The sequence below is a fragment of the Coregonus lavaretus genome, assembly GCF_964263955.1.
Source record: "Coregonus lavaretus genome assembly, chromosome: 7".
Classification (NCBI taxonomy): Eukaryota; Metazoa; Chordata; class Actinopteri; order Salmoniformes; family Salmonidae; genus Coregonus; species Coregonus lavaretus.
Window position 1 is genome coordinate 20,596,660 of NC_139994.1, and position 131,731 is coordinate 20,728,390.

At 44.0% G+C, this 131,731-nt stretch overlaps 7 protein-coding genes and 1 pseudogene across 10 annotated transcripts; all 8 read right to left on the reverse strand.

Moving 5' to 3' along the window:
• Positions 1–3,006: 3,006 nt before the first annotated feature.
• Positions 3,007–28,464, reverse strand: LOC311131727 (solute carrier family 66 member 2-like). Of its 2 annotated transcripts, XM_084164847.1 has the most exons (5): positions 27,477–28,464; positions 27,062–27,195; positions 25,206–25,256; positions 19,029–19,245; positions 3,007–5,862 (listed from the first exon to the last, which is right to left on the reverse strand). In XM_084164847.1, the coding sequence occupies exons 1-5, from the start codon at positions 27,677–27,679 to the stop codon at positions 5,652–5,654; spliced, it is 816 nt and encodes a 271-aa protein (XP_084020973.1). In that variant the 5' UTR covers positions 27,680–28,464; the 3' UTR covers positions 3,007–5,651. The 2 variants fall into 2 exon arrangements, with proteins under 2 accessions (XP_084020973.1, XP_084020974.1); XM_084164848.1 differs by lacking the exon at positions 25,206–25,256 and having other exon boundaries at positions 27,477–28,462.
• Positions 28,465–29,459: 995 nt separating this feature from the next.
• Positions 29,460–32,541, reverse strand: LOC311131728 (thioredoxin-like protein 4A). Its single transcript, XM_084164849.1, has 3 exons — positions 32,192–32,541; positions 31,983–32,086; positions 29,460–30,912 (listed from the first exon to the last, which is right to left on the reverse strand). Exons 1-3 carry the CDS (start codon positions 32,228–32,230, stop codon positions 30,741–30,743), a joined length of 315 nt encoding a protein of 104 aa, XP_084020975.1. The 5' UTR covers positions 32,231–32,541; the 3' UTR covers positions 29,460–30,740.
• Positions 32,542–41,172: 8,631 nt separating this feature from the next.
• On the reverse strand, positions 41,173–42,269 carry LOC311131911 (activity-dependent neuroprotective protein 2a-like; annotated as a pseudogene). Its single transcript has one exon. The product of its transcript is annotated as an activity-dependent neuroprotective protein 2a-like (transcript).
• An 11,508-nt stretch (positions 42,270–53,777) lies between these two features.
• Positions 53,778–59,151, reverse strand: LOC311132902 (thioredoxin-like protein 4A). Its single transcript, XM_084166279.1, has 4 exons — positions 58,847–59,151; positions 58,378–58,557; positions 56,821–56,924; positions 53,778–55,180 (listed from the first exon to the last, which is right to left on the reverse strand). Exons 2-4 carry the CDS (start codon positions 58,528–58,530, stop codon positions 55,009–55,011), a joined length of 429 nt encoding a protein of 142 aa, XP_084022405.1. The 5' UTR covers positions 58,531–58,557; positions 58,847–59,151; the 3' UTR covers positions 53,778–55,008.
• Positions 59,152–59,166: 15 nt separating this feature from the next.
• On the reverse strand, positions 59,167–68,862 carry LOC311132904 (activity-dependent neuroprotective protein 2a-like). The gene is made up of 4 exons (XM_084166280.1): positions 68,631–68,862; positions 65,136–65,257; positions 63,334–63,447; positions 59,167–62,978 (listed from the first exon to the last, which is right to left on the reverse strand). The coding sequence occupies exons 2-4, from the start codon at positions 65,241–65,243 to the stop codon at positions 60,303–60,305; spliced, it is 2,898 nt and encodes a 965-aa protein (XP_084022406.1). The 5' UTR covers positions 65,244–65,257; positions 68,631–68,862; the 3' UTR covers positions 59,167–60,302.
• Positions 68,863–71,185: 2,323 nt separating this feature from the next.
• Positions 71,186–74,342, reverse strand: LOC311132846 (nuclear transport factor 2-like). 2 transcript variants are annotated; one of them, XM_084166200.1, is made up of 5 exons: positions 74,279–74,342; positions 73,685–73,805; positions 72,483–72,554; positions 72,273–72,371; positions 71,186–71,534 (listed from the first exon to the last, which is right to left on the reverse strand). In XM_084166200.1, the coding sequence occupies exons 2-5, from the start codon at positions 73,781–73,783 to the stop codon at positions 71,418–71,420; spliced, it is 387 nt and encodes a 128-aa protein (XP_084022326.1). In that variant the 5' UTR covers positions 73,784–73,805; positions 74,279–74,342; the 3' UTR covers positions 71,186–71,417. The 2 variants fall into 2 exon arrangements, with proteins under 2 accessions (XP_084022326.1, XP_084022327.1); XM_084166201.1 differs by having other exon boundaries at positions 73,685–73,860; positions 74,279–74,331.
• A 465-nt stretch (positions 74,343–74,807) lies between these two features.
• LOC311131695 (biogenesis of lysosome-related organelles complex 1 subunit 4-like) lies at positions 74,808–78,260 on the reverse strand. Its single transcript, XM_084164804.1, has 5 exons — positions 77,919–78,260; positions 77,696–77,767; positions 76,797–76,898; positions 76,510–76,644; positions 74,808–75,618 (listed from the first exon to the last, which is right to left on the reverse strand). Exons 1-5 carry the CDS (start codon positions 78,216–78,218, stop codon positions 75,523–75,525), a joined length of 705 nt encoding a protein of 234 aa, XP_084020930.1. The 5' UTR covers positions 78,219–78,260; the 3' UTR covers positions 74,808–75,522.
• A 233-nt stretch (positions 78,261–78,493) lies between these two features.
• Positions 78,494–117,132, reverse strand: LOC311131749 (partitioning defective 6 homolog gamma-like). The gene is made up of 3 exons (XM_084164876.1): positions 116,874–117,132; positions 112,412–112,634; positions 78,494–81,583 (listed from the first exon to the last, which is right to left on the reverse strand). The coding sequence occupies exons 1-3, from the start codon at positions 116,946–116,948 to the stop codon at positions 80,535–80,537; spliced, it is 1,347 nt and encodes a 448-aa protein (XP_084021002.1). The 5' UTR covers positions 116,949–117,132; the 3' UTR covers positions 78,494–80,534.
• Between the last annotated feature and the right edge of the window lie 14,599 nt (positions 117,133–131,731).

Consider the following 131,731-nt stretch of genomic DNA (forward strand, 5'->3'; position numbering starts at 1 on the left):
CACGCAGCCGTCATACCGCTCAGGAAGGAGACGCGTTCTGTCTCCTAGAGATGAACGTACTTTGGTGCGAAAAGTGCAAATCAATCCCAGAACAACAGCAAAGGACCTTGTGAAGGTGCTGGAGGAAACAGGTACAAAAGTATCTATATCCACAGTAAAACAAGTCCTATATCGACATAACCTGAAAGGCCGCTCAGCAAGGAAGAAGCCACTGCTCCAAAACCGCCATTAAAAAGCCAGACCACGGTTTGCAACTGCACATGGGGACAAAGATCGTACTTTTTGGAGAAATGTCCTCTGGTCTGATGAAACAAAACAAGGGGGTACAGTGAGGGAAAAAAGTATTTGATCCCCTGCTGATTTTGTACGTTTGCCCACTGACAAAGACATCTATAATTTTCAGTCTATAATTTTAATGGTAAGTTTATTTGAACAGTGAGAGACAGAATAACAACAACAAAATCCAGAAAAACACATGTCAAAAATGTTATAAATTGATTTGCATTTTAATGAGGGAAATAAGTATTTGACCCCTCTGCAAAACATGACTTAGTACTTGGTGGCAAAACCATTGTTGGCAATCACAGAGGTCAGACGTTTCTTGTAGTTGGCCACCAGGTTTGCACACATCTCAGGAGGGATTTTGTCCCACTCCTCTTTGCAGATCTTCTCCAAGTCATTAAGGTTTCGACCCTGACGTTTGGCAACTCAAACCTTCAGCTCCCTCCACAGATTTTCTATGGGATTAAGGTCTGGAGACTGGCTAGGCCACTCCAGGACCTTAATGTGCTTCTTCTTGAGCCACTCCTTTGTTGCCTTGGCCGTGTGTTTTGGGTTATTGTCATGCTGGAATACCCATCCACGACCCATTTTCAATGCCCTGGCAGAGGGAAGGAGGTTCTCACCCAAGATTTGACGGTACATGGCCCCGTCCATCATCCCTTTGATGCGGTGAAGTTGACCTGTCCCCTTAGCAGAAAAACACCCTCAAAGCATAATGTTTCCACCTCCCATGTTTGACATTTACATACATTTACATTTACGTCATTTAGCAGACGCTCTTATCCAGAGCGACTTACAAATTTGACGGTGGGGATGGTGTTCATGGGGTCATAGGCAGCATTCCTCCTCCTCCAAACACGGCGAGTTGAGTTGATGCCAAAGAGCTCCATTTTGGTCTCATCTGACCACAACACTTTCACCCAGTTCTCCTCTGAATCATTCAGATGTTCATTGGCAAACTTCAGACGGGCCTGTATATGTGCTTTCTTGAGCAGGGGGACCTTGCGGACGCTGCAGGATTTCAGTCCTTCACGGCGTAGTGTGTTACCAATTGTTTTCTTGGTGACTATGGTCCCAGCTGCCTTGAGATCATTGACAAGATCCTCCCGTGTAGTTCTGGGCTGATTCCTCACCGTTCTCATGATCATTGCAACTCCATGAGGTGAGATCTTGCATGGAGCCCCAGGCCGAGGGAGATCGACAGTCATTTTGTGTTTCTTCCATTTGCGAATAATCGCACCAACTGTTGTCACCTTCTCACCAAGCTGCTTGGCGATGGTCTTGTAGCCCATTCCAGCCTTGTGTAGGTCTACAATCTTGTCCCTGACATCCTTGGAGAGCTCTTTGGTCTTGGCCATGGTGGAGAGTTTGGAATCTGATTGATTGATTGATTGTTTCTGTGGACAGGTGTCTTTTATAAAGGTAAAATCTGAGATTGGGAGCACTCCCTTTAAGAGTGTGCTCCTAATCTCAGCTCGTTACCTGTATAAAAGACACCTGGGAGCCAGAAATCTTTCTGATTGAGAGGGGGTCAAATACTTATTTCCCTCATTAAAATGCAAATCAATTTATAACATTTTTGACATGCGTCTTTCTGGATTTTTGTTGTTGTTATTCTGTCTCTCACTGTTCAAATAAACCTACCATTAAAATTATAGACTGATCATTTCTTTGTCAGAGGGCAAACGTACAAAATCAGCAAGGGATCAAATACTTTTTTCCCTCACTGTATCTTGCAAGCCGAAGAACACCATCTCAACCGGGGTGGCAGCATCATGCTGTGGGTGTGCTTTGCTGCAGGAGGGACTGGTGCACTTCACAAAATAGATGGCATCACGAGGAAGGAAAATTATGTGGATATATTGAAGCAACATCTCAAGACATCAGTCAGGAAGTTAAAGCTTGGTCGCAAATGGGTCTTCCAAATGGACAATGACCCCAAGCATACTTCCAAAGTTGTGGCAAAATGGCTTAAGGACAACAAAGTCAAGGTATTGGAGTGGCCATCACAAAGCCCTGACCTCAATCCTATAGAACATTTGTGGGCAGAACTGAAAAAGCGTGTGCGAGCAAGGAGGCCTACAAACCTGACTCAGTTACACCAGCTCTGTCAGGAGGAATGGGCCAAAATTCACCCAACTTATTGTGGGAAGCTTGTGGAAGGCTACCCAAAACATTTGACCCAAGTTAAACCATTTAAAGGCAATGCTACCAAATACTAATTGAGTGTATGTAAACTTCTGACCCACTTGGAATGTGATGAAAGAAACAAGCTTAAATAAATAATTCTCTACTATTATTCTGACATTTCACATTCTTAAAATAAAGTGGTGATCCTAACTGACGTAAGACAGGGAATGTTTACAAGGATTAAATGTCAGGAATTGTGAAAAACTGAGTTTAAATGTATTTGGCTAAGGTGTATGTAAACTTCCGACTTCAACTGTGTGTTGCTGATAGACTGTGGTTGGTGAGCTAGTGGTTCCTCTGACAGATGATGCTAACCAGGTCTCCACTGCTGATGGAATAGTGTTATCAGGACAGTGCTAATAGACCTGCGTCAGAAATGGCACCCTATATTGCACACTACTTTTTCCAGGGCTCTAGTCCAAATTAGTGTACCATTTTGGGAATATTTCAGATGCACCCTGGGTGTTCTGGTATAACATACACCCTTCACACAAACATCACCAGCATAATGAATTTACACAAAGAACAGTAGAATACAAGTTCTCATCTTGGCCTTTAATGACAGCGCCACAGAGCTTTCATGAATACTGGCTATAAGTAACAGTATGTCAGACAGAGACCATTGTGAGGTTGATTTAAATTGTCTATTGATGATGAACTGGCAATTCTATAGAAAGAACTGGCCATTCCATGGAAAGAAATGTGGTAATGTACACATTAAAAAACAAAAAGACACAACGTTGAAATAAAAGGTAATAAAATATAAAAATGCACATTATTTTGTAACACAAACAGTTTGATAACCATAAAAATATTTTTGGTACATAAACTGAGGCTGTGATTCAGTCCAAGGTGCCTTACTGAGCAGTGCACTGGACAGTCGACAATGCGCCTTTTAAAGGCAATTTCCCTCGTGTTCGCAGAGATAGTATTTATGGTATGGGCACTGCGAATGTCGGCTTTGGTGTAAATTGCCTTTAAAGGGGGCAATGTCGGCAGTCCTATGCATGTTTCTATAACGCAACCTAGATTGAATCCTGACCTAAAACTATATATATATATATTAAAAATAATCACAAGGATTGGCATTGTTTGATCAGCATCTACATTCTACATGAACAGAGGAATAGTTTGGCAGTTTTACCCATGAACAACTAAAACTGAATAACCACCATAATATTACAACTTAACAAGAAACAGTGAGTCATTTTGGCCTGGTTGATACGACACAACCAGAGTTTACTAGGTGCACAACTTCATATAATGACAACAACTGTCACCATTTGACATGCATCACCATAATAAAAAAGAGCTTGATAAAGGGCAAGTGTACAAGGTTTGTGATTATACAAGCATTTCAGGATGATAAAAAGATAGATAGCGTAACAAAACAAATATTCTGCATCACCAGTGATTAAAATAAAGTTTCCCAGAGTATCCAGCGTAAAACTCAAACTGTGTCTGAAATGGCACCCTATTCCCTATTTAGTGCACTACTTGGTCAAAAGTTGTGTAATAAACAGGGAATAGGACGCCATTTTGGACGCAACCAGCAACTACGTTTTAGCCAGCAGTTCAGAGGTGAATATAACAGCTGTAGTGCTAGTATCGTCTTGGTTACACCCAGAGCAGACTTAACACCCAGAGAGATTTGACTTACCATGTGGTCCAACACTCCAAGAGGTAGTCTGGACATGCCTACTACTTGGCTAGAACAAAACCCTGCACCCACACCAGCCCTCAGCAGGATAAGATTTGTCCACCCCCGACCGATTCCAGATTCAGCCACTGTTCCCACGTCTCCACCCAAAGCACACATCTAAAACATTTAACAGCTGAAGAAAGAAATATTCATATACATTTCAAAAGGTCCCATTTAAACAAATGAAAGGTTTCTAGAGGTGCTTGAGGCTGAGAGGAGCAGGGAGATCAGGAGACTAAAGATGAGTTGTCCTCAGAAGCCTTGTTTATACTTGGTTCTAACATGCGTCCTTTGTCCTGATCTTGTCCACATTGTGATTGTGCCCACATTTCCAGAAATATGTCTACACATGGTACATATATGCTTCTTTAAATCGTCTACACCTGTCTGAAAATGTGGGCACAATCAGAATGTGGATAAGTACAGGACACAGGATGCACGTTAGAACCAGGTATAAACACTGCTAGAGACAGGAGCTTTGTACTTAAATGTCCTTCCTGATACGTTGTTGTTTTCATTTACCATTAAAAAAAACAGAATATAGAAAGGCCTTCCAGTTCCCTGGCCTACCAACATGGCTGCTACTCCTTTAAATGAAAACAGTAACATAAACATAATATAGATTTGTTTCACACAATTTCCTACCTCCCTCCCTCCACTGACTCCCTTACTGTCTGTAATACCAGCAACATACTCCTCCACTGAACCACTGAGTCTTTAACCTTTTCCTCAGTCATCTGAAGGAAATGTGTTGGGCTCCCAGGAACCAGGCCCCTGGCCCAGACAGCCGTTTTCATTTTTGGTAAAACTGCTGTTTTCAATTGCTTGCATTTGAATTCATCTTGTGAATTTTCCAACAAGCAGCAGCAGTACTCGGTGGTCTTCCAACCAGACCCGAAGAGGCCTAAGTGATCAGACAGACCAGACCCGTGGAGAACTGACCAGCATCAATCCACTGAGACAGAACAAAGAGCTATCTAAATTAATGTAGATTCTAAATTCCCCAAAAATAATAATTCCATTGTACATTCAGTATGGTTTCTGTTAGTTACTTTGATGATGGGTTGTACATTGTTATCACTGGCTGAGTAACCAGCCCTTTGTGAAAGTCTTTTAAGGTTTTTCATGCAACAATCATCAGGTCTATGGACAGGAAATCTGGTCCACATTTCTTTGAGTGTCCATCCATACACAGTGCATATGATTGCAATGTAGATTGATGCATGTGCATAAGACTGTGTGTATGCTCAGGTATATTCGTATACAGGGATATATTCTTAGGGATATACTTGTATAACCATCTGCACAGCATACACATGCATACATATAACTGGAGGTCCTATCCATTTTGAAATGAAATGTAACAAGTGTCATTCAGCATAATTCTTCAGGTAAAGTAACACTCAAACTAGTTTGTGTGCTCATGACCGATAGGTAACAATGTGTGTGTGTGTGTGTGTGTGTGTGTTAGGGGGTCTCAGAGTGCCTTGGTGCTGGTTGTGTGGGACACGGTGTGTGAGACGGGTTTCTGCGGGTAACGGCTGTAGTAGTAGACCTGGAAGAGGATGGCAATGTCCACTCCCACCTGCAGCAGACCACAGGTCCAGAACTGGACAGGAGCCTCGGTCAGCAGGAAGTAACCCGTCTTAAAGGTGTCCCCACTCGTCCACATCATCACCATCTTTATACTGCAGGGAGCGAGGGAGGAGAAAGAAGAGAGGAGAGAGGGGGAGATCAACATAATTTCAATGTTGGCAGAGCTAGAGACAGTGGCAGTGTCTGTGTCCGAAATCTGTCTTGCCTACTACTTACTAAAACTACATAGTGTACTAATTATACTACATACTATTTATTATGTACTGTTTAGTATAAATGCATGCAGTAAGCAACAAATCAACATACTAGGCTCATCCATACTGAGAATGCGTCACCTAATGCACAATTGCGTTGTTTCCCGCCATTCGTTCATGTTGTTAAAGCCTGTCCTCTTATCGAATTATCAGCTGTTGTCAAACACACGTGGGTCTGAAAATATGTTTATCTTCCTCAAGAGTGTGCAGCGAATTCTACTAGATGAAAAGTCTAAATGAGTATGAAATCCTGGCATTTAAAGCATACAACATTTTCTGAATTTCATATATTATATTTTCACATACCCAAAAAGCCTACTATTTAGAACGCAAGTACAGGTATTCGGACACGGCCGGTGACACATGAACACTACCTTAATCATGACAGAAAGAGACATTAGGAAATCATGGGAAAAGGAACACAATAACAGACCAAATATATAGTTTCAGGTGGGGATACTGACCCACTATTTCCAAAACAAACTTTTAAAAGGAAAGATAAATGGAATTCCTTCAAGTTCATTTGCCACCTCAACTCTCCTGGAGTTTAGAACTTCTCTCAGTGAGGTTTTTAAACTCAAACTCATGGTGCGGTGACTTCACCCATCTGCTATTTGCAGCAGCTCTTCTTCCTCTTCTCTCAGGGAGCTGCTTAGGCTGACTTCTCAGGAAGTCAGTAAATAAACAACAATTGTTCTAAAAGCTACCGCGGAAGAATATAACTACTCTGTGGTTTGTGACAAGAGTGTTCCTTTAGTGCAGGGTTTCCCTCCTGGTTCCTGGAGAGCTACCCTCCTGTAGGTTTTCGCTCCTACCCCAGTTGTAACTAAACTGATTCAGCTTATCAACCAGCTAGCTATTAGAATCAGGTGTGCTAGATTAGGGTTGGAGCGAAAACCTACAGGATGGTAGCTCTCCAGGAACAGGGTTGGGCAGTCCTACTTTAGGCTAAGATGTGGCCCCTCCTCTCAGTGTCACTCTGCAGCATTGTGAACTATACTGAGCCGATAGGGAAGTAACACACTAACAGTGACAGTAGAAGGGCAGTACAGCAGGAGGCCTCTAGGCATATTGTCTACTGTACAAACACAGAGCTTTGAAAGCCCTCTAATTTTAAGCTGGAGAAAACAGCATTGCTTATTATAATGGGTAAGTGTAAGGTTTCATGGCAAGCTGGGTTCCCGAGTTAGTTTTTCTAACGAGAAAAGTCTTGACAGTGTGTTGGTGATTATGGATAAAGCACAACAGACAAACAGTCTCCCCAGCTCCTCCTATCCCTCTGCTCCACCCTCCCTCTCTTGTCTTTGTGACTCTTTGTTTTTCTCCCCAGGCTTTGTACTGAAGCCAATGATGGAAGGTAAACACTGACAAAGGAAGGACTGAGGCACAAACACAGTTTGCTAACAGCATTCAGCCTTCAGAAGTGTTTACAATGACTGCTTACCACAACAACACTCCCACAACAACACTCCCTTCTGAAAGCAGAGGCATCCTCCATCTGCTATTCTTAATACAACCTGCCTCGTGTCGTGACATTTTGGAGTAGGGACCTCTGCTCTGAGTGCCAGAGACAATCCTGACATGTCAGCACTTTCCATTACTGTGTAAACCACAAAGGGGTTTTCATAATCGGATAGAATGCAAATCTGAATATAAACACATTCATTTAAAGGGTGAGGGTGGGGGAGAGGGAGATGGAGGTTGAGGGGGAAGCTTAAACTAATTAGTGTCAAGGGAAGACCTGTATAGGGTTTTGTATGGTTGCTGTGTACATTTAAAATGACAATTATTCAGACAACATTTTTCTAGGCGTTTCAGGGAATGGGTTTTTGCACTAAGCAAATACACTGATGTCATATTCCATCATGGTATGCAGTAGTAGGCCCAATAAATTAATCCATAATAAATCCAATACACATCCTATGAATATTATACTGTATCTGTGACGTTATGACTGGGTCATAACCACAGAGTAATGTCAAGTATTGACTACACTCCAAATACTTCTAATATGGTAGAACTCTCCCTACGTCATTTGTCTGACCCTGTATCAATATCATTGGCAAGGTAACATGTTCAATGATCCATACAAGAGAATCGAGGAAGATTTGCTGCATTGAGGCTACAAATGGTGGCTTCAAAGTAAAAAGACTATTCTCTAGCAGAAGCCACTTAGCAGACATACTGACGGGATTGGAGGTAATTGTCTTCAGGCTGATTACAGGGTACAGGTTCACCCCTCACCCCAAACACAGCCCACGTCTCAAGCTGTCTGCTAGCTAGCACCCACAGGATGAGGGGAGGAAAGAGGAAGGGGTGAGACCTGTCAAATCTTCTATATTATTCATCTCTACCTTCACTTCGCTTGCCTTTACTAATTTAATTTGTAACACCCTTTTTAATAACCTTCCCATGCATCTACTTGTACTACCTCCCTCCTTCTCCTTGCATATTTCTCTCCCTCCATCCTCCCCCTCTCCCTCCAAGGTAGGAAGCTTGTTAATCCTGGGGAAGAGGAGGAAGATTTCTTTATTTTCTCTCTGAGTGCTGACGTACAGTTTGGGCCAGCCCTGTGTGTAATGATGTGAGAGCAGGATTGAGGGTTTGATCAGTCCTCCTGCAGACTCTTTCTGTGTCCCCAATGTAGTGTACTACTTTTGACCAAGGCCCATCTATATAGGGAATAAGGTGCCATTTGGGATGCAACCTCTTAGAGAGAATGCTTGGAGGTCAGGGATGGGGTCAGAACATGCCTGGGAGACGATTCTAAATGTCACCAGCCACTTACAGAAGACTGACTCGGAGGTAAAAAAAAAGCCTGTATGCATCGGAGGTGGTGGAGGATGGAAGACCCTCTGCATTTCATCAGGTAATCAGCAGCTCCACAGCCCGAATGAGGGGGTGGGTGAGGGGGGTCTGTTTCTGTTTTAGACCAGTTGTTGCAGACTAGTCTGACAAGGTAGTGTTGTGAATGCAGAGACAGAATTGTATACTGACTGGATTTAATGGTCAAACAACAGTCAGACGGCAGGCTAAATAAGGCACTCCCTCCGAGCGTGTTATCGGTCAATGTGAATCAGCTCATTCAGAGAGGACTTATAAGGACAGTCAGTCAGTAGGCGGTCTGCAGAGCCTGTCCCTCCATGTTTCATTACCTTTATCTCAGGCCAGGGGCCCAGACATCAACGCCAGCACCCCAGTATCCCCCGCCTAGCTACCCCCACCCGTCTCTCCCGTCTCCCACACCAGTCATTGGTTCGACTGCTCCTGTCGGTTTGTGTTCATTGCTGGCCTGCTACACACAGACACACACCCACACACCTGGAGACCTGGCATTATGCCAGCACATCAATGCTGCACACAGAGAGGCTGAGAGGGGGGCAGCCACACACAGAGAGGCTGAGAGGGGGGCAGCCACACACAGAGAGGCTGAGAGGGGGGCAGCCAGACACAGAGAGGCTGAGAGGGGGGCAGCCACACACAGAGAGGCTGAGAGGGGGGCAGCCACACACAGAGAGGCTGAGAGGGGGGAAGCCACACACAGAGGCGCTGAGAGGGGGGCAGCCACACAGAGAGGCTGAGAGTGGGGCAGCCACACATAGAGAGGCTGAGAGGGGGGCAGCCACACATAGAGAGGCTGAGAGGGGGGCAGCCACACATAGAGAGGCTGAGAGGGGGGCAGCCAGACACAGAGAGGCTGAGAGGGAGGCAGCCAGACACAGAGAGGCTGAGAGGGGGGCAGCCACACATAGAGGCTGAGAGGGGGGCAGCCAGACACAGAGAGGCTGAGAGGGGGTCAGCCAGACACAGAGAGGCTGAGAGGGGGGCAGCCACACATAGAGGCTGAGAGGGGGGCAGCCACACACAGAGAGGCTGAGAGGGGGGCAGCCAGACACAGAGAGGCTGAGAGGGGGGCAGCCAGACACAGAGAGGCTGAGAGGGGGGCAGCCACACATAGAGAGGCTAGGAGGGAAGAGCACAATAACTAAGTACATCTATCTCCAAAACCACTGGGGAAACCAACCCCATGCTAAATCACCACACCAGGAAATATTCACAATATAATACATCTCATCCAAGGTGACCACAGGGGATAAATTCAGCAGGATTACATAATGTGTGTTTCGTAAATTACTGTTGAACAGAGTTTCATCTTCAAACAGTTCACACAACCCTATAATTAAGCCTAAAATTCTAATTAATTAATTGTCTGACCATGGAGCTAGGTTTGACCATGTATCTTGTTTTGACCATGGAGCTTTAGAAGAAAAAAAATATTTCCTCCTCAGGGTCGTTCAGCTAAATCAGAACTCTCCTTCACGCCCTTAAAACAAATATAGGACCCAGTGCGGAGGTAAAGTAACCTAGCAACAGCCTGCCATGAACCCCAGTCCATAAACTGGCTGAACAGGTACGGAACATTGGGAGAGACAGAGGGGGAGGACGAACTACAGACACCGAACAGAGCAGAGCAGAAAGAGAGAGAGAGGGAGCAGGTCACAACCGGCAGAGCCACTGCTAAAAAGATAACATCACACTGAGATCTGTTCTTTACCGAGGTTGACTTGACAGCAATTATTTTTATTTTTTATTTTAGTCCTTTAGTAGACGCTCTTATCCAGAGCGACTTACAGGAGCAATTAGGGTTAAGTGCCTTGCTCAAGGGCACATCGACAGATTTTTCACCTAGTCGGCTCGGGGATTAGAACCAGCGACCTTTCGGTTACTGGCACAATGCTCTTAACCACTAAGCTACCTGCCGCCCTAGCAATGTAGTAAATATGTGATTTGGAGCTGTACTGTACATATAGAACAGGAGGACTACATTTACATCCACTTTGGACTTCATTTCCCATCAAACCATGACAAGACAGATCAGAATACACTTCCTGTTGACTAGCTTCCCCTATCTCCTCCCTCATACAACATCCACCATTAGAGCAGCCATGTTGTGTCACCCAGGTCCCCCAGTCGCCCACTCATTTTTGTGTTGTAATAATGTTCTGTTTAGTAATTGTCTGCTAGAGGGGTCTTGCGCCTGGCTCTGACACGTCATTATAATAGGAAGTGATGGAAAAGCATCAGATGTCCCAAATGGCACCCTTTCCCCTAATGGGCCCTGGTCAAAAGTAGTGCACTATATAGGGAATAGGGTGCAATTTGGGATGCAGATCTGTTGTCATTAACCATCTCTGGACCTCGCTGGCATGGCAATGGCATGTTCTGGGGTTTGGCTTATCCCATTCATTATTTTATGAAGGTACAGTGCATTCGGAAAGTATTCAGGGCCCTTGACGTTTTCCACATTTGGTTACGTTACAGCCTTATTCTAAAATGGATTAAATAAATACAAATCCTCATCAATCTACAAACAATACCCCATAATGAGAAAGCGAAAACAGGTTTCTAGAAATCTTTGAAAATGTTATAAAAAAACAGAAATACCTTATTTACATAAGTATTCAGACCCTTTGCTATGAGAGACTCGAGATTTAGCTCAGGTGCATCCTGTTTCCATTGATCATCCTTGAGATGTTTCTACAACTTGATTGGAGTCCACCTGTGGTAAATTCAATTGATTGAACATGATTTGTAAAGGCACACAGTTGACAGTGCATGTCAGAGCAAAAACCAAGCCATGAGGTCAAAGGAATTGTCCATAGAGCTCCGAGACAGGATTGTGTCGAGGCACAGATCTGGGGAAGGGTACCAAAACATTTCTGCAACATTGAAGGTCCCCAAGAACACAGTGGCCTCCATTATTCTTAAATGGAAGAAGTTTGGAACCATCAAGACTCTTTCTAGAGCTGGCCGCCCGGCCAAACTGAGCAATCGGGGGAGAAGGGCCTTGGTCAGGGAGGTGACCAAGAACCCGATGGTCACTCTGACAGAGCTCTAGAGTTCCTCTGTGGAGATGGAAGAACCTTCCAGAAGAACAACCATCTCTGCAGCACTCCACCAATCAGGTCTTTATGGTAGTGGCCAGACGGAAGCCACTCCTCAGTAAAAGGCACATGACATCCCGCTTAGAGTTTGCCAAAAGGCACCTAAAGGGATCTTAGACCATGGGAAACAAGATTATCTCGTCTGATAAAACCATGATTGAACTCTTTGGCCTGAATGCCAAGCGTCACGTCTTTAGGAAACCTGGCACCATCCCTACGGTGAAGCATGGTGGTGGCAGCATCGTGCTGTGGGGATGTTTTTCAGTGGCAGGGACTGGAAGACTAGTCAGGATCGAGGGAAGATGAACGGAGCAAAGTATAGAGAAATGCTTGATGAAAATCTGCTCCAGAGCGCTCAGGACCTCAGACTGGGGCGAAGGTTCACCTTCCAACAGGACAACGACCCTAAGCACACCGCCGAGACAACGCTGGAGTGGCTTCGGGACAAGTCTCTGAATGTCCTTGAGTGACCCAGCCAGAGCCCGGACTTGAACCCGATCTAACATCTCTGGAGAAACCTGAAAATAGCTGTGCAGCGACGCTCCCCATCCAACCTGACAGATCTTGAGAGGATCTGCAGAGAAGAATGGGAGAAACTCCTCAAATACAGGTGTGCCAAGCTTGTAGCGTCATACCCAAGAAGACTCGAGGCTGTAATCGCTGTACAAGGTGCTTCAACAAAGTACTGAGTAAAGGGTCTGAATACTTATGCAAAAGTGTCTAAAAACCTGTTTTTGCTTTGTCATTATGGGGTATTGTGTGTAGATTGATGAAGAAAAATAACAATGTAATCCATTTTAGAATAAAGCTGTAACACAACGAAAAAGTCAAGGGGTCTGAATAATTCCGAATGCACTGTATATTTCTTATTATGAGTCTTTGTTAATCAATATGGTAATGAGCTACTCAATCTTTCTATTTGTAATGAGGCATTATTTTTCCCATATTAGTCTGATGCATGATCATTCAGAGAATATTTAAATTGTGTCGTGTGCACGTACAATGCCTTCAGAAAGTATTCACACTCCTTGACTTTTTCCACATTTTGTTGTTACAGCCTGAATTTAAAATTAATTCAATTGAGATTGTCACTGGGCTACAGACAATATCCCATAATGTCAAAGTGGAATTATGTTTATTGAAACCTTTGCAAATTAATTACAAATGAAAAGATGAAATGTCTTGAGTCAATAAGTATTCAAACCCTTTGTTATGGCAATCCTACATAAGTTCAGGAGTACAAATGTGCTTAACAAGTCACATAATAAGTTGCATGGACCTATGCAATAATAGTGTTTAACATAACATAATTTTTGAATGACTACCTCATCTCTGTACCTCAAACATACAGATAATTGTAAGGTCCCTCAGTCGAGCAGTGAATTTCAAACACAGATTCAACCACAAAGACCAGGGAGGTATCCAGTGCCTCGCAAAGAAGGGCACCTATATAATATAAAGATCCAGTCCATTTACAAAATTGGAGGCCCCTTACACTTCAGTGTTGTGATGCAAAAATCCTAGCAAAATGTATAGCGCATAGAATTAAAAAGGTATTGTCGGATATTATTCATTCTAATCAGACAGGTTTTTTACATGGAAGATACATTGGAGATAATATAAGGCAAGTATTGGAAACAATAGAACACTATGGAAAATATGGGAAACCAGGCCTGCTATTCATAGCAGACTTCGAAAAGGCATTTGATAAAGTTCGACTGGAATTTATATATAAATGCCTGGAGCATTTCAATTTTGGAGAATCTCTTATAAAATGGGTCAAAATCATGTATAGTAACCCTAGGTGTAAAATAGTAAATAATGGCTATTTCTCAGAAAGTTTCAAACTGTCAAGAGGAGTGAAACAAGGTTGTCCACTATCGGCATATCTATTTATTGTGGCCATCGAGATGTTAGCTATTAAAATCAGATCCAATAATAATATCAGAGGATTAGAAATACAGGGCTTAAAAACAAAGGTGTCATTGTACGCAGATGATTCATGTTTTCTTTTAGATCCACAACTAGAATCCCTCCACAGCCTCATAGAGGATCTAGATACATTTTCTAACCTCTCTGGATTAAAACCAAATTATGACAAATGTACTATATTACGTATTGGATCACTAAAAAATACAATTTTTACATTACCATGTAGTTTACCAATAAAATGGTCTGATGGTGATGTGGATATACTCGGAATACATATCCCAAAGGAAATAAATGATCTCACTTCAATAAATTTTAATAGAAAGTTAGCAAAAATAGATAAGATCTTACTACCATGGAAAGGAAAATACCTGTCAATTTGTGGGAAAATCACCCTGATTAACTCTTTAGTATTATCCCAGTTTACCTATTTGCTTATGGTCTTGCCTACGCCTAGCAAACAGTTTTTTAAATTATATGAGAAAAAAATATTCCATTTTATTTGGAACGGCAAGCCAGACAAAATTAAAAGAGCATATTTATATAATGAATATGAATTCGGAGGACAGAAATTATTAAATATTAAAGCATTAGACCTATCACTAAAATCTTCAGTCATCCAAAAGTTATACTTAAATCCGAACTCGTTCTCAAGCAAATTAGTAAGATTGTCTCACCCACTGTTCAAGAAAGGCCTTTTTCCCTTTATTCAGATTACAACCTCTCACTTTCAGTTATTTGAAAAGGAAATAATCTCCCAAATGTCACTATTTCTAAAACAAGCCATAGAAAGTTGGTTGCAATTTCAATTTAATCCTCCAGAAACGACAGAACAAATAATGCAACAAATATTGTGGTTAAATTCAAATATACTAATTGACAAAAAACCTTTATTTTTTGACAGAATGTTTAAAAAAGGTATAATCTTCGTAAATGATATCATCGGTAGGACTGGTGGAGTTATGTCGCACATGCAGCTAACAAAAACATATGGAAATGTCTGCTCTACCCAAAATTACAACCAAATAATTGCAGCCTTACCGCAAAAGTGGAAGAGGAAAGTTGAAGGGGGAGAAAGTAAGGAACTTGTCTGTCGGCCTTGCATTAAAGAACATAATTGGTTAAGGAAAACTGTGATAAATAAAAAAGTATATCAGTTTCACTTAAGGACCAAAGGATTGACAGCAGTCCCATATAGATTGCAAAATAGTTGGGAAGAGATCTTTGACGTACCGATCCCATGGCATAGTGTTTATGAACTGACACGCAAAACGACACCGGATTCAAAAATTAGAATCTTTCAATTTAAATTATTATATAAAATTCTTGCTACCAATAGAATGTTATTTATATGGGGGATACAATCTTCCCAGCTCTGCAGATTTTGCTGTGAAGAGATAGAATCATTAGATCATTTGTTTTGGTTCTGTCCATTTGTAGCTTGTTTTTGGACACAGGTCCAGGAATGGCTAAAGGATTGCAATATTTACCTGGAACTAACCTTGCAGATAGCATTACTGGGTGATCTGAAAAGTCATAGTCAATCAATCAATAATATAATAATACTTTTAGCAAAAATGTTTATTTTTAATTCACAATCTGTAAAAGCAATGAGAATAGAAAGGTTCAGAACTTTTGTAAAACATCACAGTATGGTTGAAATATATATGGCAAATAGAAATCCTATATGGATGGTGTTAAGAGATAGCTGGGAGGTATTGAATAGAGTTGAAGGATGGGACTAATAACAAATAACAACAAATAATAACAAAGATAGCTAATAATGTAAGCATACTGTGTCCATAATAAGTATATAGGTTGTATGTTGGGAGCTTTTGGGAAAGAGCACAGTTAGAAAGATATGGCATTTAGAAGCAAACCGGATGGACATCATGAAAATGATCGGAGAGGTTGAGAGTAGAAGAAGTTCAGGAGCAAAAAAATAAATATATATATATATATATATATATATATATATATATATATATATATATATGTGTGTGTGTATATATATATATATATATATATATATATATATATATATATATATATATATATATGTATATGTATATGTATATGTATAGAATTATTGTAAAATTAACTCTGTCCATAAGGTGTAGATAGTAAGTATAGACCGGAAGTAGAGGCCTGGGCGTTGTTGTTCACTAATTTACTCCAAGTAGGGAAAGGATGGTGGGGTTGAAAAGTAATAAAGGGGAATATATATATATAAAAAAAAAAAAACATGGGGGATTGGAAGTGATGCAGACAATTACATTGATAGAAGATACAATCTATCTGCAATATTAAGCTGATCCATCCCCCCAAGAAGAAAAAAAAAAAAAAAAAAAAAAAAAAAAAAAAAAGAAGGGCACCTATTGAGCATGGTGAAGTTATTAATTACACTATGGATGGTGTATCAATACACCCAGTCACTACAAAGATACAGGCGTCCATCCTAACTCAGTTGCAGGAGAGGAAGGAAACTGCTCAGGGATTTCACCATGAGGCCAATGGTGACTTTAAAACAGTTAGAGTTTAATTGTTGTGATAGGAAAAAACTGTGGATGGATCAACAACATTGCAGTTACTCCACAATACTAACCTAAATGACTGAGTGAAAAGTAGGAAGCCTGTACAGGGTCAATATTCCAAAACATGCATCCAGCTTGCAATTAGGCACTAATGTAAAACTGCAAAAAATGTGGCAAAGAAATTAACTTTATGTCCTGAATAGAAAGAGTTATGTTTGAGGCAAATCCAACAAACATCACTGAGTACCACTCTTCATATTTTCAAGCATGGTGGTGGCTGCATCACGTTATGGGTATGCTTGTCATCGGCAAGGACTAGGGAGTTTTTGGGGATAAAATGAAACGGAATAGAGCTAAGCACAGGCAAAATCCTAGAGGAAAATGTGGTTCAGTCAGTTGATTACCAAGACGACACTGAATGTTCCTGAGTGGCCTAGTTACAGTGTCGGCTAGAAAATCTATGGCAATCTATGGCAATGATCAACAACCAAATTGACAGAGCCTGAAGAATAAAAAAAATGAATAAAGTGTAAATATTGTACAATCCAGGTGTGCAAAGCTCTTAGAGACTTACTCAGAAAGACTCACAGCTGTAATCGCTGCCAAAGGTGATTCTAACATTACATTTTAGTCATTTAGCAGACACTCTTATCCAGAGCGACATACAGTTAGTGAGTGCATACATTTTCATAACATGTATTGACTCAGGGGTGTGAATACTAATGTAAATGAGATATTTTTATATTTCATTTTCAATACAATTTTCAATTTGGAAACATTTCTAAAAACTTTGTCATTATGGGGTTTGTGTGTAGATGGGTGAGAAAAAATGAATATTTAATCAGTTTTCAATTCAGGCTGTAACACAACAAAATGTGGAATAAGTCGAGGGGTATGAATAGTTTCTGATGGCACTGTTTATGTGTGTACGTGTGTGTGTGTTGGTCACGACTCAGTCACTACTGCATGACTAACAATAAGAACTCGGGGACCACTACTGAACATCCTCAATTAAAACTAAATGATGATGACAGCAACGGCACTAAAACACATAATGAAAATCTCCATAATCATAATGATAATAACAGCAGCATTAGAATGGAGCGTTAACAATGAAGCGTCATGTTTTATATATATTTAATTGTCTCAGTGTGAATCCTGCCTAAGGATTTAATCGCTAGCGGGAATGAAGGCAATAAAAAGCCAATAAGTTAAATTAAAGACATTCTAAGGAGGCTTCCTAAGGTCATCAGTTTATATCATATACTATATATACAAAGGTATGTGGACACCCCTTCAAATGAGTGGATTTGGCTATTTCAGCCACACCTGTTGCTGACAGGTGTATAAAATCAAGCACACAGCCATGCAAAAAAAACGTATATGAGCAACAACGGCTCAGCCACGAAGTGGTAGGCCACACAAGCTCACAGAACGGGACTGCCAAGTGCTAAAAATCACTACCGAGTTCCAAACTGCCTCTAGAAGCAACGTCAGCACAATAACTGTTTGTCGGGAGCTTCATAAAATGGGTTTCCATGACCGAGCAGCTGAACACAAGCCTAAGATCACCATGCGCAATGCCAAGCGTCGGCTGAAGTGGTGTAAAGCTCGTCGCTGTTGGATTCTGGTGCAGTGGAAACGCGTTCTCTGGAGTGATGAATCACACTTCACCATCTGGCAGTCCGACGGACGAATCTGGGTTTGGCGGATGCCAGGAGAAAGCTACCTGCCCGAATGCGTAGTGTCAACTGTAAAGTTTGGTGGAGGAGGAATAATGGTCTGGGGCTGTTTTTCATGGTTTGGGCTAGGCCCCTTAGTACCAGGGAAGGGAAATCCTAACGCTACAGCATACAATGACATTCTAGACGATTCTGTGCTTCCAACTTTGTGGCAACGGTTTGGGGAAGGCCCTTTCCTGTTTCAGCATGACAATGCCCCGTGCACAAAGCGAGGTCCATACAGAAATGTTTTGTCAAGATCGGTGTGGAAGAACTTGACTGGCCTAGACAGAGCCCTGACCTCCACCCCATTGAACACCTTTGAGATGAATTGGAACGCCAACTGTGAGCCAGGCCTAATCGCCCAACATCAGTGCCCGACCTCACTAATGCTTGTGGCTGAATGGAAGCAAGTCCCCGCAGCAATGTTCCAACATCTAGTGGAAAGCCTTCCCAGAAGAGTGGAGGCTGTTATAGCAGCAAAGGGGGGACCAACTCCATATTAATGCCCATGATTTCTGAATGAGATGTTCGACGAGCAGGTGTCCACATACTTTTGGTAATGTAGTGTATAAACCAAAGAACATGTTCACTTCTAGTAGAAAATCCTTTCACTGAATGAACTGAAGTCAGTACCAGTCCGGCGTCTGTGAATTACATATCCAAGTGTTCCATAAATTAGACTGAATTTATACACAGGTGTGCAAATGGAAAGACTAGTTTGATGTCATAGGTCTCATAATAAACCACTGAAGCTCAGCAGCTGGGATATGAGTAGTAAGGAAGCAAGAGTTGGGATGAAAGACAGTGAATGTCAAGTGAGAGAAAGCGGAGACAACTGTGGTGACTTTAGTGTGTATGTGTGACTTCCTCACCTCATCCCCTCAGTACTCTTGTTCTGGTAGTTGCAGTAGAGCTGTGGCGTCCCCAGCATGGCCTCAGTGAAGACAGCCAGGAAGCCCAGGGTCTCTACAAACACAGACGAGTCCAGCAGCAGGTAGGTGATGTAGGCCGCCAGCAGGGTGAACGCCATCACACACTGCAGGTAGTCCACGAAACGACTCCACGACCAGAAGTGGCTCCAGTCAAAGTCTGAGGCAGACAGACACACAGAGAGAAAATAAAACAATCCTAACACTGATAAACTGACGGTTCTTCCCCTTTTCGGGTTAATCTTTCTCCATAATGATACGCTGGCTCGAGAAGATTGTAATAAAAAGCATTGCATGTGACGTGAGACAATGAGACCCATTTCTTTGGAACCAATTTGGAAAATGCTGAATGATTTACTCTAATGTTTCTGCCTCACTGACTCCCCAAATGTTCCCTAAAGTTTGTCATGCTTTTGCTCTGTTCCTTTCATCAGGGAAATAAAGAACAAAAACAAGTTCAGTTTAAGTTCACTGAAAGAGGAGCCATATGAAATCATGACTTCAAGATGAAGATCATCATACAACTGCAGGCCTGCAATACAATCTATAGTGATCCAACATCTCAGCTAGGAGACTGGCACCTCCACAATACATTGTGCTGCTATTACCTGTCATATCTAACCTATAGGAGTACCTAAAACAACCGTAACTTGATCAGTGTTTGGATAAGAAGGTTAGTGATGAGGATGCATCCTTGTTTGGAGTGTTGACGATTATGTTATATTAAAACTGTCAAATGTTAGTCTTTATTGATTAATTCCCTTTCCGGGCGGTTATATCAATGAAGTTACCGCTGAGCTGCACGTAATGTGTTTTAATATTTCACGGAGACAACAATACACGGAGCCTGACCCCGCTCTAAATGACGTTAGGGGAGAGAAGAATAAATTGAGGAAATGAAATCGTCGCTGAAAGGAGAAGGAGAAGAGGTGGAGGAGAGGGGGAAACACGCAGTATCTTCAATAGGATTTTACACAACCCTCTACGTTGTACAGGGTCATGTTGAAATGAGATTCTACTTATCTAAAAAGACACATCGGAACATTAAGCTCCTCTGAGGAGGCCTGTGGAACAGAGTATGGGACGAGAGCTTCAGAAGGATTATGGAGAGAAACAGTTTCAGGAGCTACTGGTGAACTTGACTCAAACACACTTAAACTAAATAAAAAGAGGGTAATTTGCACAAACTCATACAGCTCATCTAGAATAACATGGTTGGTTTGGTTTCCTACCATTCTCCATAATCACATTGCCTTTTGACACACCACAAGAAGAGGTACGACACATTACCTGTCCTGCTGACTTACTGAGATTGTATTCTAAAGTGTATTCTAAATTTCAATTTAATGTATTTTATTGAAGTATTGATGTTAAACGGATCTGAGATTTAGATGGCATTTCTAATACGCATGGCAGACAGGTGTATTTGTGTGTATGTGAGAGTCAGAGTATATGTGGAAGTCAGGGTGTGCATGATGGATTATCTTGTCTACGGTCTGCAACTAAATCACCCAATCATGGGGTGGGGTGGGGTGGGTTGAGTCTGTCCTGCCCTCACCGATAACAGCAATGCCCTGAGGGGGGTGAGGATAGCTCAAAAAGGCGCACACACACACAAATGTCTTATTGTAACGGTAGACTAGTGTTGTTAAAGGGTGTTTACAGCAGTACCTTTGCATGCTACACCCCATTGTGCCCGTCCACCTCCGTGCCACTCATCTACCCTGGGACGCTCTCGTTCCCCCATCGCTTCCCTCATCCCATCCTCTTTCATCCCTCTGTTTAGTCTGACACGGGGCCACTGGGTGGGTGGGTGTGTGTGTGTGTGTGTGTGTGTGTGTGTGTGTGTGTGTGTGTGTGTGTGTGTGTGTGTGTGTGTGTGTGTGTGGTTCTGGCCCCGCCACAGGGATAATGTGAGGGAGAGAGCTGGAATCATATCTTATTGTTTTGTGTTTATTTCTCTCCCCAGAACATTAGTTAGAAGCTGTCATTTAGCCTGTCAGGTCTACACTTCCCACAATTACATGTTGTCATTCAAAGTCCATAATCATGCAGGGAAAACAACAGCAACCTAAAAAAAAATGGTCCAGAAAAAATAACCTGCTTTTTGGGGCTAAAATCAAAGCTAGAAGGAGAGTAGGAGGTGATTAATTGGAACCGGTCAGATTCACACCATACAGGAGAGACTGTGATGACTAATAACCATCGAAAGAAGAATATAGACTATTCCCAATGCCCAGTTCCCCTGTCCTTCCTGACTGTCCCTTTACCTGTACACAGGCCTAATAACCAACCCCTCTCATATATCTGGTACTGCTAAATACTGCTCAATGCTCTTATTTGCTGGGTCAACTGTCAACACAAAGACATCCTAAAAGGGAACAGACTATATAAAACAAAAAACAATAGCATGCAATTTGAATTGAGTTAGAATTTTGAAAACAGAGATTATCTAGACTAGAGCGCCCACCCCCATTTGAGCAGCTTGATACATTTTACTTCCACCTGGGTAGGTAATCTGTAGGATTATTTACACACCTAAAACGATGTGATCTCTTAATCTGAATAATCTCTTTAAAGTATTCCTTCCATTCAGCCTGCTAGCCGTCTCACATCAACCAGATTAAGATGCTATCACAACCAGCCACTTCATAATACCAGAACTACCATCTCTACCCTGAGGATCTTTAACACAACAGAGATGCAGAGATCTAGGGTACATATGCACGCACGCACACCACACACTGTACCAAATTACAGGGGCAGAGATGGAGACATAATTGCGTTGTGAAGTCGTTACCCTAAATTCACAGCCAATTTAACCCAGAACAGGTCCCAAACTAACAAATAGTGACATGACACAAGGAGGGAGGAAAGAGTTTCTTCTTTGTTTGAACTCACAGGGAGGGAGCTTAATGCACCTGCACACTGTGGTTATTTCTCCAGAGTGATTGGGACATCATGATTTCTGATTTGACAACCTGCTGTGATAACGGATCCAGGAGTCAGTGCCATAGAGAGAATGCCAGGGAGGGAAGCCAGCTCTGTACATCACAGTACGAACAGTGAACATTTAACAGTTCAGTACAAGCACAGAACACACACAACAACGTCAGGAACATACAGAAATATACTGTTTCAACACGTCCGTGTGACAGTCCGATGATAATGTGTCAGAATACTGTTGTTTCGTCTGTCTCAGTTTGACATGTTCACAAACTTCAGTGAAAGCAGGTTAAATGACATTTAATTATTCAATTGTAACCAACCTCATCAAAGCCTGAAACCCCAACAAAGATAAGGAGACGTCAGAACTATCTGTTACTCCCAAACTACATTTAGACAATCACCCTTTAGGGAGTTTGCTAAAGACTAGTTAGTTGATGAATTCCTTATTTTACATCCAATACATACATAGCACTTTCATTCCCTGTTTTATTTCTTTACCTCCACCTGTACTCGTTCATCCTTTCATCAATAGTGGATTACAACATGCCTCTCCTTCCTATCTCCTCCTGGATTAATCAATAGATGAACAGACCCATATGTCTATGGAACAGACAGACGAGCAACCGACACAAAGTACATTGTCAAAAGTATGTGGACACCTGCCCATCGAACATCTCATTCCAAAATCTCATTAATATGGAGTTGGTCCCCCCTTTGCTGCTATAACAGCCTCCACTCTTCTGGGAAGGCTTTCCACTAGATGTTGGAACATTGCTGCGGGGACTTGCTTCCATTCAGCCACAAGAGCATTAGTGAGGTCGGGCATTGATGTTGGGCAATTAAGCCTGGCTCGCAGTCGGCGTTCCAATTCATCTCAAAGGTGTTCGATGGGGTTGAGATCAGGGCTCTGTGCAGGCCAGTCAAGTTCTTCCACACCAATCTCAACAAACAATTTTTACGTGTTACGCGCTTCAGCACTCGGCGGTCCCGTTCTGTGAGCCCCAATGTTTGTCTATGGAGATTGCATGGCTGTGTGCTCGATTTTTATACACCTGTCAGCAACGAGTATGGCTGAAATAGCCAAATCCACTAATTTGAAGGGGTGTCCACATACTTTTGTATATATAGCCTATGTCTATGGAACAGACATACGAGCAGCGCTGCAATTAGGAAACATGGAGTTCTGTCAATGCTAATTAAGGTTTACAGGGAGAGGTGATCGATCGCCAGAGAGACTGCGAGAGGCCAGGAACAAGACGTCTGAGAGAGGCCACACAGGCCAAGGAGGAAGAGGAAGGGGCAAATAGTGAGGCAGAGGGAGACTGAACCAGGGAGGAGAGGAAGAGGGTCTGGGAGACAAAGAATCAGGGAGGCAGAGCTCCAGATCCAGATATGGGCAGCCCAAAGCCAGGAAGAGGCCAATGAGAACACAGCCTGGCACTGGATCCAGCTCCAATGCCAAGAAACGTGCCAACTGAACTCTGGTTCTGCTACCAAGTGCCAACTGTTTCATGTACAGGCCAGAACCGTGAACGTACATTTGTGGCACACAAAATGCCAGCTTTTGACGAGATAAATTGAAGCCAGAATTAAGCTTTTTCTACTGTGATAAGAAGAAAGCCAGCTTACCATACCACTGGAGTTGTGCTATAGTACAACACGATGGGTGGAAACAATTTGATAAGTTGTAAGAAGTTGGCAGCAACTCCGCCAGTCAACTCCCAGTTCCCAATGACACAAACACACAACACTCAATTCCAAACACAGAGGCTGAATAAAGGGTGGCAAAATCCTTTTGATTGCTGAAATGAATTTCTCCGACAGCCTTTCTCTACAACTATCATTGGATTCTACAATGCACAATCAAATTAAACAGACAGATTTTGATGGGGATTTTTGAATGATGTTACTTAGGTTGACGCACGGAGAGAAGATGAGTGAACACAAAGTGTGTGATGGATAGCAGTTCTGAGAAGTTGACAGTGATGACTCCGGCCAATATACAACACAGAGCATTACTGCATTGTTATTACCCAGCACCACCTACTGTCCACATGGACGATAGCAACTGCTCCCCAACTACAAAGCAGCAGCGTTAACCAGAACTAATTACAACATTGCGATTCATTGTTAGTAAATTCATACTTATGATGGGCATCACACGCTAGTCACATAAAGTTCACAGCACAATGAAACAGGAACAATTGATTGAAAGGTTGTGATTCCTCAACATTATATAAGCTGGTCATTAGCCCCTCTCAGCTGCCTGAGTGAAGGAGCCATACAGCAACAAGAAGAGGGAGTTGAAACAAAGGGCAAAGCTAGTGGTAGAATAACCAGGACAGAGTTAGGAAGACTACAGTCTCATAAACTGTCACATATGTGAGTTGTCTGTGCATCTTCAGCAAGCTGGTGTGAATCCAAGTCATCATCATTGTTTTACCAGGCAGGACCACAGAGCAGAGGGCAGTGAGTAGTGCACATTAGCTTTCACATGCAGCATTTAACACAATTGTTGTTGTAGCACTATCAAAATAATACTGAACATAGTTCATTTCAAACCAAAAAACATAGTCAAGGCATGACTTTCCATCCACAAAATAGCCGAGCAGTTAGTCTATCAAGGTCAATAACATAGTAAGTAAATAGCAACAATCAAAGTCTTAATACATATGGTTAATCAATATATAGGAGTCTAGAATGCATGCATTTTTATTTTCTGAGTAAGAATCTGATAGTCATCACAATCAGACAACTCGAAAATTCAATTTCCATGCACAACCACTGCAATACAGTAGATGCATGCTATAGTAAACTAATATCAGTAGCATAAAAAGCTTTTTACAAACTGAAACACTTCAAGCTATTGACTATAGCCAACACGCATTGTGAACTTCCATGCGAACACTATTACAACTACATTGGTTCTTTATTAATCACAAATGGAGATATAACCAGGAAGGATCACATGCGATGCAGGAGGATCCATGCCAGGTCAATGCATGATGATGCTGATGAGTTAGTGGCAGTTAATACTGTGAATGGAGCAATAAGAGAGGGAGTGCCACACAAGTAAAACATTTTAAAAGACCATGCGGTAAGGAAAGATTGAGAGATTAAAAGAGGAAGGCAGATGAATGACTGGATGGCAGAGAGAGAGACAGTACCTACCCAGAAATAACTTCTTAGGGACTTTGATCTCCTCGTCCTTACTGACTGTTGCTACAGACACAAAACAAAATAAGAAGAGAAAAGAGAGCTTGGTTTCGCTTGTGCCACAGACCAGCACTGACCCACAGTTTGAAGTGAGGAGAGGTTTCTTCTTGACGTACGGTTAGTGATTTCAAATGGACAACCCAATAACGTCCCTGTGGTAATTAACATAGCTGAAACCTCAACTTTTGGATCTGACCGAGTTGAAACCTCAACGTTTGTTTTAAGTTAGACAGAGTTGAAACATCAACGTTTGGGTCGGACAGAGTTGAAACCTAAACTGTTGGCCAGAGTAGAAACCTCAGCATTTGGCCAGAGTTTAAACTTAAATGTTTGTTTTACGTCAGACAGAGTTGAAACCTCAACATTTGACTAATCATAAACAGCCTGTTATCTCAAATCATCTGACCCGCCTACCCTGATCCTGTCAATTTGATTGGTTACCAAACTTTGGAATGAGGCCCCATGATGGCAGCACTGAGCATTCAATGTTCTAGTTTTCCGTTGGCAGGGAAACACTGGTGTAGGTCAGTCAGTCAGTGTACACAGCCAACAGGCTGAGGAAGGGAGTTATGAACCAGATACAGCAGCCAGCGCACTCTAGTTCCGCAAACAGATTATCAACATCCTGTTATGACTGCAATGGGAATATTTAGGATGAATAAAGTTAAATGAATGTTTAGCATGCTATATTTTTGCTTTCTTTAATACACATGATTCTGCCAGTGTTCTGTTTGTGCAAGGTGCGGGTTGAATTAGAGATTGATAATCTATTTTACAAGAGAGACCTGGCCAAAATAGCAGCACACAAAGTTGCAGACACATTTACAACATAAAACACAAAGCACTACAGTTTAAATACATACATTCACACATCGAACATAAATATGTTTTGGGAAAGTGTGGTGCAACTAGGGGTCAAAACATTGACAGCCCCCTACTTAATTTTCCATAATAGTGTGAATATTATGGATTGTTCTCATATCTGTTGATAGTGTTTGACGCCAGACTGGAGGTGCAAGGGCCGAGGACACACTGATTATTGCTGTATTCTGTGACACTGTGTGATTCTGTAGCCGCTAACAAAGTCACTGGCTTTATGTTTTCCTACAAGCCTCTTGGGCTGGTGTTTACAGAACATGTGGTCAGTGCTGTCTGATTAGTATATTAAGGGCAGGTAGCCATTTTCTCTGCTCATATGTGGGATATTGTTCTCCTTTTTGCAAACTATTTTATTCACATGGAAATTCCTATTACAAAGACAAACTAGAGTTGTACAGTACAAGGCCACGTTCAGTAGGTAAATGTTGTCAAACGTTGCAGATAGAAATGTCATGAAGAGCCAACATAATTCCTTATTCTACATGTCAGAGAGGCATGTTTGATCTACATAACACATTTCTAGCTGAACATTCTACAACATTATGCCCTGCTGAATGCACCCCATGGCACAGGGGTGGTTTAGATGGTCATAAATTATTTGGAGCTTTGTGCAGCCCCTTGAGGCTAGCTGGGTGTGTATCTCTGTGAGTGTGTGTGCAGTCAGATTTGAGTTGCTTGTTTAAGCTGTAAAATATATTATGAACATGAAGGAGCTCCTTTGAGAGGAAGGACAATTGGGCAACCAAGGAATGTGTAACACACACACATCTCCAGAGGTTGGTGATAAAACCAAGCACTATCAATAGTTCACACCATGACGTGAACAGAGGTTATAAACTAATTACAAAGCTATAAAGAGGAGCTAGGAACCGGGAGGTAAAAGACACCTGTAAAGAGGTGAGTAGGGACAGGCCAGGAAGGAGGATTCTGACCTGTGAATGAACGTCGCTTAGTCTGGAGTTCGGTGGCCACGCGGACGTTGGTACACAGGTTGAGCATGATCAACATGGTGGCTATCATGATAATGCTCTGCCACAGGAGTGGCGTCTCAAAGTAGCGTCCAAACCTGGAAAGAGAAGACCGGGAGGGAGGGAGTAGTCAGGGCACATGCTCCTGGGCAGTAATACTATACTGAATGGAGACAATAGGCTTCTGTTGTAACCAAACCAAAACTGTGCTATCCAAACCAATACAACCATTCCATGAGAGGCAGTATCATTTTCAAACACTGTAAATGTAATTGTCAAGGGCCAAATAATTGAAGTCTGTCTGTTCTTCAAATGTACTTAGGCTACAGCCTTCACATGCATCAATGCACATTTGAATAACATCTATGGCAAAACTTACCTGAACAGTATACGCAGAATGTTGGCGACCAGTAGGACGAGGCAGACATAGGTGGAGAATCCCTCTGCGTTCTGTGTCCGTCTGATGTCCCTGTACTGGGGGATGTAAGGAAGCACTCCACCAAACACCATGGCCCCCGCAGCGATCCATGTCACCAGTTGGTTCAGGACATACATGAGCTGCTCAAACATCTCATCTTCCATGTTCTCCCTCTGTTATCTAGTCTACCAGGGCACAGCAAAACATGGAAAGTGCCAAAGGGCTGTGCAAAGTTCTAGTGAGCTGCACTTGCCTTTCGATAATGTGGTGTAGCCTAGTCAGAGAATGTGAATAGACCAGTGCCTTCGAATGCTTATTGACAGTCAACTATTGGATCAATAACCAATGAAAGGGACAGAATGATGTGTTCCTGCCATAGAAAAAAGTCCCTTATTTCAAACCGGATGTAAAGCAGGAACAACTATATCCATAAATGATGTTCTATTGAACAGTTTACAGTAGAATCCAGAGGTTCTACCTTAGCAGAATTCCCGAGTTGAAATTACGAGTTAATCATGCATCAATAAACATTCACGCGGCGCTACTGTTTAATACTACTGTGACTATATGAGAGGTTACAACTGTACAATGTAAAAAGTTGGATGTTAGGCTACAATTGAGCACATCAACAGTCGGCCAGAGAAATCTAACTTGCAGCAGGACGTACGACCAATCAAATGAATGCAATATTATTTAATAGCAGCTTAAATTGACTGGATTTCTCGCGATTTGTAAAGGAAACTAAAATAGTCGACCCTCGACATTTGCTTTACAGTTGTCCCTAGGCTAATCGAAGCGACTAAAATCCTCAGTGTTCCGGATGGGTTTGTAGTTACAACTGGACAGCAGCAGGAATCCGTGCATCACATGATTGTCATTTACAAACAAATCCCCTTTGTCCGGAAAATATAATTCCAGCAAAAATCGAAAGAGCGTGAATTTACCGGAAAGTGCAAAACCCCTGCGTCCACTGATCACGCCCCGCCCCACAAACAGAAAGCTAGAGCAGCGCTTCCTTCTACGTCAATATCGTCGCTCCCTATTTTGGCAACATCTGAGTTTGGCTGCATTGTCCTAGACTGAATCGGATTTAAAGGGGGAATCAACCACTTCTTAGTGTATTTCTGTATAGCCTATTGTACTTGTCCTATTTTCAGACATTGGACATAGGCCATCTTTATCATGATGAGCAGTTGACATTCTGAGAATAAGGGATGATTGCAGTGAGTCCGGATTAAGACATTTTGCCGAGGTTACATAATCGTGATGACTGTCATCTGTTTGTCACAAAATAACATTCTAAATGGATGGTCTCTTATATAAAGAAATGGCATAGAGTCCCAAAGGATCTGAAATACCCATTGAGCTCAGTTCAACACTGAAAGGTGCATCAAGGGTTAATTGGGTGTCATGAGAGAAACGCCTACAGCTCATCACTCATCACAAAGCTGGAACATCTTGGAAAAAGTCCGAAAATTCAGCAACAGAAACGAATTGGTGTTTTAAACGAGACAAACAGTAGTAGGTATGTCGTGAAAAAGTAAATTGAGCCTACCGTTCTGTAGTCCATTCTCCTAAAACTTAGTTTCAGTTTGACTACTATTCTGTGCTGTATAACCACGCCTATTAGGACTACACAATGCATTATTAAAGTTTCTGAATTATACATGTCCTTTGTCTAAAAACATCTGATTGATCTGATTGTTAGCCTACTTCATGATTTATGAAAAAGGTACACACTATAGATGTTATGGAGGCTACACGAACTCTTTAGTAAAGTTCTCCGAAAGTATTGTTTCACACCGGCCTGTGCGTTTCAGTTGAAACAGTTGCCAAGAACGACGCGCAGGGACAGGGACTCACAACTTCATAGACAAATCCCATTGATTTTGAAACGACGGCTGAATCAGGATGACCGAATCCAACTCAAAGGCAGCAAAAGAATTGACAGAAATTGTAAGTTTATTTTCTGTATAGCTTTTTTCTTACGCATATGGTAACATTGGTATCTGAGATATGATCGTTTGTGTTGTCTCTCCCACAGATGGAAGCAACGATGCAGAATCTCCACAGTACATTTCAAAGCATGTCTGACCAGATTGTTTCAAAAAATATCCTTTATCACACGCTACGACTAGCAACTGTTTTATTGAATGACTCGCTGCTATTGAACGGTATCTAATAGCTACCAGTTGAGATTATAGTACGTAGAAACCATACATATTCAAGCAAGACCTAATCTCAAAATTGCAGCTATTTTTTATCAGATTTAAAAAGGCTTTATATGAAAATCCTAATCCAGTGAATTTTAGAATAAAATATAAATTAAATTTATTTTCTCTTAAAATAAATGTTTTATGTACAACCTAACTAGACATAGTGTATAATAATATAACTACATATATTGCAAGACTGCCCTTAACCAACCCACTGGATGACATGGGAACTCGAATTGATGACCTGGAGAAGAATGTTGCTGATCTCATGACCCAGGCTGGTATGGATGAGCAGCAGACTTCTAAGTGACCAAGCCCTCAGGTTAACACATATCAGATCGGCTAACATCATCCGATTTCTGGGGTTCCACTCAAGACAGAAGATGTGCCATGACAAAAGGCCACACAGAGGCTGGTTATTACTGATCTATTGTTGTGTAACAGCCTATGGCATTTTCTATATCATTTAACAGGATATCATTTATGGGGGATTTTACCATGTAAACAACTGTCACATGGACACAAAACATTTTTTCTATAATACAACAAAATGTTGGGTAATTCCAAGTCTTTCCTCTATCTTCCTGTCATCACAGCATTACCCATAGCATTTCAGAAGTAACAAGTCACATATACATACAGATTAAACATATGGGCCAATTTTCTAGACCCAGATTAAGCCTAGTCCTAAACTAAAAACACACTTTCAATGGAGATTCCTTATTGAGAATGATTATTAAGTCGAGGACTAGCCTAAATCTGGGTCCAAGAATACAGGATGTGAAGTGATCAAATATGAGCATAACATTTATTAAATCAAAGAAGAAACCAAATGATGGTTTTTATAACTGCTGTTGAAAAAATATGAATTGGCTGTAACATAAAAAAAGAGAGCAGGAGACCTTGATCTGAGCCTTTTTGTACTCCAGCTGTTCAGAAAGTCTCCTATTGAAAGGACAGATTTGCTCCCATTGTGCTTCACACAAAGCAATGGAAAGTGAAGAGCCAATCAATATCTGTATTTTGTGGAGTAGTCCTTAGGAGATACGACCAGACCTCGTCCTTTTCTCGCCCCTCTGTAAACGGTCTCAACAATGTCAATCATCTCCTGCTTGTCCTCCATGGTCCAGTTGATCTTGTTGTTGTTACCAGTCCCCAGATCTATCATGATGTGCTTGTTCCTGGAAGAGTACAGGAGAAGGAATATTTCAGTTTTCACGAAAAGAGGGCAGCAAAGATGGGAGTGGGCTGTCAAGTGAAGCAGCTTGGAGCTGTTGTATTAAAGACATGATCCGGAACTTTGGCGACTAGTATTTTTTAAACCTCCCGATTTGGGCTGGATGTGTCAATGTGTAGCTCATACATGCATTATATTTTTACATTTTAGTAATTTAGCTGACACTCTTATCCAGAGCGACTTACAGTAGTGAGTGGATACATTTTTGTACTTTTCCCCCATATTGCATAATCTAGGAGCAGAATTCCTGTTTTACCTCAATTAGCTACGAAATCCCTAATTTGAAAGCGACGTTTACTGGAAGCTGTGCAGTGCCATTTTCCCTACATTTTACCCCACATGGGCCAGCCCCCTAGCAATTTGAGTTCTAGCCAATGAGCTTCAGCCTCTCGTCACTTGAGTGACAGCTAGCAAGATCCACACAAAAGAGCAATGACATAGTGCACATATGTGACGTAGTAATTTCGCGGACCACATTTGGCTCGTGAGCACTACTTTCACAACTACTGGCTAAAAAGTACACAAAAGTAGTGTAGAATCTATAAGACTGAGAATCCCTTTGCTTTCCCCAGCTAGCCTACATGGCATGAGGGCCTGTTTTTTGTTGTTGTCCTTTTACCCCCTTTCGTGATATCCGTGGTAGGTCTTGTCCCATCGCTGCAACTCCCCTCCGAAACATGACCCTGCCGAGCCGCACTGCTTCTTGACACTGCTCGCTTAACCCGGAAGCCAGCCGCACTAATGTGTCGGAGGAAACACCGTCCAGCTGGCGACTGACAGCAACTTGCAGGCGCCCAGCACGCCACAAGGAGTCGCTAGAGTGCGATGAGACAAGGAAATCCCGGCCGGCCAGGACGATGCTGGGCCAATTGTGTGCCGCCTCATGTGTCTCCCGGTCACGGCTGGCAGGGCCTGTGTTTTCTAAACCCATTTTTGGAATCTGGTAAATGTTTGCATCAAAACTAGAGATTGGTTTGAAATGAAGGTGCAACGTGATGACAACTTGAAACTCACCTGAAGAAGAACATGATGGTGCAAGGATCATACAACTCGTACATCTTGTTGAAGTCCGGCACCACTGTGATGTCCACCAAATAGATGACTGCAAAGTTTTTCACCTGTAGGGAAGAATAGTGATGTTTGTACAGTAAAAATAGCAACCTTGAATGAAATGTCTACACAAATGTGAAATACAAACAATGGTACAATAACATACATCTTACCTTTTCAGCTACGCTGTACAACACCTCGTCCATTTTCATACATGTTGCGTCCCAATCGTGTCCAAACCTAATAACCAGGACTCTGTCCTCCTCGGATAGAATTGCTTGGTCGACCTGTCAGCCGTTGTGGAGATGCGGCAGCATGTACGACATCTTGATGCTGCAGTGTCAACACATATCCTGGGAGAGTAAAGTTGGGAAGTAACGCGTTTGGCTAGCTAGCTAACGTTAAAGCGAAATACTTTATATCTGGGCTTGGGTCTTGTCCAAAAAGCTGACTAACGTAAACTACATTTACTGTGTCCAACGTTGTTCTTAACAAACGCTTGCGCATTACGTCACAAAAAAGTGACAAAACGAACACATGGCGCATAACATTTGCGTCACTACATCCGTCTACCGCTTGCTGGCTAAACAAATACAAATGAGTATGCATCAGTATTTTTTACCATAGCGCTTTGGTTAGAGACCACCTAACTCGCACATAAATTCAAGAGAATTAAGTTACAGCAGTGAAATATTTATTTATAATCATATTTTATTTTATTTTTATTCTGCACAATTCAGCCACAACGCATCAGCAGGCTCAAACCTTCAAGTCTAAATAAATGTTGTGTTTCAAGGATTGACCCAAATAAAACCCAACATATATAGTACATACAAAAACTGACAATCAATTGCAAGTGACACAGGAAGAAGTAGAAACAAGAACAGAAATAAACAAATCCAAAGCGAGAAATTAGCATATTAAATAAAGGTAAAAACACCAGGGGAGGTTGTTTCCCCAAATAATAACTTACAACAAAACGAGTCGACAAAAACAAAGAAGCAAACAAATAAAGAAACAAAACGCAACATAACAAGGGCAAGGACAGCAAAGGTGAATGTGATCGAGGTTTCTGGCACAAATCAGTATCTGAGAGAACTCATAATGGTCCATTACATAGTTTAAATAGAAGGAATAATAGCTGTTCATACTCATTCTGTAAAGAAGTTAGCTGGCCAATCAGTAATGGTCAGCTACAGTAATGATTACAGTCAGTCTCATCTGGTCAATGGACCCATATAACCACATAATAAGTTACTATTGGGAACAATGGCCCGTAACTATCACACATAATGACAACTTTAACATAAAATAGGTATTCTGATGATACTCATGGTGACATAGAAACAATATAAAAAATATTGTTCATTATGTTCTGAACGTGAGAGTTTTTGGTGTAGTTGTTTGAAAGTCAGTTATCAATGATCCCAGTTTGAGAAAAAAAATTATCCTCCAAAATACCAAATACAGGTGTGCTTTATAGCTTTAACAGCTAAGACAGCATTTCAAAACAAGCAGCAAGTAAAATATTATTCAAACTGAATCATGGTCAATGGGCTAAAAAATTGCTCTTAAAATAAGCCCCTAGAAGGAAATAGTGGATTTAACCATGCTGTGGTTGTATGATGTATGATGGGCGGCAGGTAGCTTAGTGGTTAAAAGCGTTGTGCCATTAACCGAAAGGTCGCTGGTTCTAATCCCCGAGCCGACTAGGTGAAAAATCTGTCGATGTGCCTTTGAGCAAGGCACTTAACCCTAATTGCTCATGTAAATCGCTCTGGATAAGAGCGTCTGCTAAATGACTAAAATATAAATATAAATATATGTAACACAGCTCTCGTAACAAACCCCTGAAAATGGAGTGTCACACAGAATCAATACACTTTGTAGGACCACTTTGCTTTAGATTTTTTACAATTGTATACATTTACATTTTCGTCATTTAGCAGACGCTCTGGCGACTTACAAATTGGATACAGAGGTTTGTTCTAACATGTAGCCTGTGAGAATGTAAACATTTGATTTAAAGTTAAACGAAAACGTCAACATCTAAAATTAAGTTGGCAATTACTAACATCAATATAAAAGTATACATTTCATGGCACTGCAATCTGTTGCAGTCAGCTACTGACAGGCAGGTAATGGTATCTATAAACACACTCAACGGCCAGTTTATTAGGTACACCCATTTAGTACCGGGTCGGAACCCCTTTGTCTCCAGAACAGCCTGAATTCGTTGGGCATGGATTCTACAAGTCGGAAACGTTCCACAGGGATGTTTGTCGAATCTGACGTGATGGCATCACTTAGCTGCTGCAGATTGGACGGCGGTAAACCACCGCCACCAGCCTGTACCGTTAACAACAGACAGGATGGGTCCATAGACTTATGCTGCTTAAAACAAATCCTGACTCTGCCATCAGCATGACGCAACAGGAACCAGGATTCGTCAGACCAGGCGATGTTTTTCCATTCCTCAATTGTCCAGTGTTTGTGATCGCGTGCCCACTGGAGCCGCTTCTACTTGTTTTTAGCTGATAGGAGTGGAACCTGGTGTGGTCGTCTGCTGCAATAGCACATCCGTGACAAGGATCAACAAGTTGTGCGTTCCAAGATGCCGTTCTGCGCCGTTATTTGTCTGTTTGTGGCCAGCCTGTTATCTTGCACGATTCTTGGAATTCTCCTTCGACCTCTCTCATCAACAAGGTTTTTGTGCCCACAGGACTGTTTTTTGTTTATCACAACATTATCTGGGAACCCTATACACTGTCGTGTGTGAAAAGCCCAGGAGGGCGGCCATTTCTGAGATTCGGCGTGCCTGGCACTGATGATCATACCAAGCTCAAAGTTGCTTAGGTTACTTGTTTTGCCCAGTCTAACGTTCAGTTGAACAGGAACAGAATGCCTTGATGCCTGTCTGCCTGCTTTATATTGTAATGACCTGACTAGATCATAAAAGAACAACTGTCCAGACAGAGGATTGAGTTTACGAATGGACGGTTTATTAAACCAACTTTACACAGGCTACTGTTTGGCCGTAGCCCACGCCAAATAAATGAAAGATAACCCACAAGCCAATCGTGACCTTCTCTTGTGAAGCCCAGACGTAAAAAGAGAGAACAAAGGCTAAACCTGGTCTTAACTTCCAATGCTCCATCCCCCTGCCCAACCCCCCTCCACGCCACTCCGCCAACCGCCAGGATGCCCGGCATCAGAACATTCCAGGCATTCCCGTGATTGGCAGATAGCAGGTTGATTGACATGTCGGACCCCGCGAACACTAGGTACTGGTAGGTACAACACAACCATCTACTAGCCTAACACATAACACACAGCTGTCTGTGCGGGTCGCTACACAGCCCCCCCACCACAAAGTCCCTCGTCCCCGAGGGAACAAACAAAGTCTCTGAAGCGACCCGGAGGTCTCCTTTGCCTGCGTGGCTGTGATGGCCGCAGAGTGCCCCTCTGAGAACCAGGGGATGAAGGCAAGGACATGGGGGACAAGGAAGCGGGAACGGGTAATACAGTCCGTGGCTCTGGGGAACCACGCGGTGACACAGGGGGAGTGGGCTGTCTGGAGCCTTGTCTGCGGCACCTGGGGGTGGGTGCCTGGAGAATGTCATTGCCAGAGAGGGGAATTGTGGGGGTTCCTGGGGTTTGGGGAGAAGAGGCCCCTCTATATGGGGCTAACCTGTCCCGGTGCAGTGTCACCTTTCTCCCCCTGGGAGGAAGCTGCACCCGGTAAACAACCTCCCCTACCCTCTCCAGGACACTGCAGGGTCCCACCCAGTGACTGTCCAACTTGGGGCATCTGCCCTTTTTCCTTAGCGGGCTGTAGACCCAGACCAGCTCCCCAGCCACAAAGTGCCTTCCCCGGGTGTGCACGTCATAGTTCCTCTTCTGCCTCACACCTGCATTCAGCAGCTGCTCTCTGGCGAAGGTGTGGGCTGTCTCCAGGCGGTCCTGGAGTCTCCGGGCATACTCCGGCCCCGGGGAAACATGAGGGCTATCCAGGGGCCGACCAAACGCCATCTCCGCAGGGGTACGGATCTCTCTCCCCAGCATGAGGAGGGCAGGCGTGCAGGAGGTGGAGTCTTGGACAGCGGAGCGGCATGCCATGAGGACCATAGGCAGGTGCTTGTCCCAGTCCCGCTGGTGTTTGGAAGAGACGATGGCCAGCTGCTGTCCAAGCGTTTTGTTGAAGCGCTCCACAAGGCCATCACTTTGAGGATGGAGAGGAGTAGTGCGGGTCTTGTGCATACCCAGCCTCTCACACATGGTGGCGAACACACGGGACTCAAAGTTTCTGCCTTGGTCGCTGTGGATGGACTCTGCAGTTCCAAACCTGCTGAACATCCCCGCTGTCAGGGCGTCGACGATGGTCTCTGCCTCCTGGTCAGGCAGAGCATAGGCCTCGGGCCATTTTGTGAAATAGTCCATGGCCGTGAGCACCCAGCGGTTTCCACTGTCTGTGGTGGGGAACGGCCCAACTACATCCACTCCCACCCTCTCCATGGGAGCCCCCACTGGGAACTGTTGGAGCTGAGCATGAGAGCGGCCTGGGGGGCCCTTTCTCGCCTTGCAGTTGTCACAGCGGCGGCAAAAGTCTTCCACATCCCTCTTGTGCTGCCCCCAGTAAAAGCCCTGACGGAGGCGGCGCAGTGTTTTTGTGACCCCAAAGTGTCCAGTCCCCACCCCCCCATGAGTACTCTGGAGCACAGCCTCCCGCAATGCTTTTGGGACCACCACCTGCCACCTTTCCTCCCCCGTAGCCGACTCCTTCCATGCCCGCTGTAACACACCATCAGCCAGCCGCAGTCGCTCAAACTTTGACCACAACCCTTTGGTCGCGAGTGAGAGCGCTGTCACCTCTTCCCATGGTGGCCTCACCTGCGCCTCTACCCACTGTAGCACTGGCTGTAGGTCTGTGTCCCGTCCCTGCTGCTGCCCCCATTCAGCCACGTCGACAGTCTGCAGCTCACAGCAGACAGGCCCGCTCGCCCGACACACTGTGGCACAGACCCCCTCCTCTGCACACAGCTCTCTCTCCCGTCCCTCTCTCCATTCACAGTGGCGGCAGCTGTCTGCAGTACAGGGCCGACGGGACATGGCGTCGGCGTTGGAGTGGCGTGCCCCTGCCCTGTGCACCACCGTGAAGTCATACGGCTGAAGCTCCTCCAACCAGCGTGCCACCTGCCCCTCTGGCTCTCTGAAAGACATGAGCCACTGGAGAGCAGAGTGGTCAGTCCTTACAGTAAAGGGCAGACCACCCAGGTAGTACTTGAAGTGTTTGACGGAAGCCACAACAGCCAAGAGCTCCCGCCGGGTGACACAGTAGCGGCGCTCATGTTTGTCAAATGTTTTGCTGAAGTACGCCACCGCTCTCTCCCCCTCTGGCCCCACCTGGGCCAGCACCCCACCCATGCCCACATTGCTCGCGTCTGTGTCCAGGATAAAGGGCAATGTGAGGTCAGGGGGGGCGAGCACGGGGGCCTCGATCAGTGCACGTTTGAGGGTGTTGAACGCCTCCTCACACTCCACTGTCCAAGTGAAAGCCTTGTCCTTCGGCAGCAGGCGGTTCAGTGGAGCAGCAACGCTTGAGAAGCCCCGTACAAACCTCCTGTAGTACGAGGCCAGGCCCAGGAAGCTCTTCAGCTGACGCTGGTCGGTGGGGGTGGGCCAGTCTCTGACAGCCGCTACCTTGTCCTCCATGGTGCTGATCCCCTCCTTCCCCACTCGGTGGCCCAAGAAGGACACCTCTCTCCTCATGAAGTGGCACTTCTCGGGGTGGAGCTTCAGACCTGCGGCAGCCACCCTCTCCAGCACACACCGTAGCGCCCCCAGGGCTGACTGGAAGGAGCTGCCATGGGCCAGGATGTCATCGAGGTATACCAGACACTGCTGTCGGGGGATGCCATCCAGCACCCTGTCCATCAAACGCTCAAAAGTAGCTGGAGCGTTGCACAGGCCAAAGCACAGGACCTTGAACTGCCAGTGTCCTCTGTTAGTGGAGAACGCAGTTTTGGCTCTGGCCTCTGGGGAGAGGGGCACCTGCCAGTAGCCACTGCGGAGGTCTAGTGAGGAGAACCAGGAGGACCCCCTAACCAGGTCCAGCGACTCATCGATACGTGGTATGGGGTATGAGTCCTTCCTGGTTACCTCATTCAGCCGCCTGTAGTCCGCACAGAACCTCAGCTTGCCCCCCTTCTTCGGAACCATGACGACTGGCGCCGCCCAGGGGCTGTCTGAGGGCTCAATGAAGTCTGCCCGCTGCATCTCCAACACAGCCTTGTCTGCCGCCTCCTGGCGTGCCAGCGGGATACGGCGGGGACGCATCTTGATAGGTCGAGCATCACCTGTGTCGATCTCATGCTGCACCAGATGAGTCTGACCCACCTCTTCCTCACTCAGCGCAAAGCTGTCTCTGAATTCAAACAGCAACTGCCTCAACCGTTCCTGCTGCTCGGGGTCAAGACCAACACAGTTCCTCCCCCATATCTCCCTCACTGCAGACAGTGTCCTCTCCCCTCCCATCTGGGGTAGCTGGGCTGGGGGGGCGCGGCCCGGGCTCACAGAGGGCTGTGTCGTGGAGGTAGCTGGGGGAATGTAACACAACGCCGTAGGTGACAGGGGAGCTGGGGAAAAGTCACACCCAGATGTGGGGGAGGGGGGGCAGCCATGAGTCTCTGCTGCTTTAACTGTTGGAGTAAAGGGTTTGTTGGGTTGAGTGAATGTGACATTAGGGGCCATGGTGACCTCCGGCCCTCCCTGGAAGCTCAGTGTGCCCCTATTTAGGTCTAACTGGCAGCCTGTGCTCCTAAGAAAGTCCAACCCCAGGATACAAGGGTCCTGCACAGCCGCCACCCACACAGGATGACGCACAGTCCTGCCCCCTACTGTCAGAGTCATTATTCCCTTCCCTTTCATGGGTGCCAGCTCACCTGTGACTGTGCGGAGCTGCACAGTTGTAGGCTCACACTGAGTCCAACCTGGCACAATATCTGGCCTCACCAGGGTTACTGTGGACCCAGTGTCCACCAGGGCGGAGCAGGGCACCCCCTCCACAGTGACAGGGACATGACAAAAGTCCCCAACACAGGTCCGGCCCACCACAACAACAGGCTCCATCCGCTTGCCCTCGTCTGCTTCTGGGGGAAGTGGAGCCTTGCTTCCCCGTCTGTGCCGGTGGGCTCCTCCTGAAGAAGATGGTGGTTGGGATAGAAAGCCAGGGGTCCGCACTACCCGGTCTATGCGGACCCCGAACCGTTTCCCTGAGCTCTGGGGGACATGGGGCAATCTCGGCGCAGATGGCCTGGCTGGCCACAACCCCAGCAGACCCTGGGACCAGGGCGTGTGTTTCGTGCCGCCTGTAGCGACACAGCACGAATGAGTTCTGTCATTTCAGCCACCCATGCAGGCTTTTCCGGCTCCGGGCTGCTCTGCCCCCCAGCTCGCACAGAGGGTCTGTCTCCCTGCACCCCCACCAAAGCCCCAGCTGAAGCCCCAGCCCACACCAGCTCCCTCTCCAAAGCCATCTCCAAGGCTACCTGCAATGACTCAGGATGAGCCAGCTGGGTCTGTATGCGCAGCTCCGTAGGAGAGAGCGCCTGTATGAACTGGTCCCGTGCTAGCTCGCTCTGCACGGAGGGGGGCATGTGAGCATATGCCCGCCGAGAGAGGCTCTCAATGTCATTAGCTAGCACCCGTAGAGGCTCTCCAGGCTGCCTGCGTCTATTACTCAGTTCGGAGCGCAGTAGCCCGGGCTGTACACACTGTCCATAGCGCCTCCTCAGTGCTCCCACTAAAGCACCATAATCACATCTGTCCTCGGGGCTAATCAATATCAAACAGGCCAGAGCTTCATCCGTGAGGCATAAAGCCAACTGCAGTGCCCTATCTTCATCCGACCACCCCCTAAAATGAGCTAACAGTTCAAACTGAGCATGAAAAGCTTCCCAATCCGCCTTACCGGAATACTTCGGGGTCTTAACGGATACGGACGCAGCCGGGAACTGGGCGCCGCCATGTTTGTTTACATCCTGAGCCACAGATTCTTCGTCCTGCCGCGTCGACGTCACCCCTTCGGTCCGCCCACCAGAATCCGCGCGAAACACAGTCGACGAAGCACTCATGCCCGCTTCAGCGGCCATCACTCTAACGTCCTCCCTCAAGCGGCCTCTGGGCTCCGATGCCCTGGCGATCTCCTCAGCCAGAACCCCCGACGTCCATGCACACGCACCTCCTTGGCCATAATCGTCCCCTACCTCCACCTTCACTTTCGGATTCCCTCGAAGCATCTTCAACCCCCGTTCTCACCTACGGTAGCTAGCCACAGAAGTCAGCTAGCTAGCTGGCTAACTTTTATCAACGTTTTTACTTCTGACACCAATGTAATGACCTGACTAGATCATAAAAGAACAACTGTCCAGACAGAGGATTGAGTTTACGAATGGACGGTTTATTAAACCAACTTTACACAGGCTACTGTTTGGCCGTAGCCCACGCCAAATAAATGAAAGATAACCCACAAGCCAATCGTGACCTTCTCTTGTGAAGCCCAGACGTAAAAAGAGAGAACAAAGGCTAAACCTGGTCTTAACTTCCAATGCTCCATCCCCCTGCCCAACCCCCCTCCACGCCACTCCGCCAACCGCCAGGATGCCCGGCATCAGAACATTCCAGGCATTCCCGTGATTGGCAGATAGCAGGTTGATTGACATGTCGGACCCCGCGAACACTAGGTACTGGTAGGTACAACACAACCATCTACTAGCCTAACACATAACACACAGCTGTCTGTGCGGGTCGCTACAATATAGCAAGCCACGGCCACGTGACTCACTGGCTGTAGGAGCTATCCATTTTCGTGAACAGGGTGTACACTGTACATGTACTATGAAATGACAACTCAGATAGCCATCTATTCAGGTTCTAAAGGTTCCATTTCTGGAACATCCATCTTTTCTGGTTCTGAAAATTCCTCTTCTGGAACAGACATTTCCAGTTCTGTTGGATCCCTCTCTGGAGAATCAGTCTGTAGCCATCTTCTCTGGTTCTGCAGCTTCCATCTCTGGGATGAGGTTGTGCTTAAGTTTCTTCAGCTCGGTCATGTTGAAGCACATGAAGATGGTAGGGCTGTTCCTCTGGATCACCTTTATGCACTTGGTGGCTCTAAGTTGGTGTGCTTCATCCCAAACAGAGCAGACATCTCAGCCCAGGTCAGCCACACTCTCTTGGAGAGCTCCTCAGACTCCTTCTTGATGGAGAACGGATTGGTGTGGAAGTATCTGGTGAAGAAGTCTTTACGCTCCTCAGAGGGGCGTTCCTCCATCCCACTGGGGTCCAGCACCAGCTGAATAGAGGGGTCTATCTGAACCTCAGACTGAGCAGCAGCTTGGGCCTGGGCTACGGCTGCCTGCTCTCGTTTCTCCTTCTCTCGTTGCTTACGGAAGGCTGCCCGGGCCTCCCTCTCTTTCTTGTTGGCTTCCCTGAAGGCCAGCCTCATTTTGCTCTGCAGCTCAGCAGGGGACTCAGGGGGCTGGGGGACGAAGGCCAGTGCTGCCATAGGGACGGGAGGGAGCTGGATGGAGTACAGACCTGGCACCAGGATAATCTGGTTAAGGGTCATGACATGCTGCTTGCATCCGTTGATGGGGGTGGGCAGGAGTCTGTCTGCGTCTTCAGGGGTCTTGGGTGCACGGCGGTAGCGCTGTAGATGGATGACTATAGCTCTCTGCGTAGTCTTTCCTGTGTAGACGCTGTTGCATTAAATGCATTTGAATGCTGCGGTCTTGAGGATGGCGTGGACGGTGGGCGCGATGCAGTGTTTCCCATTCAGATGGGCCTGGTAGTTCTCCACTATGACACACTTCTCTTCACAGAAGGGGCAGTCGGTCCGTGTTGTTTTACTGGGGTTCCGACACACTTCCTGTTTACCACCAGGCTGCATCTTGAGGAAGATCAAGTCTAGGGAATTGGTGACCAGAGCCAGTTTCAGCATCTCCCAGGATCTCTTTGGGGGCCCTGGTGTTGATGTCAACGTATGGGAACAAAAGGTTACCACTGTCGTCTGTATACAGTCTATACTCCCGTCTCTTGAAGTCAGAGTTGGCCTTCTGTGTGGGGTTGTGTTGTGTTTGTGTGTTCAACCAGTTGTTGGATGGAGTAGAACATCCCAGGACAGTAGAGGCAGTTGAGCCCGAGCAGCAGGTGTTCAAAGAGGCCCTTCTCAGACAGCAGGATCTTAGACATCAAAGATAGGGATGCAAACTTTGGTCAATTTAGCTGCCGACTAACCGACCCCCATTATCCGGTTAATAATTGGTTAAATTCATTAAACCGTAAAATCAGGGTTCATATACATTTTGATAGATGGAATTCCATGACTTTTCCATGACCAACAATTGATCCCATGTACCATCTCCTGTCATTGAGCAAGGCACTTACCCCCCCTTCTTATTGCATCTGAGCTCCTAGACTGTGCTGCTCTCCTTTTTCAAATATTTATCTTAGCTACCTTAAAAAGTGTTTACTTTGCAGCCTGACTAACATACACTACCAGTCAAAAGTTTGGACACACCTACTCATTCAAGGGTTTTTCTTTATTTGTGCTATTTTTTACATTGTAGAATAATATTGAAGACATCAAAACTATGAAAGAACACATATGGAATCATGTAGTAACCAAAAAAAGTGTTAAACAAATCAAAATATGTAATATTTGAAATTCTTCAAATAGCCACCTTTTTCCTTGATTATATCTTTGCACACTCTTGCTATCAATCGCTAAACAGTTAACTAGAGGGTACACTATGTTTTGAATTGGCTACCTAGTTAGTCTGTTCTCTATCATATTTTATAGGCTAGGCCTACCCTGCTGCTGCAATATCCGACTGTCTCCCACTCCTTGAGCAACGGCCCACTCGTCTCACACACATGCAGGTGATGCCCGCAAACACAGACGCGCTTAAGTGTCATTCTGATCCTGGTTGATATGTTGATTTTTATTTTATTTATCAAATATAAAAAAACTATGTGCCTGAATAAATTGCATTAACAGAAATTATCATTGGAAAGGAAAAGGCACAATGCTCGCTCACCATTAAAAATTCTTAGTTTTATTAAGCAAGTTTAAAAGATTGACGTTTCGGCCTTCATCAGAATAACCATAATGGGAATGGACAAGTTCATACAGGGCACGGGGAAGACAATTAGGGAGACAACTCTCTTCAGATGGGGTTGCTGAGAGAACGTGTGGTAGACCATACATGTTGGCACTCAGGGTGTGGGGTACTATGGTCAATGTCTCCACCTAGTGATGAAATACAGAAGTGGAACCAGTAAAAAACAATTGGAAAACTGGGCAAGCTTTTTTCAACTACAGTAGGTATAATTGATATACAACCATTACTATATAATATATGTTGAATATGTTGGGTATTGGAAAAATAAACAACAGGGCTAAGGAAAACTAGGGATAACAACAACAAACATCAAAAGCTTAGGCAAAGAGGTCTAACAACTGGTTTGGACAACAGTTCCCTCCATGTGTAAACAAGTAGTACAAATGGGATGGGGGGGGGGGGGGACCAACAAAGGGATGGGGCCCTTCACAAAAGCACACTATAGTTATTCTCTAGGTTAAGACCTCTGGGGACTAAAGTATCTAAGGAATGGATCCAGAACTTCTCTCTGGACCTATGGTGTTTGTCAACATCACCACCGCATTAATTTTTGCTGACTTGTTCAATTCTAAAATATATATTGATTCTGTCTGTGCTCTTTCTGAATAGATCAGATGAGAGGAAGGTACCTGTTTTGGTGACACGTACATCCAGGAAGTCTAGTCCTCCCTCGTCATGTTCCATAGTGAAGCGCAGGTGTCCTGTAATGGAATTATTCTGCAGAAGGCCGAAACGTCAATCTTTTAAACGGTCTTAATAAAACAAATAATTTTGAATGGTGAGCGAGAGGTGCGCCTTTTCCTTTCCAATGACTTCTACACATTTTTAGGTTGTACCTCGAATCACTATGGTTGAGCACCCTCCATGACTTTTTCTAAACTTTTCCAGGCCTGGAAAACACCATTTTAAAATGGCATGACTTTTCCAGGATATTCATGACCGTATGAACCCTGTAAAATTATGTGACCAACAGAAAATACTATTAATGTGTATAAAGAACGACAATTTTTCCTTTAGAGCTTAATTGAGGTGTGCAACCATTAGAGCTGGCACAATTACCGTATAACCGACGGTTATTAATGAAAACGTCATTAAAATAAAATAATTGTCCTAACCGTAAAAAAAAACATTTTTGGTTGTGGAACGAACAGCTGACTAAAGACGGGACAGCAGGGCATTCGTGTGGCAATTTGACTGGTAATTTGTCCAGTGATTTTTTGTCAACATTGAAAAAGTTAGCATGGAAAATAGATGCAACAATTGCCTACTGCTGTGTTTCCATTGAACTATCTTGTGTCGATAAAAACCGCTGGACGGACGCAATGAAGTCACACCTAAAAATAAAAACGTTTTAGCAAAAACCTAGGTGTCAAATAAAAATTGAATTGATTGAAGTGTTTCCTTCACCCTTTTAGGCAAATTCTGCATTAATAAATTAGCCTGTATGCCCTCCCACCTACAGTATCTGTTTAATGTCTCAGATATCCAGTGAAAGCCAGAATGGATAGAATGCAAAAATTTACTAATAAGCCTATTTGCCATAATTCTCATGTGCCAATAAATCGCCACGGTCTGTCCCATGGTGAAATCAGCACCCCTGTAGATCTGAAATAATTGGATGGTGAAAATTGGATCCAGTCAACCAGAAAAGCAAGGTGAAGCAATTCAGGCATTCTTGAACTGCAAAGAAACATTTTTATAGTGAAAAAAATTCCTTGATTTTACAAGCAGTAGGCATTTAGAATGGAAATAGCGGAACCCCGGCCTACGGGAGGTAAATCATTGGATCTGATTAATTTGATTAAATGCAATTCAATCTTTGAGGACTGCAACCATAGAAATATAAATGTATTAATGCCTAATAAGTTATTTTTTACTTCCCGTCTGGATATTTAGCTCACAGTCACCCTGTTTACATATAGGCCATGACATCAAGTGCCCCACGTACCTTCGACATTATCCAGCAACAATCATTTATTTGAAAAACACAGTTTCCATCATTTTGTCACAATAATGAAAGTGCACAGAATAATCCACGTTGAACGGATACTTTTTTTGCCGATCTTCCGAAAATGTATCCTATATCTGCTGTTCCCATTACACGTAACAATAACATTTTTGCAACATTGCTTTTGTCTTGTCTAATAAACCTGGGTAAATGGAAACCTGCCTATAGACTTGAATGGGGAGGGCAGTTCTAATCATTATATTTCTATGGCAGCACATGCAGTCAGGAGCGGCTGAGAGGAGAAAATGTACATTAATATATTGTTTTGCTATTCAAACGGCTATTACGGTGACCATGGTCATTTGGCTGGCCAATTACCATCATCCAAAATTCCATGACTGTCACAGCCCTAGCGACAATAGGAAGCCTATCGTCTCACAGCCAAGAGGCTATATTATTGAACATACAACTTCTGTAATAACGCAGCAAAATCATTTTCAAACATTTGCCAAAACGCAATTCGTGGGAAAACACAGTTCTAAAAGCGAACCTGATGGTTTATGTCACTGAAAGAGGGGAAATATAACTAGGATAGGTGTTGCTAATATGACTAGGATTGTGGTTTTAGCATGTGGACAATGAAATAAAGTTCATATGAAAACCAAAATAACAGGAGAGAAATGCTGGTTTCAATGGCAAATGAGTAAACCTTTATAAAATAATTCCATCAATGTTTATATGGTCGGATTTTGGCTAGGCTACTTGGAAGCAAGGTAAGACATCCCTCATAATAGAAGGTAAAATATCCAGTTTTCCAAAAATTAAGTATATGTTTTAAACATGCAAACTGCCTGCAGCTCAGATGAGTGGTGGGTGATTCCTGATAGTCTACCGTAGCCTTGAAAAAAACAACACCTTCAATGGAAATTTTTCACTGATAATTATTTTTAATCAAGGACTAGCCTTATTCTGGGTCTGGGAAACTGGTCTATGAAGTGATAACTAAATTGCAATATCAAATTTGAAAATGACATGCATTAAATCAAAGAAGAAACTAAATTATGGTTTTTATAACTGCTGTTGAAAAAATATTACTTGGCTGTAACATGATTAAAAAAAGAGCAGAAGACCTCAATCTGAGCCTTTTTGTAGTCCAGCTGTCTAGAAAGTCTCATATTGAAAAGACACAGATTTGCTCCCATTGGGCTTCACACAAAGCAATGGAAAGGGAAGAACCAATCAGTATCTGTATTTTGTGGAGTAGTCCTTAGGAGATACGACCAGACCTCGTCCTTTTCTCGCCCCTCTGTAAACGGTCTCAACAATGTCAATCATCTCCTGCTTGTCCTCCATGGTCCAGTTGATCTTGTTGTTGTTACCAGTCCCCAGATCTATCATGATGTGCTTGTTCCTGGAAGAGTGCAGAGGAGAAGGAATATGTTTCACAGAGTCATGCAGGACTAAAAAAAAGAGGGGAGCGCTCAGTCAACTGAAGTAGCGTGGGGCAATTGTTTTAAGACGGAGCATCCCGTAGCCCTAATTTAGACAACTTTATTAATCATTTAATTTATTAATAAGTCGGGTCTAAGGGCATTCCATAGCAACAGCTTGTGAGATTTCGCCCGACCCGTTGCTGTACCTGTTTTAGCAGCATGTGTCCCGTGTTGGATGGTATCCGTAATTGGTAGATGGTTTTGATGGAAACATCATCGTTTGTATTGCCAAGCGGTGCCCAAGAAAGTTTTAAATCCAATTGTTTGATGCTACCACCACCCACTCGAATCTAGCTGCAATACACATTTATATTATTTTGTTGACCAGTGCGTTTCAGCACTGTGTCCATTTTATGGCGGCAGGTAGCTTAGTGGTTAAGAGCGTTGTGCCAGTAACCGAAAGGTCGCTGGTTCTAATCCCCTAGCCGACTAGGTGAAAAATCTGTTGATCCTGCTGCTCGGGGTCAAGACCAACACAGTTCCTCCCCCATATCTCCCTCACTGCAGACAGTGTCCTCTCCCCTCCCATCTGGGGTAGCTGGGCTGGGGGGGCGCGGCCCGGGCTCACAGAGGGCTGTGTCGTGGAGGTAGCTGGGGGAATGTAACACAACGCCGTAGGTGACAGGGGAGCTGGGGAAAAGTCACACCCAGATGTGGGGGAGGGGGGGCAGCCATGAGTCTCTGCTGCTTTAACTGTTGGAGTAAAGGGTTTGTTGGGTTGAGTGAATGTGACATTAGGGGCCATGGTGACCTCCGGCCCTCCCTGGAAGCTCAGTGTGCCCCTATTTAGGTCTAACTGGCAGCCTGTGCTCCTAAGAAAGTCCAACCCCAGGATACAAGGGTCCTGCACAGCCGCCACCCACACAGGATGACGCACAGTCCTGCCCCCTACTGTCAGAGTCATTATTCCCTTCCCTTTCATGGGTGCCAGCTCACCTGTGACTGTGCGGAGCTGCACAGTTGTAGGCTCACACTGAGTCCAACCTGGCACAATATCTGGCCTCACCAGGGTTACTGTGGACCCAGTGTCCACCAGGGCGGAGCAGGGCACCCCCTCCACAGTGACAGGGACATGACAAAAGTCCCCAACACAGGTCCGGCCCACCACAACAACAGGCTCCATCCGCTTGCCCTCGTCTGCTTCTGGGGGAAGTGGAGCCTTGCTTCCCCGTCTGTGCCGGTGGGCTCCTCCTGAAGAAGATGGTGGTTGGGATAGAAAGCCAGGGGTCCGCACTACCCGGTCTATGCGGACCCCGAGCCGTTTCCCTGAGCTCTGGGGGACATGGGGCAATCTCGGCGCAGATGGCCTGGCTGGCCTGGCTGGCCACAACCCCAGCAGACCCTGGGACCAGGGCGTGTGTTTCGTGCCGCCTGTAGCGACACAGCACGAATGAGTTCTGTCATTTCAGCCACCCATGCAGGCTTTTCCGGCTCCGGGCTGCTCTGCCCCCCAGCTCGCACAGAGGGTCTGTCTCCCTGCACCCCCACCAAAGCCCCAGCTGAAGCCCCAGCCCACACCAGCTCCCTCTCCAAAGCCATCTCCAAGGCTACCTGCAATGACTCAGGATGAGCCAGCTGGGTCTGTATGCGCAGCTCCGTAGGAGAGAGCGCCTGTATGAACTGGTCCCGTGCTAGCTCGCTCTGCACGGAGGGGGGCATGTGAGCATATGCCCGCCGAGAGAGGCTCTCAATGTCATTAGCTAGCACCCGTAGAGGCTCTCCAGGCTGCCTGCGTCTATTACTCAGTTCGGAGCGCAGTAGCCCGGGCTGTACACACTGTCCATAGCGCCTCCTCAGTGCTCCCACTAAAGCACCATAATCACGTCTGTCCTCGGGGCTAATCAATATCAAACAGGCCAGAGCTTCATCCGTGAGGCATAAAGCCAACTGCAGTGCCCTATCTTCATCCGACCACCCCCTAAAATGAGCTAACAGTTCAAACTGAGCATGAAAAGCTTCCCAATCCGCCTTACCGGAATACTTCGGGGTCTTAACGGATACGGACGCAGCCGGGAACTGGGCGCCGCCATGTTTGTTTACATCCTGAGCCCCAGATTCTTCGTCCTGCCGCGTCGACGTCACCCCTTCGGTCCGCCCACCAGAATCCGCGCGAAACACAGTCGACGAAGCACTCATGCCCGCTTCAGCGGCCATCACTCTAACGTCCTCCCTCAAGCGGCCTCTGGGCTCCGATGCCCTGGCGATCTCCTCAGCCAGAACCCCCGACGTCCATGCACACGCACCTCCTTGGCCATAATCGTCCCCTACCTCCACCTTCACTTTCGGATTCCCTCGAAGCATCTTCAACCCCCGTTCTCACCTACGGTAGCTAGCCACAGAAGTCAGCTAGCTAGCTGGCTAACTTTTATCAACGTTTTTACTTCTGACACCAATGTAATGACCTGACTAGATCATAAAAGAACAACTGTCCAGACAGAGGATTGAGTTTACGAATGGACGGTTTATTAAACCAACTTTACACAGGCTACTGTTTGGCCGTAGCCCACGCCAAATAAATGAAAGATAACCCACAAGCCAATCGTGACCTTCTCTTGTGAAGCCCAGACGTAAAAAGAGAGAACAAAGGCTAAACCTGGTCTTAACTTCCAATGCTCCATCCCCCTGCCCAACCCCCCTCCACGCCACTCCGCCAACCGCCAGGATGCCCGGCATCAGAACATTCCAGGCATTCCCGTGATTGGCAGATAGCAGGTTGATTGACATGTCGGACCCCGCGAACACTAGGTACTAGTAGGTACAACACAACCATCTACTAGCCTAACACATAACACACAGCTGTCTGTGCGGGTCGCTACAATATAGCAAGCCACGGCCACGTGACTCACTGGCTGTAGGAGCTATCCATTTTCGTGAACAGGGTGTACACTGTACATGTACTATGAAATGACAACTCAGATAGCCATCTATTCAGGTTCTAAAGGTTCCATTTCTGGAACATCCATCTTTTCTGGTTCTGAAAATTCCTCTTCTGGAACAGACATTTCCAGTTCTGTTGGATCCCTCTCTGGAGAATCAGTCTGTAGCCATCTTCTCTGGTTCTGCAGCTTCCATCTCTGGGATGAGGTTGTGCTTAAGTTTCTTCAGCTCGGTCATGTTGAAGCACATGAAGATGGTAGGGCTGTTCCTCTGGATCACCTTTATGCACTTGGTGGCTCTAAGTTGGTGTGCTTCATCCCAAACAGAGCAGACATCTCAGCCCAGGTCAGCCACACTCTCTTGGAGAGCTCCTCAGACTCCTTCTTGATGGAGAACGGATTGGTGTGGAAGTATCTGGTGAAGAAGTCTTTACGCTCCTCAGAGGGGCGTTCCTCCATCCCACTGGGGTCCAGCACCAGCTGAATAGAGGGGTCTATCTGAACCTCAGACTGAGCAGCAGCTTGGGCCTGGGCTACGGCTGCCTGCTCTCGTTTCTCCTTCTCTCGTTGCTTACGGAAGGCTGCCCGGGCCTCCCTCTCTTTCTTGTTGGCTTCCCTGAAGGCCAGCCTCATTTTGCTCTGCAGCTCAGCAGGGGACTCAGGGGGCTGGGGGACGAAGGCCAGTGCTGCCATAGGGACGGGAGGGAGCTGGATGGAGTACAGACCTGGCACCAGGATAATCTGGTTAAGGGTCATGACATGCTGCTTGCATCCGTTGATGGGGGTGGGCAGGAGTCTGTCTGCGTCTTCAGGGGTCTTGGGTGCACGGCGGCAGCGCTGTAGATGGATGACTATAGCTCTCTGCGTAGTCTTTCCTGTGTAGACGCTGTTGCATTAAATGCATTTGAATGCTGCGGTCTTGAGGATGGCGTGGACGGTGGGCGCGATGCAGTGTTTCCCATTCAGATGGGCCTGGTAGTTCTCCACTATGACACACTTCTCTTCACAGAAGGGGCAGTCGGTCCGTGTTGTTTTACTGGGGTTCCGACACACTTCCTGTTTACCACCAGGCTGCATCTTGAGGAAGATCAAGTCTAGGGAATTGGTGACCAGAGCCAGTTTCAGCATCTCCCAGGATCTCTTTGGGGGCCCTGGTGTTGATGTCAACGTATGGGAACAAAAGGTTACCACTGTCGTCTGTATACAGTCTATACTCCCGTCTCTTCAAGTCAGAGTTGGCCTTCTGTGTGGGGTTGTGTTGTGTTTGTGTGTTCAACCAGTTGTTGGATGGAGTAGAACATCCCAGGACAGTAGAGGCAGTTGAGCCCGAGCAGCAGGTGTTCAAAGAGGCCCTTCTCAGACAGCAGGATCTTAGACATCAAAGATAGGGATGCAAACTTTGGTCAATTTAGCTGCCGACTAACCGACCCCCATTATCCGGTTAATAATTGGTTAAATTCATTAAACCGTAAAATCAGGGTTCATATACATTTTGATAGATGGAATTCCATGACTTTTCCATGACCAACAATTGATCCCATGTACCATCTCCTGTCATTGAGCAAGGCACTTACCCCCCCTTCTTATTGCATCTGAGCTCCTAGACTGTGCTGCTCTCCTTTTTCAAATATTTATCTTAGCTACCTTAAAAAGTGTTTACTTTGCAGCCTGACTAACATACACTACCAGTCAAAAGTTTGGACACACCTACTCATTCAAGGGTTTTTCTTTATTTGTGCTATTTTTTACATTGTAGAATAATATTGAAGACATCAAAACTATGAAAGAACACATATGGAATCATGTAGTAACCAAAAAAAAGTGTTAAACAAATCAAAATATGTAATATTTGAAATTCTTCAAATAGCCACCTTTTTCCTTGATTATATCTTTGCACACTCTTGCTATCAATCGCTAAAGAGTTAACTAGAGGGTACACTATGTTTTGAATTGGCTACCTAGTTAGTCTGTTCTCTATCATATTTTATAGGCTAGGCCTACCCTGCTGCTGCAATATCCGACTGTCTCCCACTCCTTGAGCAACGGCCCACTCGTCTCACACACATGCAGGTGATGCCCGCAAACACAGACGCGCTTAAGTGTCATTCCGATCCTGGTTGATATGTTGATTTTTATTTTATTTATCAAATATAAAAAAACTATGTGCCTGAATAAATTGCATTAACAGAAATTATCATTGGAAAGGAAAAGGCACAATGCTCGCTCACCATTAAAAATTCTTAGTTTTATTAAGCAAGTTTAAAAGATTGACGTTTCGGCCTTCATCAGAATAACCATAATGGGAATGGACAAGTTCATACAGGGCACGGGGAAGACAATTAGGGAGACAACTCTCTTCAGATGGGGTTGCTGAGAGAACGTGTGGTAGACCATACATGTTGGCACTCAGGGTGTGGGGTACTATGGTCAATGTCTCCACCTAGTGATGAAATACAGAAGTGGAACCAGTAAAAAACAATTGGAAAACTGGGCAAGCTTTTTTCAACTACAGTAGGTATAATTGATATACAACCATTACTATATAATATATGTTGAATATGTTGGGTATTGGAAAAATAAACAACAGGGCTAAGGAAAACTAGGGATAACAACAACAAACATCAAAAGCTTAGGCAAAGAGGTCTAACAACTGGTTTGGACAACAGTTCCCTCCATGTGTAAACAAGTAGTACAAATGGGATGGGGGGGGGGGGACCAACAAAGGGATGGGGCCCTTCACAAAAGCACACTATAGTTATTCTCTAGGTTAAGACCTCTGGGGACTAAAGTATCTAAGGAATGGATCCAGAACGTCTCTCTGGACCTATGGTGTTTGTCAACATCACCACCACATTTCTTTTTGCTGACTTGTTCAATTCTAAAATATATATTGTTTCTGTCTGTGCTCTTTCTGAATAGATCAGATGAGAGGAAGGTACCTGTTTTGGTGACACGTATATCCAGGAAGTCTAGTCCTCCCTCGTCATGTTCCATAGTGAAGCGCAGGTGTCCTGTAATGGAATTATTCTGCAGAAGGCCGAAACGTCAATCTTTTAAACGGTCTTAATAAAACAAATAATTTTGAATGGTGAGCGAGAGGTGCGCCTTTTCCTTTCCAATGACTTCTACCCATTTTTAGGTTGCACCTCGAATCACTATGGTTGAGCACCCTCCATGACTTTTTCTAAACTTTTCCAGGCCTGGAAAACACCATTTTAAAATGGCATGACTTTTCCAGGATATTCATGACCGTATGAACCCTGTAAAATGATGTGACCAACAGAAAATACTATTAATGTGTATAAAGAACAACAATTTTTCCTTTAGAGCTTAATTGAGGTGTGCAACCATTAGAGCTGGCACAATTACCGTATAACCGACGGTTATTAATGAAAACGTCATTAAAATAAAATAATTGTCCTAACCGTAAAAAAAAAACATTTTTGGTTGTGGAACGAACAGCTGACTAAAGACGGGACAGCAGGGCATTCGTGTGGCAATTTGACTGGTAATTTGTCCAGTGATTTTTTGTCAACATTTAAAAAGTTAGCATGGAAAATAGATGCAACAATTGCCTACTGCTGTGTTTCCATTGAACTATCTTGTGTCGATAAAAACCGCTGGACGGACGCAATGAAGTCACACCTAAAAATAAAAACGTTTTAGCAAAAACCTAGGTGTCAAATAAAAATTGAATTGATTGAAGTGTTTCCTTCACCCTTTTAGGCAAATTCTGCATTAATAAATTAGCCTGTATGCCCTCCCACCTACAGTATCTGTTTCATGTCTCAGATATCCAGTGAAAGCCAGAATGCAAAAATTTACTAATAAGCCTATTTGCCATAATTCTCATGTGCCAATAAATCGCCATGGTCTGTCCCATGGTGAAATCAGCACCCCTGTAGATCTGAAATAATTGGACGGTGAAAATTGGATCCAGTCAACCAGAAAAGCAAGGTGAAGCAATTCAGGCATTCTTGAACTGCAAAGAAACATTTTTATAGTGAAAAAAAATTAATTGATTTTACAAGCAGTAGGCATTTAGAATGGAAATAGCGGAACCCCGGCCTACGGGAGGTAAATCATTGGATCTGATTAATTTGATTAAATGCAATTCAATCTTTAAGGACTGCAACCATAGAAATATAAATGTATTCATGCCTAATAAGTTATTTTTTACTTCCCGTCTGGATATTTAGCTCACAGTCACCCTGTTTACATATAGGCCATGACATCAAGTGCCCCACGTACCTTCGACATTATCCAGCAACAATCATTTATTTGAAAAACACCGTTTCCATCATTTTGTCACAATAAGGAAAGTGCACAGAATAATCCACGTTGAACGGATACTTTTTTTGCCGATCTTCCGAAAATGTATCCTATATCTGCTGTTCCCATTACACGTAACAATAACTTTTTTGCAACATTGCTTTTGTCTTGTCTAATAAACCTGGGTAAATGGAAACCTGCCTATAGACTTGAATGGGGAGGGCAGTTCTAATCATTATATTTATATGGCAGCACATGCAGTCAGGAGCGGCTGAGAGGAGAAAATGTACATTAATATATTGTTTTGCTATTCAAACGGCTATTAAGGTGACCATGGTCATTTGGCTGGCCAATTACCATCATCCAAAATTCCATGACTGTCACAGCCCTAGCGACAATAGGAAGCCTATCGTCTCACAGCCAAGAGGCTATATTATTGAACATACAACTTCTGTAATAACGCAGCAAAATCATTTTCAAACATTTGCCAAAACGCAATTCGTGGGAAAACACAGTTCTAAATGCGAACCTGATGGTTTATGTCACTGAAAGAGGGGAAATATAACCAGGATAGGTGTTGCTAATATGACTAGGATTGTGGTTTTAGCATGTGGACAATGAAATAAAGTTCATATGAAAACCAAAATAACAGGAGAGAAATGCTGGTTTCAATGGCAAATGAGTAAACCTTTATAAAATAATTCCATCAATGTTTCTATGGTCGGATTTTGGCTAGGCTACTTGGAAGCAAGGTAAGACATCCCTCATAATAGAAGGTAAAATATCCAGTTTTCCAAAAATTAAGTATATGTTTTAAACATGCAAACTGCCTGCAGCTCAGATGAGTGGTGGGTGATTCCTGATAGTCTACCGTAGCCTTGAAAAAAACAACACCTTCAATGGAAATGTTTCACTGATAATTATTTTTAATCAAGGACTAGCCTTATTCTGGGTCTGGGAAACTGGTCTATGAAGTGATAACTAAATTGCAATATCAAATTTGAAAATGACATGCATTAAATCAAAGAAGAAACTAAATTATGTTTTTTATAACTGCTGTAGAAAAAATATTACTTGGCTGTAACATGATTAAAAAAAGAGCAGAAGACCTCAATCTGAGCCTTTTTGTAGTCCAGCTGTCTAGAAAGTCTCATATTGAAAAGACACAGATTTGCTCCCATTGGGCTTCACACAAAGCAATGGAAAGGGAAGAACCAATCAGTATCTGTATTTTGTGGAGTAGTCCTTAGGAGATACGACCAGACCTCGTCCTTTTCTCGCCCCTCGGTAAACGGTCTCAACAATGTCAATCATCTCCTGCTTGTCCTCCATGGTCCAGTTGATCTTGTTGTTGTTACCAGTCCCCAGATCTATCATGATGTGCTTGTTCCTGGAACAGTGCAGAGGAGAAGGAATATGTTTCACAGAGTCATGCAGGACTAAAAAAAGAGGGGAGCGCTCAGTCAACTGAAGTAGCGTGGGGCAATTGTTTTAAGACGGAGCATCCCGTAGCCCTAATTTAGATAACTTTATTAATCATTTAATTTATTAATAAGTCGGGTCTAAGGGCATTCCATAGCAACAGCTTGTGAGATTTCGCCCGACCCGTTGCTGTACCTGTTTTAGCAGCATGTGTCCCGTGTTGGATGGTATCCGTAATTGGTAGATGGTTTTGATGGAAACATCATCGTTTGTATTGCCAAGCGGTGCCCAAGAAAGTTTTAAATCCAATTGTTTGATGCTACCACCACCCACTCGAATCTAGCTGCAATACACATTTATATTATTTTGTTGACCAGTGCGTGTCAGCACTGTGTCCATTTTATGGCGGCAGGTAGCTTAGTGGTTAAGAGCGTTGTGCCAGTAACCGAAAGGTCGCTGGTTCTAATCCCCTAGCCGACTAGGTGAAAAATCTGTTGATGTGCCCTTGAGCAAGGCACTTAACCCTAATTGCTCCTGTAAGTCACTCTGGATAAGAGCGTCTGCTAAATGACCTATTTATTTTTATTTATTTTGTGTGGCTACTGCGTGTGAACCACAGACAGGAAGTGGCATGACTGCGAACAGTCTGTTTACTTGTCTAGAGGCGAGAGCATGCCATGCGAGTGCACAGTCACAGATGGAACTATGAGCCAGATATTTCACCAGATGTATAAAAGGTGAAGCATCCGGTTGTCATTTCCACTCACTACCAAATATGGTAATAAGATGAAGCACTGTGGCCGGCAGTAGAAGATGGAATGAGATGGATTTTGGACAACCTGGATTCTGCAAAGTCTCTCATTGATGAAACATTTGATCTCAATACAGTTTTCGGTTCCCAAAACTAGAATCTGTTACGAACAGAGTGGACTAAGTTTGGTAGACTTTACCCTTTGCCAAGTTTTTTTTTTTAATGGTGTTGCTTAGAAGGAGTGCAAGGGCGAATTGAGTTATTGCACACGCGCACTTCACAGAGTAGGCGTTCCCTAACGGAAATATGCAAACACATGCTAGAAAGCGCCAATATGATCTCTCTAGCTGGTGCTTGTTCTGCCCACTACGACTCATTTGTTCCCATTGGAAATTACAGGCTGTGGTCCATCTTGGGATAGTTATACAAATCTTTGGCACAGTTGTGGAATCCACCTGAAAATAGATTGGATTTAATACTTTCTTAGGTATTGCTTGGCGATGTAACCAATGAGCTTTCCATCAGAAAGTCTACTGATTAAAAATACCGTCCAACACAGGACACGTGCTGCTAAAACAGGTACAGTCATTGGCCGAGTCCTAATCTCACATGCTTCTCCTATGATATGCCATAAGCGGAACTTTACTGTACTGTTAAACTGTACTTAGTGTTACAACTGTATACATGATGGCAAGCTTCGTAGGGCTAAGCATCACTGTTTTCACAGCTAGCCTATATGGCATGAGAGCCTGTGTTTGCTACACCCATTTTTGTTGAACATTTGCATCAATTTAGCAAGTCATTGGTTTGCATGGCTCTGAAGTGAAGGCCTGACATGACGACAACTTGAAACTCACCTGAAGAAGAACATGACGGTGCAAGGATCATACAACTCGTACATTTTGTTGAAGTCCGGCACCTCTGTGATGTCCACCAAATAGATGACTGCAAAGTTCTTCACCTGTAGGGTGGGATAGTGTGTTTGTACTGTAAAAATAGCAAAGTTCAATGAAATGTCTTCACAAATAGGGCTGTGGCGGTCATGAAATTTCGTCAGCCGGTGATTGTCAAGCAAATAACTGTCGGTCTCACGGTAATTGACCGTTAATTAACATAAACACATTTAGCATCTCCTGGTTTCCACACATAGCCTACAATCCAATTGTGTTTCCCGAGTGGCGCAGTGGGAACTTTGCCACTAGAGATCCTGGTTCGAATCCAGGCTGTCGTAGCCGGCCGCGACCGGGAGACCCATGGGGCGGCCCACAATTGGCCCAGCGTCGTCCAGGGTAGGGGAGGGAATGGCCGGCAGGGATGTAGCTCAGTTGGTAGAGCATGGCGTTTGCAACGCCAGGGTTGTGGGTTCGATTCCCACAGGGGGCCAGTATGAAAAATACACTAATGCAGATCTTTGGAACATCTACATTTTAAAAAGTCTAATAAATCCATGTAATTTAGCCAACACCTTCACAATAAATCCATTATTTATTTTGGACAGGTCTAAAGAAATATGATGTATATTTCAGAAGAACAGCATAGCATACTATGAGTTGTCCTTATGTTAGGTCCTGATCTGGCTATGCCAAATGGCTGTGGGCTAAAAAAATCCATGCCTTTTGTGGCCAGTGGCCGTTGTGCCCTTCTCCCTGAGTTCCGCATGCTCCGAAGTTGTTTCTTGCCTTACGCTGGGCATCATTCACACATGATAATATGTAATTCACAAGTGATAGGCTAATATTGTCACCCATCAGACTATTCTTGTCTTTACATATACTAAATAATGTGTGAAATTTGTTTTGATTTAGAATGGACCATTATCATGCCCCTGTCTTGAAACTGGGGCAGGGGAAAAATACATGTCATCTATGCAGTATGAAAATGTATGCACTCACTAACTGTAAGTCACTCTGGATAAGAGGGTCTGCTAAATGACTAAAAATGTAAAAAATGGAGAAGACTTTTCCCCTGGTTCATTTTCATGCCAGCCAGGTAGGCTATACTCCTGTTGTAAAGATAAGCAATGTGCTTCATATTAGGAACGTTGAGAAATAAATATAGTAGGCCTAGCCTATAGAAAGCTGATGAGATCATCACTCTGTTTCTCCCGCAATTGCATAGCCTATAGAAATGTTGCCCATGAGCTCATGGGCTCTCATTAAGTGTTAGATTAGATTTTCGATAACATTTGCATTGAGGTCAGAGTGATTAGAGGGACAATAGAGTACGGAGTACCAGGCAGTTAGCAAATTTGGTAGGCTACTTATGACCATCAGCGCTTGGAGATGCCTAATTACCGTGACGAACCGGTCACGTGGAATTTGACTGCCTTCATGACCGCCGGTGTGGCGAGAATAAGGTCACCGCAACAACCCTATTCACAAATGTCAACAATAGTACAATAACATACATCTTACCTTTTCAGCTATGCTGTACAACACCTCGTCCATTTTCATACATGTTGGGTCCCAATCGTGTCCAAACCTAATAACCAGGGCTCTGTCCTCCTCGGATAGGATGGCTTGGTCGACCTGCCAGCCGTTGTGGAGATGCGGTAGCATGTACGACATCTTGGATGCTTTAGCGTCAACACGTATCTTGGGAAAATAACGTTAATGTTGGAAGTAACGTTTGTTTACGACTTGTTACAACTTTGTTTTTCTGAGCTAAATGTTGTTACTATCTCGTACAGCAGAAAACCAGTTTATTTATATAGAAATTAGAAAGTATTGCCACTGCTGGAAGCCCAGCTAACGTTGCTAGCTAGCTAGCTAGCTAGCTAGCATGGTCCGTTTGGAAATTTCCAGAAAGTCAAAGTTGAAAGACCTCAACTAATATCAAAGCACTGAAAATATAAAAACATTTAAGGTTTCAAAACACACTTACCGTATGAAATTCTCAACTCCAAAGCCTTACTTGAAACAAACTGGTAGCCTGGGTCTGTTGCTGAAAAGACGAAGGACAGGAAAACGTCGTGTTTACGCTCGCGCAATGTCACTTAAAAAGCGACAATTTAAAAAGACGGCGCATACCAATCGCATCAACCTGTCTGCCACTGGCTCAATGCACTGGCTACACAAACATAATTATGTATAAAAATACGCGCAATTACTTTATTTTACAATAGCCCACTTTGGTTAGACAAGCTTTCTCAGACAGACACCCATTAATGAGCAATAAATTACAGCAGTGAAACGTTTATTGGAAAAAGTTTTTATTGTGCACAGTTCTGCCACAATGCATCAGAAGGCTCAAACCTTCAAGTCTATACACATTTTAGCTTCTGAAGGACTGAACCAATCTAAAACCCAACAGGTATATAGTACATAAAAACCTGACAATCAATTGCAAGTGACACAGGAAGAAGTAGAAACAAGGAAGAAAATGAAAAACCCATAGGGGAATTAGCATATGAAAAATAATGGTAAAAACACCAGCAGAAGCTGTCCGTTTTCACCAAATAATAACTTACAACAAAATGAGTGGACACAAACAAACACACATAAAAAGCAACACAACAAGGGCAAGGAAAGCAAAGGTGAAAGTGATGGAGGCTACCTCAAAAATCAGTATTTGAGCGAACTCAGAATGATCCATTACATAGTTCCAATAGAGGGAAGAATAGCGCTCGATACACATTCTGAAAAGAAGAAAGCTGGACAATGTCTTACAGTTATGATTATACTCAGTCTCATCTGGTCAATGGATTCATATAACCACATAACAGTTTTGAGTTACTATTGAGAACAAAGGCCAATAACTATTATACAGAAAATAAGTATTCTGATGATACAGAAACACAAAATTGACAAATACTGTTCATTAACGTTCTGAACATGAGATAATGGTGTAGTTGTTTGAAAGTCAGTCAATGATCCCTGTTTGAATACTTACACAATACCAAATACAGGTGTGTTTTTATAGCTTTAACATTTGACAGCATTTAAAAATATTATTCAAACTGAATCATGGTCGATGGGTTGAAAACACATCTTAAAAGATGCCCCCTAGGATTTAACGGTGCTGTGGTTGTATGAAACAAACCCCTGAAAACAGTGTCACTCAAATACTAATACAATCCTCACATAGCTTCAGATTTTTTACCCTTGTATACAGAGGTTTGTTTTAACATGTAGCCTGTGAGAATGTCAACATGTGATTTACAGTTCTACGAAAAGGAGAATAATAATAATAATAAATCAACATCTAAAATTAAGTTGACAATTCCTAGCAGGGAGATTAACATCAATATAAAAGTATACATTTCAGGGCACTGCAGTCTGTTGCAGTCATCCAGGTAAAAGTATCTATACAGACTGTACATGTACTCTGAAGTGACAACTCAGACAGCCATTGGCTCTGGTTCTAAAGGATCAATCTCTGGAACATCCATCTGATGTGGTTCTAAAGAATCCTCTTTTGGAACAGACATTTCTGGTTCTGCCGTTTCTCCTTCTGGAGAATCCGTCTGTTCTGGTTCTTCGGGTTCCACTTCCTGGTCAGCCATCTTCTCTGGTTCTGCAGGTTCCACCTCTGGGATGAGGAGGTCGTGCTTAAGTTTCTTCAGCTCTGTCATGTTGAAGCCCATGAAGATGGTAGGGCTGTTCTTCTGGATCGCCTTCATGCACTTGGTGCGCTTCATCCCAAACAGTGTGGACACCTCAGTCCGGGTCAGCCACAGTCTCTTGGAGAGCTCCTCAGACTCCTTCTTGGTGGGGTACGGCTTGGTGTGGAAGTATCTGGTGAGGAAGTCTTTACGCTCCTCAGAGGGGCGTTTCTCCATCCCACTGGGGTCCAGCGCCAGCTGAATATAGGGGTCTATCTTGGGTACCTGCTCTCGTTTTTCCTTCTCTCGTTGCTTACGGAAGGCTGCCCGCGCATCCCTCTCTTTCTTGTTGGCCTCCATGGCCTCCCTGAAGGCCGCCTCCAGTCTCAGCTTGCTCTGTAGCTCAGCGGGGGACTCAGAGGGCTGGGGGACAGGGACGGAGGCCATCGCTGCCATGGGGACAGGAGGGAGCTGGGCAGAGTACAGACCTGGCACCTGGATCATCTGCTTAAAGGCCATGACCTGCTGCTGGCGTCCGTTGGTGGGGGCAGGCTGGAGTCGGTCTGTGTCTTTAGGGGTCTTGGGTGCACGGCGGCAGCGCTGTAGATGGATGACTATAGCTCTCTGCGTAGTCTTGCCTGTGTAGACGCCGTTGCAGTAGATGCATTTGAATGCTGCAGTCTTGAGGATGGCGTGGACGGTGGGCGCGATGTAGTGTTTCCCATTCAGATGGGCCTGGTAGTTCTCCACTGTGACACACTTCTCTTCACAGAAGGGGCAGTCGGTCCGCGTAGTTTTACTGGGGTTCCGACACACGTCCTGTTTACCACCAGGCTGCATCTTGAGGAAGATCAGGTCTAGGGAGTTGGTGACCAGAGCCAGTTTCAGCTCTGCGTCTCCCAGGATCTCTTTGGGGGCCATGGTGTTGATGTCAAAGTAGGGGAACAGAAGTTTACCGCTGTCGTCTGTGTACAGTCTATACTCCCGCCTCATGAAGTCACAGTTGGCCTTCTGTGTGGGGTTGTGTTGTGCGTTTGTGTGTTCAACCAGTTGTTGAATGGAGTAGAACATCCCAGGACAGTAGAGGCAGTTGAGCCCGTGCAGCAGGTGTTCAAAGAGGCCCTTCTCAGACAGGAGGATCTTACACTTCAAACACTTTACTGTCTTGTCAGGCATCTTCCTGAGGAAGGGAGCACGGGCAGCCAGGCCCTGCTGCTTAGCTGCTCTGGGCTGGGCCTTGTGGGCAGCCTGTTGGTGAGCCTCATAGACGTTGGAAGGGAGCAGTTCATTACAGATGGGACAGGTGATCCACTTCTTGGCTTTGGAGTTCAGAGCAGGATTACCTGCTGGTTTGATGGGCTGAGGAGCCTTGCTGATAAGCTGGATGTTACTGGTCTGGCTGGGCATGCCCACCGACGTGGCGAAGGTGTAGGTGGGCATGCCGTTGACCTTGTTGCCCGTGGGGAAGAGGTGGCTGAGGAGGGACTGGGAGGTCAGCATGGTGCCCTGAGTGTTGCTCTGGAGCATGGTACCCTGGGGGGTCCCCTGGTTCAGGGGGAGGCGCTGAGTCACCATGAGGGCCTGGGACATCCCTGGAATGCTGATCTGCACCCTCGGGGGCAGGAAGACCTGCTGGGGCTGCTGCTGACCTTGGACCCCTATGTTGAAAGGCACCTGGTTATGAGCAGCACCAGGTAGGGAGGTGCCAGAGGGCAGTCTGACCATGGTCTGGCCGATGGGCATGGTGGCTGAGATGGCCCCCTGGGGCAGAGCACTCTGCAGCTTGACAGTAGCACCAGGCTGGACGAGGCCCTTTGCCTCAGCACCGGCCAGCTGAACCAGGGCCTGAGGGGGGAGGAAGCTCTGGTTGGGCCCTGCCAGCTGCTCAGGACTGGACACCTGTGGCAGCTGTTTTTTAGGGGCCAGTGTTTGATAATTTGTAGGCTTGGCGTACTGAGTGTTCTCCAAGATCCAGGTCCTGATCTGAGCGCAGGCCCACTGGTGAGTGGGAGAGGACAGGATGTGGTGCAGCATGTGCTCCGTGCTTTCGATGGCCATCTTACACACCTTACAGAACTGCCTGGAGGCTGAATGGGGGAACTTAGTGTCTGGTATCCGGCCTGAGAAGTGGTGCCACAGCTTCTCCAGGTGGTTCAGCAGGACATGCTTCTTCATTGAGAACAGGTTTGAGTCCACATATCGGCACTTGCGACACTTAAACCGGTCCCCTTTCTTGGTAGTTGAATGCAGAGACGCTGATTCTTGGTCCACATTCGGAGAGCCATGGAAGAGGAGGAGGTGCTTCTTGATGAGTCGGGGGTGGGCGACGAAGGGGCAGATCTGGCAGGGAGCCAGGGCACACAGTTTCCTCTCATACTCATGGCTCCGCTGTAGATGACTCTTGTAGGAGTACCAGTTCCGGGTGGAGTACTTACAGAGGGTGCAGCACAACAGCCGCGTGCGGTACGGCCACTGGGGAAGGAAACGCACAGATAGCAAGCGTGATTAGCAAAATAAGAACATTTTAAATTGATCCGTCACTTCACTGTAAGGAATGAATGTTACATTTTTTTGTACGAAGAGTGTGTCCCTACATAGTGCACCACAATTTTGGGAATAGGGTGCCATTTCAGATGCAGATTAAGTAAGAACTGAATTAACTGATGCATATTCAACATCAGTGGCTATGCATTTCCACAGACCCCAGAAATATTGGCACATTTAATCAATCAGTTGAACTATAAACTATTCTGTTTCAATTTCAAACATTTGTTTGGTTTGTTGACATCCCTATCAGACTAGCTCATCTTTCCAGGTGCCATTTTACCTTTTTCTTCCTCTTGCCTTGGAAGGGCTCACTGAGGTCCACCCACTCAGTCTCCTGGAATGCCTCATCAGAATCAGAATCTTCATTAGAGTTCTTCTTCTCCTTCTGCAGCTCCTGGAAGATGGTGACAGACAACATACAGTTAAGGACAACAGCTACAGTGAGGGAAAAAAGTATTTGATCCCCTGCTGATTTTGTACGTTTGCCCACTGACAAAGAAATGATCAGTCTATAATTTTAATGGTAGGTTTATTTGAACAGTGAGAGACAGAATAACCAAAAAATCCAGAAAAACGCATGTCAAAAATTGATTTGCATTTTAATGAGGGAAATAAGTATTTGACCCCCTCTCAATCAGAAAGATTTCCGGCTCCCAGGTGTCTTTTACACAGGTAATGAGCTGAGATTAGGAACACACTCTTAAAATGGAGTGCTCCTAATCTCAGTTTGTTACCTGTATAAAAAGAAACCTGTCCACAGAAGCAATCAATCAGATTCCAAACTCTCCACCATGGCCAAGACCAAAGAGCTCTCCAAGGATGTCAGGGACAAGATTGTAGACCTACACAAGGCTGGAATGGGCTACAAGACCATCGCCAAGCAGTGTTTGGAGGAGGAGGAATGCTGCCTATGACCCCAAGAACACCATCCCCACCGTCAAACATGGAGGTGGAAACATTATGCTTTGGGGGTGTTTTTCTGCTAAGGGGACAGGACAACGTCACCGCATGAAAGGGACGATGGACGGCGCCATGTACCGTCAAATCTTGTGTGAGAACCTCCTTCCTTCAGCCAGGGCATTGAAAATGGGTCGTGGATGGGTATTCCAGCATGACAATGACCCAAAACACACGGCCAAGGCAACAAAGGAGTGGCTCAAGAAGAAGCACATTAAGGTCCTGGAGTGGCCTAGCCAGTCTCCAGACCTTAATCCCATAGAAAATCTGTGGAGGGAGCTGAAGGTTCGAGTTGCCAAACGTCAGCCTCAAAACCTTAATGACTTGGAGAAGATCTGCAAAGAGGAGTGGGACAAAATCCCTCCTGAGATGTGTGCAAACCTGGTGGCCAACTACAAGAAACGTCTGACCTCTGTGATTGCTAACAAGGGTTTTGCCACCAAGTACTAAGTCATGTTTGCAGAGGGGTCAAATACTTATTTCCCTCATTAAAATGCAAATCAATGTATAACATTTTTGACATGCGTTTTTCTGGATTTTTTGTTGTTGTTATTCTGTCTCTCGCTGTTCAAATAAACCTACCATTAAAATTATAGACTGACACTTTGTCTGTGGGCAAACGTACTAAATCAGCAGGGGATCAAATACTTTTTCCCCCTCACTAAGTATCATGGGAAGAAAACACTGATCAATGATCTCCGATCATTCACTGTTGTGTGTCCCAAATGGCACCTTATTCCCTTTATAGTGCACTACTTTTGATCATCGGGAATAGGGTGCCATTTGGTACAGACCGTCTTTAAAAGTTATGGGAAAAGTACAATTTTCTGACGAAGATCAGTTTCGGCTCGAAACTTTGTCAATAAAGTGGTGAATTGGGAGCTTTAACAGTGTGAGGGCCTTCTTGTTCTTTACTAGTATTCTTTATTAGCCCAGCACCTATGTTTTAAGGATGTGCGTATGACCACAAACTTTTCTGTAAAAAGTACAATCCATGCCTATAAACAATGTGTAATATGGCAATAATTAGGCCCTCATCTAGCCAACTAACAATCCTTGCTACACTGATCTGATACCGATGAAACTGATAGTTTTAAACATAAAAATCGCACAACATGAACATACTTCCAGAAGGTTTTTGCAATCCTCCAGTCCATAATCACTCAAAATATGTTTCACTTTTCTCCTTGTTTTTCGGATGTTCTCCAAGTTTCCAACAGGGACCTGATACATTGTTCCTCAGCTTCCTAAAAGAGAGAGGCATCATGTTAGGCCAGGTAATATACACTTCCCAACTAGGGATTTGACTGTTGAGTAATTGCATGATTCTTTTCTAGTACTCAAAAAAAGGAGGCCTATGTGCTCATTTATCTATAGGTCTATGCCAAGAGTGCACGATGATGCCTAATATGTCATATCCATTACATATAACAAATCCCAATAGCAAAATTGCCCTTATATATGTATACACACACACAAAAAAAAGAAGAGCAAATTAAGTCATACTATCAAAATCTTGACACACAGGTCCATGCATGTCGACTAAAACATTCCATTGTTTCTGCAACTAGCTCCCCCTAACAAGCAAAGTTTGAAATGTGTTCTACCCTCGTGGCTTTGAGTCTCTAGTGACTCTTGTCAAGGAGTGAAATTTAAAACTTAAAATATACAAAAGAGTTCCCATGATATATATACACACACCACATTTTTTTGACACCCCTTTAAATTAGTGGATTCAGCCATTTCAGCCACACCCATTGCTGACAGGTGTATACAATCGAGCACACAGCCATGCAAACTCTATAGACAAACATTGGTGGTAGAATGGCCTTACTGAAGAGCTCAGTGACTTAACGTGGCACCGTCATAGGATACCACCTTTCCAACAAGTCAGTGGTAGGCCAAACAGGCTCACAGAACGGGACCACCGAGTGCTAAAGCACGTAGCGCGTAAAAATCATCTTTCCTCGGTTGTAACACTCACTACAGAGTTCAAAACTGCCTCCGGAAGTAAAGTAATCACAATAACTGTTCGTCGTGGCCGAGCAGCCGCACAAAAGCTTAAGATCACCATGCGCAATGCCAAACGTCGGCTGGAGTGGTGTAAAGCTCGCCTTCATTGGACTCTGGAGCAGTGGAAACGCGTTCTCTGGAGTGATTAATCACGCTTCACCATCTGGCTCTGTCGAATCTGGGTTTGGCGGATGCCAGGAGAACGCTACCTGCCCCAATGCATATTGCCAACTGTAAAGTTTGGTGGAGGAGGAATAATGGTCTGGGGCTGTTTTTCATGGTTCGGACTAGGCCCCTTAGTTCCAGTGAAGGGAAACCTTAATGCTACAGCATACAATTACATTCTAGATGATTCCGTGCTTCCAACTTTGTGGCAACAGTTTGGTGTCCACATACTTTTGGTCATGTAGTTTATATTCAGTCAAAAAAAGCAAGTGCCATTTAAGATACATTTATTGAAAGCATAATAAACTGGTTATATTATATGGTGGAACACAATCTTTAAGAGGGGCAGTAACCATACGCAGCAGCACTTGCTTGTAGAAGCCTATGGCTGTGCAATGGCATAGCTTTGTTAATTTAGCCGACATGACGCTCTTATTTCCCGAGCTCTTATCACAGTCAAGACACCTATTTTATAGTTTAAAAAAACATGTAATAAGAATAAAATAGAACAGAATATTTTTCCAAATGAAAAAGTTGCCACTGCGAAGTGAAGCGCATCTCACATCTTGAACTGTTATTCTCAAAGAGTGATCATTTAAAACTTGGTTCAATTTGGCTACCAGACACTAATTCTCATTATTAACAATGGGCTAAAATATAGGGTAATTAGTGTGCTTGTCAGCAAGAACACTGTTATTCCCCACACTTATTTTATTTTCCCACTTCTTCACAATTTTACCAGTGTAATCACGTATTTGAAATCTGATATGCCTACTTGTGTCTTTGAAAATGAATTACGAGGCTATGTATTTTTGCAGCCATTCATGGACAATTCATGGGGCGGTGCACAATTGGCCCAGCGTCGTCCAGGGTAGGGGAGGGAATGGCCCGCAGGGATGTAGCTCAGTTGGTAGAGCATGGCGTTTGCAACGCCAGGGTTGTGGGTTCGATTCCCACGGGGGGCCAGTATGAAAAATAATTAAAAATATGTATGCACTCACTAACTGTAAGTCACTCTGGATAAGAGCGTCTGCTAAATGACTAAAATGGAAATGTAAAATGTTTTGAATAAGTCATACAAATAAGCATTGGATATTAAATGCTGCAGGCCACAAATATAATTTATATTTTAGTATTGTGCACATGCTAGGCAGAGATGGTAGGGGGATGCCCAACTGAATCGCATTACATCTATGTAGAGTAAGATGGCAAGAATCTTCAACTAATAGACATAAACCACCTGAATATTTGATATTCATTTGATTTTTCTTGAGAGTTGGGTGATTGAGAAATTAAATTCTTATAACAAGAACATTCTCAAACACCCAGCACTTGGGAAACATAGATCAGGGGTGGCGAACCCTCCTGGGGAGCAAGCAGGATTTTCTTCCAGCCTTATTTTAAAGAGTTACAAAACGTTTGTGTCTTTACCTTGAAAGCAGTCCATGGACAAGGAGACCACAATCTATGATTTGGTTACCCACAGCCATCAACCATTAATGTTAGTATTTCCTGGTAACACTACCCCACGTGTCACATACTTTCCACCTGAGAACAGGGATCAATCCCAGTTTCCAACCTTCACACTGTTTCTCCCCATGTTATTTCATAACTGTCTGAATAAAATGTCAATCCACCTAAAAAAAAAAAAAAAAGTGCATACTTTACATTTCACCCCTCCCCAAAAAATATACTGTTCAAAGTATCCTAAATACACCGGACCTGTGGTTTTATTTTCCACCCTGGTCATAGGCCTAAGCCATGTCAAAATACGTATAATTGCAGGAAATTAGCTTTAAAACAGTTAAATGTCCTTCGTGTCTAAGGGTTGTGCCAGGGGGCAAAGAAATTCACATAGCAAATCTAACTCTACGCTTTTTTCTAAAGTTGGCAGCCCTGAGTGTACTCGTTCAAATTGCAGGCACTCGTGTCCTGTATTGTTCTTTTTCCGTCACTAGCTAGCTAACGTTAGCTAGCTAAGTAGATCCCCGACTCCGGAGTTGAACATTTGCGTGCCTTCCTTGGATGTGGCAGCCGTTTTACAGCCTTCCTCTCCAGAAACAAATCCTGATTCCCCCTTCCCCGTGGTCACCATGCCCCATGGTAGGCATAGAAATTACCATCGAAGTTGGAAGGGCAGACTTTCGAATGGGACGCCTATGCCACGAAGGGTCACCAAAAGCGGCCGGTGGACCCGAGAGAAAAAATATAGCTAAAACCATCTAATTGTATGCATTGGCGGGAATAAAAATATAAGCTAAAATGCTAGCTAGCTAGCAGTGTTGAACTCAAATGATACATCATTGGTTGAACTGCATACAAACATGCCTGGTTGGCTGATTTGTGAAAGTGGATCTGCGCAAATGTCGACAATGGCTACAATAGGCGTATATTTGTGATGAACTGTTGAGGATGCTCACTGACCGGGCTACATAAAATTACCTTTGCTTCTCCGGTTATAAAAGGATGGCTGTCGCGTCTCTCTTTTTTTTTTTTATCGTGTATGGATTGTTTCACCAATCCGCCAGCGCTTCAGTCTCGGTGTCACGGAAGTGTGCAATCAATCCACCTGGACGATGCTCTGCCACTCACCTCCCCAGACAAGATGCAGCCGCCAAAGTTAATTCAGGAAATAATGATTTACATTAAAGTGAAATAATTGATGTATTGTGCTGTTTCACCCTCCTCCTGAAGTAAAAAATGGCGCTTGCATTCAGGACATGACGTTTGGGTCCTAATTAGCATATATGGAGGATGACCAATGAGATTGAAGTTAGCTGTGGACTAAATTGGGGAACTTTCCAAACATAGTTGAAGTTTCGAAGTGATTTCCTTCCATTTTACTCTTAATTGATGAGTTAATTGGGCTAATAAACATGATATAAGAGCACAAAATAGGTGTGGGTGTGGCTACGGACAGAATAAAGGCTCTGGAAAAAGCTAGCTAGTCACATGGTACAATTCAAAACAACCAATAGGCTGTCAGGAAATTGAGGCAAAGGGGAGGGCCAAAGAGATTTTATGGTGACCTCATATCATGCCACTGTTCATCAGCCAATGGTTGACGACCCTTCCAGTCCATTATTTGAAGAAAAAAACATAAGAATGTAAGTACTAGCTACCTTTTATTACAATAAAGTAATGTGTGTTAGAAATGGCTAAAATAAAATTGCAATGGTATTTGAAAGGAATGAATCAAGAATAACAATATTTCTTATCATTATATTTGATATGTTATGCAAAAACAGATCTACTAATTATGGCCGAAGGTGTAGCCACAGCAAAATTTGGCTCGCTAGCTAAAGCTATTCAATCATCTCCATTCTGTAAAACTATCTTCAGGAATGAGACTTGAACACAGATTTACACATTGTTAATTGGGTCATCATATATGGTTGTTAATGTCTTCATTAGTGCCCTAACGCCATGGTCGACTAGTGGCTGGCGAGTGACTATCTCTTGAAAACCCGTTGCTAATACATTTCTTAAAGCTGAACTTTCCTCAACTTTCACTCCTATAGTCAGGTTTGCATTGTCAACAGTTGCATCGTGACAGTGGTCATGTCCAAATACCCATACTACATACTTAAGCTGCATACTCATTTCAGCATTTGATCTATTTACAATTCACTCGTCTTTAACGAATAACATTTGACAACAGCTGATAAATTGACGCACTGTACCAAAATATGAATGGCGGGTTTCAACGCAATCGCGCATTAGATGACGCATTCGGTGTACTATTTTCACATACTATAAAACTTTATTTTTCCACATACCGTTTAGTACGCTAGTATGAGTCTCTTCAAATCACCACTTTCAGTTGAAAATAAATAACTTCTGGCAAATTGTCGCCAATCATGATCGCCCCCTGGAGGCCAACAGTAATATTGCAGACCTAGACCAAAACTGTTACAGGCTTCTGTCATCCCCTCAAATAAAAACGGTCAGCATTCTTTACGCATTATTGTATTCCTCATAATGGAAATATATTTTCAAGAACAACACTCAGAACAATGGCCTTGAGCGTGAAATTGATCGATATGTGTCATATGTGAACAAGGTGCCAGACGAGGTAGCGAGAATGCGGTGTATATTGTTTCAGAAGAGACAAAGTACTGTAGCAGAATGCATTCATCGTTTTTGCACATATTCCTGAGATTATTTGGTGTTTGGGTTGTATTTGCTATCAGGGTCAATAGGTCATCTGGGTTTATGTCTTGGTCTCAAGCTAGAGGGCCTGCCGTCATCATTTGCTTGCCTGCATCTGAAATGACACCCTATTCCCTATATAGGACACTAGCCCTAGTCAAAAGTAGTGCACTATATTGGGGTATATAGGGTGTCATTTCGTAAGCAGACATTTCATTGTGTTGCAGGACAACAGACGCACAGCCGGTCAACTTATAGGAGTTTACATGATAAATGACAAACCTTACTATACAAGTGTATAAGGGTCAAGGGATCTTCATAACACAAAAAGGAAACTGAAAACAGTGAGGATGAAGCTGGCTAGCCTTCATTTGAGCATGTGCCTCACGTGATCAACATCAAACCATTGAGGAAACAGCCATTTATGATGCAGTCTGTACCTGGCTGGAGGAGATTTCCCTATGGGAAAATCTCAATTGCATACGCCTCACGTCCGCTCTCGTCTTCCCATTCTCAAAATCCATTGGAGGTCAGAAGGACCTCTGGCGTTCTCATCCAATGGGTTTTGAGAAGGAGACAAGAGGAGTATGCAATTTAGCTATTCCCTAGTTCAGGCTGCATCTGAAATGGCACTCTTTATAGGGAATAGGGTGCCATTTCAGACATGCAATTTATTGTTCACAGCCATGGCAGCATTATGCCAAAAGCATCACTAAGAGGATCATCCATTCCCTTTTTAATAGAAACATCAACATTATGGTCCTAATAACAAGGATGAAATGTTAGCCAATATTGGGAACTAATAGGGATAGTTTGAATAACAGAATAAGGCAAATTGTACCAAATGTATTTGGGAATGAATTTATTATGTTGTGTTCCTGTGCATCATTCACCACCACTGTAACAGTCTGCAGTTAACTGTCCAGAACACAGTCTTTTAAAATGGGTTAACATGAGTTTATTGAAGACAAAAGAATCTGACAAGCATTCTCTAACAAAACACATACATGTAAAGTTGAAATGTAATATAAAAAGCTAACTCTCTCTGTGGAATGTACGTGATCCTTCCATTTCCTCCTACGCTCCGAAGTTATGTAGTGCCAATCTGAACATGTCATTTGTGCAGATCCATTTGTTGTCCACGTTCTTCAGCAGGAAAGTTTGTTGAAACCCCATCACCTGGTCCGCGTCAGCCTTTTTAAAGAAAAGATGAAGATCATCCTCTACAAATAGTTTACTCCACTACATTGCATACAGTAGAAATTAACCATAATAGGAACCATCGATTTTATTTCTTTAAAGTTTAATACAGTTAAAGGGATACTTGGGGAATTTGGCAATGAAGCTGTTTATTTACTTCCCCAGAGTCAGATTAACTTGTGGATACCATTTTTATGTCTCTACTAGCATGCTAGCAGATACCATAGACTTCGTCATTATGCTAACGCAGACATAAAAATGGTATCCACGAGTTCATCTGACTCTAGGGAAGTAAATAAACAGCTTCATTGCCAAAATCCCAAAGTATCCCTTTAAGCTCAACAAGCGTCTTCAGGTGCTATTAAAATGAAAAAACAGGAGCAGCTCCTTCCATGTTCAGCAGTGAAATAAAGACACTGATGAATGCTCCCGCAATTTAATGCGCACCGTTTCAGCCCTAGTGTGCGGATAGCAATACCCAGTGTAACCGGTGTCACTGTGCTAGCTTAGCAGCTTAATTTCCTCCCTCCACTTGCCTCTGACTTGGCTTGAACTACGATCCTCTGCCTCGCAAAAACAGTTAACACACGTGACCACCAACTTGAAAACATATACACCACAAAAGGATGCAAATCACTGGCACCATCCCAAGCTGTGGGTGAGTTTTTGGTATGAACTCTGTTACGCCAGCAAGTCACTGGACGTGCGTCCACTACTTTTGAAACGACCTACCTTGAGCTGTCCCATCACCATGCTCATCACACAGCTGTCTGGCGTGGGCTGGTGGTCCTGTGCGGTGATGCTGTGCTGGATCGACTGGAACGGTAAGCTCTGCAGTAAGAGTGACAATAAGAGGTCTATATGTCTGTACCATGTGAAATAATTAGGTTATGCATTATAATTAGTTTGATGAAGTGAAGCTTAAACGAAGAGGTCACTTACAGTGATTTTCTCCATAATGGCTTTGTGCCCCTGGAAACCAACTCCTTCCCATGTTAAACATGACGCATCAGTCTGGAGACACACATCAGTCATTTATTGAGACAGTGAGCTCTCACTGAAATCATATCAGTTAGACACTGAACAACATGAGCATGGGTGTATCCATTAGTTGGATTCCTTGCAAAATGTTTTTAGCATTTACTCTAGGAACGGGGAGGAACCTACCCAAATTTGTCCAATAGAAACTCTTGTTTTCGTTGCAAAACATTTTCAGTTTGGCGTAAACTGTTTCCATTGCAAAACGTTTACCAACACAAACGTTTCGCAACGGAATCCGACTAATGAATACACCCCAGGGGTCCATCTCAAAAGTATTTCCTTGATTCCTTGTCCTCTTCATCCATGCCACTTTCTCAAAGCACTTTGGAGGATAGCCCTTGATCATGACTCTTAGTTCCATTACACATTAGTCATTGGACGAAGGCGTCTTCTATACGGGGGAGTTTTGTTAAGAGGCCCGACGCTTAATCTGAACATTAACACGCATCGCTTGCGGTATGGTTTTGATGTATGACGAGAGGCGACCACCTGTGTTATCTAGCTTACCACAAACACATTTAAGTCATTTAGCAGACGCTCTTATCCAGAGCGACTTACAGTTAGTGCATACATTTTTTCATACTGGTCCCCTGTGGGAAACGAACCCACAACCCTGGCGTTGCAAGCGCCATGCTCTACCAACTGAGCTACACAGGACTTACACACCTGTGTGTAAGCGTAACTCGAGAAGTGTAGCGGAACTGTAGTTTGGTCGAATGGATGCACCCATAGCTGTATGGATCAGTGCAAAACTGCTACAGTAAGTATGTTTTTTTGTATTTGAAGAATTCTCTCGATGAAAGGGCCCATGTTCATATGTTTCAAAAGCCGTATCGCAAGTGATGACTATTGACATTTCTAAACGTTAAACACAGCGTCGGGATTGTAGTTCACATGAGCCAGTCGTGGGCGAAGCTAATGGCTGAAAACTGTAGGGAGAAGGCAGAATGCCTTCTAGAGTTTAAGAGCTATTTGGAGGAGAGTCCGAGGGGAGGAGGCTAGGAATCGAGAGACTTGAGATTCACCCCAGGTTTCCAGATGACAAGGTTGGTCCATGAAACACCATTAAACATCTCTAAATGTGTTGAAATGAAAATACTCACATAGAGGTCAGCAAGTTTGGTTCTATCAGAATCAAACTGTTGGTAATAATGTTGCACAAAGCCTGCACCTATCTGCTCCCACACCGGTTTGCTTGCCATGGTTCAAAGTGTAGGTTGGAATCTGGAGGAAAAAGCGCCTTGAAAATGAAGTAGCCAGCAGCACATCCCTGATATACCTGGTGATGAGCACACCTCACGTGTTTCAGAATCACTCTGAATTATTGGAATTACAATCAATGGAAGTTATGCACTTATCAAGAGAACATGAGCACGAGAATGGCTTCCTAGATCTCGAAAAGAGGCGGCGGGTAGCCCGGCTGTAAAGAGCATTGGACCAGTAACCGAAAGGCACTTAACCCTAATGGCTCATGTAAGTATCTCTGGATAAGAGCCTCTGCTAAATGACTAAAATGGAAACGCTAGTTAGCTAGCAAGTTAATGTAGTTAGCTCGCTAAACTAGTTTAAAGTCAGTACATCATTCCACTCTGAAAATGACAGCTAAACTTTTACTTTGCGTTGCAATTAATAATTTCCCCTATAAACTACACGTTTTTATTCCTTAATGGTTGTTTAAAACGTAATATGAAACTTACCTTAACATGCAACTAGCTAGCAATCAAGTGTGGATACACGCCTTTCCCGCTTCATCCGGAATACAGGTTGTGTTGTCATATACAAGGGCTAAACGACCAATAGAGGCGCGTCTCGGTTTGATTGACGGGTACCTAAGAGCGTGAATGGCCCCCAAAAGGGCGTTCCATCTAAATGATGACAGGAAATTGTTTTACTTCAGTGCAACCAGCCTTGGTAGTTCTATTATTTTCAGCCCATTGATAATGAAATGTATATTAAATTAGTTGTGTTCAATATTATGTCAGTAAATGTGGACAATTGTGAGTTAATGGATATGACACAATGTATGCTTTTGCATAACATTGAGAATTTGATAAAAGTTATTTTACGAGATTTTTGGAGCCTAGAGAAAGTGACAAAATAGTTTGGTTTTCAGCAAGTGCTTTATGTTGCAGCTAGCTGTGTATACCTCTGATAAATTTTGATATCTGTAGTTGTGTGACACTCAATAACATCTTTCCAGATGAGGGTTTACTGAAAGTCAATCAATAAGAAAGAAACCACTTTATTTATAATTATTTGGTATGATGATCATTAGTGACAAAAGTTTCAAATAATATACAACTATGACAAAATAGTATGTTAAACAAATAGATGTTGCTTGGTGCAGTGTGTGGAGAATTACAAATAGCCAATTCCACACCATACAAACAAGAAACAATAGCATTCTAAAAACAGATGTCTACAGACAGAATGTCACTCAAAGTAAAAGTACCATATCATGTTAAGGTTTAGTCAAGCTTGAACACCATATATTTCAAATCATACTGTTGGTGAGATTACAAGTGTGATGATTAATATCAACAAAGATCAGAAAAGGGGAAACACTTGGAGGAACTTGAAAAACAGAGTCTTAAAAAAGAAGTCTTTAGATCAATAACACCATTTTCCTATTGCAGGTGTCCACATCCAATTAGAGTCTGATTTCTTTAGTGTCTTCACAGCCACTTGTGAAAGAGAAAGAGAGCCAACACTATATTGCTAGTTAAAATTGGTGAACCTCAGATCTTCCAGTCCAGAGCACATTAGTATTATAGTAAGGTCCAGAGCCATATCCATCACAATCAATGGCTCGGGTCCAGTCCAGACAGCCATGCAGACTGAAGTCACCTGGCCTAAAGGAGGACTTAGGCTGACCATTGCATGTGTGATGTGTGGGAGTCATACACTAAATAAGGAATAGGGTGTAATTTCAGACAAACTTTCAGTGTCCTGGGTGTGGGGTGAAATAATCATCTGTTTTGAACACTGGGGGAAGCTCCTGATGCTGCTGCTGATGCCTTCTGGGGCTGGCTGGTTTCTGCAGAGACAAAAAATATGGTTCATAATTTATATCCACTGAGAGCAATGTATAGGCCAGGAGACCTACCATTTAATAAAAAATAAAACATTACAAAAGCAATTCAAAAAGTTAAAACATAAACTAAATCATGAATAGCAGATGATCATATGGAGATATGAACCAGTATCTGTGTGTTAGAGACCTCTCTAATGCCCAGAAAGCTCTGGTTCAAACTCCAATTCACCAGCTCTGCAAGCATTATGTCAAAACACGTTTGTTGATCACCAAATATGGAGTTTAGCTGAGCAATTATCTTCATGTACTCCCGTTAGGGCCGGTATTTACATCCAAAAAGGGTCTACAAAAAAGGACAAGCAATCGGAAAAAATCCTCATTACTGCGTGGCATTACTGCGTGGCAGTAATGAGTGATTGGAGGTGCCGAATATGGAATTTTTTCAGTTGCTTGTACATTTTTATTTAGACCTTTAGATGGGAGTAAATTAAGATACAGTAGTTGCTCAGCGAAGCGCCATATTTGGTGATCAACAAATGTATTTTGACATAATAAAGCTGGTAAATGGGATTTTGAATCTGAGTTTTCTGGGTGTTAGAGAGGTTCAGGGGCACAGGAGGTTGATGGCACCTTAATTTGGGAGGACAGGTTCGTGGTAATGGCTGGAGCGGAATAGGTGGAATGGTATCAAATACATGGTTTCCATGTGTTTGATGCCATTCCATTCACTCAGTTTCAGCCATTATTATGAGCCACCCTCCCTCAGCAGCCTCCTGTGTTCAGAGGAGATAGTGATTAAGTATAGGAATACAGCATTCACACTTCAAATGGAAAATGCCTTAATTGTTGACTCAAATGCGGATTGATTGGTTGGTTGGTTGATTAAATCCTCACATTGAGAAAGCCCGGGACATTCATGGTGCGGAACATCTTTCTGAAGGCGCCCGGCAGGGTTCCTTGTTCCCTCTCTGCTTGAGTGACCTGCTCCTCCATGACATTCACGTTGGCACCTACAATCTTCACAAATGCCTGGAAACAACACCAGGGAACAGGGTCAGATACAGTACTACCATATCAGTGTCCCAAATATAGTAAACAGGGTGCCAGTTGGTACACAGATCATGTCATGTCAATGAAAACATACTGGTCATTATCAATTACATTAATTAAATCACACTTACATCCAACTTGTCAATCTTTCTGTATATTTGTCTCATCTCTTCTGATTTTCTATGTATTTGAGGTAGGTTCTCGTTGACAATCTGTGATGTGTCGTTGCGGATCTATAACCAGAGGAAGAAAAGTTATTCATTTCTCACCCACGTTCAGAGACGAGGACATGAACAGCACATACAGGAGTGGGCAAAAATTACAAAATACAATTACAAAATACCATAAAGATCAATGTATCAAAAAAACTACAAAATACTTGTAATTTGAAATGTATTTAATTAAAATACATGTATTTTGCATCTTAAAATACAGAAATACATTTGCAAGTAGCTGGTCCAAACAGCAACACCATTCCCAGTAACGGTTTCAGAAACGCTTTACTTGCTATAACTGTGATATGTTGTTATTTATCTCCCTTAGTTGAATGCACTGACTGTAAGTCACTCTGGATAAGAGTGTCTGCTAAATTACCAAAATGTATATATGAAAATGAACATACCAAAATGAACTTCAAAGCACACTGGATATTATTATTGGCCTTGTGTCAGGTGGAGCTCATTAGAATAATACTCAGCATGCTTTTCAATTGTCAATTTTTACATATACCATTATATTTCGTTCATTTAGCAGATGCACTTATCACACCATAGTGCCATCAGACATCTGATACCAATGCAGGGTGAGAGGGGGCCACAAAATTGTGAACCGCTATAAAAATAAATGGTATACCTAGAAAACTATTCTTGTATCTTAAATACAAATTACAGCTCTCGAAAGTATCTTTTTTTTAAAAATACATTGGCGTGTAGTTCAGCCCAGTGTAATACAAATTACAAAATGCACAGAAGTAATTGAAATGCATATTTCAAATACATTTAACAGACATACTGCCTCTCTTAACACGTACCATGTCAAGCATTCCTACAAATTCATCCACCCTAGTCAGCATTTCCTCCAGACTTTTCTCCAAACACAGGATCTGTGGGGTATGGAAAGGACATGGATATAACCACAGTCAAGTGACATTTAACTTGGTCCACGCGTATCCAGTTATAGCTAGCACGTTGCACCTCTCAGCATAGACAGGATGCTGTATTTGACCTCTATCGGAAAGGTTGATCAATTCTAACCTCATCTCCAGCAGTAGCTCTGATGTAGGAGGAGTAACTGAAAGCAGTGAGTCTCAGGATCTCATCCTCCTGGTTGTGGTCTGGGTCCGTGTTGGGCCCCTCGGCGTTGAAGCTCGGACTCTGCGAGACTGCTGCGCCGAAGCTGGGGCTTTGTGACACGGTGCCACTACTTAGGACCTCGCTCAACATGGATAAACTACTCGCACTCTGCGACACGATGCCACTATCCCGACTCACCTCGGCACTGGACTCCTCCAGTGGGGAGAGAAAACCTACCCTATTTTCCATCCTAGGCTCCATCTCTGCCCAGTTTCTTGATGTTGCTTTCTGCTACCGTGTTATGATTGTCAGATGATTAAATCACGTGGTTGAAACTGTGGATGGCGGCTTACAAGGGTCAAGTAGAACTAAGCGAAAAGACGCAATTTTTAAATCGGCCGTTTCTCCATCTCAAGTTGAACGCGGGACTCAATCTCCATTATAAACACACAGGAAACGTTCCTTTTCTATATCAGTCAACTGCAACAACGTTCTACAATAGAAAATGGAAATGAAACAGGACAGCAAGTGTATTTAAAACCTTTATTTCAAATTCTCTCCCAAAAATTACAAAACAGTAAGAAAATAATATGAACACAACATTCACAATACAATTCAAATTAATTGCATAAAGATTTTGAATTTCAATTGTGGAAATTAGTTGAAGTGATACTTACAGTTTACTATGTTGAAAGAGCAACTAGGCCTACTAAATAATGATTGAGCAATTACAGATCAAGCCCCAATATCCATTCAACTTGTTTACATTTGAGTGCTCAGTACATATCTGGACTAAAATGAATTAAAAGGCACAAAGTGTTTTACAAACCTTTTCTCTAATGTATGTGTGGAGAATGTATAGAAACGTCTGTACATCATCATCATATAGAATATAAACAGTCCAGTTTACATGATATACAGAAATATTCCCAATCATAATCATCCTCGTACCATAATACCTAATGGAATTGCTTGTTCATAGGTCATTGTTTTTCCTTGTAAAAATCTATTATAAAATCCTTATGTACATTAAAAAGATAGTAAAACAATAGACATTATTCCAGAAAAATTGAGACGTTTCTGTAATAAATATAAAACCTGTAATATTTCTTAGGTGTGAATATGTTGCCCACACTGAGTCGATGGTACTACCAGGTGGGGGCAGTGACCAACACATTATAGCACTACTCAACAGGGTTGAACTGACTGTCCATAGTGAAGATATGCAGGGAATAACCTCTATGGTCAGAAGAACACAGTGACCTAGGTAACCGGAGCAGCCTATGGGGAGAGGAAAAGGAAAGAGCAACAAAAATGACATATTTGTGAACCAAAATGGGGTGTTAATCCTATATTAATCCAGGGAGTACTAACATGGAGATTTAAAGAGTTGAAACAACAAGATTGTTCAACAACAACAGAAAATGTGCTAACCTTGAACTACAATGTGAATAATGGTGAGAAGAATCCCATACAAAAATCAAACAACAGATGGATGGCTTAGTGTCCCACAGAATCCATATACTTCATAAAAGTTTACCATATCATGGATGGATAGATTGTGCTTGTAAACCAAAGTACCACTAGATCCGAACATGGATCTCAATGTGTGTGCCCAATAGTGTAGGAAAGTGAATGAGTGAGGTTAAGCAGACGCAAATTCCGGTGTTATCACCTTCACACCCTAGCAGTCCTGCCTGGTGTAACAGGGTTCACATCCCCCTCCCTGCTGTAACAGTCACATCCCCCTGCCTGCTGTAACTAACAGGGTTCACAGCCCCCTGCCTGCTGTAACTAACATGGTTCACATCCCCCTGCCTGCTGTAACTAACAGGGTTCACAGCTGAGCTGAGGCATCTTGAGTAAACAGTAAAGATAAGAGTTCATTAGCAGTGAGGTGAGAGGGGTGCTAGTCAGCTAGTGGCTTTTTTCCAGAGAGCATGTTGCATTCCCGGAATCCATTTTAGGAGCTTCACAAACAGAACCGGTGGAGAAGAGGAAACAGGATATAGACTAGCCCCATGTTTAGTGTAGGAAGTATTCCTTGATAACGGTTCAAAACGTACCAGGTATAAATGACTGCTGGTAAGGGAAGTAAGAGTTTTAATACATGTGATGATCCAACACTTCTTATTAAAGCTTAAAATAATGTATTGGAACAGATACAGATGATTGATGAGAATCTCCAGTTAAAATACAGAGATAGCGAATCAGTACAGACAGGCAGCATTGTACAGACGCATATAATTGTTCTTAAAAACAAAAGCTCAGAGTTGGTCCCAAAAAGAAGATAGTGGTCACTAAAGGATAGCAGGTGAATCCCATCAGGACTATAACATACAGTGGACTCGCCTAAAATGCTAATTTACAAGACATAGAAAACGTTCAAACACAAACACAGAATAAAATCTCCTTGTTTCCTGGATTATTTGTCTTAGAAAAAATTTAACGAAATTAGGAGGAGGTTTGAGGAACAACGTTCATTCTCATGGTGGATATACCAGACTGGGGATGCTCCAGCTCACATCCAAGTGTGTGCGTATGTGTGTGTCTGTATCATAAGTGTAGGTGTGTGTATTATAGGGTGATGACGGTGCCGTCCTCCTCCACCCCTCCCCGGGGCAGAGCCAGGCTGTGTCGAGGGTCCGTCCTCATGGTGCTGAGGATTTTGTGCAGGCTGTCGTTGCTCTCCCGGAGGGCTGGGTTGCTACTGTGGTGCTGGGGATGGTGGTGCTGGAGGGTATGGGGCTGGTACTGGGGGTGCTGGAGGTTCAGGTCCCTGTGCAGCATATAGCTGAGGCTACCGTGGTGGGAGAGGCCGTTTAGGCTGGGCTGGGAGTGGAAGGAGGCAGTGGAAACCACAGAGAGGGGTCGGGTAGGGGGGCTGGGGTATTCCACGGGAGCTGGGGGAGGGGCTTGGATGTGGGAGCGTGATGTTGTTGATGCCACGGACACCACTGATGCGTTGGAGCGCTGCGACGGCCGCTTGAGGCTGCTCTCTATGACGATGTCTGACTCCTCGTCGCTCTCCAGCTCGTCGGCGTAGCCGTGGGCGCCGGTCGCCATGGCTGCGGTGGACAGGCTGGGGTAGCCGGTGGAACCGCTGCTGTCTGACGACTGACCGGAGCTGCCAGAGATCCGGCTGGCTCGCACCACGTTGTTCCGCTGGTTCACCGGCTTCACTGTGACAATCAGGTTGTGGCTGTTGGCAATCATCATGTCCGTCACCTGGTCCAATGTCTTCCCAGTCACCTCGATGCCATTGACCTCCAGGACCTCGTCGTTAACAGCCAGCAGGCCTGTGCTCTCAGCCAGGCCCCCAGGCACCATGCGGGAGATGAAGATCCCAGGAACCTTCTCCAGGCCATGGGGCGTCACCCTTACGCTGGTCCCGTCCCGGATGTAGAACCCCAGGGGTTTGTCGGAGCCATGGCGGTAGAGACGAACACGGCGGTGGGACTCCGGCAAGATGTCCACATCGATGATGGAGGAGACTGGCCGGAAGTCCTGTGGCATTCCGATGCGGATGTGAGGTCGCTTCCTGTTGACGTCGTTCCGCAGCGCCACCACAGCCTTCTTCTTCCGGGTCAAAGAGTGGGTCCCATAGCTGCTGTAGTCGACCTCCTCTGAAACACATAACAGGAGAAATAGAACTGGTTAGAACCTTTTCTGAAACACAGAACAGAACTTTATTTGCAGCAATACATTTATGCAGCTCTCATTACCATACACATAAACAGGTCTTAGTCCAACCTCTTCTAACTCGACTCCTGGGTAAAGCAAGTTTACCAGTCCCACTCTAAAGAAACACCCACACAAGGAGTTGAGGACAATGGGAGGTTTCTCATTAAAACCCTTCAGTTTGTTTACTGTGAAATCCTTTCCCTCCACTCCAGAACAAAGCTTTAAGTGGGCTGAACCTGTAGCTGACACTGTTGTACTCTGGGCCACAGAGAAATCCTGATTTGTGCTGTGCTGGTCTGGTGTAGCTCTGCAGCCAGTGGGGTGGAACACAGAGCCATAGGAGGAACAGTTGTAATCAAACCAAACACCAGGTGGGATTACAGTTGGAATACCAATCATTCTGATCTCCAGTTGTACACAACACACTGTCTGCAAGCAAGTGCAAGTAAGTGTGATAATGCAAAAGTATTTTAACAGAGCTAAAATAAAAAATGTTCAACCAACTCAATATGTCAAGGCAGTATACCGAGGTATTTGGAAAAAGCCATGGGATGGTTTTTAAATACAGTCAAAACTATTTTCTTTAAAGTTTTTCAATAAATGTGATTTTTATAGCTACTTTTAAAGTTAATTCCTGCAGTCAACTTGTGCAATACATTCTGAGATAAAACAGATTGCGTTTTTAATTTCACCTGTCACATTATTTTACATTAGGAAGTTTACAGTAGTTCCCCAGAACAGTGGATCCAGTCACGTGTTTGTTTGTAAATAGCACAACAGGAGAAAGCGGGAGCTGTTGTGCGGCGCACATGAGGTGATGAAGTTACACTTCTATGCAATTCACTACCTAATGTTTGCTATCAGATATCTTATAACGGTCTTCTGACGTGTTTGAGAAGTCAAAGAGCTCTGGATCAAATCAAATCTAATTTGATTTGTCACATGCTTACTTACAAGTCCGGGTAGCCATTTGATTAGCTGTTCAGGAGCCTTATGGCTTCGGGGTAGAAACTTAAGAAGCCTTTTGGACCTAGACTTTTAGACCTAGACTCTCATCGTTGTCGGTGATCAGGCCTACCACTGTTGTGTCGTCGGCAAACTTAATGATGGTGTTGGAGTCGTGCTTGGCCATGCAGTCATGGGTGAACAGGGAGTACAGGAGGGGACTGAGCACGCACCCCCGAGGGGCCCCCGTGTTGGGGATCAGTGTGGCAGATGTGTTGTTACCTACCCTTACCACCTAGGGGCGGCCCGTCAGGAAGTCCAGGATCCAGTTGCAGAGGGAGGTGTTTTGTCCCAGGGTCCTTAGCTTAGTGATGAGATTTGAGGGCACTATGGTGTTGAACGCTGAGCTATAGTCAATGAATAGCATTCTCACGTAAGTGTTCCTTTTGTCCAGGTGGGAAAGGGCAGTGTGGCGTGCAATAGAGATTGCGTCATCTGTGGATCTGTTGGGGCGCTATGAAAATTGGAGTAGGTCTAGGGTTCCTGGGATAATGGTGTTGATGTGAGCCATGACCAACCTTTCAAAGCACTTCATGGCTACAGACGTGAGTGCTACGGGTCGGAAGTCATTTAGGCAGGTTACCTTGGTGTTCTTGGGCACAGGGACTATGGTGGTCTTCTTGAAACATGTTGGTATTACAGACTCAGTCAGGGACAGGTTGAAAATGTCAGTGAAGACACTTGCCAGTTGGTCAGCGCATGCTTGGAGTACACGTCCTGGTAATCCGTATGGCCCTGCGGCCTTGTGAATGTTAACCTGTTTAAAGGTCTTACATCGGCTACGGAGAGGGTGATCACACAGTCGTCCGGAACAGCTGGTGCTCTCATGCATGCTTCAGTGTTGCTTGCCCCGAAGCGTGCATAGAAGTAATTTAGCTCGTCTGGTAGGCTCGTGTCACTGGGCAGCTCACGGCTGTGCTTCCTTTTGTAGTCTGTAATAGTTTGCAAGCCCTTCCACATCTGACGAGCGTCGGAGCCGGTGTAGTACGATTCAATCTTAGTCCTGTATTGACGCTTTGCCTGTTTGATGGTTTGTCGGAGGGCATAGCGGGATTTCTTATAAGCGTCCGGGTTAGAGTCCCACTCCTTGAAAGCGGCAGCTCTACACTTTAGCTCAGTGCGGATGTTGCCTGTAATCCATGACTTCTGGTTGGGGTATGTACGTACGGTCACTGTGGTGATGACATCATCGATGAACTTATTGATGAAGCCAGTGACTGATGTGGTGTACTCCTCAATGCCATCGGAAGAATCCCGGAACATATTCCAGTCTGTGCTAACAAAACAGTCCTGTAGCTTAGCATCTGTGTCATCCGACCACTTCCGTATTGAGCGAGTCACTGGTACTTCCTGCTTGAGTTTTTGCTTGTAAGCAGGAGTCAGGAGGATAGAGTTATGGTCAGATTTGCCAAATGGAGGGCGAGGGAGAGCTTTGTACGCATCTCTGTGTGTGGAGTAAAGGTGGTCTAGAGTCCCCTCCCCCCTTGGTTGCACATTTAACATGCTGGTAGAAATGAGGTAAACCGGATGTAAGTTTCCCTGCATTAAAGTTCCGGGCCACTAGGAGCGCCGCCTCTGGATGAGCATGTTCTTGCTTGCTTATGGCCTTATACAGTTTGTTGTGTGCGGTCTTATTGCGAGCATCGGTTTGTGGTGGTAAATAGACAGCTATGAAAAAAATATATAAAAACTCTTGGTAAATAGTGTGGTCTGCAGCTTATCATGAGATACTCTATCTCAGGCAAGCAAAACCTAGAGACTTCCTTAATATAATATTTCGTGCACCAGCTGTTATTGACAAATAGTCACAGACAGCCACCCCTCGTCTTACTGGAGGCAGCTGTTCTATCTTGCCGATGCATGGGAAAAAAACAGCCAGCTGTATGTTATCCATGTCGTCGTTCAGCCACGACTCGGTGAAACATAAGATATTACAGTTTTTAATGTCTCGTTGGTAGGATAGTCTTGATCAGAGCTCATCCAGTTTATTATCCAATGATTGCACGTTGGCTAATGAGTTCTGTACAGCTGCCATATTTTCCCTGTGCTTCCTACTAGCATTTTTCTTTCTCCTCCGTTCTCCCCTCTGCTCCTTCCTTCAGAAAAGCATGCATCACAACTTTGTTAATTTGTACAATTTCTCTCGTTCACTTTCGCTTGTAAATGTCCACACCAACCGATAACATTTTGTAGCGATTAGCTATGCTGTAATAATTTAATGAGCTGGATTATCATTTAATTTGTTTGTTTTCGCTCGTTAGCATATAGATCATACCGTCTATGTAATTTCGCTATTACTTGTACTATTTTTAGTGGCCCTTGTGTGCTATGCCGGTAATACCATAAATCCCAGGATGGCAGAAGAACGGTATGACTGTATGGAAATCTGGATACCACCCAAACCAAAATAGGTCTTTTCTCAGACCATTCATTCACAAAGACAGGAAGAGAAACAAAGAGAGAGAGATTGAGAGAGATAAGAGTGAGAAAAAGATAGAGATACAGTATGATAGTGAGATGACTGCTCAGGCATAATAAACTCATCCTGTGATCTTCCTCTCAGGACATGTATGTACTGCTAGCTGTGTTGAGCCACAGCCCGGGAGGAAGTTTGTCTGGACAGTGTGAAGCGCCGTGCTGCAGGAACAGGAACCAAAAGGTCCTACGAGGGGACATCCGCCACTTCCATGGCAACAGGCCATGAGTCATAGTCCCTACTGGGGTGGACAACTGCCTGGGGGTTGTGTGTGTCTGACATTATAGCATATAGATGTGGGATAACCATATGGTCACATGGTATGGATGTGTTCCCTCTGCTGGAAAAGTGTGTTACTTCCTATGCTAAAGTATTCTAATATGCTAATAGTTTCAGTGGGAATGTGTAGCAGCACCACAGTGGGAGTGTTTTGTGCACTACTGTACTGAACCATAACTCCCAGGCAGACTGTTGACTTTCCCCACTAATGAAGGAATCTAATGACAGGACACAACACGTGTCAGAGAGGCTGGAAAATACCTGTAGACACCCGTTCCTGTTTCAGTGCTGCTTTCAACTGTTGTATTTATGAATGCTTCCCAAAGCTTCTGAATATCATCAAAGTGTGGTGCAGAAGTTATTCTTAGTTGTGGGTCGAGGCAGCAGGGAGCATGATATTTAGATTGAAGCCAGACAAGCTTTTATTATGGGGAAGAATGTATGCCACAAGTGCAAGTCTGCTGATGGGAAACACATCGAGGCTGCACTGTGCCATCTCATTACCAAGGTGGACTGGTCTACCAACACGTCCCTTCCGTCCCAAAATACCTGGCACACCTCGCCCCTGGGCAGGCCTGTGTCCCAGGCACACCTCATGCGACACGCTCTGATGGAACTACATTCCCCTGGTAACGAAACCCCTTGACCCAGCCTGCCCAAGGATCCAATATTCCTAAAAAGAGAGACCTATTCTCAATAACAAGAGAAGCTGGCAGCATATGTAGTGGGATCTGAGTCCTGGCACTAGAAACAGGATTTATCTGAGGACGTTATTCTGTCAGTTTGCATTCTGGCTGGCTGGCTGCTGGGATCCAGCCGCACGGCCAGCCGGCTGGAGTTTCCATCCCAGGACTGCATGCCGTGGTAGAGGCCAGTTTGGACCAGACAACACCAGACCAGACCTGTGTCTGCCTGTCGTGCCGAGAGTGGATCAAAACAGGATTCTTTCACCTTGACTAGGCCCAGTACTGTCTGACTGGCATGGAGAGACAGGCAGAGGATGCTGGGCTTGTGGTCTCAGTCTTAGTCTGTGTGTGTGTTTCATCTGCCCACTTTGCCCAGTCACGCAGGCTGCCGTAACAACTCCTGACAAGAATAATCCCGCTGCACTGAGGCATGATGGGAAAGCAAACGTGAATTCATTGATCAAAGGCTTGCTGGTCGTTACCAGACATCAGAACTAACTGACTCACTGAATCCCAATGTCCTTTCCGAACTAACAGAAAGTTTGGACGGTCAAGAAAGAGTTTATGAACATTCTAAGAAATGAGAGAGAGAGAACGAGAGAGAAAAGGGTGGCGTCTCACCAAGTTCCAGGCCAGATGAACAGACTGCTGACTAGAATGGAAAGACATTAATTCATTCAAAGACAAATAATTGGAGGGTAAGATGGAAGGAGAATTAGCCCAGTAATGTGAGAGCTGCAGCCGAGCCCTGTTGGATGAAAGAGAATGATCAGAGCATGATGTGGCTTCTAGAGCATCGGGGTAAAAGGAATTTAGAGTCAATAAACTTCAGCCCGATGTTGACCAACGCACCACAAAACATGTAATAATGGTACTAATGTTGAGCCAAGAGAATACAGCTGAATAGATGGGCATGGAACTGAAAACACTGACATGAACCCAATAAACTTGAACATCTTCCCCAGGAGAACTAGTCTGAAAACTAACTGGGAGGCATCCGAAATGGCATCCCCATAGGCTCTGGTCAAAAGTAGTGCACTATGTAGGGAATAGGGTGCCATTTCAGATGGAGTCACAGTAAATGAAGAGCTAAGGTACAAAAAACAGAACAGCCTCAACCAAGCCATGTGATGCTGGCCAGTCACCTGACCTGGCTCTCCCATCCCAGTACAGGTCAGGGTTTAGGGGTGAAAGGTGAAGTGTCTTCATTCCTCTGTGTGTAAGAGGGCTGAGAGGGCCCCCCACCCACGACCCGGTCAGACTGCCAGGCTGGCTCTGTAGAGTTTCACCAGTCAGGAATGTGGCGCCTGATGGATATGGAGATATCTCTGGACAGGTTTAACGTCAGGTTTAACTTCACTCAGTGTCTGTAGCTACTCTAGCTACATTAGCCTTGTCTGTCTGTCTGTCTGTCTGTCATCCTCTCTATAGTGTGGGCTGAATCCAACATGGCACCCCATTCCCTACATTCCTCTCCTCTTGTTAACTGGACCTGTGAAAAAGAGCCTCCTTTCAAGTCCTACTGGGTCCAATAAAAGCAGGAATCTAAAGAGTTTTATGATCAGTCATTAGGCCTCCCCATGTGCTTTGATCTCAAATATCTTGTTGTACGTTTAGTGCTGAATGTATGTATTCACCAGCAAGCTGAATGTATTGGTTAGAAAGCTGAATGTAGCCTACTGGGCATCACAGAGCACAATGAAAAACACAAAGTAGAAAACACCACTTTCCATTTTGAGCCACTATTTTCAAGCCCATTTTTTTCTGTTCAAATCTAGGAATAGTGATTTTTGTGTGATGTAGTGTTGTTGCGATGTGATAATAAATTAGTGTTGATGGGAAAAACTAACATGGATTAGCCTAATCTGTCGGCTCTGCATAACAAACTCTGCATAACAAAGACTGGTACGGATGACACAAAGACTGGTTTATAAATGGGAACATTCTACACCTCTGTGACAAACCAATCATTAGCCTGGCTTTACAGAACATTAATAAGAAACATCTCTGCTGCAACATAACTCACATGTTGACTTGTGCTGTTGCGTAATCTGTTTAGTAATTAGTCTGACGTAAGACTAACGATCTGAGCTGGGGGTTAGTTGGTGTTTGTGATGGATGACAACACGTGTGGCATGTCACACCTCCGTTATGCAACAGTTATGATGCAGAGATGTTTGGGACTCTCAGCACCTCTCTGTAGTTCTCTAGGATCTCCTCTGTGTACCAGATATACTGTAGTCCTCTAGGATCTCCTCTATTCACCAGGTGTACTGTCGGTCTCTAGGATCACCTCTGTTCACCAGATGTACTGTAGGTCTCTAGGATCTCCTCTATTCACCAGGTGTACTGTCGGTCTCTAGGATCTCCTCTGTTCACCAGGTGTAGCCTAAGGGATCCAGACCCTGAATGTTCCTTCAGTTTTAGTTAATTACTTAACAGAGACTCGTCAGAACCATGTTGGTCAGCCAGCAGCAGCCACACAAGAACAGAACACACCAGCAGGTTTCTGTCAGGCTGGTGTGGGAGGCCAGAGTTCACGGAGAAAGACGGTGAGAACATCCTCCCCCCAGGCCAGGCTTGGGTTAGGGTTAAGGTTGGCCACTGGGAGTGACCCCTGGAAGAGATGTTAGTATTTAGATGTGACCCTGCTACAGACCTCTGCTAGGCCCTAAACAGCCAGCTTACATGACCCCAAAGATCAAGAGCCTCCTCTAAAAACAGCATGGGTAACCAATACCCTGGCTGTACTCTTGCTACTGCAAACACAACACAGCTAGGCTATCGATCTGCCATAGAGACAATACAAATGGGTCTTTCTTACACCACTACAGGAACAAAGTGACTACACAGTGACTATCTGCACTTACTGACAGTACAGACCAGAAGCACCACAGAGCATGTATAGAGGGTATGGAGGGCACGGGACACAGCTGCCATTCCCATGATGTCACTGGCTGCTGTGACTGCTGTGGCTAACCTGGCCCTGGTCAGAGATTACTGGAGAAATTCCCCATCCACATCTCCAGAAAGCACAACACCAGCCACCAGATGTGGTGCATCACCTGCAGGGAGAGGGTCAGTCAGAGGCTCTAAAAACTGTGTGATCACGTCTGTCCATCCCGCATCAGGAAGGTCTGAGTTGCAGCAGACAGACTGCTATAAGGACATGCCTGATTCTTCCAACACTAACATGGAAAAAGGGAAGCACCTAAAATATAATAAAGGAGTGGAGCCTTTAAAAAAAAATAAGCAAACATATTTGACATTCTTGCCAGGGTAGCAAGGTCAGGGGAGAATGTTTAGGGGCCTAAGAACATACATATTCAATGGCTGGTGGGGGAAGAACCCCTTTAAGTTCCAGCCCCCCCCCCCCCTAAATACATACAGTGGGGGAAAAAAGTATTTAGTCAGCCACCAATTGTGCAAGTTCTCCCACTTAAAAAGATGAGAGAGGCCTGTAATTTTCATCATAGGTACACGTCAACTATGACAGACAAATTGAGAAAAAATTTCCAGAAAATCACATTGTAGGATTTTTTATGAATTTATTTGCAAATTATGGTGGAAAATAAGTATTTGGTCACCTATAAACAAGCAAGATTTCTGGCTCTCACAGACCTGTAACTTCTTCTTTAAGAGGCTCCTCTGTCCTCCACTCGTTACCTGTATTAATGGCACCTGTTTGAACTTGTTATCAGTATAAAAGACACCTGTCCACAACCTCAAACAGTCACACTCCAAACTCCACTATGGCCAAGACCAAAGAGCTGTCAAAGGACACCAGAAACAAAATTGTAGACCTGCACCAGGCTGGGAAGACTGAATCTGCAATAGGTAAGCAGCTTGGTTTGAAGAAATCAACTGTGGGAGCAATTATTAGGAAATGGAAGACATACAAGACCACTGATAATCTCCCTCGATCTGGGGCTCCACGCAAGATCTCACCCCGTGGGGTCAAAATGATCACAAGAACGGTGAGCAAAAATCCCAGAACCACACGTGGGGACCTAGTGAATGACCTGCTGAGAGCTGGGACCAAAGTAACAATGCCTACCATCAGTAACACACTACGCCGCCAGGGACTCAAATCCTGCAGTGCCAGACGTGTCCCCCTGCTTAAGCCAGTACATGTCCAGGCCCGTCTGAAGTTTGCTAGAGTGCATTTGGATGATCCAGAAGAGGATTGGGAGAATGTCATATGGTCAGATGAAACCAAAATATAACTTTTGGGTCAAAACTCAACTTGTCGTGTTTGGAGGACAAAGAATGCTGAGTTGCATCCAAAGAACACCATGCCTACTGTGAAGCATGGGGGTGGAAACATCATGCTTTGGGGCTGTTTTTCTGCAAAGGGACCAGGACGACTGATCCGTGTAAAGGAAAGAATGAATGGGGCCATGTATCGTGAGATTTTGAGTGAAAACCTCCTTCCATCAGCAAGGGCATTGAAGATGAAACGTGGCTGGGTCTTTCAGCATGACAATCATCCCAAACACACCGCCCGGGCAACGAAGGAGTGGCTTCGTAAGAAGCATTTCAAGGTCCTGGAGTGGCCTAGCCAGTCTCCAGATCTCAACCCCATAGAAAATCTTTGGAGGGAGTTGAAAGTCCGTGTTGCCCAGCGACAGCCCCAAAACATCACTGCTCTAGAGGAGATCTGCATGGAGGAATGGGCCAAAATACCAGCAACAGTGTGTGAAAACCTTGTGAAGACTTACAGAAAACGTTTGACCTGTGTCATTGCCAACAAAGTGTATATAACAAAGCATTGAGAAACTTTTTTGTTATTGACCAAATACTTATTTTCCACCATAATTTGCAAATAAATTCATTAAAAATCCTACAATGTGATTTTCTGGATTTTTTTTTCTCAATTTGTCTGTCATAGTTGACGTGTACCCATGATGAAAATTAGTCTGAGCCCTTACAACCACTGCTCCACCAGAACAGGGAGCAGAGCTAGAGGCTAGAGACAGGGGAAGACAGAGGGAAGCCTCTGGAGATTTGACTATATTCAAATGAGACGGGGCAAGTAAGAGGAGGGGGAGGAGCTCTAGCTCTCCGAGAGTGCACACTCAGCAGCACGGCCCTCACCCCTCCTCCTCCCCCTGCCTGTTACCACCAGACATCTGGGACCAGTTAGGGGGCTGCTGCTGAAGAGATCAGGGTGGAGAACAGGAATGGCAACACTACGACAGAGGATTAGCCTTCTCTCTTCTTTTTCAGACGCATCACATTTTTTAACACAGGTCATAGTTGCCGACTCATCTAGTGGATGGGGAAGGGGGGGGAGAAATAGACTGAGTGTACTACTACTGTTTGTAATTCAGCCATCTTCCAACCACTCTGATAAAATCCACCCAGAGAACACGTTTTGGTGGTTAATGTTGACCATTTTCTTAGCGACGTCCATATGTTCCACAAGTATAGAAGTATGAAAGTCTTTCAGCAGTAAATTGGGAATTCTGGGCCCATATTCATAAAGCGTCTCAGAGTTTTCCTTTTAGATCATAATGAATAAGAGGGGGGGTGAATTGATCCTAGATCTGAGGCGCTCTGTGAATACAGGCCCAGAGCATTCCTATTTTGTCCACTTCACATTTACAGCAGCAGCCAAACACAGCCGATTTTAGAAACAGAGGGAATTGTGGGACAGAGAGACTCTGGCAGTGTACCGGAGCAGGGTGATGTAAATCACAGTGGCATGCTGGGAGTCAGGGCCACCCGTCTGTTTACAAACAAGAGAAAGAGGATGGAGAGAGAGAAAGAGAGATAGGAAAGAGTGATAGGGAGAGAGACTGGAAGGAGAGACAGAAGGAGAGACAGAAGAAGAGACAGAAGGAGAGACAGAAGGAGAGACAAGAGAGAGGGACATGGAGAGAACACAGGAATACATCTCTCCTAATAGACATCCCTCAGAGTCTGAACCTCTCCAGGGAGGGAGTTCATCTGAAGGCAACTTCATGTCAAATGGATCTCTCCACTGGCCCCCTACTTTCCAAAATGGGAGAAAAGTGATTTCTAAAAGCTTCAAAAAAACATGGCCAAAATTGTCTTTGAAAAGGGGAGAAATGGTGGATTGGGGACAGATGTTATTTGAACCCCAACAGCAGGAGACTGCTGCCGTTTTTAGCCTGTGATCGCCTGCTACAATAGAGCTTTTAGCTTTAGGAAGAGACAGACTGCACTACAGAGTAGGAGGAGACCGACAAAGCACAATGACAGAGGACAGCTAGAGGAGAAAGAGCTTCAGACTTTAATCCTACAATATTGTTTAACCAGTTCCAGGTTGAAAGATTTGATTTCTATTGGATCTGGTTCACACTGTTCATTAGGAGAGAACATGTACAGTAGGTGTCCTTAGTGGATACATTAGAATTCATTTACAGGAGGAGTAGCTTAATACAGTGGTTCAACTTTATTTTCACTTTTTTAAGGAACTCAGTCCGGCTTTCAACTTACTCTTGAAAGTTGTAATAGTAGAATGCACAAGGCGCAATTTCGAAATTGGCTAGTGCATCATCAGTTTTCAACGTGTCATGTCAGTCATTGCATACCTTAGAGAGCAGAAACTTCCAGATCAACTACCCCTTGTCAGCTAACATTTTTTAGCTAGGTTTTTTAGCCCATTGATTTTGTTGTAATGTTTGAGTCACACAAATTTCACATGAATACACATTAGATATGGCAAAATGTATAGAATTGCAAGAAAATAAGCTTTAAACCTGCAAAATTGTCTCTCTGCCAACAAGAGGGGTGTGAACAGTTTGTGTCATGAGCAGTGCTTGTGCCCATAGAAATAGATGTGGCGCGCTCACGGGGGTGTTCCCCAATGCTGGAAGGGGGGCCTGTGTGAAAACGTTTGGGAACCCCTGGTCTAATACATTATACTCACAAAGCCTGGAGTCAGAGCTGTATTAGTCATAGACAGCCTCAGACTGTAAACCAAGTATCATTGGATGTTCCAGTAATGGTGAAATATCAGAATGCTTTATTAGTGCAGGGTGTGACATTTGATTAAAGTTCAATAGAGAGTTTCTGAACTCCAGAGAGAAGATTATCCACCACCGTCCCATTGACCCCAAATTAGACAGACATCTACATGGGCAGCAGAGGGGGAGGAGGAGGGCTTGCTGATAAACTCTGTGTGGTGGTGAATGAGGGTGTAGCCATGATCGCATCACTGCCTGGACACTAGATACAGCCTCTCTCTGGCCTGTTCTGGTCTAGCCTGACCTCTCTCCACCCCCTCACCAGCCTGCCTGTCAGTCAGTGAGCAGAGCCAGACCTCCTAAACCTAACCTCCTCCTAACCCTCTTTCTAATCTCCCTAGGTTCTGGGTGACAACTAGCAGGTCCTGAGAGAAGGATAAGGACTGTACCTTAACCGACACACACTCCATATCTCTTTATCCCCATCCCACATCTCCTCCGGACCCCACATCTCCCCCTCATTACAGAGGATCCGGGGAGTCTGACAACCAGATCACATGGCGCCCTATACCCAGTAGGGATGAATATTTTCCAGGAAATCGAGGTTTTAATATCGGGAATAATTCATATTTATTCAGAGAGTCCCGGGAAATACCTCAAAAATCCAAAGTGCCCATTTAAAGCGTTTAAAACCAAGATATGGTCACTATGCCAGGGTTCTCCCCAAATAAGAGGGGCACTGCGCCACCTTGTCGGCTTGGCTGCTCCAATATGTAAAGATTTCAGAGCAAATGAAACTGATGTAATGATAGAGTAACCATCTTACCATCAACGCCAATGACATTCTTGTGAACTACCAAACAGGCCGTTCATAAATTCAGCGCTTTATCATGCGCCTCAATTAATTCAGCGCATTTCAGAAGTAGGCTATCTCGACACGGAGCACACTCAGGGTGCAAAAGCGCACCCCGGGTAGGCCTATAGCGTTGTCGAATCATACACACTTTGTAACGGCAGTCAAACAAAAGTCAAATGACCAAAGTTGTTAAGCTTGCTAGATAACCTCCTTTAATGAATGACAGAATATCTCCTATAATTTGGCAAAATCGAGTTGATGATTATACAGATAGCAGATCAGCTCATGAATAACGGGGAGATGAAGAGAGGAAATAGTTTAAATATCAAGGTATCTTAACGGGGACCAGCTGTTTTTAAAATATTAATATCTACTCTCATACTATTTGTTGATCACACATTCTCTACCGAAGTGCTCGTATGGGCAGCAAATACAAGACAGCGCAAAGAAGCGGGGGAAATGTTTATAGCGGTATTTTGACATGCATAGGCGAGAGACATGCTTTGATAATGCAACCTATGGATTACAGAATAAAGTTAGGAATTTTCATGTGAGACAGGATTTGGGGTTTCAGTGCGATTGGGTATGAAAATAGCCTTGGATCTAAGATAGAATTTTCCCTCATGCCTCCCTGAATTGTTAACAGACTTCATGGTCTGTGACAAATGCCCATGTAGTGAATTGTGCATATGCCTATCACATTTGTGACCATTTGAAGAGTCACAATGAGGCACGCGTTATTTTATAGGCTATACTGTAGGGGTTTCCTGTTAGGGTTTATTAACTGCATACGTGTGCAGTCCGGCAGTATCAATTAATAGCGTGCTTTGAATTTATGGCAAATTTGTGTGAGGGGGAGGGGGGGGGGGGATGTGAAGTGTTACCAGGACAGTCCAGGGAGCCCAGTTACCCATGTTAATCCCTAATACCAGCCTGTCCAATCACAACAGTCCAGGTTAACGTTCACACACCAGCCCTCTAATTTACACTGGCAAACATACACGACTCACACTGGCAAACACAAACTCACGTACTAGTGAGAATTACACCAGTGGCCAAGTGGAGTTGGGACTGCAGCCGATTAACTTGAGGTTTTCCTGTCAGGCACAGGGAGAAGTGAGCTAGCTACGCATCATTAAAGGATAGGGGGAGGTGGAATGGGAAAGAAGGGATTTAGACAGGTAACTGCAGACTAAATGGTGACAAAGCTTAGTGGTTTCATCCACCATTAGAGAAAGACAAAACACAGAGAGAGAGGCAGAGAGTCTCACAGTAAGCTAATGCTTTGGAGGGTTTAATCCAACCACAGTAAAACTGCTTTCACTGCGATTCCCTCTCAGAGAGAGACATACCTTATTTTGTGGTTGGCAAGAATAATGAATTTTAACTTACTGTACATAAATCACATCTCCATAACAATGTGAGATAATTTGATAATATCCTGCACATGTTAACTCATACTGTGCAGAGCACATATTTTATAATGCGCCTTAGCCATAATATTATTTCACATTGCGAAATTCCTTTTTCACATTGCGTAAGAGCCAGAGAGAGACTGGTTCTGTCCACATGGGGCAGTGTCAGCCCTTCTCCTCCCCCAGTAGAACCTCTCTGTCCTTGGGTGTTGTTGGGTAACCGTTATGCAGGCTGGGACAGGTCCGGGCTGGAACTACACCTGAAACAACAAAAGGCCTGGTCTGAAGCTCTGCTGCTACACCTGAACCATCCACACAACCAGGCTGCTTCCTGTGTGTTGCTGACATGCGTGTCAGGTTCTCCACTTCTGCCTGCCTCCTGCCATGCTCCACTGACTTAGTTTTCAGACAATGACACACACGGAGTAGCTCCTACCCTGCCCACAACTTCATTTCTCAAACAAAGCAGAAAATACATTTTCTTACAATGGGCCCCCTGAGATAATGCACAAATACTAAGTCAGGACTGCTTGCAACAGTGATAAGGCAGGAACACAAACTCTATTCAATAAATTGAGGTATTATACTATAGATTGACAGCTGAGCCAAACTTCTGTCTGGTGAACTGAAGTGCTTCCACTCTAGCTGTCAGTATCTATAGTCTACAAAACTAAACGGTTCATATTGTCTACAAGTCTAGTCTCCACTAGTCATCTGAGAAGAGTTGGAACTCCTTTCTCCTCCTCCCATCCCACCGCCCTGAACTGTTGAACTGGCCTGATTGGCCGACAGCCCACATGTTTGTAGAGGGGCCCGTCTCCTCCATCCTTCCCTCCATCTCTCGCTCTCCCTCTGTATGTCTGCTGTCAGTTATTGGGCTGCAGTCACAAAGCCAATAAGAGAGAACTAAAATCAGACCACAGACCCTCTATGAGCAAAGGACCACAGAGAGGTATTTGAGATGTTTATATTAGGTAAACAAGGGATGGGATTAAGCCTGACCTATTGAAATTGCTTTCCTCTAAAATACATTTTCTGCAATATGAGGTTGGGCATCATCGTTTTATTTCAAAAAGTTCATGCTCAGGTCTGTAGCCTGCCTGCATGTCCCGGCTCAGCCAATCAGCAAATATAATTTTGTGATTGACAGCTCTCCTGATCCTCTGCAGCCAATCAAACACTCCACTGCCAGTTAACATTGACCAAGTGCCTCCATGGTCCTGGTGTGGTAGGGGATGTTAGAGTTAAAAGGGGGTAAGGCACAGCAGGCTGTCTCATTGTTTTACAGCATGATGACCTATATCTGCCTCTTCTCTGAACACACTCAACTCAGATGAATTGTTCCTTTAATTCCCCTTCAGCACACACATACACACCCCAACCACTACCCCCAAACACCAACTGTGGACTGGAAGCCATACTACAGTCAGAAGAGTGTTGTGTTAGCCTGTTCATATTTAATCTACACAAAACACAATTTGGAGATCAGAGAAACCAGACAGAGAATCAGAATTGAACATGCCATCGCCATGGTGATGCAGAATAAAGCAGATTAACAATCCCCCTCCCCACCCCACCCCACCCTAAACAAGAAAACAACAAAATAATGTCAGATTCAGTGCTGTTCTCTCACAGGGGGATTGACAGAGTATTTAAACAATAGTGAAACACCCTGCAGAATACCCCATCAGACTGCAAGTAACAACAGAGCCTTTCTAGGAAAAACATATACACTTTATTTATTTTATTTTATTTCACCTTTATTTAACCAGGTAAGCCAGTTGAGAACAAGTTCTCATTTACAACTGCGACCTGGCCAAGATAAAGCAAAGCAGTGCGATAAAAACAACACAGAGTTACATATGGGGTAAAAAACATAAAGTCAAAAATACAACAGAAAATATATATATACAGTGTGTGCAAATGTAGCAAGTTATGGAGGTAAGGCAATAAATAGGCTATAGTGCAAAATAATTACAATAGTATTAACACTGGAATGCTAGATGTGCAAGAGATTATGTGCAAATAGAGATACTGGGGTGCAAAAGAGCAAAATAAATAACAATATAGGGATGAGGTAGTTGGGTGGGCTAATTTCAGATGGGCTGTGTACAGGTGCAGTGATCGGTAAGGTGCTCTGACAACTGATGCTTAAAGTTAGTGAGGGAGATAAGAGTCTCCAGCTTCAGAGATTTTTGCAATTCGTTCCAGTCATTGGCAGCAGAGAACTGGAAGGAATGGCGGCCAAAGGAGGTGTTGGCTTTGGGAATGACCAGTGAGATATACCTGCTGGAGCGCAGACTACGGGTGGGTGCTGCTATGGTGACCAATGAGCTAAGATAAGGCGGGGATTTGCCTAGCAGTGATTTATAGATGGCCTGGAGCCAGTGGGTTTGACGACGAACATGTAGTGAGGACCAGCCAACAAGAGCGTACAGGTCACAGTGGTGGGTAGCGTATGGGGCTTTGGAGACAAAACGGATGGCACTGTGATAGACTACATCCAATTTGCTGAGTAGAGTGTTGGAGGCTATTTTGTAAATGACATCGCCGAAGTCAAGGATCGGTAGGATAGTCAGTTTTACGAGGGCATGTTTGGCAGCATGAGTGAAGGAGGCTTTGTTGCGAAATAGGAAGCCGATTCTAGATTTAACTTTGGATTGGAGATTCTTTATGTGAGTCTGGAAGGAGAGTTTACAGTCTAACCAGACACCTAGGGATTTGTAGTTGTCCACATACTCTAGGTCAGACCCGTCAAGAGTGGTGATTCTAGTCGGGTGGGCGGGTGCCAGCAGCGTTCGATTGAAAAGCATGCATTTAGTTTTACTAGTGTTTAAGAGCAGTTGGAGGCTACTGAAGGAGTGTTGTATGGCATTGAAGCTCGTTTGGAGGTTTGTTAACACAGTGTCCAATGAAGGGCCAGATGTATACAAAATGGTGTCGTCTGCGTAGAGGTGGATCTGAGAGTCACCAGCAGCAAGAGCGACATCATTGATATACACAGAGAAAAGTGTCGGCCCAAGAATTGAACCCTGTGGCACCCCCATAGAGACTGCCATAGGTCCAGACAACAGGCCCTCCGATTTGACACACTGAACTCTATCTGAGAAGTAGTTGGTGAACCAGGCGAGGCAGTCATTTGAGAAACCAAGGCTATTTAGTCTGCCAATAAGAATGCGGTGGTTGACAGAGTCGAAAGCCTTGGCCAGGTCGATGAAGACGGCTGCACAGTACTGTCTATTATCAATCGCGGTTATAATATCGTTTAGGACCTTGAGCGTGGCTGAAGTGCACCCATGACCAGCTCGGAAACCGGATTGCATAGCGGAGAAGGTACGGTGGTATTACATGATGTGCAAATATAAACACAGACACTGAGTGATGCCCTCGTGTGCCCACTGAACTGCTGCATCAGGGCTAATCGTGTTAGTTCACTGAGAGGGGGTGGAAAGATGCTGTAGTGAGATTCTGGCCAGAGCAGAGAGCCTGTCTCTTGGTTAGGTTCCACAAGACACACACACACACACACACACACACACACACACACAGCAGCAGCTGGCAGGGCTTGATCAGGCAAAGGGAATTTGGGACCATGCAGAGATTATGTTTTTTGCTTCAATGATGATGAATTTATGACCGAGGTCACATGGTCATGGACTAGATAATGACTGCTGCAAACATTTACGCAGGGTGACTGGTCTCGTGGATGAACATCTGATGGCTTTCAGGTGACGGGATATGTGGATCCCTACATGCTAAGTAGCAGGCAATATTGCAACCAATACATGTGGACATCCCTAAATAGGAGAGAACCAATTCCTAGAGCAATTATGGTTCTTCTAATTCCTTGTTTCATGATCCGTACTTCATAGGGGGTGTTTACAGTTAGGACTACGTGGACAAAGATACGTTTCTGCTTTGGCTTTGGACCTGTTGGTAACATGGCTTCCCAGATAGACCAGTGTGTTAAGGTGGTGAGTAGCTGAGGAGGAGAGGCCCTCCTTAGTAATTATGGACTCCAGAAATAAACTGTGGCAGAGGAGGCAGTGGTGATGTTCAGAACACAACGTTCCCTGCACCGCTCCGTTCACTCTCTCACTGCTCTTTTCTCACGGCTCAACCCCACGTGCTCACAAGCTGCTGGGACTGTTAAAGGGCCCAGAAACTGTAGCACATGTAGCCGTGTTGCCTGAGAGGGAGAGATGGGGCTGATTATGACTGCTACAGAACTCTACTCTCTGATCCCCGGTCATCAAACACCACAACTCTACAGGATTCTACAAGGACAGTTTTGAATGTTTATGGCATTCCAGAATGGTTTAGAGATACTAAAACGGTATTATGTGAAAGACAAGAGACTGCTGAAAGTAAAAGTTAACCTTGATATAACCTTACCATGATGTACGAGACAGTACAACACTCTAAAAGAACTAGACCCCATGATTTTTTTTAAACGTGAGTAAACTACACTGACCACTAATGTGCAGTTTTGTCACACAATACAATGCCACGTCTCAAGTTGAGGGATCATGCAATTGGCATGCCGACTGCAGGAATGTCCACCAGAGCTGTTGCCAGAGAATTGAATGTTCATTTCTCTACCATAAGCCGCCTCCAACGTCTTTTTAGAGAATGTCAGTACGTCCAACCGGCCTAACAGCAGACCACGTGTATGGCGTACTGTGGGCGAGCGGTTTGCTGATGTCAACGTTGTGAACAGAGTGCCCATGTTGGCGGTGGGGTTATGGTATGGGTAGGCATAAGCTACAGACAATGAACACAATTGCATTTTATCGATGGCATTTTGAACGCACAGATACTGTGACTAGATCCTGAGGCCTATTGTCGTGCCATTCATCCGCCGCAATCACCTCACGTTTCAGCATGATAATGCACAGCCCCATGTAGCAAGGATTTGTACACAATTCCTGGAAGATGAAAATGTCCCAGTTCTTCCATGGCCTGCATACTCACCCATCGAGCATGTTTGGGATGCTCTGGATCGACAGCGTGTTCCAGTTCCCGCCAATATCCAGCAACTTCGCACAGCCATTGAAGATGAGTGGGACAACATTCCACAGGCCACAATCAACAGCCTGATCAACTCTATGTGAAGGAGATGTGTTGCGCTGCATGAGGCAAATGGTGGTCCCATCAGATACAGACTGACTTTCTGATCCACGCCCCTACCTTTTTTTGAAGGCATGTGTGACCAACAGATGCATATCTGTATTCCCAGTCATGTGAAACCATAGATTAGGGCCAAATGAATTTATTTCAATTGACTGATTTCCTTATATGAACTGTAACTCAGTAAAATGTTGCGTTTATATTTTTGTTCTGTGTAGAATAAAGGATGCCGTTTCAGCACTCGACAGGAGACGAGGCGCGTCCCTGCCAATTTCCAGTGAATGCAGCAAGGCTTTAAAACAAGGTAACCTAGTTCCTTCTCAAAGGGCACCATAATCCCCAACACAAGCATGCACTGTGACACACACACCCCCCACATGTCTGACCTTGTCCTACAGTAGATCAGTAATTAGAGGAACTGGAGAGAGCTGGTTTGTGGTTTGCATAGAGACTGCGCCTAACCCTAACCTCTCCTCAAACAGCCTGTGGATATAAAGTAAACTAAACGTTTCCCTCCCCGACCAGCTTCCACAATGAACCTCCTCCAGGGTTCGCCCAGCACATGGATAGTTCTCTCCAAAACCACATGTGACTGGGTCGGGTCCAGAATCCACTAAACACCGCCTGGCTGGGGCTATAAATAACGATAGCCTCGCTCTAGGCTAAACCTCCCCTCCTTTACCTGGTCTAAAAACACACTCACAGTTCAGGCTGCTGCAGGAATGGGCTGGGCAGACATATTTACAGGTTGTTTTTGTGAGGAGCTGGCAGCTGGCAAAAAGGGTTTGGTGGTCTGGTGGTGGTTGTTAAGTCTCTGGAGAACTACAGCCATATGAATCACAACAGGTCATATAAACTAACAGGCAGTGGTACAGACACAGTCTCAGATTATGTGGGAGAGAAACTCACACAGGAATCATGGCAGTGTGTCTGGAAACTTAGGTTGTGGGAGCCGACTCAGCCGAGGCCTTTTCAAAGCAGGTCGTAAAGCAAAATGAAGGAGAGAGAGGGGGAAAAAAACAGACGTTAAGAGTTTAATTAAAGTGAACACACTCCTCCACTCTAGTTTAGAGAGAGGATAGAAAGAGGTGTGTCTGTGTGTGTGTGTGTGTGTGTGTGTGTGTGTGTGTGTGTGTGTGTGTGTGTGTGTGTGTGTGTAGGCTGTGACCTCAAGAGCAGACAGAGCAGACCAGGAAGGAGGGATCCAAGGAGGGGGAGATTAATAAAGGAAGGAGTGCAGATTACTCTATTCCACCAACCAATCCTCCGCTTTGCTCTCCTCCCAACCATCCTTCGCTCCTGTGAAGCTCCTAAACAACAAACTGCTGTGTTGTTACCATGACCGTATAATGACTCACTCCACAAACAACCATTCAACTACAAACACCAACAAACACCAAGACACAAACAGGAGAAGTCAAAGTAAAGCTATCAAAAAAGCTTGCTTGGGTAAACTAAACTACTGTATCTGGCCTTGTTGATGGGAAGAGTGTGGGTGGAGGAGAGGGTGGTGTGGCATGACTGAGACCCAAACAAGTGGGTTTGATTTAGGTCCACACTGTTGATAATGGTCCTGCTACAACAGAACAGGCAGTGAGGCAGACAGAGAGGGCCAGCCCCAATCAGGCATGGTGCTAACCCTCCATGCTGCTCCTAGCAGGCAGCCACAGCTCCATCACACTCCAACTACTGCGCTCTCTTTGAGGAGCACAAGAGGAAACGACCACACACCACTTTTAACTGCTCTGGTCAGGCCAGCATACCACCGTAGTGTAGATACACTTGACACGGTCCAGGAACACACACAGGACAGCCTACTACGGGAAGCAGGCAGGATAACCAAATATACTGTAGAGGGAAGCCAAACATAGACCAGCCAGCCAGGCCAATCATTCCCCTTCAAAACAACTGCTATAAAACATACAGGAAGGTAGGAGGTATTTCTATGAACAGCATGTTGGTCTGTTCATCTGCAGCCAGCCAGTGTCCCCCCTCTCTGGGAGTTATTGATCTAGTATGGTGCTGCTTAGGCTGTCTACCTCTGGATATGACTGGGATTACCAATGACCCAGACAGGGCTGTCTGATGTCTGACAGAGGAATAACAACAGAACCACAGCAGACTGGACTAGCCTAAACCTGCAGAGGCCTTTCTCTCTCTTTCTGTTCTCCCTCTTTCAGACTCTCTCTGAACTGTCATTTTGTAAGCTTCAGCACTTTCACCAAAGTGAGAGGAAAGAAACCTAACGCTGGGGAATGGAGTGGTGGAAGTGGGGGAGGGGCAGAGGGGCAGAGGGGTGGGATGGAGGGGCTACTGACAGCTGGTTCTCTTCCTCCCCTTTCAAGAGCCTGTCTGTTTGTCCAGAGCAACATGTGGACCAGCTCATACATTTCCCGTTTCATAACCACTCTATCCCAAACAGAACCAGGCTTTTATCCCTGCAGAGCCTCCAGACATCCTCTCTTCTAAAGGACAAAATAACAGTTACAGCATGAAAGGAGAGGCCTGCTGTCGGGGCCACGATGACGTGACCTTTTTTTATAAAAATTGTCACAAGAGATGGACAATAAGACAAGTTAACTGCACAGTTAATGCATTCCGATGGCTGATAATACAAGGGGTGCTGCTGTCCTCTCCTCTAACCAGGCAGCATGAAGGTTGTATACTTCTATAAGGCCAGGAAGAGGAGAAAGGTAGAATTCTCGCATGAATAAATATTACATTAAACTAATCAGACATCTAATCCGATCTCAGCACGGGAGTGACATCCCTAAGCCTGCTCTGCTGTCACTGTTCTGACTGGGGGGGGGTGAAGGGCTAATGCTAAATGACTCTATACCCTGGTTCAAAATGCTCAGGGGCCACAGCTCTTTACTCGACACTGATGGAGAGGTGAAAACACATCTGTCACGTGTGTCTCTCTTCAGGAGGAGTCTCCAGTACAATGAGGGTGGTAACACAACGTGTTCCCGTTCCAGGGAGGAGTTCCCAGAAGCCCTGTGGCAATGAGGGGTCTGGGTGGACCAGATGTTCAGACAGTACCCTGTGGCTGGCTGCTGTGGTAGACAGACACAAATAACACCCAGCCTACATAGGAGGGATGCATTGACAGACTAATGGTGTGGTGAATCTACAGGCAAGTCTTAAGGAGTTGGTCGGGATGTTTTGCAAATTGTAGCCAATGATTATTACTCACATACCTCAGGTGGGCTACACCTGGGGGAATGGAGACACGCGTTGCTAACAGAGATGTTTGCTAACAGAGAGACGTGTGTGCTAACAGACATGCTAAATGGACTCTCCTCCAACAATAACCTATCATCATGACGAGATGGAGAAAGTTATGGATCTAAGAAAAATACTGTAACGGAAGATTAACTTTGGATAAAACTAAAATCTAAAATGGCAATACAAATGAAAGTTCCATCTCGCTAAGACTTCAACTCAATTAGATCTCATCTGAGCGGTTATTTGTCAGTCTGGGCCTTCTCTACGTCTCTAGCTGGCCAAGAGTCTGCAGTCTGGGCTCTCCGTCTCAGCCCTCTGTAGGGACTTCAGACTTGACTGACTGGCTCTCTTCAATACTCTGGTCTGGAGTCACATCCTCTCTGGGGAATTCACTCATACTTACTGGAGAGGGATGTTTGTTTCAACGCTTAGTAAAGCACCACCACACTTTGTTTAGTAATGATAGAAATATAACAAAGCAGCCGGTTCACTATATAATCAGTCCAGTCCAGACACTGCCCCACGGCAGGGTTCTGTTGCAGTGTGAATGACATTTCTCCATTCAGACCATGCCAAGTTTTATTCCTCAACAGATTTATGCTTCATATAGAGTCTACAATTACAATAATACTTTCCCTGAACGTCTGTTGTGAAAACAACTCAATTCCAAGTCTGAAAGCAGCAAAAACAATAATACCAATTTGTTCACTATGATCCTTGCCAAATTAAGTGTTAAACTAAAAGATAAACTTGGACAAAGCTGTTGTTTCCTTCTGACAGCCGGTCCTGTGGGTTTGTACTAAGTAAGTAACAGAGCCACTGTTTTGGTTAATACCATTATCTGTCTCTAGTTGTCACAGGCGAGTTACCAGAATGTTATTGAGGTTATGTACCCATAACACCACATGTTAAAACATGCCACACCGCGACGACCTTGGCCTAAATCACCCACCTCCTTATTCCCAACTTCCCAGTATCTATTTAAACTGGGGGTTTTGCGAAAGAGGGGCTGTCGTCGTCTGTTTAAAGTTTAGTCTGTGTTCGGCGCTGGCATTGTCTTCAAAAACAACATTTCCCCCAAAACCAAAGCGTGAAAAAAGCAGAAACTTATTTTGCTTGGTTGAAGGCACGAAGTCTGCTACATTAGTGTGGTTGAAGGTAGGATTCTGATGGGCACACATTCAACATTAACTTTATAACTCTACATGAATGTGTGTTTTTTTAAATGTATTAATTACTTGCACTGGGGGGGATTCAGGTACGTCAAACAAGCAGTGCTTTCAACCAGAAAAAAAACAACACTTGACTGTACCTGACAATGGAGGTTAATGAGTCCCCAGTAACATGTGAAGTGAAATGCGTTCCTAATTTCTGCCTATGGGCATTTCCATCTAACAGGACCCATGTGCACCAACATGTGAAGTTCATAGGAGCATAACAAATTGCATGTCAAATGAAAGCTAAGTCTATATTTTTGGGAAATTAAGGCATAGATACATTTTAAGCATTTTCCATCTTAAAAATGTGGCATTAGTAAGGGCTTTAATTTCTGGATAAACAGATGGAAAAGGGCTCTTAGAAAACATCTACCAGAAAAAAAGTATTAAAAAAGGGGTTGGCAATTCCACGGTAACGGAATTGCTCTGAGACCCAGATTTTTTACTTAAAAATGTAGGCCTATGCCAAACAAAAACCTGAGGGAGATTTTATCGTAATTCTGTGAACAAAGTTTACATCTGCACAGTTCCACTAAATACGTTTTTATACATTATTCTGTGGAAATTGTTAAAAGTAGTCCTTGTGCATAGAGTTGTATGGTTTGTTAAACTTTGAAATCAATGGTTTTTGTTTGGCATACATTTTAAAGTGAAAGAACTGAGTCAAAGCGTAATTCCGTTACTGTGGAATTGTCCCAATGCAAAACAATAAAACCCCATCTATGCTTTGCATGTATACCAGAGGTTGCGTGCCAAAACCAGCCCGCAAGTGATTTTTATTTTGGTCCTAAAAGAATACTAAAATCACCAGTTTAATTTAGGAAATCTGTTCAAGTATTCACACAAATAAAAAAAATAAGAGACGTGATCGTGTCTATACAGTGGGGAGAACAAGTATTTGATACACTGCTGATTTTGCAAGTTTTCCTACTTACAAAGGATGTAGAGGTCTGTAATTTTTATCATAGGTACACTTCAACTGTGAGAGACAGAATCTAAAACAAAAATCCAGAAAATCACATTGTATGATTTTTAAGTAATTAATTTGCATTTCATTGCATGACATAAGTATTTGATCACCTACCAACCAGTAAGAATTCCGGCTCTCACAGACCTGTTAGTTTTTCTTTAAGAAGCCCTCCTGTTCTCCACTCATTACCTGTATTAACTGCACCTGTTTGAACTCGTTACCTGTATAAAAGACACCTGTCCACAAACTCAATCAAACAGACTCCAACCTCTCCACAATGGCCAAGACCAGAGAGCTGTGTAAGGACATCAGGGATAAAAGTGTAGACCTGCACAAGGCTGGGATGGGCTACAGGACAATAGGCAAGCAGCTTGGTGAGAAGTCAACAACTGTTGGCGCAATTATTAGAAAATGGAAGAAGTTCAAGTTGACGGTCAATCACCCTCGGTCTGGGGCTCCATGCAAGATCTCACCTCATGGGGCATCAATGATCATGAGGAAGGTGAGGGATCAGGCCAGAACTACACGGCAGGACCTGGTCAATGACCTGAAGAGAGCTGGGACCACAGTCTCAAAGAAAACCATTAGTAACACACTACGCCGTCATGGATTAAAATCCTGCAGCTCACGCAAGGTCCCCCTGCTCAAGCCAGCGCATGTCCAGGCCCGTCTGAAGTTTGCCAATGACCATCTGGATGATCCAGAGGAGGAATGGGAGAAGGTCATGTGGTCTGATGATTCAAAAATATAGCTTTTTGGTCTAAACTCCACTCGCCGTGTTTGGAGGAAAAATAAGGATGAGTACAACCCCAAGAACACCATCCCAACCGTGAAGCATGGAGGTGGAAACATCATTCTTTGGGGATGCTTTTCTGCAAAGAGGACAGGGCGACTGCACCGTATTGAGGGGAGGATGGATGGGGCCATGTATCGCGGGATCTTGGCCAACAACCTCCTTCCCTCAGTAAGAACATTGAAGATGGGTCGTGGCTGGGTCTTCCAGCATGACAACGACCCGAAACACACAGTCAGGGCAACTAAGGAGTGGCTCCGTAAGAAGCATCTCAAGGTCCTGGAGTGGCCTAGCCAGTCTCCAGACCTGAACCCAATAGAACATCTTTGGAGGTAGCTGAAAGTCTGTATTGCCCAGCGACAGCCCCGAAACCTGAAGGATCTGGAGAAGGTCTGTATGGAGGAGTGGGCCAAAATCCCTGCTGCAGTGTGTGCAAACCTGGTCAAGACCTACAGGAAATGTATGATCTCTGTAATTGCAAACAAAAGTTTCTGTACCAAATATTAAATTCTGCTTTTCTGATGTATCAAATACTTATGTCATGCAATAAAATGCAAATTCATTACTTAAAAATCATACAATGTGATTTTCTGGATTTTTGTTTTAGATTCCGTCTCTCACAGTTGAAGTGTACCTATGATAAAAATGACAGACCTCTACATGCTTTGTAAGTAGGAAAACCTGCAAAATCGGCAGTGTATCAAATACTTGTTCTCCCCACTGTATGTAATCAAGGTAAAGTGCCTTCAGAAAGTACTCATACCCCTTGACTTTTTCCACATTTTGTTTGAATAAAAGAATTGATTGAGAGTTTGTCACTGGCCTACACACAATAGTCCTTTGTAGCTCAGTTGGTAGAGCATGGCGTTTGCAATGCCAGGGTTGTGGGTTCAATTCCCAGGGGGGCCAGTATGAAAAATAAAATAAAATAAATAAATAAATAAAATGTATGCACTAACTGTAAGTTGCTCTGGATAAGAGCATCTGCTAAATGAAAAAAAAAAAAAAAAAAAAAAAAAAAAAAAACATAATGTCAAAGAGGAATTAAACTCAGCAAAAAAAGACATCCCTTTTTCAGGACCCTGTCTTTCAAAGATAATTCGTAAAAATCCAAATAACTTCACAGATCTTCATTGTAAAGGGTTTTAACACTGTTTCCACTGCTTGTTCAATGAACCATAAACAATTAATGAACATGCACCTGTGGAACGGTCGTTAAGACACTAACAGCTTACAGACGGTCTGCAATTAAGGTCACAGTTATGAAAACTTAGGACACTAAAGAGGCCTTTCTACTGACTCTGAAAAACACCAAAAGAAAGATGCCCAGGGTCTCTGCTCATCTGCGTGAACGTGCCTTAGGCATGCTGCAAGGAGGCATGAGGACTGCAGATGTGGCCAGGGCAATAAATTGCAATGTCCGTACTGTGAGACGCCTAAGACAGCGCTACAGGGAGACAGGACGGACAGCTGATCGCCCTCGCAGTGGCAGACCACGTGTAACAACACCTGCACAGGATCGGTACATCCAAACATCACACCTGCAGGACAGGTACAGGATGGCAACAACAACTGCCCGAGTTACACCAGGAACGCACAATCCCTCCATCAGTGCTCAGACTGTCCGCAATAGGCTGAGAGAGGCTTCACCGTAGGGATGGTGCCATGTTTCCTCCAGATGTGATGCTTGGCATTCAGGCCAAAGAGTTCAATCTTGGTTTAATAGATGGGTAAAAATTAAAAAGCAGACATTGAATATCCCTTTGAGCAAGGTGAAGTTATTAATTACACTTTGGATGGTGTATCAATACACCAAGTCACTACAAAAGATACAGGCGTCCTTCCTAACTCATGAGGCCAATGGTGACTTTAATTTGAATGGCTGTGATATGAGAAAACTGAGGATGGATCAACAACATTGTAGTTCCTCCACAATACTAACCTAAATGACACTGAAAAGAAGGAAGCCTGTACCGAATAAAAATATTACAAAACATGCATCCTGTTTGCAACAAGGCACTAAAGTAATACTGAAAAAAATGTGGCAAAGCAATTACGTTTTTGTCCTGTTATGTTTGGGGCAAATCAATACAACACATTACTGAGTACCACTCTCCATATTCTCAAGCATAGTGGTGACTGCATCATGTTATGGGTATGCTTGTAATCGTTAAGGACTGGGGAGTTTTTCAGGATAAAAAAGGAATGGAGCTAAGCACAGGCAAAATCCTAGAGGAAAACCTGGTTCAGTCACTGGGAGATTAATTCACCTTTCAACAGGACAACAATCTAAAACACAAGGCCAAATCTACACTGGAGTTGCTTACCAAGAAGGCAGTGAACGTTTCTGAGTGGCCGAGTTACAGTTTGGACTTAAATCTGCTTGAAAATCTATGGCAAGACCTGAAAATGGTTGTCTAGCAATGATCAACAACCAGTTTGACAGAGCTTGACGAATTTAGAAAATAATAAAATAGGCAAATGTTACACAATCGAGGTGTGGATAGCTATAGAGACTTACCCAGAAAGACTCACAGCTGTAATTGCCGTCAAAAGTGATTCTAACATGTATTGACTGAGGAGGTTGAATACTTAACTAATTAAGATATTAGTGTATTTTTATTTTATTTTTTACAAATCTTATAATTTTTCTTCCACTTTGACATTAAGAGTATTTTGTGTAGATCGTTGACAAAAAAATGACAATTAAATCCATTTTAATCCCTCTTTGTAACACAACAAAATGTGGAAAAAGTCAAGGGGTGTGAATACTTTCTGAAGGCACTGTATGAAATTGTTATTTTCAAATAACATTTGTTTTTGGCCTTAGTTGTGGTCAATTTGCAGTGTACAAATTGTAATTATGTTCCGGCCCCCCGACAATTCACTCGGACAAAAATCGGCCCGCGGCTGAATCTATTGCCTACCCCTGATGTATACCATGTGTGCCAGCTATTTCATTCTGTATTTATAGTGCAATTAGAATCAATTTGCATTGTGGCAAAGTTTTGAATGAAAAGTTAGAACTCACAAGTTGAACCTTAACACTATGCAGCCATTATCATCAGCTTGGGCTACATTAGAAGTTGTCAGGCCAGAGCTGGTCTAAAGGGGAGGCCGGACTAAGGCTGCTTCCAAAATGACACCCTATTCCCTATATGACCCTCTTCAAAAGTAGTACACTATATAGTGAATAGGGTGACATTTCGGACACAACGTAAAGCTCCACCACTGCAGCACCATGGAGGCCACACAAAGCTCCACCACTGCAGCTCTCTGACCCAGAGCTAATGTGAGTGACCAGCAGGCTCCACATGACTGGACAGCTACAATCACACCCACACATTGTCTCAGGCAGGGAGCCTGAATACAGGCCTGCTTTCCACTACTCCTTTGCACAAACTCTTTTTCCTCTGTCCTCATACTCCTGTTGTATCTTCCCCAGCTCCCGAACTGTAACAGACATACACTAGAATAGACTGTTCCAGAGTTCCCCACTGTCTCTGCTCTATACGTCTCCAGGACTGTCCTAATATTGTTCTCCCTCCGTGACCAGTTTACTAGTCGAGGCCACGGCTTCCCCATCTCGGCAGTTTATTAATCATTATTTTGCAAACAGACGTGGCTCCAGTAACGGGATAAGCTAGGAAATTATGTAAGGGAATTATTCCAATCTCCCTGGATCTCCCTGTTTTACAGGAAAATACTGTATAACAGCAGGTGGAGAAAGACTTTTAAACTTCTCCTCCCCAGAGTCTGATGTTGATCATCCTACAACCTCATAACTAACTGAACAATGGACAGCACAGTCAGGATGGGTGAAAGCCAGCTGCACTGATGCATGTGGCTACTGACTGATCCCTCTAAACTAACGACAGGCCTGGTTACCGGTCAGAGAGAGAGACAACCTTGTAAAAGCAGCAGCAAGGTCCCCACACTCACACGGGGAGAGGGTTGGGGAAAGGTAGTTGGGGGGGGGGGGGGGGGGGGGTGAGTTCAAATTAAACCAGGAGGAAGATGGACCTCTGCGGGGCTCTTCCAGGTTCAGTTCCCCCCTGGACTCAGATTAGTCATTACCCAGAGATCTGAGGGTCTTCATGGGTCCCGGGAGGAGGGGTGTAGGGGAGATGTGCACCTGTGTAGCAGCACATCAATGGGTCCTTCTCATGGCAGTGGACCATGGAGGTGATCTAGTGATCCCCCCCTTCCCTGGCCCCTGGGGCCTCGTCTGACTTTATGTCTACTCCGATTGGCTGGGTCAGATTTCATGTGGTGAGAGAGAGAAGTCTATATAAACAGACAGGCAGTGAGGGGTTCTGCGCTGTGGAACTCCATTGTCAGGGAAATTAACCTGCTCTGTTCAGTCTTATAACCAGATTCCAGAGTTTCACTCAGAGAGGGGTGTTTTGCATAAATCATTTCCTTTACAGTTTTCTCCAAGTGTGAGGTCACACAAAACAGAGCGAGGGGGAATGTTTAACACTGTTGCTGTTGTGAGCAGCATTGTTGCCTTTGAGGTTAGGGTCTAGTTACGTGTTGGTTAAGATTACCCATACTGCATTAGAATAGGATCAGTGTGATCAGGGTGACAGAGTCATGACTGAGTCAAACTAATGTCTCTGTGAGAGGCCCTGTTCCAACTACTGACAGTCTCTGACAGAGGCCTGGATTGTTCTCCGGGTGGTCAGGAGACGCTTGGACAGCGTGACTGACGGGAAACCTGTGGTGCTTGTTAACACAGTGCTCCTGGTGCATTGCTGGTAGGCTGGTACTACCCAGCGCTAGTCACCACAGGGGCCATTTACTCACAGATACACAGGCAGGAATAGGCCTCAGTATGACTAGAAGTTAGAACAATGGCCTCAAGTGAGGCTCCTGAATGTTAACTCATCTCCAAAGAAACTACAGTGCAAAATCCCCTAAATACTACTCACGCTGACACAATGAGTTACAATGCAATAAGTACACCTTACCCTGCTGCACACATATGAATACTTTACCATCTTTACTTAACTCTTCACAACACCTGATTAAACATGAATTCTTTATTAGGAGAGGCTGTGTATAATATTCCTGTGGCTTCTTCATTCTGTATAAAATTATAGACTACTGGAGCGGTATCATTTCAACAGACAAATCCTTTGTGTCAGCAATGTGCTATGATAACACCCCGCGTTATTCAGGCTCTTGTATTACAATCTTTGGGAGTATTGTCATAACACGGACTGTAGCAGTATGTAGCGGGACAGAACACCAGGAAACACAACACAGCCAATGACGTGAACATTCCACATGAAACATGAATGGTGATGGATTCATTTGTATGCTGGGGCCGGCTGCAGTGGCCTCCCCATGCCTGGTATACAGGGGGAAGCGACCTCCACAGGCCTTGTGTAAATGGGGGGGGACGACGACTCCCATTCAGTTTTTAGGAGCGTTGCCTTTGGATGAGCACCGCTCAGCTCAACCCTACACAGTGAGGAGCCTCTTATTCAAGCGGGGCTTTTGTTCTCAGTAATGTCTGGTATGTCAGCAGTCTGGCTCCCACCAACCTTCTTTCTATTGGCTGCATTCACCTGCAAGCAGTTCCCTTTAAGATAGCACACAGGACTAAACCATCACACACACAGAGGACTAGCAGTACAGGACAGTGTGAGGTAAACAAAAGGATCCTGACAACTAGTGGTGAGAAAACAGACCCTGTTCAGTACATAACCAATGACAATGTAAAAAGAGAACTCTTGCTTCTTCAAAACCATATTGGTGTAGCTCATCCTCACCTTGTCTCTGAATGAAGACCCGGAGCAGTGGGTGGGCCGTAGACACCGCCTTGCAGAAGTTGTCGTCATTGTTGATTGGCAGCAGGTCTCCGTGGATGTCAGCGTAGCCAATCATGACCTCCATGTTGGCGATGCGGTGAACGTGCATGATGAGTTTATAGAACTCCTCGAACTTCCCCGGTTTGAAACGGTCCACGGAGAACCGCCGGAACTCTGCTCCATACTGCAGGGAAGAGGACAACACATAGGGATGACTTACCAAGAGTTGCTATGATGACAGAGGCCAGCACAGAACCCAGTTTGAGCCGACCTTATACTCAATCTAATCGATCTGGTGTATAAACGTATAGTAAGACATCAGTAACCTCGGTGGAATAGAGTCCTAATATGCTAAGTAATCACAGGGTCACAAGATTGAGGGATGAGACGGGTTCTTATTACGTTAACATGTAAGGGTGACATTTTCAGCACACTAAACATACTGCATAGTGCAAGTATGAAGGGAAGTGATTTACAACGGTTTAAACATTGTTCTCCAATCTAACACCACCAAGGATTGATGATGTTCAGCCAAAACAGAATTGGCAGACAGACAATATTCATTCAGGACGTCTAAACAAGATGATGACTCTGACCTTCACAGACAGTCTAACCCAAATAAAACTATTTACACAATGTAACGCTCAAACAAGTGATGACAGGTTTAAAAAAAAGAGCCATATTGCTACAATGTGACTGCTAAGCCCATGTCTTCGATGTAGCCCACTGAAGCAAGAGAGAGAAGTGGAGGTTTAGACTTGTGCCAAATACACCCTTTTCCCTATTAGTCCACTAGTGTTGACCAAGGCCACAGGTCTAAAGTAGTGCACTTGCACTATATAGGGAGTAGGGTGCCATTTGGGAAACAGACTTCGACAAAGGAACAATGCAGGTGAATGAGTCAGCAGTAAACAGGTCTATCTGGATGAGATGACGCTAACACAGTCTTCTGCCTGTGCAACATTATATTGGGGTGGACGAACTGACTGCGCACACACAGACACACCAAGGTTTGATCAGACAGGATGTCTAGAGGCATGATTGTCTGTACTGGCATGTCATTGTGTGTGTGTGTGTGTGTGTGTGTCTGGACCACCATGGAGAGCAGCTGGGGTGACCCAGGGGTCACAGCTCTAGTCATGTGACTGACGTGGCCAGTAGAAACTCTATCACTGTATGCGTGGGCACTAGGCCTGCATATCACAAGCTAGGCTTTGTCTCTGACAATAGCACTGTTACATTACAACATTGCACTGTCACAATACAACAGCAGTAATTTGTGGATGGTGGCGCGATGTGCTGCACTCTGCTATGGTCCGGTAATTATCTGCTCAGAGACTAAGGTCTGATGGCAGTTTGTCCTAGAGGGAGGCCTGGGTTAGACTGCTGGGAGACCTTCGTTAGACTGGGCCTGTCATGAAGGCTGTGATTACAATGTGAAATATCATCTGAAGGCTGTGATTACAATGTGAAATATCATCTGAGCATGTTGGTGAGGCAGCACGATGCCAGGTGTGTTATCCAACTCATATTGATGCCAAACGCAAACACAAATAAACATACACACAGGCAAAGTTGCACATGAGCACACACACTAAAATAAATCATCAATTGAACCTTCCATTAAGCAATAAGTGATGAGTTTGTGACAGACTATTATCTCTCAGCTTCTGGGCTAATGAGGTCTTGTGAAAACCATTGAGTTATGATTTTATGAAACATTTAAATCAAATGGATCCAAAAACAGAATTCTAGAAGTGCTAGATATGTTAGCTGTTGAAAAGTAGGTCGTCAGTGTATTTTTTTCCATTTCAGTACGTTACTGTGTCGTCCATGTGAATGAGCTGTTAGAACAGCCTGTGTTTTAAACATGAACAGGCCCTAAAGGGTATCAGCCAGCTACAAGTCTAGACAAGGCCATGAGCTAAATTTGAATCAAAACCTGAAAGTAATACATCACACTAACAAAGAGTATCTCCTCCTCTTTCACAGGAGAATGTCAACGGGTCCAGACAGGTACAGACTGACAGACAGACTGCTCAACCATTAGGCCAACACACTGACTGAAATGGAGGCTAGACTAAGTTTGCTAATGGCTTCTGTCTTATCACATTTCTCCCGTGTGACAGTTAGTCTAAACTACCCAGCCGACCTACGGACAGTTTTGCATGGAGATGAAAATGCCAGTGGTTGAGAGATTAACCATGACGGGTGAGGTAGATACTGTAGGGTGAGAAAAGACAATGCTACAGTACCATCTTATGACATCTCTGCAGATAACACCGGTTGCAGAGACAAACCAGCCCGTTGCAACACAGCTCGTCTTTGAGAAGCCCTGTTGTTCTAGTCTGTTCTGTTGTAGTCTGGGGTTATCAGAACAGAACAATTCCCCCGAGAACAGGTTCTCATCCTGGGTCAGTGAGAAACAGGAACTAAAACCCTTTATGACATCACCAGGAGACTGATACCGACTCACTCCATCAGATAGTGTGGAGAGATGGTGCCTGGCTGATGTCACACTCCAACAGGCCTGAATAGAGGGGTGATGGTGAGTAAGGCTGTTATGTCACTAGAGGAGGACACTGGTTGACTCGCTATCACTACAACAGACAGTTCTGTGATGACACGTTTAGTCCTGCCCTACCTAACCCATCCCACTATGGCTCTTGATGACACATTTCTCCTAAAGTTTCCCCTCAACCTGTCAGAGGTTGTGTTTTAAACACACAACACCCAAACAAAGCTTTAAACTGCTTGATCCTCAAGGGGTTCCCAGGAGAGAAGCAGAGAAGCCAAAAGGGGGCCCTAACCCTCTCCTAGGGCTCCCGAAACAGGGCCTCGTTTCACCACAGACAGAGAGACAGACAGTGGGTCAGCAGCATTCCAGCCCTGGTATGAATTAGTGAGGCTGAATACTAACTCTGAATTAGGCTGAATATTCACTCAGCCCTCTGAGACAATGGAGGGGGGGGGGGGGGGGGGGGCTCGGCTCTGCAGCGGGCATGGTGCCATGATGCACTTCACCAACGAGAGCCTTGAGCCTTCAAAACACAGCCAGCCACAAATTCCAATACTACACAACAAAGATTATACAACCTGCCTAAGAAGTGGACAGGCTGTGAAAGCCACCTGCAAATGCACTAGACTCAGCTCCAGCTACATCCTAAACCTTATACGAGAGGAGGATACAGAGGAATGGTGGAGGAACCTGAGCAGCAGATATCATATTAGTAGAAGAAGAACACACTATCAGTACAATATCTGGACATGTTAGAATGGAGGAAAGGCAAGACAAGCGCCAGTAGTTTAGAAATCTAGTTTCTGAACTTATCTATTCCACTCAAACGGTTTCAACAGCACCTTTTCATCTTATCACCAGTCTGTCTGTTGGTTGGTTGGTAGGTAGGTAGCTGGCACACACTCCAGACTTAAGAGTGATGTTTACAGTGTGAGGGGAGGAGGTAGCTTCACACAGAGTCAACAGACACCCAGCAGGTCAAGAGATGGTTGTCCTAATAACGAAAACACTGAATGTCTCGGGTTTCTGGCATTGTGGTGGGAAGTAGTTTGGGGCTGGAGCTGCAGATGGCTCTATCGTCCACTAATTCAGGACTATTAAAGCCCAATACACTACTTTTGTTTAGAAAAAAAATCGTATTCATTTTTTATTCCGATTTTTCAGGGGGTGCTGCAGCACCTCTATTTCCCGCGGCTATGGGTTCTGGGCCACATCGATAGATGACTAGATTGTTGTTTTGCAACAATGAGAACACATTTGTTAAAATAACTAAATTAATTGATGTTAGGACTTGTATTGGAATGTTATTTGTTTGAGAAAGTACAGCTATGATATTGTGAAGTCGGTCGGTGTATTGCCGTGGTTTTATTGAAATCCACACGCTGTCAGTGTCAACTCGGTTACTTAGTAGCAATAAAATCGAGTGCAGTTTCAAAAAGTATCCATGTCTTGACTCTACTCTCTTGCGAATTAACAGGAGTCTTTCGTTCTAATAATGAACGTTTAATCAGCCCTTCCTCATTGCAAAACCAGTTTTTCTAGAAAATCTTGACAGTAATGAAAAATCCTGCTGCCATGGCATCAGGATTCGCATTATTAGTCTTCAGCGGATTTTCCCCTAGACGTTGCCTTGTGAAAACCACAGTAGTTTACAACCAATTCATCATCTAGACAACTGTGGCTTAATTGTTGAGAGTGCGAGTTTTCCCATAGCATGTGGCAGGTCAAATCTAGGCAAGTAACGTTAGTTGTATGGTCTGCAGTCTCCACCACCCCCGAGTCTCTTTTGCCAGAAACCCCATTCCAGAGTGTGTGAAGTAGCTTAGGCTAACTATTTAACCTAATTCAAAGAAAATTTCCACGATGGTGTCTAAATGTGTTCCATCGATAGGCTAGTCTGCTTACCTTGCTTTTCACTTCAACCGCGATGCAATCCAAGTATTGCAGGGAAGATTGGGATTTATTGAAACTCCGATTCATTTTTGCGGTTCCAATAAAAGTTCACGCGCTCGCCCACAGAAAAGGGGCTGTTTGGTTCTATGTCCAGTCGCTAAAACCCCTTAGTCCCGCGTCGTTAAGACAGCAAAGCTTATCTACGGTTTTAGTTTAGTTATTTGACTACCTTGGGTTTGTGCTGTGGTCCGCGATGCATTGGAGAAACTCTAGGGCGAAGAGAACAAATCGGCGCCTTTGACTTGGGGGAGTGAATTTTCAGATGACATCATCGAGCTCCTCCATGAATGTTTTCATCTTTCAACCCTTCCAAAACACCGGTCCTCCGAGACGCCAGGGACGTGAGGCCATCGCAGTATATAGAAATCCATAAAAATACTGACAATGAGAAAAAATTACATATCATTATAATTAAGCAATAAGGCCCGAAGAGGTGTGGTAAACGTTGGTAACCACTTTATAATAGCAATAAGGCACCTCAGGGGTTTGTGGTATATGGCCAATATACCATGACGAAGGGCTGTTCTTAGCAGGATGCAATGTGGAGTGCATGGATACAGTCATTAGCAGTGGTATATTGGCCATATACCACAAACCCCTGAGGTGCCATATTGCTAATATAAACTGGTTACCAACGTAATTAGAACAGTAAGAACAGTAAAAATATGTTTTTTTTGTCATACCCATGGTATATGGTGTGATATACCATGGCTTTCAGCCAATCAACATTCTGGGATGAGTTGCATCATGCCTAAGAACAGCTCTTAGCCTTGGTACATTGGCCATATACCACACCCCTCGGGCCTTATTGCTTAAATATACCAGGGCTATGATGCAAAAATACTTGTTTACTGTTCTATTTATGTTGGTAATCAGTTTATAATAGCAATAAGGAGCCTAGTGGGTTTGTGGTATATGGCCAATATACCATGGCGAAGGGCTGTTCTTAGCAGGATGCAATGTGGAGTGCATGGATACAGTCATTAGCAGTGGTATATTGGCCATATACCACAAACCCCTGAGGTGCCATATTGCTAATATAAACTGGTTACCAACGTAATTAGAACAGTAAGAACAGTAAAAATATGTTTTTTTTGTCATACCCATGGTATATGGTCTGATATACCATGGCTTTCAGCCAATCAACATTCTGGGATGAGTTGCATCATGCCTAAGAACAGCTCTTAGCCTTGGTACATTGGCCATATACCACACCCCTCGGGCCTTATTGCTTAAATATACCAGGGCTATGATGCAAAAATACTTGTTTACTGTTCTATTTATGTTGGTAATCAGTTTATAATAGCAATAAGGAGCCTAGTGGGTTTGTGGTATATGGCCAATATACCATGGCTAAGGGCTGTGTGTCCAGGCACTTTCATTTCGGGCCTTATTGTTTTATAGCATAAGCATTTTGAAACTATTCAATCTGACTGAGAGCAATCTCTAACAATAAACTAGTTTATAAATCATGCAGCATTCACTCACTGAATAATACAAACTGGTTTACATCCCTTTGTCCTATTTTTTCACTGGAAATAATTTAGAGATGTAAACTTAGTAGAGATCCATATAATAAGCCAAAAAAGACAAGAGAGACACCAAGTTGTTCAGGGCCAGCCATGAGGATAGAGAAGCAATATGGTAATGATTGTGTGTGTGTGTGTGTGCTTGTGTGTGTGAAGCTGTGTCTGCAGGTTTACTGTCTGCATTCTGGTGGCATGGAGATGCCTGCTGAACGGAACAGCTGCAGCCCAGCCCTCTGGTCCAAGCTGCGAGGCTACGGGAGCAGAGGGCTGGGCTGCGAGGCTATCAAGGATCTCTCTTGACCTGCTGGGTGTCTGTTGACACTCTGTGTATGAAACTACCTCCTCCCCTCACACTGTAAACATTACTCTAAACACCATATTTTTCTACTCTTGGCCTACTCTAGACCAAAAGTGAATATCAGTTCATTTTGATTAAGGCCTCAAGCAGAATGTGGGAGTTAGGCCTGAAGTTACATCTGAAACATATCCATAACTTTAAGATATTGCTATGTTATGTAGGATCTGTACTATTTTATTATTTGAGGTCATAACAGTTTGTTATAAATTGAGTATTATGGACTGATCAGACATAAATAAATCAGCTATCATGTAATGTAGTTCATATTGGTCTGGTTTTGAACCAATTGACTAAATTACTTGACTATGTATCGAGAACTACGTGTACCCAGCTTAGACTGCCCTCAAGTGGCCTGTGGATGTCCTTGCACATGTGCCCATTGAGTTTTTTAGGTTGGCACGGTTGGCATGAGGACGCAGACAGACATTGATAAAATAGCCTATACACTACAGACTATAGATGGTATCAGTATGATAGTCCATATAGTATAAAGATTAATTAATGAATTAATTTGCAGGAATTGTTATGACTTTTCTTGTAAGTGTTTGTAACAGAGTATATTCTGTCCGTATCTCACTGGCCAACCAGCAATCTGCTGGTCCCCGCAGCAACCCCATGCAGTCGGCAGAGTCCAATGGTGGGTCCAAGATTATTAATAACACTGTCCATTTCTGTTCCACATCAACTACAGTACATGTGCCACACCTTTATAAATGTATCTAAAGGAAAGTGAAACAAAGCTAGACACTATACTGTTAGGAGCAGGTAACTATACAATACTTAACTAAACTAAAGATGGAAGGCTGGGTATTTTGTTACATCATTTCTGCTGCATTAGTCTACTTTGTCTATGAACTTATTATTTCAAAGTGACACTGTAATGGCATAACCTTGTCAGTCAGGACCAGCACTTTTCTTGTTACTTCTAAAGAAATACAAAGAAATTCAAAATGGAGGACCAGACATGTAATCATCTAAACTGATAGTGTTTGTCTCTTTATCTCTTGGTCTGTCTATTCTGTTTCCCTTTATGTTCTCTTCTTAGCTGACCTCTCCTCTCCAGTGTATCTATTTATCAATCAAACAAACAATCAGACTAATTGCTTGTCTGTCTGTGTATCTGAACATAGTCTAATAGTTTACTAAGGTAGAGTGCTCAACTAAATCAATGTTGAAAAGTTAAATCAAAAAATCAAATCAAATTGTATTTGTCACATGCGCCGAATACAACAGGTGTAGGTAGACCTTACAGTGAAATGCTTACTTACAAGCCCTTAACCAACAATGCAGTTTTAAGAAAGAAGACCGAAAAAAATCACACACAAAAATACAATATAAAATTATGCGAAATAAAAGTAACAAATAATGTAAGAGCAGCAGTAAATAACCATAGCGAGGCTACAGTATATACAGGGGGGTACCGGTACCGAGTCAATGTGCGGGGGCACCGGTTAGTCCAGGTAATTGAGGTACTATGTACATGTACAGTACCGGTCAAAAGTTTTAGAACACCTACACATTCAAGGGTTTTTCTTTATTTTTACTATTTTCTACATTGTAGAGTTTATTTTTGTATTTCTATTTGACCTTTATTTAACTAGGCAAGTCAGTTAAGAACAAATTCTTATTTACATTGACGGCCTACACCGGCCAAACCCGGAGTAATAGTGAAGACATGCAAATAGTCTAGGTAGCCATTTGATTAGATGTTCAGGAGTCTTATGGTTTGGGGGTAGAAGCTGTTTAGAAGCCTCTTGGACCTAGACTTGGCGCTCTGGTACAGCTTGCCGTGCGGTAGCAGAGAGAACAGTCTATGACCAAGGTGGCTGGAGTCTTTGACAATTTTTAGGGCCTTCCTCTGACACCGCCTGGTATAGAGGTCCTGGATGGCAGGAAGCTTGGCCCCACTGATGTACTGGGCCGTATGCCCTACCCTCTGTAGCGCCTTGTGGTCGGAGGCCGAGCAGTTACATCCTTATTCTAAAATGGATTAAATAAAAACATTTCCACATCAAGCTACCCCATAATGACTTTTGCAAATGTATTAAAAATACAAAACTGAAATATGACATTTACATAGTATTCAGACCCTTTACTCAGTACTTTGTTGAAGCACCTTTGGCAGCGATTACAGCCTTCGAGTCTTCTTGGGTCTGACGCTACAAGCTTGGCACACCTGTATTTGGGGAGTTTCTCCCATTCCTCTCTGCAGATCCTCTCCAACTCTGTTAGGTTGGATGGGGAGCATCACCGCACAGCTATTTTCATGTCTCTCCAGAGATGTTCGATCAGGTTCAAGTCCGGGCTCTGGCTGGGCCACTCAAGGACATTCAGAGACTTGTCCTGAAGCCACTCCTGCACTGTCTTGGCTGTGTGCTTAGGGTCATTGACTTGTTGGAAGGTGAACCTTCGTCCCAGTCGGAGGTCCTGAGCGCTCTGGAGCAGGTTTTCATCAAGGATCTCTCTGTACTTTGCTCCGTTCATCTTTCCCTCGATCCTGACTAGCCTCCAAGTGCCTGCCGCTGAAAAACATCCCCACAGCATGATGCTGCCACCATAATACTTCACCGTAGGGATGGTGGCAGGTTTCCTCCAGATGTGATGCTTAGCATTCACGCCAAAGAGTTCAATCTTGGTTTCATCAGACCAGAGAATCTTGTTTCTTATGGTCTGAGAGTCCTTTAGGTGCCTTTTGGCAAACTCCAAGCGGGCTGTCATGTGCCTTTTGCTGAGGAGTGGCTTCCATCTGGCCACTCTACCATAAAGGCCTGATTGGTGGAGTGCTGCAGAGATGGTTGTCCTTCTGGAAGGTTCTCCCATCTCCACAGAGGAACTCTGGAGCTCTGTCAGAGTGACCATCAGGTTTTTGGTCACCTCCCTGACCAAGGCCCTTCTCCCCCAATTGCTCAGTTTGGCCAGGTGGCTAACTCTAGGAAGAGTCATGGTGGTTCCAAACTTCTTCCATTGAAGAATGATGGAGGCCACTGTGTTCTTGGGGACCTTCAATGGTGCAGATCTTTTTTGGAACCCTTCCTCAGATCTGTGCCTCGACACAATCCTGTCTCGGAGCTCTACGGACAATATTTTCGATCTCATATTCTTGGTTTTTGCTCTGACATGCACTGTCAACTGTGGGACCTTATATAGACAGGGGTGTGCCTTTCCAAATCATTTCCAATCAATTGAATTTATGACAGGTGGACTCCAATCAAGTTGTAGAAACATCTCAAGAATTATCAATGGAAACAGGATGCATGTCATGGACGTTGAAGGACGGGTCAGACCAAGGCGCAGCGTGAAATGCATACATGTTTATTTATTAAACTAAACACACGAACCAAAACAACGTAACGTGAAGTCCTCAGGCTAAACACAATACAAGCCTATACACGGAACAAGATCCCACAACTAAGGATTGCAAACAGGCTACTTAAGTATGATCCCCAATCAGAGACAACGAGCGACAGCTGCCTCTGATTGGGAATCACACCCGGCCAAACATAGAAACACAATACCTAGAATGTAAACATAGAAATAATAACATAGATCTCCACACCCTGACTCAACATACAAGAGTCCCATAAGTCAGGGCGTGACAATGCACCTGAGCTCAATTTCGAGTCTCATAGCAAAGGGTCTGAATGCTTATGTAAATAAGGTATTTCTGTTTTTTATTCTTAATAAATTACCAACATTTTCTAAAAACCTGCTTTCCTTTATTCATTATGGGGTATTGTGTGTAGATTGATGAGCATTTTTATTTATTTAATCAATGTTAGAATAAGGCTGTAACGTAACAAAATGGGGAAAAAGTCAAAGGGTCTGAATACTTTCCGAATGCACTGTAGATCTACTTTGGATGCATTAGTAATGGCGAGCAATGAAGTTGAAAAAACTCTGGTCATGAAAGAAGTAATGGCTACTGTCTTTTTTGACATTGAAAATGCTTATGCCACTATGTGGAGAGAAGGCCTACTGATTAAGATGGAAAGACTTGGTATTGGTGGGAGATAATATATAACTGTGTTTTGGCCTTCTTATGTAATTGCTCTTTTCAAGTTAAAATAGGATCCATTTTATCTGATGCCTATGGAGTTGACAATGGTATTCCTCAAGACAGTGCTATCAGTCCTATTTTGTTCAACATATGATTAACGATGTGTTTTCAAATGTAGGTAGGGGTATTGGGGCTTCCCTATATGCTGATGATGGAGCTATTTGGAAGAGGGGAAGGAATGTCTTTCATAATAATATGCCATTTAGCAGACGCTTTTATCCAAAGCAACTTACAGTCATGTGCGCATACACCAAATCTATTCAACAAGCTACAGTGGATGTTGAAAGATGGTCGATTGACTGGGGTTTTAAATTGTCAGTGGCGAAGTCTTGCTGTATGTTCTTCTCGAAGAAGAAAGTTGCTGATAATATACAGTTGTTTCTGTATGGACGGCCTATGGGAAGGGTTTCTAAGTACAAATATTTGGGTATATGGTTCAATGAGCGATATACATGGAAAGATCATGTCATAAATGTTTAAACAAAATGTAAGAAGGTGGTGAATCTTATGTGCTCGGTCTCTGGTTATGAATGGGGTGCTGACAGACAATTGTTGATGGATATTTATAGAGCTCTGATCAGGACAATAGTTGATTACGGGTGTATAGTTTATGGAACAGCGGCAAAGGCTTGGCTTTAGAGTCTGGACAGAATCCAGTATATAGCTTTAAGGATATGTATTGGTGCATTTAAATCAACATCTGTATTTTCTTTACTAGTGGAGGCAATTGAGATGCCTTTGGATATACGGTGTAAAAAAAATTAATTAGCTTATTGGGTTAGGTTGAAAGGCTGTGAGGTTGACCATCCCACTGCTACTGTTCTAGATGATTGTTGGGAATTTACTAGTAGACAAGGCAGTGGTTTTGGTTGGACAGTTGGAAAGCTTGCTGATGAGAGTGGTTTGAGGGAGTTGGAGGTTGGCCCTTCTGTGGTGATAGGGGATGTTCCTCCATGGTTACTCCCAGATCCTGTTGTTGATCTAACCTTGGTAGAGAAAAGGAAAGATTGGTCAGAAGTCAGTGAAAAAGGGAAACTGGTTGACAATTACATTGGTAGACATTTTTATTAATCTTTTCACAGATGGATCCAAGGACCCAGATAGTGGGCGGACAGGAACAGGCGTTTTCGTTCCTGAATTTGATGTGCAGATATGTAGAAGACTAACAGATGAACTGTCAGTATACTCAGCTGAACTGTTGGCGATAGTAGTTGTCCTCCAGTGAGTGGAGGACGTACAAACCTGTCAGAATTTTTGTACAGTATGCTCAGATTCTCTGTCTGTATCGAATAGTTTATCATCTGGTAAATCTAATACGAGTGACTTACTATTGGAGGTATTAATGTTATTATGGAGAATTGAGAGACTGGGTGTAGTAGTGAGATTCTGCTGGGTCCCAGCACATTCGGCTGTGGAAGGGAATTAAATTGTAGACCAGTTAGCCAAAAGAGCTTTGAAACTAGATATAATTGATATTAATGTTCCACTGGGTAGAGGTGAGGCCAAATGTAAGATCAGAGCCATTTTGATAGATGTGTGGCAGAAGAGATGGGACTCTGAGTCCAAGGGCCGACATTTATATGCCCTCCAAAGAAAGGTAGGTGGACCAAGATTCAAAGGTCAGATTAGGAAGGAAGAGGTGGTGTTTGCTCAATTGCTCTTAGGACATTGTACATTGAATGTGTCATTACATCTGGTTGGCAAGCATGTGAGTGGTTTGTGTCTGGTCGATGAAACGGTGGAGCATTTTAACATTGACGTCATTTAGCAGACGCTCTTATCCAGAGCGACTTACAGTTAGTGAGTGCATACATTATTTTTTAATTTTTCATACTGGCCCCCCGTGGGATTCGAACCCACAACCCTGGCGTTGCAAACGCCATGCTCTACCAACTGAGCTACATCCCTGCCGGCCATTCCCTCCCCTACCCTGGACGACGCTGGGCCAATTGTGCGCCGCCCCTTGGGTCTCCCGGTCGAGGCCGGCTACGACAGAGCCTGGAGCATGTGTTGATATATTGTTGTAAGTATGTTGAAGAGGGAAAGATTGAAGTGTAGGGTCATTGAGGTTGGACGGGAGCAGAACTGAAGCATGCTGATGCAAGTTACTCCACTGTTTTTTACTGCAGTATTGAACTAGTTAGCGTATGCAGTACACGCTGCAGCCTATACTGTATAGCACTTAAATACAATTATTTCAGAATGTCCAGCCGGATACTTTTTGTCAATGCACCAGAGGAAGTGGATACCTGAACATTGTATGAGCAAAAATAGACAGTATTTACAGTGAGCTCCAAAAGTATTGGGACAGTGACCATTTTTGTTGTTGTTTTGGCTCTGTACTCCAGAACTTTTGATTTGAAATAATACAATGACTATGAGGTTAAAGTGCAGACTGTCAGCTTTAATTTGAGGGTATTTTCATCCATATCGGGTACATGGACTTTTTGTACATGGATTAAAAAAATTAAAATCTAAAGTGCTGGAGTACAGAGCCAAAACAACAGCAAAAATATTCCCTGTCCCAATACTTTTGGAGCTCACTGTGGTATGTGTATTGATTGTTGATGAATAGTACCAACTCTGTTGTTGCAGAAAGGGGATCTAACCTGCATGGGCTCCCGAGTGGCGCAGTGGTCTAAGGCATTGGGAGTCCCATAGGGGGGCGCACAATTGGCCCAGCGTCGTCCGGGTTTGGCCGGTGTAGGCCGTCATTGTAAATAAGAATTTGTTCTTAACTGACTTGCCTAGTTAAATTAAATGGGGGTGAAGACAGATAAACTGAAATGATGTTTCCAGCTCTCTTTTGAGACCATGCAAAACTCAAGGCTCCACTTATTCCCTGATGCATTCAAAAGTAAATACATACATTTGACTAAAACTAGCCATTTTCTTTGTGTATTGTGGTTCTTCTTGTTGTTGTTGTTGTTGTTGTTGTTGCACCTTTCATAATAATGTTTCAAAATAATGTTCTGCAATGGAAGCATAAAGATTTGATTTGACATACTTAGAATATATCACATGGCCAGCAGAGGTCCCTATAACCACAGGTAATGAGGGAGGAAGGCTGGGCTCAACACAACAGGCCAAGGAAATACCCAGTTACAGTTTAGTCCAGCAACTTTTAATTGATTAAACACAAAGCAAACGGACTCAGTCCTGATTAAGTTCTAATAACACCATCATGGAGAGCTCACTTAGGGTTAAAGAGGAGAAAAACAAAACATCGGTTTTTATAAAATCTTGTTTTCCAACCAAGAAACAGAAACAGACTGAGGTCATCAGGGAGGTCAGACTCATTTAAAGAGTGTCTGGAGGCACATGTCTCTGCCGGGCCAAACGATCAACACTCAAAGATACTATTCTCTCTGTTCAGAGAATGTTACTGTGACTACAGCAGTGAGACTGTTTTATTTTTATTTTTATTTAACCTTTATTTAACTAGGCAAGTCAGTTAAGAACAAATTCTTATTTACAATGACGGCTTAACAGTGAGACTGTTCTACTGTCTGACAGGACAATATTAGCGTAACAACTCTCTTCTCTCCCCCTGACACTAGAAATCAGTAGCCCGAACAATGTTTACATTCATGGGATTGAGGCAGAGAAACAGAATGATCTTAAGAGAGAGAGGGGGAGTCTGAGGGAGGGATGGAGAGATAGAGATGTGGCATTGCCCCGAGGTGTTTACAATCACATGTCGCTGACCTCGTAGCAATTTCCTTCCATTACACTAATCACATGTTAATCAAACAAACAAACTTTATTGTCCCGAGAGGGGGACATTTGGTTTGCAGTCAGGGGTAACATAATAAAATACACAGGGTCCTTACAAAATAGTAAAAGACAGATCACACAAAGCACAGACTGAGTCAAAGTCAGATAGTATCAGTATAATATTATATTTATAGTATAAAGATACTTTGTGGGAATACTTTCCTGTAAGTGTGTGTAACAGGGAAAATTGTCTCTACCTTTCTGCCCTCAAACCAGCAATCTTCTGTTCCCCGCAGCAACCCCAGCAGTCCAACTGTGGGACCAAGTCACATAGCACCACTGTGACCTTTGTTCAACACCAGGTTCATGTGTCACACCTTAGACAAATGTTTAGAAAGTGAAACAGATCTAGACACAATTGCTAGGAGGGAGCACTGTCAGAGCTATCACCTAGACAGTGTTTCCCAACCCTGGTCCTCCAGTACCCCCAACAGTACACATTTTTGTTGTAGCCCTGGACAAGCACACCTCATTCAGCTCATTGAGGGCTTGATGATTAGTTGACAAGTAGAATCAGGTGTGTTTGTCCAGGGTTACAATAAAAATGCGTACTGTTGGGGACCAGGATTGGGGAACACTGACCTAGAACACTGACCTAGAACACTTACCCAGACACAAAACTCAACTAAATTAAAGATGGACGGGTGCATCATTTGTTCCATCATTTCTGTTGCATTAGCCTACTCTTATCTGTGAAATTATTATTTTACAGTGACAATAGAATGATATGTCTTTGCCTGATGTCAGTTCTATCTATTGATCAATTGTACAATCTTACCTAGCTGCCTTCTGTCTGTCTGCCTGTCTGAATATAGTCTGATAGTTTACTGATGGGTTATGAAGGGAAAGTGTTCAAATTAATTAATGTTGGAAAGTTAAATCAAGTATAATTTTTCTCCAGAGGATTCGTGTCTGTTGCAGTCGCTAGTGGTGCCAAAACAGCAGCAACTTGCTCCGTTACAGGCCCTGCTCTCGTGGCAATAGCAGCAGTGGTCACTGTAGGTGCAATTAGGGTTTTGATCTACAAAACTACCCCTAGCAGTAAGTCCACTGTTTTTATATTTCAGTATTACATTTTATGAACAGAAATAGACAGTACTTAATATGTTTGTATTGAACTCTGCTGTTGCAGGACAGGGATTCAACCAATCTGTATGGAGGATGAAGCCAGATCAACAAAAAGTGCGTTTCCAGCTCTCTTTTGACAACATGCAAAACTCACAGCTCCATGATGTATAAAAAAATACAATAAAGAGAATGGACTAAAACTAGTTGTATCAGCTTTCAAAACAAAAAATATTTTCTGGAAGAGAAACAAAACTACAATATATCACAAGACCAACAGAGGTCACTATAACCACAGATAATGAGGCATGAAAGCTGATCTCTCAACACAGAACATGCTTATACAGTTTATTCCAGCCATTTTTAATTGATTAATCCCAAAGCGTGCTTGCTCAGTCCTGATAAGGCTCCAATAACACCGTTGCGGAGAGTTCACTTAAGTTTAAAGACTAGCAAAACTAAACATCTGTTTCATAAAATCCTGTTTTCCAGCCAAGAAACATAAATAGACACCGATTATCAGGGGGGTCAGACTCATTTAGAGTGTCTGGAGGTGCATGTCTTTGCTGGGCCAAACGGTCATCACTCAAAGATAGTATTATCTGTGTTCTGAGAATGTTGCTGTGACTGTAGCAGCTGCTGAGAGCGTTCTACTGTTTGACTGGACAATATTAGCGTAACAAATATCTTCTCTCCCCCTGACACTAGAAATCAGTAGCCCTAACAATGTTTACATTCATGGGAGTGAGGCAGAGAAACACAGTGATGTTGAGAGAGAGTAAGGAAGGGGAGGGAGGGATGAATGGAGAGAGAGAGCTAGAGAGAGACGTAGCATTGCCCTGAGGAGTTTACAATCACAATCACATATTACAGGACTAGCCTACATTATTACATGATTAAACTACATTATTTATTTGCTCTGCAGATGCTCTAATAGAGAACCAACCCAGACAATATTACACAGCAAACATGTTACACATCATCCACATTATCCAGCTGTCTGTTGACTGAGGCAAAGAGAACAACAATGTTCTGGCCAAGAGTAAACACATCATTACCTGCTACTGGAGCTGGAGCTCAGGCCTACTGCAGGAAAGAATGGATCTGAGTTCCCTGAAAGCAAGTACAGTAACTCTTTCCCTTTTAGAAGAGGATCATTGGTTTTCCTTCTTCTTCCCTCTAAATGGTTTCAGGGTTACACAAAGACACAGCCCCTGAAGGCAGACAGCGATCTGAGTCTTAAAGCCACTTTTATTTTTGCCATTTCTGGCCCACATGTCAGAGGCAGGTGGTCCTCTGGGTGAAACTGGATCCCAGCAGATTAAATTGATCTGAAGAGATCTAATCCAGCGATGTTGAATCACAAAGGAACATCCTGAAATGTTTAGAAAGTATTTTGATGACTCTGCTGCCAGCTAGTCATGAGAACGAGGGGGAACGTCCCAAATCAACCCCTCTACCAAGCCGCCCCTCTACCCTCTGAATCTCGTGTTCTCTGATTAAGGAGTTCTGCCGTATGTGACACTGTCTCTGTGTGGAAGTCAAGGATGATCTCATAGAGGGAGAGACAGAGTGGAGCTGCTCAACGCAAGCAAAGCTAAACTCTTACAGCCTCCTCCAGAGCCGGCAGTGATTGAGAACACATTTCTAGTGCTGCACCGTCAACTTTTATACCGCTGTGTTATGGTTTTCGTGTCCTGGTCAGGACGGAGATGAAATGGGAGCAGGCATGGTGGCGTGAGACATCTATCTGTCTGTCTGTCTGTCTGTCTGTCTGTCTGTCTGTATGTCTGTATGTCTGTATGTCTGTCTGTCTGTCTGTCTGTCTGTCTGTCTGTCTGTCTGTCTGTCTGTCTGTCTGTCTGTCTGTCTGTCTGTCTGTCTGTCTGTCTGTCTGTCTGTCTGTCTGTCTGTCTGTCTCTGAGACCGCAGCAGAGTTAGGAGAAAAATTGCAACATAAAAGCACAGAGGAAGTCCATTCTCACCTAATCTGTGTGTTTTTTAAGTTGATAATTTCCTACTCTTCCTACTCAAGACTCCGGAGGGCAGGCTCTGACACTGTCAGGAAGTGACATCATCAGGAAGTGAGGTTAATTGTCTGTCTACCTGCTCTCCTGTAAATTACTACCAGACAGGGGGATCCTGCTTCTCTATACAGCTCTATAACCCTGGGAACCCCATCCCTGCCTGCTTCGACTCGGTTATCTATCTCATCCTCTCTCTCTGCATCCCATAATAATCATCATCATTATTGTTACGGCCTCTTTTGTTCAGCGGACACCCTCATTCAAAGCATTGAGCGCAGCCCGAGAGGAGCAGACGCAGAGTACAGAACAACACATCCTGCTGAGCACATCACAGCTGAGACAGATGAGAGGAAGATGTCTGAGCAGCACACAGCACTCTACAGGGTGGTGTGGGCTCACAGAGCAAACAATGGTAAACATGATGACAAACATCTCCAGGGCTACACACAGATCCCCTGATCTACTCAGTGTACTGCAAAAAAGATGCCCTCTGTCTTTACACACACACACACACACACACACACACACACACACACACACACACACACACACACACACACACACACACACACACACACACACACACACACACACACACACCAAACCTATAACAGACTGCTCCCCTAAGTGGAGAGGCTTACTGAAAGTGTATGGAAAGTTACACAGCAATCAAAGAACTCAGTCATCTGGACAGGGACTGACAGCAGTTTGGTTCGTTTGGATGGTTAGGGGTTGATATGACTCCGGCCTCACAGCACGCTTACTGCACCAAGAGGCTCAAGGACAGAGCCGATAGGCAGACTCACAGAGGGTTGGAGTGTTTGGGTTAGACAGATATCTGATTATAGCATGAAAAGTTAGCTGGAGAGCCAGCCAGAAACTATTACACTATGTCAGTCTGTGTTTACATGTGTGTGAGAGAGAGAGAAATATAGAGAGAAAGAGAGACAGGGAGAGAGAGAGAGAGAGAGAGAGAGAGAGAGAGAGAGAGAGACAGAGAGAGAGAGACAGAGAGAGAGAGAGAGAGAGAGAGAGAGAGAGAGAGAGAGAGAGAGAGAGAGAGAGAGAGAGAGAGAGAGAGAGAGAGAGAGAAAGAGGCAGAGCGAAAGAGAGAGAGAAAAAGAAAGAGAGAGAAAGTAAGAGGCAGAGAGAGAGAGAGAGGCCGAGAATGAGGGAGGGGAGAGGAGAGGCGCTGTGAGTAGGTTGTAGCAGGATCCCAGCAGTCAGTGTTTATCTGCAGACTGGAGCTCTCTGACTCCCTGACTGAACCAAAACAACATCAATCTGTGATCAGCAGCCCAGGGCCAGTGAACCTTTCACTGCCTCTGTCCTCTCAGACCCCTGTGTGTGTGTGTGTGTGTATGTGCTATAGATGTCAAGGTCAGAGAGTAGTCCTGCTCAGAGAAATAATGCTGCTTTCATTCCAAACTGGAGAAAGGAACCACAGAGTCTGAATGCTGTAGTTAGTAAAAGCGTGGGTTTTTCCCTTCTTCTCCTTCTCTCTTGCTTTTTTTAGCCCTCCCCTCACCCTCTCGTTGTTGGCAGTGGGTTTGGGGTGTGTATGTAAGGGGGGGTGTAGGGGGAGGCTAGGGGTAGAAGTGGGGAAAGGAGGAGGCTGGTGGGGGCAGAAGGGTGGGGTGTGTTTTTTTTTTATCTGACTGGGGGCCTGACTTGGCTTCTCTTAATGTGTTTTACAGCAAACCCTGCTGAACACAACAGGCCAGGGGAGAGGAGCTGAAAGAGCAGTGGAGGAGTGGAGAAGTAGAGGAGTGTCCCCCCCTGAAAGTCCCCTCACCCCTCCTCTCATCCCTCCTCACCCCCCACCAAGTAAAGGCACGGAGCAGTGGCCTCTAGAGAACAGGCCCCCATTTCTTCTGCTGCTTTTCTCCCTACTCTTCCCTCTCTTTCTCTTTCTCTTATCCCCCTTTTATCTCTCTCTCTCTCTCTCTTTCTCTCTCTCTCTCTCTCTCTCTCTCTCTCTCTCTCTCTCTCTCTCT

Coding starts and splice junctions, on each gene's coding strand:
- LOC311131727 (XM_084164847.1), bottom strand. CDS start 27,679: ATGGAAGATGAGATGTTTGAGCAGCTCATGTATGTCCTGAACCAACTG. Junction 25,257..27,061: donor TAAGCGACGTTCATTCACAG/GTCAGAATCCTC, acceptor TTGTGTCTGTAG/CAACAGTCAGTAAGGACGAG. Junction 19,246..25,205: donor CCCTAAGAAGTTATTTCTGG/GTAGGTACTGTC, acceptor TGTCTGCCTCAG/ACTTTGACTGGAGCCACTTC.
- LOC311131728 (XM_084164849.1), bottom strand. CDS start 32,230: ATGAAAATGGACGAGGTGTTGTACAGCGTAGCTGAAAAG. Junction 32,087..32,191: donor TGTACAGCGTAGCTGAAAAG/GTAAGATGTATG, acceptor TCTTCCCTACAG/GTGAAAAACTTTGCAGTCAT. Junction 30,913..31,982: donor ACCATCATGTTCTTCTTCAG/GTGAGTTTCAAG, acceptor GTACTCTTCCAG/GAACAAGCACATCATGATAG.
- LOC311132902 (XM_084166279.1), bottom strand. CDS start 58,530: ATGTCGTACATGCTACCGCATCTCCACAACGGCTGGCAGGTCGACCAA. Junction 56,925..58,377: donor TGTACAGCATAGCTGAAAAG/GTAAGATGTATG, acceptor CCCACCCTACAG/GTGAAGAACTTTGCAGTCAT. Junction 55,181..56,820: donor ACCGTCATGTTCTTCTTCAG/GTGAGTTTCAAG, acceptor GCACTGTTCCAG/GAACAAGCACATCATGATAG.
- LOC311132904 (XM_084166280.1), bottom strand. CDS start 65,243: ATGTATCAGGTCCCTGTTGGAAACTTGGAGAACATCCGAAAAACAAGG. Junction 63,448..65,135: donor ATTGCAAAAACCTTCTGGAA/GTATGTTCATGT, acceptor ACCATCTTCCAG/GAGCTGCAGAAGGAGAAGAA. Junction 62,979..63,333: donor AAGGCAAGAGGAAGAAAAAG/GTAAAATGGCAC, acceptor TTCCTTCCCCAG/TGGCCGTACCGCACGCGGCT.
- LOC311132846 (XM_084166200.1), bottom strand. CDS start 73,783: ATGGCAAGCAAACCGGTGTGGGAGCAGATAGGTGCAGGCTTTGTGCAA. Junction 72,555..73,684: donor CCAAACTTGCTGACCTCTAT/GTGAGTATTTTC, acceptor GTGTGTCTCCAG/ACTGATGCGTCATGTTTAAC. Junction 71,535..72,272: donor TGGTGATGGGACAGCTCAAG/GTAGGTCGTTTC, acceptor TTCTTTAAAAAG/GCTGACGCGGACCAGGTGAT.
- LOC311131695 (XM_084164804.1), bottom strand. CDS start 78,218: ATGGAGCCTAGGATGGAAAATAGGGTAGGTTTTCTCTCCCCACTGGAG. Junction 77,768..77,918: donor GAGCTACTGCTGGAGATGAG/GTTAGAATTGAT, acceptor CATACCCCACAG/ATCCTGTGTTTGGAGAAAAG. Junction 76,899..77,695: donor TTGTAGGAATGCTTGACATG/GTACGTGTTAAG, acceptor CTCTGGTTATAG/ATCCGCAACGACACATCACA.
- LOC311131749 (XM_084164876.1), bottom strand. CDS start 116,948: ATGAATCGGAGTTTCAATAAATCCCAATCTTCCCTGCAATACTTGGAT. Junction 112,635..116,873: donor CGGTTGAAGTGAAAAGCAAG/GTAAGCAGACTA, acceptor TCTTCCCTGCAG/TATGGAGCAGAGTTCCGGCG. Junction 81,584..112,411: donor GGTCTTCATTCAGAGACAAG/GTGAGGATGAGC, acceptor TATGTGTTTCAG/AGGAGGTCGACTACAGCAGC.